This window comes from Schistocerca nitens, chromosome 2 (assembly GCF_023898315.1).
Source record: "Schistocerca nitens isolate TAMUIC-IGC-003100 chromosome 2, iqSchNite1.1, whole genome shotgun sequence".
NCBI classification, from domain to species: domain Eukaryota; kingdom Metazoa; phylum Arthropoda; class Insecta; order Orthoptera; family Acrididae; genus Schistocerca; species Schistocerca nitens.
This window is the reverse complement of record NC_064615.1, coordinates 737,126,203-737,270,381: the sequence shown is the minus strand read 5'-3', so window position 1 is coordinate 737,270,381 and position 144,179 is coordinate 737,126,203. Positions and strand designations below refer to the sequence as shown.

The following is a 144,179-nucleotide window of genomic DNA, read 5'->3' as shown; positions in this document are numbered from 1 at the left end:
ACTCTTTTGCCACTCTGTTCTTATGTCGAATTTGAGCTAGCAAGTGTTCCGGGAGCTGTATTTGCGGCGGTGGGCCATCCCTTTGTGGAGGGGTGGCTTCTTCCGCTGCCTGCAAGATGGTGCCTGTTAGGGCTTGTAGCGCTTGTTCTACTGTTTCCGCAGTAGGTGGCGGAGCGCGAGTGATATCAGAGGCGACAGTTTCTTGGTATCGCTCCCAGTCTGTACGTTTCTACGACGTCTGGTACCGTGGGAGTGCTACCCATTCTCCCACATCGACCTCCAGAATCACTGGGTTGTGGTCGGAGGACATTCTGTTGATTGTCCTTGTGGCCACAAACCCTGCGATCCTCCTAGTGAGAGCTATGTCTAACTCGTCGGGCCTGCCTCCATTTTTTGGAAAATGTGTGGGCTTGACTGGACCCCATGTTTCGAAGTGGAGGGTGCGCGCTAGTTGTTGCAGTTTGGCGCCTGCTCTGGAGGTTACTCTAGAATTCCAATCAGAATGTTTGGCATTGAAGTCTCCCCCTATTATGAGTTTGCCTTCAATTTGCCCTAGAGCAGCTATGTCTCCCTCATCTATCTGGTCATGTGGGGGTCGGTAGACTGCAACAATTGTTAGGGGTCCAGTGGCAGTGGTTACTTCCACCGCCACTGCTTCGATTTTGTTGGTAGCTGGTAAGAATACCTGGTGGTGGGGGATCCCTCTTTTTACATATATGGCCACTCCTCCGCCTTGGGTTGGCCTCTCTTTACGGTAGGTAACGTAGTTGGGAACTGTCGCTTTTATTCCCGGTTTTAGGTGGGTTTCCCCCATCATGCATATGTCGATGGAGAACTCCTTCATGAGTTCTCTGAACTCGACCTCTTGATTAACAATGCCGTCTGCGTTAAAGACGCACATTGTCCGGCCTTGAATATTCGGTCGTCTATTCATGATGGGGTTTTGGTTCTACTGAGGAAGTCGCAGAGGGGAGCGACTGCTGGACTGTTGCCTGAAGGGCGACGAGTATCTGTGTGTTCTGCTTCTGGGCTTCCCTGAATTCCTTCATCATTTCCATGACGAGGTTCATGGTCTGCACCATTACGCCTAACAACTGATCCATGGGGGGGGGGGGGGGGGAGTGTGTGTGGGGTTCCCTAGAGCTTCCTCCGTCATGGTGGACCTGATCATTGTTGCTGTGTATTTCCCGGTGTTGTTCTCGTGATAGTGTCTGGTGTTGTGATGATTGGGCCACGCTTTCATGGTTCCTCGGAGGAGAAACCACTTCCGCATAAGTCGCCCTCGGTGTGTCCGGCCTTGGTTTAACCCAGGCCTTGTCCGTGTGTGTTGTCGTGTTTTGTTTTCTTGTGTGTCTGGGTGGGTTTATGGTGTTTTGCTTATGTGTGTGGGGGGCGGCCTTTGCCTGTTGTGTGTGTCTTTTGTGGACCTCACAACCTTGGTAACCCGCTGTGTGGTTTTTGCCACACAGCGCGCACCTTATTTGTGGGTCCGTGTGCTTGAGTGTGCATGTCCTGGTGTCATGGGCCTCGGCGCACTTCCTGCACCTTACTGGCATGGTGCAGTAGGCGGCGATATGGTTCAGGCCCTGGCACCTGAAGCACAGCACCGTCTTGTTCTTACTGCGCAGTGGTTCAGTGGTGACAGGCACAGCCAGAACCATCTTTATCTCCCTTTTGTTCTGGGGGATGTCCGGGAGTGTGGCCTGGTATAGTGGCCACTTGCTGTCGATGTTGCCCATCTGCTGGACCGCCTGGGTTGCTGTCTGTCGCTTGCCTTTGTAGCCGCTGGACCACTGTCAGATTCTGGCCGCCGACCAATCATTTGCCAGCCGAATTGCACCAGGCGCTTGGCGTCACAGGTGGTGGGGGTCGGGCGGGGGGGGGGGGGGGAAGCTCGTGCGTGCGTCAATTCTCGTTGTCTGTTCATATCAGCGCCGGCCGCGGTCCCCTTTGGACCGGATCGATCTTGCTGAATTTTCCTAATTCCAGGATCCCAAGCTGTACTGAGATGGTAACAACTGTCTCAATTAATTAAATTTTCGTACAGGCGAATCTTTACCGCTTCTTTTATCACCGAATCCCTAAATATGTTGGCGCTACATAACTTCTTTGTTTCTTCAAATTCGAAGGTATGCGTTTCGTTTATGTTGTGTTCCACCACCGTGGACTTGTCAACCTGTCCAAGACGCACGTTCCTTATATGTCCCGTACGGCGCTGTGTAATGCAACATTGCGTCTGTCCTATGTACCGCATTCTACATTCTCACCCATTTCCACAAACACTAGGTGTCATTGGTCCTAGTGGGTCTTTGGATGATCCAAGAATATCCTTGGTTTTCTTTGCTGCATGAAAGATGGTCTTGACTTGGTGCTTCTTAAGGATTCTTGCGATCTTCGCCGTTGGTGGTCCCGCTTTCGACAGGAACGCACAACTTTTTGTGTCATCCTCTTCTGGTCTCTCTCCTCCTCGCTTCTTATTGTTCCTCAAAGCTCTTCCTATTAGCTTCTCGCTGTAGCCGTTTCTTCTGAAGGTTTCCTTTAGATGTTGTAATACACTCGGTAAGCTCTTCTCGAGACTAAAGTGGAAACCCCATATAGACGAGATCCACAGGAAGGTCTGTGCCAGAATGTCCATCCTATACCCAGTCCTCAACACAACCAGCTCCCTTCTCTGCTCTGTAGGACTAAATGTTTATCAGGCCCTTATACCACCAGTAATGGAGTATGCGTGCCCTGTCTGGGGATACGCGGTGAAGCAGCACCTGGACAAACTCCAGAGGCTGAAGAACCGCGCCCGCAGGAGGGCACTGCACCTACCCATTGGATTCCCCACCGACGATATGCACGCCGCTGCCGAAATCGCACTCCCCAAAGAAAGATTCCAAGATCTGGCAAGGGCTATCTAAGAGAGGTCTTCCAGATCTGTAAATAACCTCATCCACTCCTTAGGTCGGTATGACATGTACCACGATAAACACAAACGCCTCATGACGATCTTCGACGACTATGTCGAAGAGAAAAATCCCAACAATCTTCAAGTCCTAATACCAATCCTTAATCCTTAAAATACCCAATATCACGCCAACCTCAGGCAGATACAAGACACGACCAGAACACCAACCCAATACACAGACAGCCAAAACAATCAAAGATAATCACACACACAGCACACAATGTGTAGTAAAAGCCAACAGGCTATAATCTCCTCCATACACTTCCCCCAGGTAAGAGAGAGAAAGAGAGAGAGAGAGAGAGAGAGAGAGAGAGAGCATCTCGACACTTCGCCTGAAGATGATGGATACGCAATGCATTGAAACGTTGCGACTAGAAGACGACGCCACTCGGCTGATAACCTGTGAAGATTTCATAAACACATGTCATGTGTCCCTTGCGTTTTATAGGCTGTGTGATTGACGCAGCGTACTGTAAGCAGTAAAATGGTCCCGTATTTATGTCGGGAACAAGCCGAGATGGTGTTTGTGCAAGCCCAGGCGAATGGGCACGGTCGACAGGCAACACAGCTTATACCAAAACAAGCACCCTCACAGACATCAACCACACCACACAACATTTCAAGTCGTTTTTGGCCGTTTGTGTGATCATGGGTCCTTCGAGACAGAGGAACGCGCTGCTAGGCGGTGGACTGTGCGTACATCAGATTTGGAGGACCAGGTTCTACAGGCTACCGAGACGAACTCTAGTACAAGCTCCAGGCAAGTGGTCCGCCAACATGGCGTAAGCCAAAGTGCGGCAATTCGTCAGCGACGTGTGAGAAGGAGCATTGCATCCAACAGAAGCCATTTGGAACGTTTTACCGTGGGTAAATCACACAGCTCTGCACAGTGTTTCAGGACGAATTTTTGTCGTTGCACGCACACTGGCCATTTTCCTCCATTTCTAGTCAGCAATCCGTCGGTTTTATTGATATTCACCTTGTATATATATATATGTGGCGTCTGCTCTTTCGGACATGTTCGAGCGGGAATCGTCGAGCAGGAATCAGCGAAATGCCGCGGTTAAAGAGGATAATGGGGAAGGGGTACTACATTCGTAGTGTGTGAATATGTTGAGAATTTGAGTCCGACGGGAGGCGTACTAGGGTACTCCGTGCAGTTATAATGACCGCTGTATCCGGATGGCTTAGTGGCCAGAGCATCAGCCTAGCAAACTGCTGACCCGGCTTCTAATTCTAGTCCGGTGAAAATTTTCAACTTTCTGCACTGATTTCAATCAACGTCCGCTTGCAGCCAAAGCCTGTAATTCCTTTGCGTCCTAAATCATAATGGCTGCTGTGTCAAAAATGATGTCTATTCTTTCGGAGATTTAAGGAAGAACAGAAACCACATATGTGACTAAAAGGTGTAAACTTCTAATATGATCAACTAGAGAACATATTGAAGCAATGACAGAAGAAAGTTGTATAAATGCATGGTGCCTACGTATATGGCCTCCAGTATAAACGGTGTTCGACTTACTCTTAGCAAACCGATGCTGGAAGGTGGTAGGCTATGATTATTTAAAAAATCACCTTGTCCTTAAAGAACCGCAGAGATTTTCTTTGTATATTCTGCACTTTGTAGCTCATCCCCGACATCGAAAAATAGGCTTGTTAGTGGTTTTTATCAGAAAACAGTGCTCATCACGCACACCCTCGGTAAACTGGATAAGCGATTCCGTTTCGGTCCAAACAAATTTATGAGTCGGAAGGAATGATCCTCGGTTTAGGTTACACTGACTTCATATTTAGGACCAGGCAGGCTTCTCACGTTGTGGTGAGGCGTGACTGTGCAATATGCGTGAATATTGCAGCAGTACTTGAAAATCTGCGTACAGCGGCAAGTGGGTTGAGTGGAGAATAGGTTGATTAATAATACGTACTGCTGACAGCGCACAGTGGAAAGTATTGTATAGGCAATGAGAGTGGATTAGCGGCTGAGCCGAAGAATCACAAAAGACGTAGCCCGCAACAAAGAGAATCCGAGCCAGCAGAGGGAGGGCCGCAGGGTTTATAGGGAGCTGTCTGGACACCAGGGCGGCAGTGCTGGCTGGAAGTCCCGTGGGCTGCTGGAGATAGCGTGGGACAAGGACGCGGACCTTGCGCACAATAGGTAATGGGTAGGCAGCACTGTCAGTAGCACGTTTGTCGAGCGCTAAGTACCTCGTCTACAGTGACTGATCAGCTTGTTACTATTCTTTACCACCTTCACCTTTCTTTTCTTTGCCCTTAGCGTGATGTACAATATAATGTGCAGACGGAGGAGGCATATATACTGGCACACTAAAACAGCAGACTTACGAAACTGCTCGTTACTATAGGAACACTGGATGTCGGCCTAGGAAGCGTCAGAAAATCAAGGGAGACAGGCTATCAGGGACGAAACTACTTACAACAATCTCGAACAGTCCTCAGTGCAGTCACAGAGCGAGTAAGAGATTAAAAAAAAAAAAAAAAAAAAAAAAAAAAAAGCATTCAGTGAACGGAACTTAAGGATCATTAGGTAAATCACAAGACAAGTACCTGGTTATAAGAACGCCATAAAATATGACCCAGGTATATCTTAGCAGAACCTCATGAGCTAGCAAAAACCTACAATGAGACTACTGTCGGAGCCCGTTTAGGTTGCTACTTCCCCTATTCTTCTCACTATTTTTAAATACTCACCAACATGCCTTCGTGTCTTACATTGATTTAATCAAATCTGCATTGTTGCAAATTCTCAAAGTTTCCTATAATCAGTTTCATAGTTCTAATCGTTGTCTACGCAGAAACTTTTCTTAACCTCAGCTCGTTCCGCTGACTGCTCCTGATTGTGTCACGAAATTTCTCACTAACCTGACCGTTCTTTTCTCTCTTATACTTTGGAGTACTTATCCCACATATTTGTTACCTTTTAACATAATTTTAATCATCCATCTGCAGTAACACATCATACAGTTGTAGATTCTTGCCTTCCGTGCTTTCCACGGTCCATATTTCACATCTTTGGAAGCATTCGTGATGTCGGAAAGTTGTCATGATCTCTCAGTCATATTGTTTACAGAACACTAAGCATCACTTCCAGACACTGATCACAGCCACAACATGCACACAGCAGGTTCACCACGGGCATCACTGGGTTAAAAATTTTCGGTATGAGAAAAAAAAAGGAATATACTTCTTACTTCGTAGTCGATGGGACTCGCAATTGCCATATCTGTGGAAATAATCTGTTACAGTCTTGGCCCGGTTCGAACTGTACAAATCAAGCCTCTACAGCTTGATTAATACAGAAAGAGTAACGAGCTGCGACGAAACTATCGTGATGAACCTCGAATATTTTAACCGAGCAAGGTAATGTAGTAGGTGCTATAGTCAATCGACTCGCATCATTAAGTCCAACTGATTTAGATTACAATCAGTGTCCTTAATTTACGCTGTTGTGGTCTTCAGTCCTACGGCTCGTCGAGCCAGTGCGGTGGATTGTTAAGCCAAGGGGCCCAGGTTCGATTCCCGGGCAGGTCGGAGATTTTCTCTGCTCGGGCACTGCGTGTTGTGTTGTCATTACGGTAGTATCGTCATACTTGACATTCTGCTATGGAGATGGCTGAATGGGCACGGCCAGAATGCTAATAAACTATAAAAAAGACTCGTTTGATGCTGCTCCTCACTACAGTCTATGCTGCGCAAGCTTCTTCACTTCTGCAAACTACTCTAACTTACAGCCTGAAACAATTCGGAGGTCCTTACTGCATTCAAGCCTTGGGCATCAACGCATTACAAGTTTTTCTCTCCTACCCCAACGACGTCCCTTCATTACCAAACTAACAATTCCTTAACGCAAAAGAGTGTGTCGTATCTACCACCTACATCTATATTCACATCATACTCCGGAACTGGTAAAAGAACCAATGCAATTCTCCGAAACCGAAGAGTTTTCCTCTCACAAACAATGTCTTCAGAACCGGAGGAAACATACTGAACAGTCGCGAATTACGGACCCATTACTGGTCTTAGCAGAGAATAGGATAAGATGTAATGATGAGCGGCATGTACGTCGCCATTTGCTGTCTAGTGATGCACCGCCAACAACACAAAATAGGATCACTGTGAAGAAAATGTGTCCATCATCTAGGTCCGTACCCATCAACGGACAGGACTTTGATGAGAAACACTTATTTTCATTAAGGACATTTCTCACCTACACTGCAGCCTGACACCTACTTGGACACGGCAGTTTAAGGATAGTCTGCCTAATTTCTGGTGAATCCACAGAAGGAAAGATTTTATGAATGGAGACGTATCGTGAAAGTTTTTCCAATCATCAGACGCTGCACAACCTCTGCGGAATTCGAATCCGAGATCATGAAACTGTACCGGCCGAATGCCAAATAAAATGGGTTATGATTACCATAGATACCCCTGCAGTAGTCTCGACACGCTCCTAGGATTATCTTCAATATCTTGAGGAAATGTTATTGAGGAAGTTTTAAAACGGAATCAGAATCTCGACCAACCAAACAATAATGGCGAGCTGATTCAACTCTTCATTAATATCACGCCAACTCCACAACAAAAAAGATCTCTCCTCTGTGTTGAGAACAACAACCTGGCGGCATTTAAGTTAGTTTTAAAGACCTCGATGAGTACATACACATCTACATCAATGCATCACAAGCCACCTGTCGGTGTGAGACGGACAATACTTCCGGTAACATTAACTGATCTCTCCTTCCCTGTTCCATACGCGAACTACGCGTGGGAAAAATGATTGTCGGTAAGCCCGTGTATTAGCCCTAATTTCTCGAATCTTCTCATAGTAGTCATTTCGCGATATGTATGTTTGAGGAAGTAATATGTTGTCCGACTCTTCCCGGAAAGTACTCTCTCGAAATTTCAGTAGTCAGTCTCCCGTGATGCACAACGCCTCTCTTGTAACGTCTGCCACTGGTGTTTGTTGAGCATGTCTGTAACGCTTTCCTTCCGACTAAACGATCCTGTGACGAAATGAGCAGCTCTCCGTTGGAATTTCTCTGTCTATTCTATTAGTCTTACCTGATAAAGATCTCACACTGATGAACAAGAACCAAGAATCGGTCAAACAAGCACCTTGTAAACCACTTCCTTCGTGGATGAGTTTCATTTCCTTAAGATTCTTCCTATGAATCTCAGTCTCCTATCTGATTTTCGTACTATTTGTTTTATGTGGTCATTCAGCATAAGGTCGCTGTGGTTAAGTGCTACTAGATATTTTACGGTAGACTCTGTTTCCAGAAATTTGTCAGGAATAATGTAATTGCACAGTAGTGGGTTCATTTTCTTGTGTAAGTGCAGTGTGTTACACTTATTCACGTTCAAGGCAACTGCCAGAGCCTGCACTATTTGTCAGTCTCGTATCGGCTGTTCTGAAATTCGATGCTGTCTTCTGGTGTTGTTACTTTCTTATAGACAACCGCATCATCTGCGGTGTGTCTTAAAGAGCATCCAACGGTTTCTGCTAGACCATTTATAAAAATTGTAAACAGTCACTGTCCTATCACATTTTCTTGTGGATCCAGGAAATTACCTTTACGTCTGTCGATTTGGTTCCGTTAAGAACGACATGTTGAGTTCTATCTGCAGGGAAGTCTTGAGTCCAGTCGTAAATTTGGTCCGATACGTGGCAAGCTCGTATTTTTTTCACTGGACGGCAATGCGGAACGTTGTCAGATACCTTCCTGAAGACAAGAGACAGGCATCAACCTCAGCTCCTCTACACCTCTACGGGCCACACGGATGAACAGAGCGAGCTGAGTTTCGCAAGATCTCTGTTTGCGGAATCCATGCTGATTTTTGTGGAGGAGATTATCGTTCTCCAAAAATGTCCTAATTCTTGAGAACGGAATATGTTCCATAATTCTTTTACTCAAGTTGTGCCGTAAATTTCTTTTCTCGTCGATTTAATTCAGTGCGTCCTCATTTGTTATCCGATCTACCTATCTAATCTACAGAGTTTTCCTGTAGCACAACATTTCAAAACGTTTTTATTCAGTTCTCGTCTTTCCTGTTTATAACCCATGTTACGCTTCCAATGAGGTTTTGACTCTGCAGCGGAGTGGGCGGTGATGTGGAACTTTCTGGCAGATTGTGTACTGAACAGAGACTCGAATTCTGGATATTTGTTTTCGTGGGTAAATGCTCTTCCGATTGAGCTACCCAGGCAGGACTCATGGCCAGTCTCATAGCTTTGGAAGGCTGGAGTTGAAGTACTGATGAAAACCAAGCTGTGAGTTTCGGGGCGTGTGACGTCCTTGTGTAGCTCACTCAGTGCAGCACTTGACCCTGAACAGCAAGGGCCCTTTGTTCGAGTCTCGGTCCAGTACACAGTTTCAGTCTGTCACTAAATTTCTTACATTTAGATTTATATTCGATATTAACATAATGTCTCTTTTTCAGAAATTATTTTCTTGCTGTTGCCAGTCCGCATTTTATATCCTCTCTACTTCGGCCATCATTGATAGATGCCCAACAGGATGTTTACGTGTTTACTTCATTTGTTGGAACTAAGCCTATACCAGGCATACTGGCAAGTGAGGTAACTGTTCCCGAACTGAAACAGCCATTTGGAGGGAGAAATATGGAAACTGGCCTAGCGTCTATTGATTTCAAAGGTATAAGAGAGAACAATAGGAAACCGAATGGCAAAATAAAAGTATGCTTACTTCACAACTCGTACTGAGTAATCAAGTCTGTCTGAAATAGATGTAATTTCCTGGTATTCTGTAATAGTTCTACATCAAAAGACGTAAACTTATAGATATCTATCCAAGAATGGAGGGTTGGATTTCTGACAAGTAAGAGCGAAAATGTGCAACTTTTCGATTCAAGATAGTTGCATGAGATATATGAATTAGCAAATACTGAGATTATTTTACCATTCATTAAGTTTGTGACTTTCAGTTCTTGTTTAAAATTTCTCGGCACACCCTCTGCATCTGTTTTTTGGTCCTATTTCTCAGTCTTTAATTTATTTTTGTAAGACATAATTTTATATACCTTCCTTTCCATGATTTTATTGTATTTCTCCTTGAGATAACTTTAAATTGAGTAATTGTAATCTCCAATATAACCTCAACTAGCCATATCACTTTCACACTTGTTTCTAACAGGGATGCAGAATCCTTATAAATGTCATTTGCATCAGTTATGTCACTGTGTGCGCAACGTTTTATCCGATATTTGACATCATTTACTACGTGCAAACACTGCTGTGCCCTGCAGATGGCGGCTCCAGTACGAGAGCACTAGACTAGCGCCGGTGGGAGGTTTAGTTCTTCTTCGTAAGTCTATCGTCTGGACAGTCTAGTGTAAACAACACGCAAATTTTCCTGCACTCACTGCTGCTTGTGCTTCTGCCAAGCGGTCGGCGGAGTGTTTGTGTGCTGGTAATATCCCGGAATGTGTCTTTAACGTTATATAGGAAAATATCGACACAATTATGTGAGCATGTGTTATAAAGACTATTGGCAGTGTCACTTGATATTCATTGAATGAAACTGGTCGTGACAGAATAAATGTAGAGGACGTTGAGGTACAATCGGATAGCTAAGGAGGAAGTTAGATAACTCCAAAGTTATTTCGGTGAGAGATACGTCAGTCATGAACAATATATATCAACTACTAGGACTTATTTTTGATGGTTTAAACTATATTTAATGTAACTCAGCACTGTGCAATATAGGTTATACCCCCCATCTTGGGGTGAAAGCATATACTCTGTGGAACACAAAAGGACAACGTATATTTTCCGTCTGAGACATAGGATAGTCATGCAAGTCATATTCAATCGACCCTGTAGAATCCTCGTCGGCCCAATTCTCACATTTTAATCCTTTGCCGAATCATCCGATTTTCTTGTTGACGAGTAGGTCTCCATGCAAAGAAGACAAGAGCTTTCACTCCGATCTTCAGAGGAGCTGTTTGCCTTACACGTCTTCCGACTCTTCTGACTCTTATGGTCGAGATCTGGAGTCCTTCAACAACTTTTTACCCTGCTGGGAGGATGCCTGTATTGTACCGAGTTCATTTTTGTAGGGAGACTCCGTGATTACGGCGGATTTTCCTCTTTACCTGGTTGATGATGGTTTCTCGTAATGAGGAACTGTCTTTAAACTTTCCGGTGATACAGTGAATGTAGACTGTGTCTGCACATCGGTGGACGGCCCAGGATGTGAAGAAGAGGTGGTAACTGATTCTGTTGTGTTCTGGTAATCTGGCATTATTGTTTCTATTGTATGTGACGGTTCAAATTCCTCTTCGCCCAATGCATTTGCACTGAGCGGGAAAACACCCGTCTTCGCTGTGTTGCTGTTCTAGTACGTACGAGTCCGAACAACTGAGCTGTTTGGTACTGGGTTGCCACTCTTTCTGGATGGTTGTTAAGCTATCTCTTATTTTCTGACCGTCTAAAGCGCATAATAATCTCATCTCAAATGAAAATATGCCTCTTCAATAATGAATAATTACTCAGATTGTTAGTGACAAAAATAATCAAAAAAGTTGATGCAAAATAATTGTAAATTCTGTATGTGATTATTAAACTTTAGTTATTAAAACGTACAGTTAAAAACATAGACTTATAACGACACACGTATAAGTTACATGTAAAGAAGTCATGCAGTAATATCAGGTAGTTCCGGTTTTACCCCATAGCTTCTAACTGGCTTTATCCCAACTGAATGTTATAATTATGTAAAATTCGTTCTGCACAAGAAACAAGGCAAGTGGTTATAAACCTTGTTAAAAGAATTACTCATTGTAGTAGTAGTTTCAACTTTCTAATTCTACGGTATAAGTAAATAAGATGCACAACCACAAAAATCTAACAAATGACTTTGTTCAATAGCAACTTGTCTGACACTAGCAATCCTCATGACGGCACCGAAGTTGCCGGCTGTCTTCATAGTATAAGTTCAAGCTCTAACGGCAAAAAAAGTATGTTACCAACTCGTAAAGAGAAATATGAGGGTTCCCGGTATCATCCCCACACCTGCTTATACCCCATCTTCTCGTACAGTAACATAGCCATGGTGGTTCTTGTTAATATCAGTTATCATGCTTCCCAAATAACAAAAGCCATCTACTACTTCAGCGTCACGTTTCCTAATCTTATATTCTCGGCATTGCCTGGTTTCATTCAACTGCATTCCATCATCCTTATCTTCAAAAAATGTTCAAATGTGTGTGAATTCTTAAGGGGCCAAATTTCTGAGGTCATCGGTCCCTAGACTTACACACTACTTAAACTAACTTAACACTAAGGACAACACTCACATCCATGCCCAAGCAGGATTCGAACCTCCGACCGCGCGACTGCTACGGTCGCAGGTTTGAATCCTGCCTCGGGCATGGATGTGTATGATGTCCTTATGTTAGTTAGGTTTAAGTAGTTCTATGTCTAGGGGACTGATGACCTCAGATGTTAAGTTCCATTGTGCTCAGAGCCATTTGAACCATTTGAACCTCCGGCGGGAGGGGCCGCACGATTAGTGACGTGGCGCCTCTAAGCGCGCGGCCACTCCGTGCCGCATCCTTATCTTACTTTTGTTGATTTTCACTTTATAATCTCTGTTCAAGACACTACCCTTTCCGTTCAAATGCTCTGTCAAGTCCTTCGGTGTGTCTGACAGAAGTACAATGTCATCGGCAAACCTCAATATTGTTATTTTTTCTCCTTGAACTTTAATTCCTTCTCTAAATTTTTCTTTGGTTTTCTTTATGTGTTGCTCAATGTACATACTGATTGACGTATGAGGAACGCTACAAAATTGTTTCACTTACTTATCAACCACTGCTTCCATTTCATGTCCTTCGATTCTTATAACTGCATCTGGTAACTGAACAAGCCGTATATAATATTTTGCTCTCTGTGTTTTATCTCTGCTATCTTCAGAATTTCAAAGAGTATATTCCATTATGTATTGTCACAAGCTTTCTCTAAATGTACAGTTGTTATAAAGTAAGTGTGACTTGCTTCAACCAGTTATTTAAGGCAAGCCATTATGTCAGTATTGCCTCACATGTTCCTACATTTCTCCAGAACACTAACTGATCCTCCCGAGGTCGTCTTCTACCAGTTTTTCATTCTTCTGTAAATAATTCCTCTCAGAATTTTACAACCATAATTTTTTAAACTGATAGTTCTGTAATATTCACTCCTGTAAGTACCTGCCTCCTTTGGAAGCAGAATTACTATATTATTTTTGAAGTATGAGGATATTACCTCTGCCTCATGAATCTTGCTTACCTACTGTTCCCTACACATTTCTCTCAATTGCAATCGAAAGTCTGCTGAGAAGTTTTGCAGGAAGGTTTCTTTGTATGTTCCAGCCTGCTTCCAATGTCATCTCGCATCGATGAAGTATGCAATTTTGCTTTTAAGAAACCAGAACCCTTTCAATTCTTCTACCGTCTCTTCATCTCTTTCGACGTACAGGAAGGCACTGTTTTCGTTTCTATTACCCTTCATCACCAGCCTAACAGTTTCGATTTTTTTATGTCTTTCGTATTTGCGGCCTGGTACCTTTTTGCCATCTGGAAATCTGAAACACTGCAGTTTCACATTTGTAGCACCGCTAACCTGACAAACAATCACACCTAGTGTGAAACGTTCTACTATTTTTATGACTTATAGCTGTTCCCAACCACGTGTTGCTATTGCTCAGTCTGGTTAAGTGGAAAAGAAATAAAAGAGAAAGCACACCTTTCTAATATGTTTTGCAATTGGATATACGTCCTAATCTCGTTCTCCCCTGTCTCTGTTCATAACCTTCTCCCACCTTCCTCCCCTCATCTTCTCCTCCCCCTCTCTCTTCATCTCCTCCTCTCCGCACTCTCTCCCCCTCTTTCTGTCCGTCACTTCCTCCCTCCTTTCTATGTCCATTTTCTCCCACCCCTCTGCCCATCTCCTATTCCCACTCTCTCTCACACTGAGCATTGTTTATTGTTATTACAAATTCAGATTTTGTGGTAGTGTTTAATAATAAGCTGATAAATCATAAATACAACTCTCCTGTTTCTAACACGTTTTCACTAATATATAAGCTGTTCAGTATATATACTGATCAACCAGAACAATGTGACCACCGATGTACTATAGATATAAACCAGTCCAAACGATAGCAGTGTCACCTGGCGAGGGACGACTGCTAGTCAGATACACGCACGATGCATGTAGTTATCAGTGACCGTGTTGTCCATGTGTAGAATAGGGAAGGAGTGCGATCTATCTGAGTTTGACCGAGGGCAGACTGTGACGGCCCGGAGGCTCACCACGAGTATTTCGGACACTGCACGACTTGTCGGGTGTTCGAGGAGTGCTGTGGTGAGTGTCTTCAACACGTGAAGAAACTAAAGTGAAACTAAGTCCAGACGTCGTGGAGTTGGTCGGCCACTCCTCATTGCAGATGCCGGACGTCGTAGGCTGGCCAGACTGGTAAAACATGACAGGCGACAAACCGTGGCCGAACTAACGTCAAACTTTAATGATGGGCAGAGTACAAGTGTGTGTGAACACACAGTGCACCGAGCGCTCCTAATGATGGGCCTCCGCAACCGATGATCCATGCATGTGTCAATGTTAACGCCACGACATCGGCAACTACGACTGAAATGGTCACTTGACCATAGGCATGGACGTTGCAGCAATGGCAAAGCGTTGCATGGTCTGATGAATCTCGATACCTTCTTCATTATGCCAACGGGAGGGCGCGACACGTGGTCTTCCAGGGGAACAGCTCCTTGACACCTGAACTGCGGGACGGAGACAATTTGCCGGCGGCTCCAAAATGCTCTGGAGACTATTCACGTGGGTATCCATCGGTCCAGTGGAGCTCGTGCAAGGTACCGTGACTGCCAAGAAGTATCGTACACTGGTTGCAGACCACGTACACTTCTTCATGACGATCATGTTTCCCGACGGCAGTGGTATTTTTCAACCAGATAATGTGCCATGCCACAAGGCCAGGAGTGTGATGGAGTGGTTCGAGGAACACAGTTGGGAGTTGCAGTCATGTGCTGGCCCCACAGCTCACCAGTTCTGAACCAAATCGAACACGTCTGGCGTGTGATTGAACGTGGCGTCAGAGCTCATCGCCCCCTCCCCAGAATTTACCGAAATTAAGTGACTTGTGGGTGCAGATGTGGTGCCAACTCCCTCCACCTACCTACCAAGGCCTCACTGCTTCCATTCGACGACGCATCGCCGCTGTTATCCGTACCAAAGATGGATATGCCCGCTATTAGGTGATTGGTCATAAGGGTCTGGCTAGTAGCAAACAGAGAAGTTATATTTATGACTTATCAGCTTATTATATACATAAAGTTAAAAATATACAGTCTGTATGTATCCACACATACATGACAGTAACGTGTAAAAATCTAGAGTATGTCCGTCGAGAACTTTCTGAAATGTTTGGTAACAATGTTTCCCCTTTATACATTACATATATATTACAAGGCTTGTCCAGAAAGTAAATGCCGATCAGTCGCGAAATGGAAACTACACTGAAAATCAGAAATGTTTTATTTGTGATAATTGGCTCCACCTTCCAGGTACTTATCTACATAGTCGCCGCTCCAACTAGGTCATCTGTCGCACCGCTATATGAACTTTCCAATACCCTCGTCATAGAAGGCAGCAGCCTGTGCTTCCCGCCAATTCTCTACGCTCATCTATAGCTCGTTATCTGTGCGAAAATGTTGTCTTCATAGAAAGTAGTTAATGTGAGCAGAGATGAAAAACAGAGGAAGCCAACTAGCGGCTGTAGGACAGTTGATCAAACACTTCCCATCGAAAACACTACAGGAGCATTCTTATAGCCTCTGCAGATTGCGACGGAGAATTGTCACGAAGTAGGAACCGTATGACAGTTCTGTAATGTGGGCTGCATAATTTCAGGAGAAATCTCTCACAAGGACCTCATACTTGGCGGGAGACCGTATTCTCTACGCATCTTTATGTGCTCACCATGCGCTCAGAACTGCAAAGAGCGAAGTGATGCATCCGACAGGGATACTAGAGACACTGTCGAACACATGCGTGCAAAGCTTTATTAGATTTTCACAGTGGTTTCCATTTCTTGACCGATCGGAACTTACATTCCGAATATCTCTGATATATACATAACCTATGTCTGTCTGAATGTTAATCAGAGTATTGCATAAAAATTTCAAATCAAACGGTGAAGAACTTTTCAAGATTTTTGGAAATAACTTTTCCCTTTTATTTTATGTTACATATTTTTTGTATATTATATATGATAAAAAATATGGATACGAACACACGCGCATATTCATGCATGTGTCAAAATCTTGACAGTCAATGAAGAACTTTAGGAGATTTAAGATTTTGAAAAAACAACTTTTATATTTTTATGAAGCTTTCACCTATTGTTATTACGTATGTAATTATATATCATGCTTCGATTCGGTAAGTATATCAAAACACTCGCGTACTCGAATGCATCGTTGAGCCAAAATTTGAAAGCAATCGGAGAACAACTTTCGAAGATTAAAAATTTTGAACAAATGAACATTTACATTTGTGCTTATGTAGATGTAAATGTTCATTTGTTCCAAATCTTAAATCTCCGATAGTTCTTTACAAATTGCTTACACTTCGCGCCCCCGTCGTGCACGTCTTGTGAATGACTTCCTTCAGGATAACGACATCGCTCGACTACAGTGGCCAGCATGTTCTCCAGACATGAACCCTATGGAACATGCCTGGGATATATTGAAAAGGGCTGTTTATGGACGACGTGACCCACCAACCACTCTGAGGGATCTACGCCGAATCACCATTGAGGAGTGGGACAATGTGGATCAACAGTGCCTTGATGAACTTGTGGATAGTATGCTACAACAAATACAGGCATGCATCAATGCAAGAGGACGTGCTACTGGGTATTAGATGTAACGGTGTGTACAGCAATCTGGACCAGCACCTCTGAAGGTCTCGCTGTATGGTGGTACAACATGCAATGTGTGGTCTTCATGAGCAATAAAAAGGGCGGAAATGATGTTTATGTTAATCTCTACTCCGGAACTCTCGGAACCGAGGTGATGCAAAACTTTTTTTGATGTGTATACCTTTGGGAGAACCATTGTGATATATTAATATATGTTACATATATTTAGTTTTTATATGTTTCATACATAACATATCTTTGTATATAATATGAGGCTCACATAGACACATAATTCAGCACGTTGCTTGACATAATAAATGACAAGAGAATAAATAAGATGCACCACTTTGGTAAATGTTGGAAAAATATTAGGGTTTCTACATCGTATCAAAGACGAAGGCACACATTGCAATCTCACTCTTCTACTGCGAAGTTTACCTAACTTCTGCAAGAGGTATATTTCCTCAGCGTAAACAATGTGAAATTTGAGTTTCTACCGGAGTACGAGGGCTGATCAAAGATTGAGACTGATTTTTTTCCTGTAGGTTACATGATAGTTTCCTATCTGTACCATGAATATTTGAAAAGAACCGATTTTTATGTATAACATCCATAAGTAGCAGCACTCTCTTATTTTTGGGTTGGCAGTACTGGTCTGTTTTGTAGGCGCTCTTAGCATTTCGCGCACCAGAGGTGACGAGAGAGGAGCAGTACGACGCAATAAAATTCTATGTTCGTTTAAACCATACAGCCAGTGAAACTCACGAAAGCCGAAGCAGGCGTACGGTGAAGGTGCATTATCTCCAGCAATGGTGTTTAGATGGTTCAAGGACTTCAAAGAAGGCCGATTTGTTTGTTTTAAGCAAGGTGGGCCTGGTGTTTCGGATTCTGCTGTGACTTAATATCAACACAGCTGCTTTGATTGTCCATGAGGATAACATTGTGTAACCTCAAGCGAAGTGCCGAGAATTTCAAATGGCAGTGCTTTAGTATTATGGATGATCACCTCGGTATGACTCGTGTTTGTGCCCGTGGAGTGCCACGTCTGTTCTGTCTCGGTCGAAAGGCTGTGCGAGTGCAGACGTGCCGTGACGTGCTGCGTCTGTTTGCTGGTGGAAGGGAAGCGTTTCTGAAATCGATTGTCATCGGTGACGGGTCAAATGGTTCAAATGGCTCTGAGCACTATGGGACTCATCTGAGGTCATCAGTACCCTAGACTTAGAACTACTTAAACCTAACTAACCTAACGACAACACCCACATCCATGCCCGAGTCAGGATTCGAACCACCGACCGTAGCAGCAGCGCGGTTCCGGACTGAAGCTCTTAGAACCGCTCGGCCACAGTGGCCGGCTCCTATGTTCGAGGACGGGCAGGACGCTACATAAAGTGCATTCAAGTAGGAGTTAAGTACTTTGAAAAAGATGATGCAAAAATTGAACTGCCGCATATAACGTTCAAACAGCAGACGGGAATGCAGCCGGGCGATGTCTTCGACAATCATCGATATTTCGACAGGTGCCCACCTCGTCATTTTAAAGGTACAAACGCAACGAGAGAGCGCTATGCAACGAAATTTAAAGCCTCTGTGAGCGGGACATCTGCTGAATGACAAAACACACACCATAAACAAGTAGCGCGCCACCACACAACCAAAGATGACCAGCGTCAGAAGTTATCAATAGTGGATATTAATTATCAGCGGTTGAAAAAGCAGCATTAACTCTGTCCTTCCTGTGCGGCTGGTCCCGGCGGAGGTTCGAGTCCTCCCTCGGGCATGGGTGTATGTGTTTGTCCTTAGGATAATTTAGGTTAGGTAGTGTGTAAACTTAGGGACTGATGACCTTAGCAGTTAAGTCCCATAAGAGTTCACACACATTTGAACATTTTTTCTGTTCTTCTCTTTGAACAGGGATGGAACAGAAATGCAGCAAAATTGAAGCAGGAACCTCCGTCTCTATTTATAAGATCACTTGCAAGTTTAATCTCAATTGCTTCACACGCTTACAACAGCCGAGCCGACCTGCAGAACGTTCTCTCGGAATCGATCATCCTATGGAATGTAACAACACGGCGATCATGTCGTGCACTTTCAGCTGTTGGGATAGTATTATTAAGGAATTTCTCTAATTGCTACCAGGAACCGTTCTGTGAGCTCAGAATTCACTGTGCTTCTTTAATCTAACTGTAACCTACTTCCTTTTGCCGCAGCGACCTATGTGGGAAATTATTTCAAGTTATTTACTCAAGACCTCTGGTGGACGACAAACTCCAAAAGATCCTTATTTCTTTTCGACGCGAAAGAAAACATCATAGGGATGAATCATCATTGGCAGGAACAATTATCAGGCACGGCGGTCAGATAAATGTCACATTTTTCTAAATTAAAGATCTTTTCACACACATTTTTCCCTGTTGAATAGTAAAAGAATGGTTTTATCATTTACACACTAAAGAAAATATTCAGTTACGCTATTCTTGGCGTAAAGAGGACTATATACCACGTTAAAGATTCTTCAGCGATTTACAATTAAGAAGATGCAGTGAAACCTCAAGGTTCTGAACGATTTTCATCAGAAAGCTTTGTTTATGTTCGTAGGAGCCGCGGTTTCGTCTCACCATAACTTCAAGACTTTTGAATAACTTTGAAGCAAGACATTTGTCTTTTTGCATGGAATCGTTTTGTAAATCAACCGAAAACAACACTAATCGTCAGGAACTGAACATAACCTGCTGCGTCAGGAAAAATATCGGATCGGTGACAGTTTGATGTGCGGGTCTGTTGATCTTGCACCGTGATTGACAGTTTGCTGGCACGCTATCGCGGACCCCAAGACTATGAACGTCAGCGTTAGGAAATTATGCAGCGAATCAGTTCGTCGCATCGCATTTAAGCTACCATTAGTAGCAAGTCGGGGAAGGGCCGAGTCAACCTTATATTCTCAGAGAAGACGAGATAAATACGAGATGTCACGACATCCAGAGCAACAAGAGGGAATAAATGTCGGAGGAGGTTAGTACGTAAAAAGGGCGTCTCGCCTGTTTCCAGCATTTTCTGCGTTTGCTGGCGCCTGTATCGGCCCTGCTATTGGTACCTTAGGTAATGTTCAGTTTCATATGAATGTGAATTTTGTTCCACTTAGTGTTAAGGAAAAGAAATTTTATTTAGTGTTTGTAGCTTTCTTGGTGTGTATATATTTCACCTACATTTCGAAGTTAAATATGCCCTTTTCTTTCTGCTTTCACTGAGCATAAACGCTAGACTGGTTGAAAAGATTGCCGGCCGGGGTGGCCGTGCGGTTCTAGGCGCTACAGACTGGAACCGCAGGACCGCTACGGTCGCAGGTTCGAATCCTGCCTCGGGCATGGATGTGTGTGATGTCCTTAGGTTAGTTAGGTTTAAGTAGTTCTAAGTTCTAGGGGACTGATGACCTTAGAAGTTAAGTTCCATAGTGCTCAGAGCCATTTGAACCATTTTTTTAAAAAGATCAACACCTCAGTAACTGCACGTCGCCCGCATCTCGTGGTCGTGCGGTAGCGTTCTCGCTTCCCACGCCCGGGTTCCCGGCTTCGATTCCCGGCGGGGTCAGGGATTTTCTCTGCCTCGTGATGGCTGGGTGTTGTGTGCTGTCCTTAGGTTAGTTAGGTTTAAGTAGTTCTAAGTTCTAGGGGACTTATGACACAGCAGTTGAGTCCCATAGTGCTCAGAGCCATTTGAACCATTTTTTGAACTGCACGTCATATTTTGTTTAAGTAATACAGTTGTAGTGAAATTCTGTGACATTACTTACTTAGTTATTATTTCCAATTAGTTTTATGAAATTAATAACAGCGCACAGCAATATTTAATCTGTATCTGTCCACAAGAAATTTCATAACATGAGTAAAAAGTCCTTCTTGATAATCAGAAAGAATGAAATTAAAAAAAAAAACAAAAAAAATTTAAAAAAATTGATCTTTTTGATTGTGGAAGCCGATAGCGCAAAGGCTCTGAGCACTATGGGACTCAACTGCTGTGGTCATCAGTCCCCTAGAACTTAGAACTACTTAAACCTAACTAACCTAAGGACATCACACACATCCATGCCCGAGGCAGGATTCGAACCTGCGACCGTAGCAGTCGCACGGTTCCTGACTGCGCGCCTAGAACCGCGAGACCACCGCGGCCGGCAGCGCAAAGGAATCAGTAGTCACGCTGTGGTAAGGTTTTCGAGTTATGTCCTATTAATTTATCGGAAAAATAAATTCAGTTCACTCTGTATTAAGGTTGAAAATAAATCTTTACTAGTGTCATTTTTAAAAATTAAGTCATTACTTTCAGAAAGAATTTCAGGGAGAAAAAGTTGCGGAAACGTGGAGAAACCGGGGCGTTTAATGTAATAACACTGAGATTACGTAATGCTTAGGTTGCTTTTTGGAAATTTGTAGTAAGGTTCTATGGGACAAAACTACTGAGGTCATCGGTCCCTAGAGTTACACACTACTTAATCTAACTTAAACTAACTTACGATAAGGACAACACAATTACCTATGCCTGGGGGGGGAGAACTTGAACCTCCGACAGGGGGGGGGGGGGGCAGCGCGAACCGTGGCAAGGGGCCAGACCGTGCGGCTACCCCGCGCGACGTCTTGGTCACTTACTTCGTCTCTCGATTATTGGTATTAATTTGCTCAGTTCACGTCGTTTGTAAGATGCTCATTAGGTTGAGCACATCTCGATTAAGGTTCAAGTCTGAGTCTGGTTAATGCTCATGGAATTAAAATTTCAGATTTTTTATGTGATTTTAAACAATTCTGTCTTGTGAACCAGAATAACCGACTTCGCCCATACATCTTCCTTTTTGCAATAGGTAATTCCACTGTATATCTACTTTCAATCAGTTCTGACAGTTAAAAACCACAGACTTGGAAAATGTATTTTTCATTCTGCTAGCAAATTTTCAGTCGATTCGAATTCAGGTGGTGGGTGAAATTTTCACTACCAGTATTTGGCTGCCAATGTCCTGGATTTAATTCCGGGTGTTGTGTGCTGTCCTTAGGTTAGTTAGGTTTAAGTAGTTCTAAGTTCTAGGGGACTGATGACCATAGATGTTAAGTCCCATAGTGCTCAGAGCCATTTTTGATTTAATTCCAAACCTATCCTCAGTGTGTTATGAGGCGAGGGCGTATGACATCCGTCCGTCGGATGAGGACGTTAAGCTCTGCGGCCGACCTGGTGGTATTCGAGAGGAGTAGGTTGTTTGCCAGCACGGGGTTCCGCCCTCTCCCTTCCCTTCATCCATGACAACACAAAACCAACACTACACTGTCCAAGCACTGATCATAATCATTCACATGGCTAGATACACACTGACGCCTCATAATAGGTCAGAGGAAGGCAACGGAAAACCACCTCCGGTGGGACTTTGCCATGAGCGGTGGTGCAGGATTCCTGCATCTGTTCTCCCTACGCCCATTCCCTGGGTATGGGGCTATTTATTATTATAATATTCTTAAAGTAATATAATACATTATTAATGACTCCATACAGTATTTCTTGAAGAGAGTTAAAAAAGATGGAAACTATTGATCCTGAGAAATAGGTATTAGACATTTGCCTAGAGGTCAAATCATAAGTCAGCCTCACATTCTTTAAAACGGATGTTAAGTGATATATTGCGATGCTTATGGTTTTTATTAATTATTTACTAGCGACGAGTCCGTAAGCTGAGGTGCTACACTAGTAGGGCAGCAGATGTTGTGGACTATGGTGGTGGTTCTGCTTCTGCTGCTGTTGACGAGTACTTCGCTGGCGGCCGCTTCCACGCCTCAGCCATCAGAGACCCTACAGCGAACGGAACCCGACGCAGTGGCAGTGGTGGCAGATTTTGCTGAGCGGCGACACCTGCACTTCATTGTAGCGTTCGGATGCTGGCCTGACGGTAAGTACACTTGGTTACCTTGTCCTCTCGCTTTTTTCGTAACACTCATAAAAATGAAGCCCATCCTGTCGGTGTAAAAAGATAGTATTTGGCTAGAATCCATCAATGAGTATGAATTTCATTTATGATTGTTGTTTATAATCAGTTTGCCACTTTCATCTTTGTATAAGGTAGAATAATTCAATAACTGAAAAAAGAAATAGTTTTTAGAAATACACTGTTCAAAAGAATTAGGGGAACACACAATCAGCATCCGGAATGTTAAATCTGCTTTGATACTGGCAGTACCCGTGATCTTATTCCATGGTTTGAGTTCTTTTCATTCAGTGTAGGTAACAATTAAAATCATTCGCCAACTATTGGTTGCGTTACGCGTTACAATATCAGCTGATCTTTCAGAAGGAAGTGATTACCCGTGTCCAGTAGTTTTCTAGAGAGGTACACTGATGGCAGTTGTCATTTGTGGACGCTTTATTCAACCAGGCCCTTGCAGTGCGAGTTGCAGGGGTGGTCCGTTTGATCCAAAAAAAGATGGATTTTCGGTACGTTGCTGTACATGCCAATGCTTCTCTATAGGTCATCTATAGGTGGCGGACACTACAAGGAGACAGGCTAATACACAAGGCGAGTTGGACAAGGTTGCCGATGCATTACAACTCCGCATGAAGACGAATATCTGGCTACCTCGGCGTTCCGGCTTCGTACGGATACCGCCAGAGCATTCCAAGACGGTTTCAGAAGGGCCACTGAACCCGCTGTGTCCGATCAGCCTGTAATAAATAGTTTACGACGAAGGACCATATGACCTACACGTCGTGTTCGAGTACCCTATTTAACACGACAACATCTGGAAGCTCGCCTTCACTTCTGCCGTTTCCATGTCAACTAGCAGCTTCGTCACTGGCGAAACGTTTTATCCACAGACGGGTCCAGATATCCTCTGATGCAAGGTGATGGCTGTGTTCATGTGCGAAGACCCGTGATGAGCGGGTACCTGCCAAATGTTGTCCAGTATATCGACAGATTTCCAAGTTTCTGTAATATTGTGGGGAAGCCATTGGGACCTTATCAATGTCCGTGGTGGCCTTACAGCCAGGCAGCATATCGAGAAGGACCTGCTGGACCATGTGGTGATGCTGCATACGGTGAGGGACCTGCATTTCTTCTAATTCATGGACATATGTGGTGGGCGTCAGCAAGGATGTCTTGTGAAACCTGGAAATTGAAGTAACGGAATGGTCAGTATAAGTCCCGACCTAAACCCCATCGTGCATCTGTGATACAAGCTTGACAGACGTGTTCCTGGTCGTCATGTTAAACCGCAGACTGTCCGAGAACTCTCATGGGCTCTGCTTGAAGAATTGGAACGGGTGCTGCAGGGTGAGCTTCGTAGACGCATACGGAGCATGCCAAATAGCTGTCAGGCAGTGATAAATGCTGATGCTCGGTATACAAGTTCCTGAAGCTCTCGAAGTCCCCTGAAGAGCACCCAGGATGTCGGGATTAGTGATTCTTTCCACGACACCTGTCGGACATTTCAATTCTTTTTATGTAAATGATCGAGGATATGATGATATTTTGTTCTGTATTTAATTTGTGACAGATAAAGGTATAATTTTGTAACATACCCAGTCCTCAGTTGTTGTTCAATGAAAAAAAAATGGTTCAAATGGCTCTGAGCACTATGGGACTTAACTTCTGAGGTCATTAGTCCCCTAGAACTTAGAACTACTTAAACCTAACTAACCTAAGGACATCACACACATCCATGCCCGAGGCAGGATTCGAACCTGCGACCGTAGCGGTCGCGCGGTTCCAGACTGTAGCGCCTAGAACCTCTCGGCCACCCTGGCCGGCTCAATGAAATATTGCAGACGCACAAAATCATGTTATCCTAATTCTTTTGAGCAGTATAATCAGTGCATGAGTGTGTGTATGTGTGTGTGTTAGAGTTCAACTCTCCAAAAATCAAACCAATCGGTTTGCGTATAGATCAACTGGAGCGGACAAATAGAGTGTGAAGTAGGTATCCTAGGTACACACAAAATTGTTGAGGCTTTCGTGGCCACTTGTTGACAAACTGCCTATTGGCTTCTGTCTCGGGTTCTTCGGCCGACGTTCATCTAATGATTTTTTCTGACGTTTCGCCAGCACGAGTGGCTGGCATTGTCAAAGCTTCACCCTCCATTGCCGGTGGTACAGTTGATCAAATCATTTCTGCTGGTGCTCACTGTGAATTTAATCTTTGCCTAAGCCCTGTACGTAAGAGATTTGCGAAATAGCACCCGTGCTGAAAAACCACCATTTTGATCTCTGTCAGTGACTGGGATCTACTAGGCTGATTGGAGAAAGGCTAAGGCGCGCCACATCGTTCACTGGTCACACAAAGCCAACGGCGTTTACCACGTTCGTCACTTAAGTGCCTAGTGTCATGTTCAGTCTAGCCTTAGAGCTGATGCCAGTTATTCCGAATAATTTGCCTCTTCAACATTCATGAAGATTTAATATTTCCAACAGCCCTTGCATTGTTGGTAATATGTGCTTGTATGAAGCAGATTTAAGTTCGAGAGAAAGAACAGCAGCCATAAAATGTTATGTCCCTACAAAAAATGTCATTTATACAGTTCCAAATAGCTTCGTGGCTTTGACAGATACATGAGAAAGTTTTATTTCCTACCAGTAAGAAGAAAGTGTTTCTATTGGCCGGTATTAGGAAGACATCGAGGAGATTCGACCATAAATGCTGCAAACAAATGTTGATAACTTGCTTTTACGGATGCAGCATATCGTCGACGTCTCAGAAGCTTACACGGAATAAACTGTGTAACGGTGACACGGTCAACACTTTGGCTTTCTCACTTGTCCGATCTCTTCTGCCCACCTCTTGTTCCTAATAAATTACACACCGAAATATTTCTGTAGTCTTTCTTGCATTCATAGCGCCAGATTTGCAACTGATGGCCAAAACTGGATCTAGATTTTTTTTTTCAGCGTAAATCGGTTCCTCAGTAACGCATTAGCATATCCACCGAGATTCGGTGCCGTATGATAACTACAGCCCACAATGGACTTCTGTAAGTAGTTGTACTTTAATTACAACCACCCAGTGTAACTCCAAAATTAATGAAAAAAAGAAAAAAAAATGCGAAAATACAAAAAAAAATTAAATTAAAGCATTCTCGGAGATCTTGAAGTTCCGGGGACCTATATCGCGCCACCATCGATATCGATAAAAGGCAAAAATCGTCGAGATTCTCGATTCCCGTCATCGAGGAACTATACAGAGTGGTCCGTTGATCGTGACCGGGCCAAATATCTCACGAAATAAGCGTCATCGAGAAAACTACAAAGAACGAAACTTGTCTATCTTGAAGGGGGAAACCAGATGGCGCTATGGTTGGCCCGCTAGATGGCGCTGCCACAGGTCAAACGGAGATCAACTGCGTTTTTTAAAATAGGAACTCCCATTTTTTATTACATATTAGTGTAGTACGTAAAGAAATATGAATGTTTTAGTTGGACCACTTTTTTCGCTTTGCGATAGAAGGCGCTGTAATAGCCACAAACATATGCCTCACAATTTTAGACGAACAATTGGTAACAAGTAGGTTTTTTAAATTAAAATACAGAAGGTAGGTACGTTGGAACATTTTATTTCGGTTGTTCCAATGTGATACATGTACCTTTATGAACTCATCATTTATGAGAACGCATGCTGTTACAGCGTGATTACCTGTAAATACCACATTAATGCAATAAATGCTCAAAATGATGTCCGTCAACCTCAATGCATTTGGCAATACGTGTAGTGACATTCCTCTCAACAGCGAGTAGTTCGCCTTCCGCATTGTTCGCACATGCATTGACAATGCTCTGATGCATGTTGTCAGGCGTTGTCGGTGGATCACGATAGCAAATATCCTTCAACTGCCGGCCGTAGTGGCGGAGCGGTTCTAGGCGCTTCAGTCCGGGACCGCGCTGCTGCTACGGTCGCAGATTCGAATCCTGCCTCGGGTATGGATGTGTGTGATGTCCTTAGGTTAGTTAGGTTTAAGTAGTTCTAAGTTCTAGGGGACTGATGACCTCAGAAGGTAAGTCCCATAGTGCTCAGAGCTATTTACCCTTCAACTTTCCCCACAGAAAGAAATCCGGGGACGTCAGATCCGGTGAACGTGTGGGCCATGGTATGGTGCTTCGACGACCAATCCACCTGTCATGAAATATGCTATTCAATACCACTTCAACCGCACGCGAGCTATATGCCGGACATCCATCATGTTGGAAGTACATCGCCGTTCTGTCATGCAGTGAAACATCTTGTAGTAACATCGGTAGAACATTACATAGGAAATCAGCATACATTGCGCCATTTAGATTGCCACCGATAAAATGGGGGCCAATTATCCTTCCTCCCATAATGCCGCCAAGGTCGCTGATGTTCCACTTGTCGCAGCCATCGTGGATTTTCCGTTGCCCAATAGTGCATACTATGCCGGTTTACGTTACCGCTGTTGATGAATGACGCATCATCGCTAAATAGAACGCGTGCAAAAAATCTGTCATCGTCCCGCCATTTCTCTTGTGCCCAGTGGCAGAACTGTACACGACGTTGAAAGTCGTCGCCATGCAATTACTGGTGCATAGAAATATGGTACGGGTGCAATCGATGTTGATGTAGCATTCCCAACACCGACATTTTTGAGATTCCCGATTCTCGGGCAATTTGTCCGCTACTGATCTGCGGATTAGCCGCGACAGCAGCTAAAACACCTACTTGGGCGTCATCATTTGTTGCAAGTCGTGGTTGACGTTTCACATTGGCTGAACACTTCCTGTTTCCTTAAATAACGTAACTATCTGGCGAACGGTCCTGACACTTGGCTGACGTCGTCCAGGATACCGAGCAGCATACATAGCACACGCCCGTTGGGCATTTTGATCACAATAGCCATACATCAACACAATATCGACCTCTTCCGCAATTGGTAAACGGTCCATTTTAACACGGGTTATGTTTCACGAAGCAAATACCGTCCGCATTGGCGGAATATTACGTGATACCACGTACTTATAAGCTAGTGAATATTACAGCGCCATCTGTCACATAGCGAAAAAAGTGGTCCAACTAAAACATTCATATTTCTTTACGTACTACACTAATATGTAATAAAAATGTGGGTTCCTATTTTAAAAAATGCAGTTGATATCCGTTTGACCTATGGCTGCGCCATCTAGCCAACCATAACGCAATCTGGTTTCCCCCTTCAAGCTAGACGAGTTTCGTTCTTTGTAGTTTTTTCGTTTGATGCGTATTTCGTGAGATATTTGGCCCGGTCACTATCAATGGACCACCCTGTATACATACATAACTAAGTTTGTACGGAAACCTCGTTGGCGTGTCCCACTCGCATATATTCGGATTTTTTGACCTAAAAGCAATCTTTTTCTTTAGTGAGGATGTCTGCTGAAAAGACAAGCGCCGATAGAAGTCTCTCGGCGCCGTAGTTATGGGCTTACCAGTCCCATGCGTAAATGCGGCAGTGTTTACATTCCTGGACTTGGAATACCGTAACTGGAGCTTATGCTCGTCCTGCAGGCGGCCTGTCGGCCATGCGCACGTGGAGCCGGCGTGGTTTGCGCGCCTCCGTCCACGCGCCGGAGGAGGTGCGGCCAGACCTGGGTGCGCTGCTCAGCACCACCAGGGGCGCCGTCGCTGTCTGCACTGCGCTCTCCTGTCCGGGCGCCCTGCAGATCTTCCGCAAGGTGCGTCTCTCCCCGCATCTACCAGCTGACACCACAGCTTTCCATTACTAGATAGACATCAGCACCCTCATGACATCCAGATTTGTTTTCCACTTCCGCCTTCTGAGATGTACCAGATAGTTAATATCGAACAGCAGCTACTGACTATCGTATGGCAGCAAAACTTGATAGATACGTTAGTGCGTGCAGAACCGATTTGCGCTGGAAAGAAAATTAGTTCCAGTTTTTGCCACCAGGTGTAAATCTGTCGCTGTGAATGCAAGAAAGACGTATATAAATGTTTCCATACAAAATGTATTAGGAACGGCACGGGTGCAGGAAAGATCAAACAAGTAAGAAAGGTAAAATGTTGATTTTATTATTAACCGCCGCTTACAGAATTTGTTCAATGTGAGCACCGGAGATGTCGAGAGATGATGCTCATCAGCGCCAGATTTAGACCTGGTGGCCAATATTTACATCTACATCTACATGGCTACTCTGCAAATCACATTTAAGTGCCTGGCAGAGTGTTCATCGAACCACATTCACAATGCTCTATTATTCCAATCTCCTACAGCGCGCGGAAAGAATGAACACCTATATCTTTCCGTACGAGCTCTGATTTCCCTTATTTTATCGTGGTGATCGTTTCTCCCTATGTAGGTCGGTGACAACAAAATATTTTCGCATTCGAAGGAGAAAGATTGTGATTGGAATTTCGTGAGAAGATTCCGTCGCAACGAAACATGCCTTTCTTTTAATGATTTCCAGCCCAAATCCTATATCATTTCAGTGACACTTTCTCCCATATTTCGTGATTATAAAAAACGTCCTGTCCTTCTTTGAACTTCTTCGATGTACTCCATCAGTTCTATCTGGTAAGGATCCCACACCGCGCAGCAGTATTCTAAAAGAGGTTGAACAAGCGTAGTGTAGGCAGTCTCCTTAGCAGATCTGTTATACTTTCTAAGTGTCCTGCCAATAAAACGCAGTCTTTGGTTAGCCTTCCCCACAACATTTTCTATGTGTTCCTGTCGTGTCCTGACATAGTTGGGAGACGGAGAAAAGGGGTTACTGGTCAGTCTGCACTCCCGAGCGGTACAGAACAGAAGGCAGAAGGACAGTTCACAGTAAAGGCATTTGATTGTTTTCTTCTATCTGAGCTAACATTGGCACAGGTATTTACTAGAAATGCAGGTGGTGAGACTCGGTAGGAAACTCGTTGTGGAGGCTCTTGGACAAACAGGGTTTTGAAATAGTTGTTTATTACAGACAAGACTAACTAATACACTGGAGGCTAGTTCTAGGATTAGAAAAGGCATGAATAACACTGTTACCACAGAAGCCAGTGAAGAAGTCCCAGGAGTGGATGCTAACCACAGTAGCAAACACTAGCTGCATCTTAAGGCAACAACTTAGTTGCGAAACAAAACATTCTGAATGTGACACTGTTCACTGAGGCACTCCACGTGCGAGAGCAGACTGACGCGGGGCTGGACCGAGGCTGGAGTCGACGGACGCGGATTCGGCGCCCAAATCGTCTGACTGAGAACTCCGCCAAAATGCGGAATCTACGGGTTTTAAAGAGTGGCGTGGGGGCACTGTTTTGGCCACTTAAAGCCACACATCCAATCCCGTAGGTGTCTTGCAGGTGCCTACCAATCACGGTTTATTTAGGTCCCCTGTACTGCTCCTAAGGCGAGGATGTTAATGCAGTTGCACTAACTAAACTCGCGTTTGGTATCAACATTGTTCAGCTGAAAGCTAAACGTAACTGCTCTGCCAGATAAGGCTTGCAACATTATTGTTACGTCATTTAGCCCCGCCCCTCGGGCTCCCCGGAGTAGGGACTGTTAGGTCAACAGTTTTTGGCGTTTTCGCTCTCTTTCTAACCCTTGTGAGCCTACTGACGTTGCTATTCTCCGGGCTGGTATCAAACTGGCTTTATACGCTACTACGTGCCTGTTGGTTACAAAGTTCTACGGTGGCAACCTACCACAGCATCTATACGACATATGAAGTTACATGTTAATTCCTTGAAGAGTACCTAACGCCCTGGGACCGCGTCTGGGGCGTCTGCATTTTCGCAAGGCTCTCCCCTGACGTTTTATTTCATGTAACAATATCTCTCCTAGTTTCGTCTGCCCTCAGCATCGTCTCTGCTTCCGCACCTTGGAGCGCCTGTCCTCCTTTCTCACAGCTTCAAGATAACACTACAGTAGCAAGGAATAATCAATAAATTACATTCCTTCCGATTTAAGTTGTTTCTAATTGTAATTCCTAGGTATTTAGTTAAACTTACTTTAGTTAAACTTACTTTAGCTGATTTATTGTGTAACCGAAGTTTAACAAATTACTTTTAACACTCATGCGGATCACCTTCGACTTCTCGTTATGTAGGGTCAACTGCCAATTTCCGCACCAATCAGACATCTTTTCTAAATCGTTTCGCAGTTTTTTTGATCTTCTGATGACTTTTTTAGTTTGTAAACGACAGCGTCATCTGCAAACAACGTAAGACGGCTGCTCAGGTTGTCTCCAAAATCGTTTATGTAGCTAAGAAACAGCAAAGGGCCTACCTTGGGGAACGCCAGAAATCATTTCTGTTTTACCTGATGACTTTTCGTAAATTAATACGAACTTTGGTCTCTCTGACAGGAAGTCACTAATCCAGTAACATAAGCGAGACGATATTCCATAAGGACGCAATTTCACTAAAAGCCGCTTGTGTAATTAATTTTTTCCAGTGTAAATCAGTTCCACATTAATGCATTAGCATATCTACCAAGTTCTCTGCCATACGACAATTATAGCCCACACTGGACCTCTGTGAGTAGGTGAACTTTAATTGTAACCACTCGGTACCTATGCAGGCACAGATAAAAGGGTGAGAGGTGGGGATAGAAGGTGGGGGAAGGAGGAGGTCACGACAACCATGACCAGTCCCCACTCCCAAACGATTCTGCTAAAACTGTTTAAATTTTCACATAGAATAGTGTCCAAAATTCTCAGAAAAATATGGAAATCGTATGGGAGATATCGTGGCTATACGAACGACGCTTAAGGATTTCCGAGGAGAATTTGTGCAGCGTACCCTAAACAACCTTGGCAAATCGTAGGTCCGTCCACATGTTTTGTTTTGAGTAAGTCCCGATCTCTCCCCATGCAATTTCTATACTTTTTGAGCCCTGAAGGGAAGTATTCGTGGCCGTTGACTTGCTTCGGACGAAGAGGTGACGTCTGGATACAATTATAGTTTCGTAGGCAACCGCAGATATTTTTCCGTGGATGCACTGACCGTCTTATTTCACAGCAAGATAACTGTTTTAACAGTCATGGAGATTACTTTCGAAATAATAAACAGTTCACTTACTTTTCTAAATCCGACTCGTTTTCATTGGACTGTCCCTAATTCTAGAACCCAACCATGTATGCAAGCCTCTACCTACGTTAATTTTCTGGCATTTAATCGAGTCTCCATTAGTAGAAATCCAACTCTACAAGTCATTTTGATCTATTCATCTTTGTTGGTATCCTCTTGTCCAGAGTTACAGATCGACGGCTTCCTACAATGCTTGAGGTCATATTGAGATTCGAAACAAAAACCTTACGAAATGTGAGCCGAGCGGTTCTAGGCGCATCAGTCTGGAACCGCGCGACCGCTACGGTCGCAGGTTCTAATCCTGCCTCGGGCATGGCTGTGTATAATGTCCTTAGGTTAGTTAGGTTTAAGTAGTTCTACGTTCTAGGGGACTGATGACCTCAGATGTTAAGTCCCATAGTGCTCAGAGCCATTTGAACCATTTCTTAAGAAATGTGAGATGCTAATTTCCACCACAAATAAAAATATACCCATGTGGATGACACTAGTATTGCAATATACAGCTATTTTAAAAAAAAGTATAGTTCCATCTCTAGTGCAAGAATGTGTCAAACTCCCATTTCGGTGTCAGACCAGCCACTGCCTGTCTCTTTGGTAAATGTCAGCAGAGGAAGCAATTTTTGCAATAACGGCTCGTATCTTCGTCGTTATGGGGTCAACCAAGTCTTACACCGTAATCACGATACGTTTTGTAAGGCAATATATTTTCATAGTTACTGTTGCATTTATATTCGTATTTTAATAATATATTTATATTAATCTGTTGAAACTAGTTACGTGAATCGAAGTATTACGACTACCCGCGTCGACTTAAATATCTTAATTGCACCAAAAGGGTGTCTTAAATGCTGTTAACAAATAAGTTGAGAGGTGTTCCTACATGAGCGTTGGTCAGACTGGATCGTGGAATCTGTTACTCAAGAAACCTATCATGTCACTCTGAATAAGAGATGGTTGTGACTTTCAATAAATGTCAGTAATGTTAGGAATAACTTAAACAAGGAAACCGAAACCGGGAGCTTGAATCACATAATGAAAGCTGACAGAGTAAATGTTAAGTAAGAATTACAGTCATGAAAAGAGACCGATAACTCCAAGGAATTTAATATTTTAATGGTAAGTGGAATTAGATTACATGAGTGCCTACTTATATTAGGTGTAAGTTATGAAGAAAGATATTCTGCTCAAAGCAATTAGTTTTATATCGATAGAGTGCTTACAACAGATCCTATTTTACGAGAAGAGCGGAGAATTCAGCAGAATTATATTACACTACATTCCTTTTAAAAGTGATCCAGAGATTTTCTAAGCATTGTCTCACAATCACAGCGCTAGTCTTTTGAGTTATGTAACTTAAGTTAAATTAACTATATGGTACAACTCATGTGTTTTGCATATGATGCTGTAATCAGGATGTGTGTGATGTCCTTAGATTAGTTAGTTTTAAGTGGTTCTAAGTTCTAGGGCACTGATGAACTCAGAAGTTAAGTCCCATAGTGATCAGAGCCATTTGAACCATTGTAATCAAGATGACACTGACGGGATCACGCATTTGACATGGTGGTCTTAATTTCATAAAATCCTCTACTATTGGTTTTTCCGTCTTTAACAAACATACCAGGCAAACAAACATGACACGAAAGCCAATTGCAAATCGAACTGTAGAAGAGATTACGAACAAAATGACTGCAATCACAGGTCGACTGCGTGCATAATGAACGAGCTAGTAAGTCTGACAGGTAAATTCCGTCTTACATGTAATTTCCCCCACGATTCAAAATTGACCGAGTTCCTGCCAAGGAAATGCACAACAGATTGAGGAGATTCGGATAATTCTGAGATTACTAGAAATCAATTTATTAAAATAGTTGCAAGGTAGTGTGTTCATTAAAAAATAAGAAAAGAAGATTTGCGTTTAAACTTTCTTTCTGGCCACGCCGTCGTGGAAGCGTGCCTTTTTTTCTAGCGTCTCTGGATTAGTGCCACTCTGGCCTAGCCAGAACTAATTCTCTCCGGCCGCTTAGCAATAAAACAGCATAAGAGGTCACCACCGCCTCCCCTGTAAAGCTAACGGCGCGGACTGTGTTTCGCAGAGGTGGCACAGCGAATAAGAAAATAAAATCAATGGAGACACACTTCGCAGCGCAGTCTGAATCAGTATCTGGTCGCGGTCGGTTGGTTTCGGTTCATCGTGAAGACTGGTGTGTAAGTCTGCCGCCGTCTTATTAGCAACAAGTGCCGGACTTCATAACCTGGGAGCCAGACATGTACTGAAAACCCACCATAGTAATACGGTTGTATCTCAAGAAGACGCACATGATATCCGCTATATCTATGACAAGTACTCGCAGCTGGTTCTGTAAACAGCCTGCCACCAGTACGCCGATGCATCGGTAGTTAGCTGCGCTCTCTCGTTCTCGTTTCTGTTACTGTCGTTTATTTTATCACTTTCCTTCGTATTAGTTCTGTCTCGATAGATTTACTAATTTTTCTCTAAGAGCTGGAACGAATTCCCATCACTGTGTGCTTTTTTGCATTATTTACCATAGGTGGCTTGCTTGTGTCAGTCCATAATTGTGAATTCATGGCTTTTCCCAGAAGGTAACGATCGAGTCGCTTTTTACCCATGTGTTTCAGATCAGTATATGTATTTTGCATTCAACTCCAGCACCTCTGTTACTTATCTGTACTCTTTCCCCTATCCCTAAAAACTTAAACACGTCACAACTGAAACACTTGCTGTAGGTTGCGCGTTGCGATGTCGAGCGGTTTGCAAGACAGGAAGAACATTCACGGTACACTTACAATCATTGATAGGAATCAACCATACTACTTCCCCATGAATTTAGAACTTTTTCATGAACGACCGTATTCCGCTTTTCTCATTTATTAATATCCTCAGAAGGGGTGACGAAGCAATGGCACAAATCTTTAAGGGCCATACCGTGCTGGAACATATCCGAGACAGTTTACGTAGAATATCACAGAGTGTATCTAGCTAAGAGAAATTTCATAGTATTTTGGGTGGTGCATCGTCTTCCACATTTATGGTATACAGATAGTAGAAAGATACTAACAAAATACCTCGGTGTTCAGGTCTAGCCTCACAGACAATATCAGCAAATACAGAATTTCCCTCGAACGAGAATACGTTACGTCATGTAATTGCGGTAAAAGAACTAAATATTGCGCTAGAAGTAGACGAGATGATTCCGGCTTCATAGCCATGACTTTTTAATCTTATGATCAGCCAAATACATACTATATCAGGGAATCTGAAATCCAGGGGCACAACAACAGTTTCGCAAAGTGTCTACGCTCCATTAAACCACCTACATAAGTGATTGAAGAACTGCTCGTGGTGTCGAACCAAGAACAAAGTGCAACAAAAAAAGTAAGAAAAAGTACTGGTTTTAGGGTTCCGCATAACAATTGGTTAAAACGGAACCCTTATGAGATCACTTCGTTGTCCGTCTGTCTGTCTGTCCGTCCAACTGTTCAGAACCCTTTTTCTCATGAACGGGTAGACGCATTAAGTTGAAATTTGTTTCAAATACTAAATTCACTCATCAAAGCCTGTGGATTATTAGTCGTTGACCCAGAATCAAGAAATTTGGCAAGAAGGAAGGTTTCACAACACAAGTGAAAGGAAAAAAAGTCCTACGTCTATATCACCATGACAAGGCAGCGCGAACCTGTTCGGTCTCCTATGCGCCGGCTGACCCTCAGGAAATTGAAGAAACGTGTTCACGTGTTCGCCGCCACAAAAATGCAAACGAACATCCCCTTCTCCATGACTTCAATGTACTGTTCTTCCTCACCAACCTCCAGCCCGTTATCTCGCATCTTCCGACTTCCTTCTGTTTGCACCAAAGGTGGATGCAGTCCGCAGGAAGCAATACGTGGAAGATGGGGAGGTTATTGTTGCAGCAAGACGTTGGCTCCGTCGTCGACCAATAGAGTGGCACAATGCGGGCACAGGCCCTCTTGGTAAGGTGACGAAAGGCGGTCACACTGAACGGAAATTATGTTGAAAAATAGGATTTTGTAGCCAGAAGAGCGGGGAATAATATGATATAGTGGGATCATGGATAGAACCAGTGCTTTCAGAAAAGCTGTGTTGTATCACTCATTGTCTGCTCCTCGTATTTCTCTATAGCTCTGTTCAGTTACACATCAACAGCTAAAATCTGTTTTGCGATGCTACCATAGCCTTCATACGACAAACACACTGTTTTATTTTAGTTTCTACAGCGTATTGTTTTCTTCACTCTAGCTCAAAAAATGGTTCAAATGGTTCTGAGCACTATGGGACTTAACATCTGAGGTCATCAGTCCCCTAGAACTTAGAACTACGTAAACCTAACTAAGGACATCACACACATCCATGCCAGAGGCAGGATTCTAACCTGCGACCGTAGCGGTCTCGCGGTTCCAGACTGAAGAGCCTAGAACCGCTCGGCCACAGCGGCCGGGGCGTCACTCTAGCTTTTTGTGATACTCGCATATTGGTTTTGTTCTGTTAAGAACCTACTGTAGATGTCAATCTCGTTTTTTTTTTTTTTCATGCACAAAAGTAGCGTAGTGAAAACTTTATATTTTACGTTTCAAAATATGGCCAAAGATATAGTGTTTCACTCGTCATGTGAGTTGCGTAGTGTGACCCCTTGTTTATTACATGACCAGTGAAATAAAACAGGTATTATCGCTATCCCGTCTTTATCTTGGGTTTTAAAGACTGGTGCCCTTTGGTAGGAGGCAACCACTTACCGGAAAGTGATTCAGGTGCTGCCCTGCAGGCTGCGGGCCGCCAGCTGCTGGGAGCTCAGCGCCACTGGATGCTGCTGGGCGAACCGGACCCTGATCAGCTGCCGCAGCTGGCGCTGGACTCGAGCGTCACTCTGGCGACTCCTGACACAGCGGCTCCCGGCTCCTGGCTGCTGAGGGACGTTTACGGCCTGGGCACTCGTCTTGTGGTGTCGCCACCCGTTGTCTGGCAACCGGGAAGCCTCATGCCCGCTCCTCCTTCGCGCGACAACTTGCAGGGACTCGCCATCAAGGCCGGCATCGTAGTAAGTCGTAACGCTTGTTCGCCTTTCTACTTCTGCAGGCAGTGGACAAACAATATGGAAATACCAAAACACATTATCAAGGCTAATACCGTGTAGGGAGAACGTTGGCACTCAACTTGGTTCCGAGTCGTCTCGGAATGGTTACATGCAGGTTCTATATGGTATTGAAGGGAATCTTATAGCATTATTTCTGCAAAACAGTGACAAGTTCAAGTAACTATGCATGTGGTGGATAGCGATCACGTACCATTCTCTTCAAAGTAGATCACAAAGATTCAATAATAATGAGATATGGTGACTGTGGTAGACATGGCCATTTCATCCTCGTGCTCACAAAACCATTCCGCGATGATGCAAGCTGTGTGAACAGGGGCCCCGTCGTCTTGGAACATGCATTAATGCGTTAGCAATGGAGAACAAATATTGTGCTACGGGATGGACCTGATCAGCCAAAAGAGGCACATAATCCTGGCACTAATGTCACCTTGCAGAGTAATCATGGGGCCCATTGACTACTACGATTTGGCTGCCCAGATTATCACCAAACCGCTACCATGTTTCACTCTTGGCAGCAAGCAGTCTGTGTCGTAGGTTTGAGATGACGTACTCCAGACGCAAACTCGAACAGAAGTCGGAAACAGTGTGGATAAGGCTCATCCGGCCAAGTGACTTACTTCCACTCCTCCATTGTCCAGGTTTAATGGCATCGGCACCTCGTTTTGCTGTTACGGGCATTTGAATCACTGACGTGTGGTTTTGTAATTCCTGCTCGTCCTGCAATTCCGATCTTATGGAGATCTCTTCACGTTGCTTTGATACTGACAGGGTTCGCGTGTGCGTCATTCAGTTCTGCGTGACTTTTACAGCTCCCGTCGGAGGTTCGAGTCCTCCGTCGGGCATGGGTGTGTGTTGTTCTTAGCATAAGTTACTTTAAGTTAGTTTAAGTAGTGTGTAAGTCTAGGGACCGATGACCTCAGAAGTTTGATCCCTTAGAAATTCACACACATTTGAACATTTGACTTTTACAACTGCCGTTCCCATATTTTTCGCCACAAATGTCTTCAATGACCGTCTGTCACGGTCACTCAACACACACTTTTCGTTCGCTTTCTGTCTTACAGGATGATTAATTTTACAGTTTCCCCTATACGCGGTATAAATCTTCGACATGGTGGTTCTTGAAACACCAAAAATTTCGGCTCCCTTGGTTACGGAAGCACACACCATACGAGCACCTACAATTGACCCACGTCCGAATCCACTTAGTTCCGACATAACGCATTCACAAGTACATAGAACACTGTTCTGACCAGGACTGACATTTGTAATATATTGAGGACATGGCACAGGTCCCGTTCGTTGTCAAATACAACCTGCTACCTGCAGGTTTGGCAGGCATCTGCATTCATGTTCAAGCAACCACTTATCGCAGTGTTTCCATAGTTTTCTCCACCACTGTACATATTCACACACCGACTGTCCCAGATACACGGAAACAATTTTTTCTCTAAAATGGTAAGTGTGATGTACCACAGGTGAAGAGTTTTTTTTAGGAAAATCATTAAGGACTATTGCTTTGCCTGAGAAAAGAACTGAAGATTCCAGAAGGAGAAGAGGAAACGAAATGATGTGACATTATGTCAGTGACAACAATATCGGGCCATATTTTCAAAGACATTGTCAGTATGAGCCGACTTATCAGTAAGACGTTGCTGCGCACCCCCCCCCCCCTCCCCCCTTCCCCTCTCTGGCCTGGATGTATGAACCGATTCGGTTGAGAAGGGTCCCATAAAGCGGTTCCATCCTCCCCTGAGGCTAGCTGACCCACAGCTGCTGAAACTGCTCATTGATATCCTGGATACTGGCGCTGGCACTGAGATGAAGTCCGAGCTAATCTCAAACATGTTTTAAGGGGAACAGATTTGAGTGCCTCGGTGGCCACAGGAGTACCTCAACACGACGTACACAGTTCATAGAGAGATGCGACAAATGGGGACGAGAAGTATCCTGCTGGAAAATGTCAACACGATCCTGTCCCATAAGAGGTATCACATGATGATGTACAATGTCTGTGATGTACCTTTGTACCGTCAGAGGTCCCTCATCACAACTAGCCTGGAGTCATAAATGATAGCTTCCCATACCGTGATGCCAGGAGTAACACTGCTGTGACACTCCAAAACATTACACTGATGGGACCCCTCTTTAGGTTGTCGTCATGCTCACCGACGATGGTCGTCCGGGGTAGTGCAGAAAACGTGGTTCATCGCTGAACACAATGCGACGCCATTCATCAACAGTCCATGCTTCCGGTCAACGCATAAATCCAAACGCAGCCGCTTGCGATGTGGTGTTAATTCCATATTCCGGCTGCTGTTAGTCTCCGACCAATAGTACGTAGTGACAGAATGTGGGGTTACGATGTGCTTGGTGCACAATATGTCAGTCCTGCATTTTGTAGTCAGACGTGGTGGACTGGAACCTTGACGACGATTGTGCCTGCCCTCACAGTCCTATGCAGTCAAAGATTGGGCACATCCTCACAAACCTGGATATTGCAAAACTCGACCAAACGTCCAAATGAAGGCGTACAAAATGAGGCGCCTTTCAAACACTGTAAAGCGCTGGTAACACTGTGTGACACGAATAACCGGCGTCTCTGGGAATTATTGTGACCACTCGATATCTGATGTTGTTCAGGCCTCCTATAAAGGACCTTACCATGCCTGGTAACAACAGTACAAACGAGCAACACTAATGAATTCTGGTGGCTGATATACCTGTCATAGAGAACTGCAGTTCTTATCATTTACATGTCTGTCAATGGTGTACATGCGTAAAAAGTTACACTGATATCACACTATATTTCTGGATGCTTCCGTTTTTTTGTCAGGCAGTGTAGAATGGCTAACATCGCTTTGTCCAGAATATGACAGAAATTACAGTGAAATTGGTTAATTTCGAAGTTATTGGAGGGAGGATGGTCCTAAATTATAGCAGAGTTTTCAAAACTGAGCTTTTTTGCCTGTGTAATGTTTCGATGTGTTGTGCCGATTCGATTCGCACCTAGGGTTGTATCAGGAGTCGAGTAATAACTTTCCCAAGGGCAGGAACAAATTCGCCTCATTTTCTATGTACTAGACTACTTCATTGTGTTTAAGGACGTTCAGTAAGGGAAAAATGACCAGTTCATGTGGAACAGCTTGCCGAGATTTTTGCGCAGTGACGATTTGTAGAGATGTTGTCAGTTTGTTCAGGAGCGTCGATGTTCAGTCGGGAACAAAGCGTTCTTTTAGGCACAAATAAAAATTGCAAACGTTTATATGTTGCAGCTGAGGAACGCATAAGTCCATGTGTCAGCTACTGGCCAACATTTTGTATCACTGCAGGAAACTAGTGCCTCACTGTGTATATTCCATGTTTTGGTAGCATTAATTCATTATATGGTTCCAAGATGACGGGTCGACCGTATTCAGTTTTTGCGTCTAGATTTCCCAGATTTAGATTATACGATCTATTCCAGTTTCAGTTTTATGTTTCTGGTAGTATTTTGTTTAATACTATTCATATTTCGCATATAAGGTGTCTCTAACAATTTTTATTTGCACAGTAGGAATTCAGAGAGCGTTGTGCAGGCATCAGTACAATTATGTTACCCTTCATCCTTTCACCACAGTCTAAATGAAATGCCCTCCAAAGTATTACATATTTTAAATGTAGGGCCTCTGGGCTTAGCTGAGGGAATTGCAAACAGGTAAAACGGAGGGTGAGTTATTGGTTCCTTTGCTTTAAGTGACTTTGTATATAAAGCCAGTCAGTGACAGAAAACTTCGCTCTTTTTACTAGCAATCCGTCGTGAACATTTCTCACATTCGAGCGATAAATAGAAAAGGTAAGAGAAAAGTAGGAAACGAAACAAAAGAAAAACTAAAAAGGTAGTGCACAGTGAATTTAAATCCTGACAAATATTTCGTTGTTCACAGAAAGTGCACGATGATTTCTCTCGCTACGACGACCTACGTTACCGGCATCTGGACACTTGGAGCAAACTACACTACGCCATATCTAAAGTGGCGGCAGCCCGGCTGAATTTCACGTAAGTGTCCAACGGCTTCTCTCAACAAACGAATAAAAATTGTGGTAATGAATCTGATGTATTTGCACAAGTTACAAGTATTACTCATCTGACCATAACAAGAATGTCCACCTATAAAACTGTAACTGCACCTGTTTTCGGTCTTATACCATTTAACTGGGATGGGAGAGAGTAGATTTTTATTACGGAGAAGCTAGATTGAAATCCCTTTCCGGCTACACAGATTGTTCTGCTAGACATACAGCCGATTTCTTTACTTCTTGTCAATGTGAAGACGTGTTTCCCTCTAATGACCAGACCAATGAAGTAAAGCCCTAATCTCCATTTATTTTTTCAATTCTGAAGCTTCACTAGTGTCAGTCAACCGAAAGAGCGGCTCATCTGTTCAGCATATCGCAGCTGTTTTAGTAATCCATTTGCACTGCCTACAACCGTGTAACTCTTTTCATGTTTGTGTGCTTTCACCAAAATTATTATGAATTTTTTGATTACGCACAAAACGTGCAACTGCTTTTACTTGCGAATTCTTGTTGAAAAGAAACAAGACTACTAACATTACTCAAGAAATAGTTGCCATAGCGTGTTAAGCGCCCACATCTTGTAGTTTACTACGGATATTTTCTATCGTTCTGGTGGGAGGCAAAAGCAGAGTCGTTTCCGTGCACCTTAAGAGAAACGGCAGGAGTGAAAAATGTTTTAAGTGGTAGGAGGAACAAATTCAGATGTGCGAGAACTGAAATAAATCATACTTTGAAAATGACAGTACATACTGAATACGCATTGTAACTTCAATGTCTCGTTGACTCAACTTCTAGAGTATTGTGTCAGAGCACAAACGTACATTTTCCACAGGAGTGCAAGAGCGCTACTGCCATAGTGGTTGCTTTTCCTGCCATTGAACTGCTCAAGTTTTAACTTGTTACGGCATATGAACTCAGTTCAAGGTCGGTAAACAGCCACGCACTAATACGTACTAATAGAAATAGAATGTACGTGTGTAGTCTGTTAATAGTACCTGAGTAATAGAAATAGTCTTGTTCCTTTTCTTCCCTCTCTTGGTATTGCCTTTGTAATGAATACCCGCCCATATTCCCAAATAACATTTAATTTATTTTCAACACTTCGAAGAAAGCAGAGATTACTGAAGGTTGTCGAGATCAATTTAAAAGTAGCCAAGAAAAATATTAAATGACGAGAATCCTCAGGCTGTCCCTGTTAGATCACATCAGCCAAAGTCTTCTGTGGCTATTTGTGCTGGAATATTTAACAGTTTTCTTCTAGGAAGTCTACTTAAGCTGTACGCTTCACTAAAAAGTCTTATCACCAGATTCTGAAAGTCATGCATACAAAAGTGCTGGACACAGTACTGCTTACTCTACACAGCAACCTATAGTCACAGCTGGGTAAAACTCCAGTTCACCTGTGTTGATGCGTGGACACAGCAGGAGTGAGCGCAGGAGATGGTGGCCGCTGTGCAGTGACCAAATGTCTTCTAAAGCGATGGGTGAGTTCATTCGTTTGTTTGGAGGATGAGGCCGACACTGTCTGCCACCTTTCGCAGTCAGCGATTACAGAATCGAGGCGCGCGTCCTGCCAGTTTTCTTAAATGATTTTACAGAAACTATCAGGTAAAAATTTTAGTTTTTGCTTTACTTGTATCTTTAATCGTGGTAGAGGTTATATCAGGTTCATGACGACATGCCCGTCATTTCCTTAATGGTCATAGTTATTGTGTTATTTACGTGGAAATAAGACATTACGCGAAAGACGAAAAAAAAAATTTCTATGAAAAATAGGAGTCGCTATGATTTTGCGCTTGGTGCATATTATTTAGTTTGTTTGCACATTAAATTTTTCTAACATATTGTATTTATCTTTAGACCTGGGTGGAGGCCTCTGTCTGTCACCAATATCGACAAAATTGATCTGACATAGGACACTCATTTGTGATCGCGCCGCTCTAGCCATAATGCCAGAGTGAAACATCCACAACATTCCTCATATTCCATAAAGTGTTTGAGATATCGAAATACGATTTTGGCAAATGATAACACACAAAGAGGAGAGTATTTTACCGTGTGGCTATTATGCAAAACTTCATTGTCTGCCGTGTAATTTCACTAACAGACTTTTTCGACGAAAGAATATATTTTTAAGGTGAAATGAGCTGGTGAAATGAGAAGTGCTGTGGGTTTTAGAATAATGTAAGTGAATGTGTTACACTTTATTTCGTACCGAGGATGTGCTTTTCCATAAGATACTCGTCTTACTTTTTCTCAGTTCCAAATTTAATAAACCACTGTTTGAGAATTCTCTCACAGCTGCGTTGGCACGACATGTGAGTGAGATCAGACTGTGTACACTCCTCTGTTTCTTGGCAAAAGACTCACTTTTTAACATGGCAACGAGAGAAATGTCTTGGTTTTACTCAAAATTCGCCACTCATGATGGTTCTCTGCAAGCTAGGAGAAAATAAATGCCGCGTTTTCGGTGGAACCCCTTTTAGATACTAACCAAAGCAGAGGTGACAGTAGATCTTCTCGAATGGTCAACACGCAAATGTGGGCGTGGAGGGGCCCCACTTAATATTTACAAACAATGTGAGTGTAGGCTTCAATTTAGAACGGCAGTTACCCTCCAGCACTCGGCATTTCCCCTACAGCGCCTGCCTGCAACCCCCACCACTACTGCTCTCCCCACATACGCCCTGCCATCTCCTCATCTGCTGGCCACAGTATTCTGTGCGGGCTCTACCTATCGACTCTGAGGATGAATGAGTTCTGTTATGTGACCGACACCTTTTTGTTTGCCTTTGCGGCCATGCCATGTACTTGGTGTACATTAGTAATGTCACCAGATCTGGCTGACTGCCCAAATCAGTGATGTATTTCAGAACATGAAACAGACTCTTTAGCATGCGCAAAAAAAAAAAAAAATGAATACTCATTGTTGCGATCGAATGAAACCTCTAACAAAGTCTGTTACACATTTGTTCAGACATGACGACAATGAATAATAATTTATCTACAGTTCTTGTCACTAATTCTGAGAATGTAACAGATGTCTCATACCCACAACTTAGTAACAACACTATGATGTGACGGAAGTCGTGGGATACCTCCTAACATAGTGTTGGACCTCCATTTGTGCAGCATAGTGCAGCAACTAGATGTGGCATGTGTTCAACAAGTCGATGGTAGTCCCCTGCAGAAATATTGAGCCATGCTGCTTCTATAGCTGTCCATAATTGCGAAAGTGTTGCCGGTGCTGGAGTTTGTACATGGACTGACCTCTCAATTATGTTCCAAATATGTTCGTGAGATTCATATAGAGCGATGTGGGTAGCTAAACCATTCGCTAGAATTATCCAGAATATTTTTCAAACCAACTGCAAACATATGTGGCCCAGTGACATGGCGAATTGTCATCCATAGGAATTCCATTTTTGTTTGGGAACATGAAGCCTATGAATGACACCAAATGGTCTCCAAGTAGCTGAATATAACCATTTCCAGTAAGAGAGTCCAGTCCATTCCATGCAAACACAGCTGACACCGTTATGGAGATTTTGACAGCTTGCACAGTGTCTTGGTGACAAATTTAGTTCATGCCATCATAGGGTCTGCACCACACTTAAACCCTACCACCAGTTCTTACCAACTGAAATCGGGACTCTTCTCAGCAGTCCACGGGTTTCCGGCGTTCTAGGGTGCTGTTCAAACGGATACGTTCTTCGTACGTCTCACATTGATTTCTGCGGTTATTTCACGCAGTGTTGCTTCTCCGTTAGTACTGACAACTCTTGGCGAACGCCGCTGCTCTCAGTTGTTAAGTGAGCAATGTCGACCATCGCATTTTCCGTGGTGAGAGGTAACACCTTAAATTTCCTTTCCGTGGCACACTCTTGAGACTATGGATTTCTGAATATTGAATTCCCTAACGTTTTCCGAAATGGAATGTCCTTTGTTCTAGTCCTAACTGCTGCTCACCGTTAAAAGTCTTTTAATTTTCGTCGTGCCGCCATAATCATATCGGAAATCTTTTCACATGAATTACCTGAGAGCTGATCACAGCTCCTGCAACGCGCTGCCCCTTTATATCCTGTGTACGTACTACTACCGTCATCTGAATGTGTGCGTATCGCTATGTACTGAGTTTTGTTACCTCTGTGTATGTCGCTTAAAAGGAAAGTGATCCACTTCCTGGAACCAGTCCACCCTCAAAGTCTGTAGTGAAGTCCAGAAGCAGCGTGTACCCAGTGTTGCTGCCTAGAATATGTTGGCCTGCTATCAGTTCTGTGCTTGTTGTGTGCAGGCACAATATCGTGTTCGCCGACCAGTGGGGCACGCGCGTCACCAAGGACATGTTCAACGGGCAGGTGGGCCAGATACAGAGGGGCGAGGTGGACGTCGCGGTCGGCGGCGTCGCCCTGCGGGCCGAGCGCAGCGACGCCATCGACTACACCACGCCCACTGGCCTCTTCCAGTAAGGCTGGCTCACACCACCTTTCTTCCTTTATTGTTAGTTTCATCACCCATCGCCCCATATGGGCAGAGGGTGCGCTGTCAGCGGTAGAATGCTCCGCTCTTCAGCCAAGAGCAGTTTAAAAAATATAATAAGTATGCTATAAAGAACAAACAAGAGAACTGATTTACTATTAAAAATTTAAAAAAACCAAAAACGGTAATCTAAAAAGCGAAAAATACACATTTTAAAAATGTATTGAAGGATCTTAAAATTTTTGTAGGAGAAAGAAGCACTGTATCTTCACTTAACATCTGAAGAACCTGCACTGGTAGAAAAGTATTTTGGGAGGAGAGAATATGTTCAATAGGGATGAGTTGTAGGGAAAACTGTGGAGATCAGTGCAGGTTTTGAGGTGCATAGTGGGAAGACATAAGTTGGGAAAGAGAGGGGACAGGGAGGGGTTTGGTGGATAGGCGGGAAAGAGTTAAAGTTGATAGGAGGGGTAAATACCAGGGCAAATCTCACTGTCGGGGAGAGCAATTGGTTGAAGTTGCATTGGGTTAAGATATTGATTGTGTGTGCTGTTGTAGGGTGGAGGTATTTGTGTGTGAAGGTGCGACAGCATACCACGGTTGGTAATCAGAGGAGAGACAATGAAATTACTGGAATCTAGTTTGTGAATAGTGTAGAAGATGGGGTGGTGCTCGATGTGGGTGGGGGATGGGGGTAGGGAATTTCATGAGATGGTAGAGGATCCATATGGGGGAAGCTAAATGGAAGTGGAAAGCGAGACAGAGTGCTAGGCGTTCGAGGATTTGAAGGGAGTTATGGAACTTCAATAGGCGTGAGGTTCGGTTAGGGTTGGCTTGTTTGGGGGAAGAGACCAAACAGCGAGGTCATCGGTCTCATCGGATTAGGGAAGGATGGGGAAGGAAGTAGGCAGTGTCCTTTCAAAGGGACCATCCCGGCATCTGCCTGGAGCGATTTAGGGAAATCACGGTAAACCTAAATCACGATGGCCGGACGCGGGATTGAACCGTCGTCCTCCCGAATGCGAGTCCAGCGTGCTAACCATTGCGCTACCTCGCTCGGTAGGGGGTGAGGTCCATGCAACATTTACATTGCAGAGGATGGATCAGATTTGGGTTCTGTAAGCGTGAAGAACAGTGGAGGAGTGTAACCCCCAAGTAAGGCCCATTAGTAATTTTAGTTGTTGTAGTCTATAGTGCACATCCTGTTGGATGGTTCGTGGCTGAGGTTTCCACATTAGTCGCCAGTCGAGGGTTAGTCCAAGGTATTTTAATGTGTACGTAAACTGCAGAGTACGATCGTAAATGGTAAGGCAGAAGTCATGGAGATGGGAGGTGCCAGTGGTCGTCTGTCATTATTGGCTGTTTTCAAATGGTTCAAATGGCTCTGAGCACTATGGGACTAAACATCTGTGGTCATCAGTCCCCTAGAACTTATAACTACTTAAACCTAACTAACCTAAGGACATCACACACATCCATGCCCGAGGCAGGATTCGAACCTGCGACCTTTAGCAGTCGCGCGGTTCCGGGCTGAGCGCCTAGAACCGCTAGACCACCGCGGCCGTCTATTGGCTGTGTTCTGGAGGGATTGACTTACAACATGCTACCTACTTCTATGCTATTTTACTGTTACAACTGCTCTTGGGTCTGTTATTGTGGTGTATAGAAAACTACCGTGTAATTAAGAAAGTACACCGACAGTCACAATCACCCACGAAAGCAAAATGAAGATTTCTTACCTTGTGTTTCTTAGGTAAAAAATGCTCTTACTTTCAAATGTAGTCCGTTTTGCACTATCTGATCAAAAGTATCCAGCCACCCATATGTAATGCGGAATTGATCACTAGATGTCACGACCAGTCGGACCAACCAGAATGAAATAAGGCGGAGAGTATTGTTCTGTCAGTAGCAAAGTACTAACTTCAGAATGGGTCGATCAGGAGCGCTCAGTGGCATGTAACGTGCACTAGTCAATGGATGTCACATGAGTAACAAATTCATCAGATACCTTTCAACCCTTCAGCACAGTTAATGATCTGACTGTGAGGTGGAAACCTCGAAGGAATCTCTACAGCTAAACCAAGATCAAGCTGACCATGTACCGAAGGACAGGGACCACCGAACATTGATCAGGGTGATTGTAAAAAATCGTGTGCAATCAGTGGAAAGAATCACTCACCAATTCCAATGAGCTATCAGTAGTCTGCGTAGGGAGTCAAAAACAATGGGGTACAAGGATCGAACAGCTCCCCGTAAGCCTCGCGTTTCTGTAGTCAGTGTTAACCGACGCTTGAGATGGTGTAAAGAGGGACTCCACTGGACAGTGGATAACTGGAAACGAAAGATTTGGAGTGGCAAGTCGCACCACACTACGTGGTAATCGGATGGAAACGTCTGTGTTCTGCGGATGCCAGGATAAAATTACCTGCTGTCAGGTGTTACGGTGTGGGGTGGTTTTCGTGGTTAGGTGTGGTCCCTTTGTTGGACTTAAGAACACGCTAACTATGGAAGGATACGTACACATTTTACAGCATTGTGTACTGTGTACAGTAGAGGAAAAGTCTGGAGAAAATAACTGTATCAGCGTGACAGTGAAATCTGTCGTAACACAGCGCCTGTGAGACAATGGTTTATGGACCATAACAGTTCTTAAATGGACTAGCCTGCACAGAGTCCCGACCTGAACCAAACTGAACACATTTTAGATGAGACAGAACGTTGACTTAGCTTCAGACACCACCGTCAAACATCACTGTCGTCTCTGGTTTCCGTTTTTGAGGAGGAATGACCTACCAACCCATCACATATATTCATAAAATTCATTGAAAGTGTCACCAGCAGAGTTCGAGCCGTGATAAGGGTGACTGGTGCACACACCCCTTATTAATGTCCCCTACTATGAATACCGATACTTTTTATCGAATAATGTACGTCAGCACACTTTGTCCAGTGTTTCGTCAGCGAGCCAAACCAGTTCCTTAAGCCATTTTGTAAGGTCTGTGAAATACGCATGAACAAAAAGCACAAACTGTGGCCGCTGTACAGTTTTAATTTGTTTCGTGAACTTGTTTTCGTCTTACAAGCCCATCATCAGACACTAAAGGATGGGGTGGTCATATTGAGTTACTATACGTTATGTTACGCTGTACTTTGGGTAAATTCAAGGAATGGAACAGAAATAAAATAAGGTTAAACTGTTTCCATAGCAGACAGTCCTTTGTAGAGATACAAATGGTAATGATTCTTACCAGCACGAGCTGAAGTTGAAGACACGACTGTAGTGATCAGACGAATTCTTTTTTAGTTGAGGATAGCAGTTTCTTACACTGACCGCTTCAATTGCAAATTGATATTGTAGAGCATCTACAGTTTGTGTTTTCTTTGATAAAAATAAAATTGTTCTACCATGTAAAGACGGAAGAATATATAAGTCAGCAGCAAACCCACCTGCAGCTACCATAACGTATGTCTTCTACACCAAATGTTATTTTATAACCAGAAATTTCAGTGTCTTTATGTGTAGCGGGTATTCGGAACAGCTCTGGGAAACAGTTTTAATAAACTTTCCCACGCTGCTTTGTCATATTACCATGGATTATTGTGTATATCTGGGACTCTGGTACCGTTACTATCCTACATGAAGTGCAATATTTTCTTGTGCAGCGAAGTAGTCCCAGATATTTATAATATTCCAAGTGAAAGTGGCAGTAACTGGTGCGTCTAAACTGTATCCCTGCGCTGCTCCGAACATCAGGAGCACTTCACGTACAGGAATCTAGAAAAATTTGTTGGATAACACAGCCTTAAGAAGTACAAAATCTTGTTTGATATGACACAGACTTAACTCCTCACTGCAAGCTGCTGGGACTCACTTATCAAAGAGGCTAAGGAAATTATAAAATTAGAATATGTGTCAACAGCTTTAGTAGAGATATAGCATTCACGCACGGCAGAGAGTTGGGCGTGCACCTGATACCGAGAGACTAGGTAGGAATAAGCAGGGTTACTATGTACTGTAGATCGGCGGACCGATGCATTCGACAGCGATCAGGGGTTTTCGCTTGACGTCACTGTCAAGAAGCGGTAGCACTGCGAGACGTGTTCTCACGATCGGGTATGGCACTATTCCACTTAAACTAACATTAATTTACGAAAACTGAAGGGCAGTGCAGTATAATGAGTTACACGGACGATAGAAAAATACAAATATACGGACGTTTGTTATTAGTTCCTATGGCGATGAAATTCACATATCGCTTTCTATACACTGAGGTAACAAAAGTCATGGGATACCTCCTAGCGTCGTGTCGGGCCTCCTTTTGCTCGGTGTAGTGCAGCAACTCGGCATGGACTCAACAAGTCGTTGGAAGTCCCCTGCAGAAGTACTGAGCCATGCTGCCTCTATAGCCGTCTATAATTGCGAAAGGGTTGCCGGTGCAGTATTTTGTGCATAAACTGACCTCTCGATTTTGCCCCGTAAATGATCGATGGGACTCAATTCGGGCGATCTGGTTGGCCAAATCATTTGCTCGAACTGTGCAGAATATTCTTCAAACCTATCGCGAATAATTGTGGCCCGGTGACATAGCGCATTCACATCCATAAAAAATTCTGTCGTCGTTTGTGAATACGAAATCCACGAATGGCTGCAAACGTTCTACAAGTAGCTGAACGTAACCATTTCCAGTCAATGATCGGTTCAGTTGCACGAGAGACCCAGTCCATTCCATGCAAACACAGTTGACATCATTGTGGAGTTTGCACAGTGGCTTGTTGACACCTTGGATCCTTGGCTTCGTGGAGTCTGTGTAACACTCGAACCCTACCATCAGCTATTAACAACTGAAATCCGGACTCATCTGACGAGGCCACGGTTTTCCGGTCATCTAGAGTTCAATCGATATGATCACGAGACCAGGACCGGTCGTCTTGTGCCGTAGCCCATTAATGCCAAATTTCGCCACAGTGTCCTATCGGATACGTTAGTCGTACGTCACGCATTGATTCTGTGGTTATTTAACGCAATGTTGCATGTGTGTTAACACTGAGAACTCTACGCAAACGGCAGTTTTCGGTTATGAAGTCATCCGTGGTGAGAGGTAATGCCTGAAATTTGATGTTCTCAACATGTTCTTGATACTGTAGATCTCGGAATATCGAATTCCCTAATGATTTCCGAAATGGAATGTTCCATGCGTCTGGCTCCAACTACCACTGCGTGTTCAAAGTTTGTTAATGCCCGTCTTACGACCATTAGATGAGATTAGATTAGATTAGTTTTTCGTTCCATAGATCCGTGCTGAGGAGATCCTCGTGGATGTGGAACATGTCAATTTTTTTTAAGCTGATATAACAATACTAATAGTATGAATATATACAATACATCATTTGTTTCTATTAAAAAATTCGTCAATGGAGTAGAAGGAGTTGGCCACTAGTAAGTCTTTCAGGCTCCTTTTAAACTGATCTTTATTTGTAACTAAATTTTTTACGTTTACTGGCAAATTATTGAAGATGAGTGTTCCTGAGTAGTGGACCCCTTTTTGAACTAAAGTAAGTGATTTTAAGTCCTTGTGCAGATCATTTTTGTTCCTAGTATTGTATGTATGAACTGAGCTGTTTGTTGGAGAAATAGATATATTATTTAGGACAAATTTCATTAATGAGTAAATATACTGAGAGGCAGTAGTTAGTATACCCAGTTCTTTGAAGAGGTTTCTACAGGACGTCCGTGAATTTACTCCACAAATAATACGTATTACACGCTTCTGGACTCTGAAAACTTTTGTTTAACTTGAAGAGTTACCCCAAAATATTATACCATATGACAGTATGGAATGAAAGTAGGCAAAGTATGCTAGCTTTTTCATTTTTATGTCCCCTATGTCTGCTAACACTTGAATTGCAAATACAGATTTGTTAAGGCGTTTCTGCAGTTCTGTGGTGTGCTCTTCCCAACTGAATTTATTATCAAGTTGTAATCCCAGGAATTTAAGACTGTCAACCTCTTCTGTCTGCTCTTCTTCGTATTTTATGCATATGCTGGGTGGAAACCTCTTACAGGTTCTGAATTGCATATAGTGAGTCTTTTCGAAGTTTAATGTCAGTGAGTTGGCTTTAAACCATTTATTAATATCCATGAAAATATCATTAGCAGATCTTTCTAGAACTACACTTGACATACTATTTATTGTAATACTTGTGTCATCTGCAAACAAAACGAACTCTGCTTCTGGTAGTGTAACTGATGAGAGATCATTAATGTACACAAGAAAAAGCAATGGCCCTAAGATGGATCCTTGTGGGACACCACATGTAATTTCTTCCCATTCTGATGATGACTGATGACTTAATTCACTAGTCCTTTGCACTGAGACCCTTTGTTTCCTGTTAGTGAGGTATGACTTGAACCATTTTGCAGCCCGTGACACCATAGAATTCTAATTTACTTAAAAGGATGTTGTGGTTCACACAATCAAATGCCTTTGACAAATCACAGAAAATACCTGCTGCTGGTAATTTGTTATTTAATGAATTAAGTACATTTTCACTGTAGGCGTAAATAGCCTTCTCGATATCAGAACCCTTCAGAAATCCAAACTGTGTTCTTGATAATATGTTATTTGTGGTCAGATGGTTGAGCAGCTGTCTGTACATTACTTTTTCTAAAATTTTTGAGAATGCTGGCAAAAGTGAAATCGGTCTGTAGTTTGATGGTATCTCTTTATCCCCTTTCTTGAATAGAGGCTTAACATCTGCATATTTTAGCCAGTCAGGAAATGTTCCAGTTATAATTGACTGGTTCCACAAGTAACTTAGAATTGTACTAAACTCACAAGAACATGCTTTAATTAACTTTGTTGATATTTCATCGTACCCACTAGAATGCTTTGTTTTTAAAGATTTTATTATGGAAGTTATTTCTTTTGGTGAAGTGAGTGATATATTCATGTACTTGATGCTATTTGTGAAGGCTAGTTTCAGATATTCAAGGGCATTATTTACTGATCCTGAAAGTCCCATTCTATCAGTAACGGATATAAAGTACTTGTTAAATAGATTTGCCACACTATGCCCATCAGTTACTAATGTGTCATCTACCCTTAGTGCTATTTGCTCCTGTTCCTTTCTGGTTCTACCAGTCTGCTCTTTCACTATATCCCATATTGTTTTTATTTTGTTCCCTGATATTGCTATTTTCTTCTCGTAGTGCATTTGTTTAGACGTCTGAATTACTTTTTTTAATGTTTTACAGTATTCCTTGTATTTAGCTAAATCATCAGCATTGTACCTATTCTTTCTCGACAGATAAATTTTCCTTTTTGTCTTACAGGAAATCTTTATCCATTGTGTAATCCATGGTTTTATTATAGACTTCTGTTTAATTTGAGTAACTTTTAGAGGAAAACAGTTTTCAAACATGGTACTGACATTGTTCATGATTGTGTTATATTTTTCATTCATGTCATGAGCACTATAAACATCTTTCCAGTTCATATCTTTGAGCAGTTTTCTAAAACACTCAATTTTTGGTTTATTGACTACTCTCCTGTACTCAGATTTAGCAGTCTTGATAATCTGCTTAGAATTTACATCTAAAACAAGGAGCTGCATGTCATGATCTGATAGTCCATTTATAACAGGTTTTATAATATGATTTTGTTCCTTTGATTTGTCTATAAAAATGTTATCAATGGCTGTCCTTGAGGATTTAGTGATCCTATTTGGAAAGTTTACAGTGTGAGTTAGATTGAAAGACAACATTACTAACTGCAGTGAATGTTTACTGGAAGATTGCATTAGAAAATCTGTATTAAAGTCACCAGCAATCAAAATTTCTTCGTTTCTTCCTGTTAAATAACCCAAAAGAGCTTCTAGATGATCTAAGAATAGATTATAATTTCCTGCAGGTGCTCGGTAAATAGTTATTATTATATAGGATCTGTTATGGAACTCCACTTCTGTTGCACGTGCTTCTAGATGCTGCTCTAAACAGAATTTATTAATGCCAATGTTCTTGAATTTATGGCAGTTTTTGATAAATGTGGCAACTCCTCCTCCATCCATATCTACTATGCAGAAGTAGGAAGCTAGCTTAAATACTGAAATGTCTAACATATCTATATCAGTGGTCACTTGATGTTCATAGAGGCAGATTATGTCAGTTTGGTTAGATGAATTCATTTCATCGATACAAATGAGTAGTTCATCAACTTTATTTCTAAGTCCCGGAATGTTCTGGTGTAATAAAGTTAACTGATACTGCATACTAATGAGATTGTAACTGCTTTGGCGAAGATGAACTGGCAGTTTCTGATTACTTTCTGTTAAACACTGTTTAAATGGAGGCTGTATGATAAAATCTGACTCCTGTTCATCTGTTTTCTCAAACTGAGTGTGTCTGTCAATCTCTCTTAAAACTCGTTTTCTTTCCCCCTTCCCTATCCTAAATAAGGCATCCGTCTGACACCCGTGACCACTGGTATTTTACCACTTGTGCCAGTGTCCCCCCTTAAGTTTTCTGCAATCAACCCAGACAGTTTTCCCTTCCCTTTCCTATTGAGGTGAAGGCCATGCCTAGTGTAGTCCCACCTATCGATAGCATCCACAGGAATCAAACCAATATGGGACCCTATATCCGTCCTAAGCAGCCACTCCAACTCCAAGTTCACCCTCCCTACGGAAGAGCTCAAATGAGGTCGATCATGGCGTCTCAACACAGACACAAATCCCACACTTGTATGCTTCGTTGCTGATGCTATCTTCACCAGGTCAGAAACTAACCAGAGTACAAATGACACCCCTGCCAATGCACTGGGCTTTTATACATTCTGTAAGTGATACTACCGCCAACTGTATATGCGTATGTCACTATCCCATGGCTTTCGTCACCACAGTGCATAACGAAAAGAGGAACACTACAGATTATGACTGCTCTTGATCACATATAGCGTAGTCAATTACTCAATATTTTCTGTTAGATAACTTTTAACCTGCTGTCCTCCACTTTCAATAGTGCTGCATATGCAACAATCGTAAGGCTTTTCTTTGACGTCGACACATTTTGTGCGTGAACAGTCGACAATTGTAACATCTTTTTCTTGCTGATATGAGGTAATAAGAAAAGCCCATAATTATGCAAAATCTTGACACTAGTCAATCAAGGAGGATGACATTGAAAAGAATTTGATACCCATTGTTATAAGACTGGAAATACTAGTAACAGTATACTGATCATGTTTCTTAGTTTTCACCTAAATATATAGTCTCATGGGCAAAGAGCGCAAAAACAAGGTTTTGCTTATATCTTCCCGACTCCCAACAGCATTCTTCTTGCATTTGGCGTGGCATCTAATTTGTGTGTCTATAAAAAGTTTTTATAAAATGTGGTGTACTTTAGTTATTCGTTTAGCACCGTGACGAAACTGCTTTGTCATCGTTTCCCCTGTCTACGTAAAACATGAGCCAGTATTGTTGGTTTTGTTTTTCTGTGTGTTTTGTCATTAGAGGCTAAACTTTTGCTCTTATTAATGTTAGTTCTTTCTCATATTTCTTAATGTTTTCCACAGTGCCGCCTTTTTTCTGTTTCTGTGCTTTGATGCAAGTTTATCTTCTTCGGTGACAGTTAACATTAAAGATACCGAACGCTCTTGCTATCAGTTCATTGTGACACCTGTTGGCTAGTGGATGGAAGAGCTGCGTAAGTGGATTGAAGATGCAATGTAGGCACTGCAACTGGTTTTAAAGTCTTCTTTTACGGAAGTTTCAATTATGAGGCTTGGAGAGTGTAAATAATTGTCGTTTTTAAAATGTATGCTACAGATAGCAGCGTTTTTAATATTAACGCCATCACTTCTTCAGCTGAGCTGAACCCACTTATCCCATGTTTGCGAAGCTTTGGGAAAATTATGATACGTAATCTTTAATTTTCAGATTGTTGTTATTCAAAGATAACAAACAAAAAAAGCTCGTGTATACTGGGCAGAGTTTTACACAGCGACGTAATGCGGAGAATTGAGGGAAATCTCGGTTCTGCTCATCCTCTATGCCCTCTTCCCCCTGAGGAACATCTCCCGTATTACTGATATTGTTGGAAAACACTGCTTGTGACATTTCACCGCTAGCGCGGAAGCTGTCTCTGGTTTCAATGATTCTGTTATTTCGTTGACATTCAGTTTTATTCTTGGCTACAAAGGTGGATAATATTGAGAGTCCCGATTTTCATGGAGAATTAATGTGGCAAGTACATCTAGAACAGCCAGTAAAACAGAACCGTCGTGAAAGACTGTGTGGTTATAGGGATGTGATCTGAATATAATGGTTTCAGGCGACAGTATAAGAAGAAGACCCGGCTCTAGAAAAAAATGGCAATTGGTAATACACTTTCAGAGCCAAATGAAAAGTATGTAAACCATATTCTGCTAATGCTATCATGCTAATTTTCAAGTACTATACATTTACAAAAACGCCTATCGCGTATTGCAGTACTGTACCTTAATTCCCATGTAATACTTCTGTCGCTGAGGGTATCCAATATAACATTTCCTATAGTTCTGCTCACGTTGATATCTGTGTGTTTCTAACAGACGCGTTACTGCCATAGGAAAATTTGAACTCTCCAGCAGGTTATGAAATGTGATGATTGCACACCCCTCACAAAATGGTGAGGGAAAGTAACCTGAAGGTGGATGAATGTCTCAAACATTACATACCCCGCGGTGATCACTTCACACGTGCAATAAACTCGTCGCATGAAGTCTGCCGACTATTTGTTTTTGTGGTAGTAGTTCCGGAGTATTAGAGAATTTGAATATTGTACCTTTTCTGGTTATGTTCAGGAGCATTCTCTGAATCGTACTACCACGTCTAGCTCGAAAATGTTCATGATAATGATGCTGACGATAGTAATTCCAGATCTTGATAATATGGGACTAGCGCATGATCTGCTGCCACTCATCTGCTCGTTATGGGAGAGGACCAACATAAAAATACAACAGCGAGACTAATATCATTATATAACAACCACATAATCGAAAAATAACACGCACCTATCACGCCAGAATAAACCTAACAAAAAATATAAAAACCACACAATTGAAATCTCACAGAAAGAAAAAAAAGGTCTTACCATTCATTTCAGCTACAAATCAATCTAGCCTGGCCACAAGACGTACTACAAATCACACACACACACACACACACACACACACACACAATCACCTCAAAAACTTGTTCTACTCAAACCACGCCTTCCTAATTAATACCCACCCACCAATATGCATCCTGAACAAAACAAATAGATGGATAATTCAATAATCAAATGCACGACATTCACAACTTCAAAACCCATAACCACAAAAAAAAAAAAAAAAAAAAAAAAGAAACCAACACAGACACACGAATGTATAACCTCCCTCCCCATATAAAACCTACTCATTATAAAAAATAAATCCTAAACCCCATTCACTCAAACCAATACCACCCACCGCCCCCCCCCCAACATAAAAAATTAACTACCTTCACCCTAACGGCTTTGCAAACCGATTTCTTGAAAGCTTTAATTGACAAAAATTATCAGGTGCACTTCCGTTCCAACAACACTCATCAAGATGAGACTGCAGAGTCGAAATGCCCCTTTTTCCCCTCTGTATAACAGATTTTATGGCCCCTCAAACACCAACTGTCAGGTTAGAACATGCCCCCGTTTCGAAATCTTTAAATTCGAAATTATGGTTAGTCGTCAAATGAGTAGAACCTATACGCTCCAAACCCCTATAACACAAAAAACAGCCTGAAATAGTCGTAGACCCTCCTCAACATACTGCTCAATTAGTACCACCAAAATCCGTGTAGTTCGCTTACAAAACCATAAAAATAATGTCAAAACACCCACTCTGCGAAACAACATGTTCTTCTAAGCCGGTATTTTCTCCTTATTTTCGTCTTACCAGACTGTGATTCATCAGTCTCAGCACATACACCTGCGGCCACCAAAGACCCCGAATAATTAATAAATTCACTGTATACCTCCCGACAGAACGAATACCAATCGAACACACACATCCTGCTCACGCCAATCTCGTGTGTACACAACTACAACGGATACTGATAACACCAATAATATGTCACTCGCACATCACAGAGGGCTAGCCTAGATTTCTCGAATCAGGAATCTCTTCTTAGCGATCTCCACACATTATCTCTCCTACAATTCCACATATAAAGGTCCCTGATCTGAGACGGAGGAACTCCCCACAACTTTATCATTTTCCCGTGTTGTTGGCACCTCATACATTCGGCAATAAGCCCAATCAATTGCAAGACGTAACAATACTAAGCATATCTTGGGCCATGGCTCCATTAAGTGCCATAGAAGTTAATTTCACAGTCGATTCCATACATACAAACAAATGGCAAATACACAGCAAGCAAACTAATAAATCAACAACCTGCTAACGAAAACTGACACCTCAAGAACCCCAAACAAATAAGAAACACATAACTACCAAAATCAAAAATACTCACTCAAGAGCCAACAAAAATCTCCAGAACCGAACCGTACAGCAGGCAACGAAATACGAGTATTCAAAGAAAACTCTAAGCAAAACTGCATAAAAATAAACGACGAACACAGAAGATTCACTCTAAAAAACGAACAAACTGGAAACGAAAACTGACAGCTAAAGAACCAAAAACAAACAAACCACCTATAACAGCAGAGACTCGATCCCATTCAACTGCATCGTTACTAGAAGCCAAATCACAAACACAAACATCTACAAGAAGAATACGCCACAGCTTACTGCAACATGTCCGCTGCGAAAGCCAAAAGAGCGATAGTCACTAGGTACCCATTACTGTTGCTTCCGTAACTCAGACTTTCGTAGAAAATTAACGCGATATCTACACCGAGAACATTAATAGATTCCACACAAGTTCTGAAGAACTCGCACTACGCCCGAGCTTTCCTTAATCTTTATTCCAGATGTGGACCAATGAAATGGTGCCTGCTGTCCAAATTCGTCTCGATCTGGCACAGTCGATGTTGTTGAGAATGGACAAACACAGTGACATATAGAGCTCCATGACAGAGGGCGGGTCAGAAATTTTAGAAGAATCTTCATTCTTCTGCAGTGGGTGACACGTGTCACCGACCATCGTTTCACCTAGTCTGCGCTCATTCTTATGTCGTAATTGACAACGACAGTAGTAGATGGGTGAAGGTAAATTCGACAGTCGAGGGAGTTCATCGTTACCTAAATAGACATTTCCCGTGTTTCTTGCAACTAAAACAAAGTATTTCTTCTTGTGGTGGCGTAAGTCACATTAAAATTGGTGTGTGCCTTTGGAGATCATACATATACTCTTCTACCCACGTGACGTGGTCATAGTATATAGATGTCTATGGCAGTTTATGCTGTCAGTGTGATGTAGCAGTGTTCATCAAGAAAACCAGCAACGATGTTCATGTGGATGAGTCCTGATGAACTTCCATTTTGGTAAGTGCGTCATCGGAGACTCCTGCGGTGATTTTAACGGTTCCTCGATGACTCCCAGCGAATATTGTGCTGTACAATTTCTGTGTTCTTGAAAAATTATTACTATCTAGTCGTGTTGGGTCCTTCCAGATGCCTCCTTCACGTCTAGGAAAAGCGATCTGCAACAGCTTGTTCTTTTCGTAGTGATTCTGGACTAGCAGCCGCGCAACGTGTAATTAGATGGTTTGTGCTAATTTTGTTTGAGAATTTTCGCTTTTTTTTAAGTTCCACGAAAGCATAAAAATCATTGAAAGAAAAGGGGAGCTGCATGTAGAATTCAGCTACCATCTAAAATACATTGTAGTACGTTGGCATGATTTCGATGCAAGTTGGGAAGATTTTTGCTGTTGGAGGAACAGTCAAATGGCAGGCCACTGTGAGAAATATGAACTGGAGACTTTTTTGCTTAAATACACTTTTGACACTTTGCTTCCGCAGGCTTTAATTTCTCATACGGGCTCTGCAGCTGTAACGAGTACTAGAACTCGGTGAATGTGGAACTCACCGTCTTGTCATTGACGCAGACTTGGTTGCACATTTGTTGTCAGTCAAGAAAACCTTGAAAAGTGTTCCGTCCTGTCTGACAGTCTGACAAATCCGACAGCCTTATAAGTAACTATCCGGCCGGTGATCAGTGATCATAAATTTTCCCGTACTAGAAGATGAACAAATTTGATTTATTACTGAGATTGATCTTAAGCGGTGGAACTTTTTGATGGAGTTGTGTCTCATTTTAGATGACTGATTCGTCAAGGAATTTCATTTAACTATATGAATAGAGATCTTTACAAAACTACAGTTTAAATGTCCCATGTCTGAGCAAATGGTCATAGGTGCCATTTCTTAAAAAAAAAAAATGCTTTCATTACATGTGCGATGGGAATTTATACAAGTGAAAACCAAGCTCAACTTGTATTGACAGTGCCACTGCCAAATTATGCGACACATGAGTGTACAAATCCAAAAGCGTACAGAGTCCCCATTGATGTCACGCCTTACAAGTGCAACAACCTGACGACCTGTCTGCATGTAGCTGGTTTCATCATAATATCCTCGAAAATTTCAGTACAATTAAATGTAACTGTCCTTACTATGAGGTGCAGTTTAGCTCATAACTTGTAGGATGATGTATTAATAGTAGTAATGTGGTAACATATTTATCCAGACAGAGACTTACAAGAATTCGGTAAGTATGTGCCTACTGACGGTATGTTACCATGTACAGAAATAAAACTAGAATTTTTCAAAATCAATTATTTTAGTGTTAAAGTAACTTCAATGCAACTTCTAATCTCTCAGAATTCTCTAGGTTCTCAGAAATGAATCAAATTTTCTTACGTTCTTACATTGTTAACAGCTTTTGTCAGGCATTTCTTTTATTTTCTGATAGGTTTTCTTAAAATGTTTTGTTTTGTTTTAAAAACCTGTTACATACAATGTTGACGCTGTAACGAAATAAGTAACTCATTTTTCTCTTAAAAGAATTTCGTATAATCGATGTATACCATGTAGAGTACATGTGCTTAAAATTAAAAGATAAAACTATTCCAGAAAGTAAGGCAAATATCTACACTCAGATCTACTTCCGCATCTATATTCCTTACGTCAGCTTACGGTTTTGCGGTGAAAGATTTTTTATACCATCATTTAGCCGTTTCCACTGGAATTCAGCGTGGGAAGAACGATTGTTTGTAAACCTCTGTGTAAGCTCTAATTTATGATATACTCCCGTCGTGATCATTTTACGAGACGTATTTGGGAGAAAGTAATATGCTACCCGACTCTTGCTGGAACGTACGGTCTCGGAATTTCAACAGTTTACTCGGTGATGCACAGCGCCTCTCTTGTGGTGCCTGCTATCGAAGTTTGTCGAGTATCTCCGCAACAATCTCACTCTTAGTAAACGATCCCATGATGGAACACATAGTTCTTCTTTGGATCATCTCTCTCTCTTCTATTAATCCAATTTTGTAAGGGTCCCAGACTGACGAGAAATATCGATACTCAAGAATCGTATCATGATTGAAAGAAAGAACTGAATTAAGATCTTCCACTGTGAAATAATTTCGGAAGACCGAATTCAGTATTTTGGTATTACATCTGTCATCTTCTGTTTCGATGTCAGTATGGTCACCGAGCAATTTAATAGTTTATTTCGATCTGATTATTGAATTTCCTTACGACCAAAACTTCTTTGGGTTTTTGGTCAAATCGGTTACTGAAACTTTACTTTCGCATTCACTGGACGCTCCTCGGATGGTTTGTGAACCAATCTTTGAAATCACTTAAATTTATGATTGTTATCTTTGCTTTGTTCTGCGAAAATGATTTCTTATGAATTATGTGATTGTTGAAAATAAACTGGAATACAAATGAAAGTATCATAAAGCTAGGAAGAGGTTTGCTTGATTACACAATATGTATAGTTCAACAATTATCTTTTATTTTGTGAGCCACTAATCACAGCAGATATGAACAGGTGCAATCTGTTTGATTGAAAACAAAACGGATCTTCATTTGCGAAGATGGACAATATTTATTCTTATCTATATGAAAAGCACAACTGAAGCAGCAACTGAAGAAGAATTAGTAACCACAGACAGGCATTTTTTGGTGAAGGGTTGATATTTAATCCTTATGATGATCAATTAATAATATGAACGGTTTTCACAAAGTATAATTGATGTGTCAATAAGTTTTAACGTTACTGGTTTTTCAAAAACAAAATAGTGTGTAAAACATACAATAGATTCTCTAATAATCAATAATAGAATGAAAATAGTGGATAGGAGAATTATTAATTTAAATTTAGGAGAAAAAATTGGAAATGTCTAAGTGAAATACTTTTAAGATTAAAATATCGAGTTAATAAATTACAGAATGAAAATTCTGTACTTAAAAATGATTAATAGTAGTGATGCATAAAAGAATAGGATAGGAAAGCACCTAATATATATAAGGAGAGCTTCACATTCACTCCTTAATTTACCTGTAAATCATATGATATAGTTTTATTATATTCTCTTAATAAAGTAGCAAGTATTTTCTGTACTACTTACATAAAAAATTATCCACCTTATGCTTCAACCATCTACAAAAACAAATATGTACTTAGAAATCTTTTTCTTCTGAATTGTAATTAACGCTAGACATGTGTTTCTGCATTTTGTTTACTTACAGATAATTTTTCTAAACTGTTACAGTTCTTTCAGAAGAGATAATTTTATTCAAATTTTATTTAAAAAATACATCTAAATAATAAAATTTCAAGTTTATAAAGTAATTTTTAGCTACGAAAAGGTTATCACTGTACCAGGGAAAAGATAAAAACAGTTCTAGATAAGACATAGTAAAAAGGATATTTGGAAATATGTATGCTTAAGAATAATTGAGTAAAGCTTGCTGTCTATGGAACAGAAAATGTTAAATTTGTTGAGTCAGAAGAGTTAAATAAATGCAAGCATATGATTTATTAACATATATCGAGAAGTGATTGTCAAATACTGCATTGTAAAAATAAGATATACATTGAAGAAGCTGGAGTCAGAGAAATTGTTTTGTGCTTTCCAAATTCCTTTATTCCAGCTTCCTGTCATGGCTCACTGCAAGCAGCGGCAGTGTGACTGAGACACCCAGTTGGTCCACAGAATGTGTGCATGATGTGCAGTCTGTCAGTGACGCACGCTAAACACTTCTGCGGTTGATGGTGTGGAAAGGGTTCTACTTTCATCCATTTAGCTGTTGCTCTGTCAACTATTTTCACACTTCACCTGGCCGGCCCGACTCACAATATGCGACGGTTGTGTTGTGTTTTGTAATGCACACTATCTGTGTTCACCTGTGGCTGGATCTGTCGTAATCTAGTTCCTACTTTGCGCCTTTCCGAGCGAATATGGTCGGTGAGCTAAAGCATGTAGCAAGGAAAGTGGAATAGGCAGAACTTAATACTATAGGTAAAAACAGCAAAACTATTTCACTTGAAATTATAAATGAAGGAAATAAATTTCGATGTACGATAGTCCTCTGCCTGTGTGGTTCAAAGTACGATGCAACGTTCCTTCGGACATGCATGCATGGCCAAAGGAACAGGCCTGGCGCCGACTACGGCCGCTAAGAAATACATAAAATGTGTCCTCATCCACATTCGAATATGGGCAACCATCAGCTGTATAATCAAATGACGACAAGAAGTTCCATGCATGTATGTCCGAAGGAACTTTGAATCGTATATCTGTACACCACAGGCACTGCAGTATCGTATTTATCCGCCGAAACCCGAGAAGTGACTTTCAATTAAAATGTCTCACCTGTACAGGAATATAGTACATAATGAATGTACCAGTGCAGGTTTTACACACAGGGCTGATGACATAGGGAAGTTTGAGTCTAACCATTAGTCGTACTTGCATAGATTAATGGTAAGGCAATCGTACGCGGTAAGTGGGAAAGCCGGCCGTTGTGGCCGATCGCTTCTAGGCACTTCAGTCTGGAACCGCGCTGCTGCTGCGGTCGCAAGTTCGAATCCTGCCTCTGGCATGGATGTGTGTGATGTCGTTAGGTTAGTTAGGTTTAAGTAGTTCTAAGTCTAGGGGACTGATGACCTCAGATGTTAAGTCCCATAGGGCTCAGAGCTATTTGAACCATTTTAAGTGGGAAATGCAGGTTCGAGTCTCAGTCAAGCACAAATCTTCAATGTCGTCATTACATTGTACAGTCGATGGTTGTCCATATTTGCAAATCCAATATATTTCATACAAATTTGGATTTCCTTCGGATAACTTAGATATTACTGAAGGAGAAATTTCACTAAAAATGCTGTGTGCCTTGTTAAATGTGTTACAGTGATCCCAAACGTAATCCCTTACAAATGCAAACAATTAAGGATAATATTATTGAGTGTTTTAAGGTTTGCTTAAGTAGAATTGTACTGATGTTTGCTGTGTAGAGTGTAATTAATTTAAACATGTTTAACATTCTGTTTTTTTCAGTTATAAAAGAAAGTGAGCTTTTTGACTGCATAAATTCCATCATTTATACATTCCACCTGGTAATGGACTGAAGGAGGATGTCTCATCCTGCATAGCTTGTTCGTGAAGTAGCTTCCTCTCCAAATTTTCAGATTAAACCAGGGAGTATAATTACGTTAGAGCGACGCAGAAACGATGACCCTTAGCACCAAGTAGATCTTTATTAATAACAGTACTGTTATTCGACAGACTGATCTGAAAGACAATGTTATTCCGTTTTGCAACAGAGACTATACAGTGAGGTGACAAAAGTCGTGGGGTACCTCCTAATATCGGGTAAGACCTCCTTTTGCAAAGTGTAGTGCATCCGCTTGACGTGGCATGGACTCTACAAGTTGGAAGACCCCTGCGCAAATACTGAGCGATGCTGTCTCTATATCCACCTATAATTGCGAAAGTTCTGCCTCTGAAGGATTTTGTGCAAGAAATGACCTCTCGATTATGCCTCGTAAATGGTCGATGGGATCGATGCCGGGCGATCTGGGCGGCCAAATCATGCGCTCGAATTGTCCAGAATGTTCTTCAAACCAATCACGAAAAACTGTGATCCGGTGATAGGGCACATTGTCATCCATAAAAATTCCATCGTTCTTTGGGAACATGAGGCCCATGAATTGCTGAAAATGGTCTCCAACTAGCCGAACATTACTCTTTTCAGCCAATTATAGTTCAGTTGCACCAAAGATGCTAGTCGATAGTCGAATCAATGTAAACCACAGCCCACACAATTATGGAGTCACCATCGATGTACACAATGCCTTGTTGACAACTTGGGTCCGTGGCTCCGTGGTGTCTACGCCAAACTCGAACCCTACCATGACCTCTTACCAACTGAAATCTGGGCTCATCTGACCAGCTCACGGGTTTCCAATCGCCTAAGGTCCAACCGATATGGTTACGATCTCAGGAGAGGCAATGTTCTATACGATATGTTCGTCGTATGTATCACATTGATGTTGTTGAGTCAGCTGCTGTAGAAGTCAGCATGGACACAAACAAGGAACGAGAGAAATTGCGATGGCCGTTGGCAGGGAGCCAGAATCATATGTGCAAAACACTTTCTAATTAATAGAAAACTTTATTTCTAAATAGAAAAGAAACTTAACTTCTCTTGATTTCTGTGCTTTCTTTGCCTCCTACATACAAGTACTTTGCTCTCTATTACTACTTGCAGAACGCAGGCTAACTAACGTCTTCCTATTACTCATCACTGTTGCTCTCGAAGGCTGTGACAGAATTGGGTCGACTAGCGATGGGTGGCTGGTTAAATTAGCGTTAACGGGGGACACTAAACTCTGTCTTCCTCGAGGTGTGCCATTGCCCGCTCTTTCTATTGGCGCCCGGGTCAGCAACTTCTTGATGCCGTTTCGCGAAGCTGCGCTGGTCTGTGTGCAGTTGATGCTTTAGGGCTTCACAGATAACTGTGGTTATTTTACTCAGTGTTTCTTGTCTGACAACTGTACAGAAACACCGCTGCTTTCGGTTGTAAAGTGAAGACTTTCGGCAACAGCGTTATCCATGGTAAGAGGTAAGGTTTGAAGTTCGGTATTCTCGGCACACTCTTGACACTCTGGATTCGGAATATTGAATTCCCTATCGATTTTCTAAATCGAATGTTCCGTTCGTCTAGCTCCAACTGCCATTCCAAGTTCAGGGTCTGTTAATTCGCGTTGTGTGGCCATAATCACGTCACAAACTTTTCACATGAATCACCTGAGTACAAATGACGTCTCTCCCAACACATACCATTTTTTAACCTGTGTATGTAATATGTAATACTACTGCCATCTGTATGTGCGTATATCGCTGCCCTATGCTTTTTTTCTTTATTGATTTTCGATTCCCCCCTCCTGGGGATGGGCGGGCTGACAGCAGTTTAATACGCTGTTCTACACCCGAGATAAAAATTAAACAAACAATGGCGAAAGAACAAACAACATAAAAAGGCGATAAAACGGTGACTTAGTTAATAACAGTGAAATGGCGGAAAGTTGCCTAACTTAAAATACAAAAACACGGCGTTGACGATGCGGATGAAGACACACAGGAAGGAGACGTGTACAATTAAAAAAACACAGCGACAGTCTGGTTTCTGTTCGCACGAGAAAAAAACACAACTAGCGACAGTATGGTGGATGTTTGCAACACTGACAGGGGACGCACAACATTGAACACTCACTTAAAGCAGCACTGTAGAGGCGACACGGCGGCAGAGTGGGGGGGGGGGGGGGGGGAGGGGGGAGGACCTGTACCAATGAAGGGGTAAAAGGGGGGAAAGAGATGAAAGGAAAAAAAGGGGGAGCTCATGGAGGGAGGGGACATAGAAAAAAAAGGGGGGCTAGGTGAATGCGAGAAGGAGTGGGAAAGGCAGTGGAGAGCAAAAGGACTCAGGGGGGAGAAGGGAGGCAGAGAGAGGGTAGGTGGAGAAAAAATAGGATGGAAGGGGGGGGGGAGAGGGAACCAGGGGAAAAGGACAGATGAGGGAAGGGGCAGGTGAGGATCAGAGTTGATACGAGGGATAAATGGAGAGAGAGAGGGCATCATCCAGGACAGGGAGTCGACGGAAGCCACCTTGGGAATGGAGATGAAGGGTGTAGAGGAGTTGGGTAGGGGAACATGGTAGGGGGGACACAACGGTGAAGGCGCGGCAGAGGGAGGGGGCTGGAGGGGAGATTAGCAACCAGGGGAGGAGGGGGATCAAGGCGGCAGGAGGTGTAGAGGATGCGCATATGTTCGAGAAAAAGTAGCAGATGGGGGAAAGGAATGAGGTCGTAGAGGATCTGCGTGGGGGACGGGAGGCATATATGGAAGGCAAGGCAGAGTGCATGGCGCTCGAGGATCTGAAGGGACTTATAGAATTTGGAGGTGGTTGGGGTGGATATCCAGGTGGGACTGGCATAACAGACGATGGGATGGATTAAGGATTTGTAGGTGTGAAGGACGGTGGAGGGGTTCAACCCCATGTCCGGCCAGAGAGGAGTTTGATGCACCATGACTTTTCTCGCCTCATTATAGAATCTTATTCCGTTTTTCAGTGGAGAGTATAAAATGAGTTCTGAGGTTCAGGGGATGTGTACAGTATCCATTTTCGTGCTGCCGAGATCGACCTGCAGCCACAATAAAATAGTAACGCCCCAGACTGATTACTTGGTTTTGTCGCCGCTGCAGGCCGGCATTCATGTTCCGGGAGCCGTCACTGGCGGCGGTGAGCAACGTGTACACGCGGCCCTTCTCGCGCGGCGTCTGGCTCAGCTACTCGCTGGCGGCGCTGCTGCTCGCCCTGCTGGTGGTCGCCTCGCAGCGGCTGCTGGCCAGCGCGCAGGGCGTGCTCTCTGCCACTGCTGACCCCGCCGTCGCGCCGCCCTGGGTCGACGTACCGCTCGTCGCCTTCAGCATCGTCTGCGAGGAAGGTGCGTGACTCACCTGTGGCGCTTTGCAGTTCGGTGTTCACTGACAATAACAACACTAATCGAGTAACGATATTCGATTCAAATGAGAATGCTGAAGATTGTTAGTGTTTTCAACGATGTATCAGTCTGGAATCATAGTATTACAGGATGAGAAAAATGATTAGTCACATCAGCCTGCCTCTCCAATCAGCACCGGAACTCGAAATTTGTTGCTTCGTCTTTCGCTTGCAAGTGCTATACTGACTGAATATGCAAGAACGAATCATGACCTGCTGCACAACATTACTCCCGCCAGTGTCTCTGTCCTATCCTGAATAGCTCAGTCACTGAGCTGTTTTAATGTACCAGGAAGTTCCAGGTCAATGCACACTTCACTGTACAGTGAAAATTCATTCTGGAAGCCAGCCTCGATTTCCACCTTCCTACTGATCGTACCTTCTCAACAGCTACCCTCAGTTTATGCAGAGAGTTGTAACGTGGAAAGTCCTGCAGATTTCATGGGTAAGAAATATGCTGTCCATATCCACAAGTCCATTACAATATTGTAAACCAATATTATTCGTTCGAGTCTAGGGAGAATACCAAGTGAGCTGAGGCATCAATTGGAATTTGGATTGAAGAGGGAGGTATGCCTGGGCAGTCCGTGCAGTTTTGCAAAGCCACTGAGCCAGGGTGGCGTAGTGGTTGGTGTATCTGCCTAATAAGTAGGAGACCTGGGTTCGAATCCAAGCCTTGGTATAAATTTTTATTCTTTGCTTTAGTCTGTATATATACATAATAGATGTTAGTGACTTGGAAAGGTCTCTGGAACCAAATAATTTTATTTGATTAAAGCACCTATACATGGGTTTCAGATAAAATCCACCCATTTCATTCGATACTGTGGTGCTATTCCCATACAATTGGAGAGTCTCTGAAAACATGTTCGAGTTTAGGGGGAATACCAAGTGGGTTGAGGCGTAAATGGGAATCCTTCAGAATAAAGGATGACAGCCAGAAACAGTTGCAGGATAGAATTTTTTTATTAAAACTCTTGACCACGGTTTCGGTACATATAAACATACCTTCATCAGAAGTAAAACTTCTAAAATTACATCATGCCATGGAGAATAATAAAATAATTATGCCAAAGGCGTCGTCAGTAATTTTTAAATTACTGACGACGCCTTTGGCATAATTATTTTATTATTCTCCATGGCATGATGTAATTTTAGAAGTTTTACTTCTGATGAAGGTATGTTTATATGTACCGAAACCGTGGTCAAGAGTTTTAATAAAAAAATTCTATCCTGCAACTGTTTCTGGCTGTCATCCTTTATTCTGAAGAATTTTAACAGTTGCTGCTGCAGCCATGTTTAAAATCTTGGTAAATGGGAATTTGGGTTCAAGAGGGAAGTGTGCTAGGGCAGTTGTGCAGTTGTGCAAAGCCACTGTGCCAGGATGGCGTAGCGATTAGCCCATCTGCCTAGTGAGCAGGAGACCCGGGTCTGAATCCTGGCCTTGGTACAAATTTTCATTCGTCGCTTCGGTCCGCGTTCGTACGTCATAGATGTTAGACACATGAGAAGGCCTCTGGAACCATATAGTTTCATCTGATTATTCGTTCCGTGCTCTGGACGTTTGGTGGTAGGCTAGCACTGGGTCTTAATTTTCATCAGCTGACCTCTTATTCCATATTCAATAGACTAAAGACGAAGAGACCAGACATGACCACAATTTCATGCAACACACTCGGTCATATTGTGTTGTTATGTGATTGGTGTTTTAGGTCATTAAGCGGCGAGGTCATCAGCGCCCTGTGACATATAGTATACATTTACGTAAGTTGTATTTTCATTGCTGTAATGGATTTGGTGATTTTTTATCAGAATATTTCCTCAACATTGGGAACTCAAATGAAGCAGTTTGACAAGTTGTTGTCGCATCTTGCAAATTGTTAAATATTATCCAGCTACTTGAATTATCACATGTACGTTTATTCACCGTAATGTTAAAGCATGTTAACTACACTTTTCAGGGTACGACGGTGGTTCAATAATTACTGCCACGATTTTTTACGGCTGTTAATAACTACAGGAAAACGTAATTTTAGCTGCTTCAAATCTGATGTTTCTTTTGCACGTCTGCTAAATTTCTAACAATTCCGACATATGGCAGAGCCGTAGTGACTCATCAAAATTGCGTTCGCGCAAAGCATTTGTTACAAGGAGCTAGCTGTATTTGAATTCTTGGTTGCGGAGAAAGAAACCGTGTTGAAAATTCATTAACGTTTGTGTGGTTTGTGGCAGCGATGCAGTAGATAATAGTACTGTGGGCGCTGGATATAGAGAGTTAAATCGTTATGAAGTGGGGAAACTGAGCTCCATGATCGGCCACGTTGGGGGTGTCCCGTCATAGCCAACACTTCCAACATGTTGAATCGCGCGGATGCCATTATCAGTGCCGATCAACACAACACGTCGGTAATTGGCTCGACAGCAATCGGTGAGCACTAGATTGGCGTATACAACCATTGAGACTCTTTGATATTGAACGCAGTGCTGAAGATAGATTCGACGAATGCTCATAAAAGACCATTAGGTTCAAAGAAAACAGTTGAGCCGTTTGAGGCCAACGGAGAGGCTGTCACGGATCATTGAGTTTGATGAAGTTTGGGTGCATCACTCTGCGTTGCAAATAGGAGGTGGTCACTGCAGTAGCACCGCCCTCTGATGGCAAAGTCATAACGCGAGTTTTTAGAGATAGTGATGGCATCATTCTCATGGATGTGTTGCCAAAAGGGATAATGAATGAGTCAGAGGCACATGTGAACACTCCGAAGAAATTCAAGAAGCGTATCTGACCTGTTCGGTCTGAGAAGAACCCAATAGAAATTTCTCTCCAACCCTTACGTAAGTCCCAGAACTTGGCAAGGCATCACCAAATTGGATTGGACATTGTTGCCTCATCCACCCTATAGCCAAGACGTAGCGCCTTCGGACGTCTGTCTACTTCAGCCATTTAAGAATCTTATATGCGGAACACACTTTGAAGAAAAAGAGATTGTAATTCATGCAATCGCTGATGGCTTAAGAAAACAGTTTTTACTAACAAGGAATGCATTGGAAAGTGTTTACGGGTAGTGGCGTGCAAGCCCTGATATTGTGGTGATATGCAAAATAAAATATGTAACAGCCATGTTTTCTATCACTATCCGACTGGAATAACCACTCTAATAAAGCAGTGGCACAGCGATCAGCTGTGCCGTGGAGTATTTTCCCCAACCATATACTCGTAAGTTCAGAGTGAATGCAGAGCTTAACTATATGAAAAAATCAATTAATAGCGCTCCATTATCTTTCGCACGTGAAACGATAATAATTTAGTAACATTGGGTTACCATACGTAACACAGCAGCGACACGTCAACGCACGTCGTCTTCCCTTATTCAGTTCCTAAAAACTGGATAGGATGCAAATGAACGAGCCAATGAATAGGCAGGCACCTTTCAACACCTCTTACACAACTCTGGCCATAGGATGTGATGGAGACTACGCAGACAGATATTAAATGTAAATGAAATGTAGATATTTCCACCAAATTCTAACTCTTAAGAATGGTTATGTCATGAGCAAAAAATTGTGGAAGGGTTATTTATTGGACGACATTCATGCTAAGGGATATAAAACGTGTTCATGTCGTATGAGGTGAACAAACAGGAGAAAGACCGTGGAGCGAAGATTCCAATGGATGGAGTATGCTAGATTAGCCTTAATGTCGCTTTGGTAATTGCGTAAGTGACCTATGTTAATGAAAAAAGGAACGGCTCAGGCGTAAAGTAGCTGTTCATACGACGCAAGCAAGAGGTACATGGATTTCAGCGGAAAATCTGAAGGTTAACTGCGTCATCATCTGCAGTCAAAACACAGCTATCTTTTCCAGGATACTGCGCATTCGAGCCAATATCCAGTTGTGGCATTTGTCCCTAGTGAGCGGTAATATGTCAAAAATATTAAGTGTTGTTTTCGATTGCTTGTACTCCAAAAGTAGACGAAACTACTAAATGGTCACTGTCTTTTGTCTTTTACGTTTTACCTATAAAATAATCATTACAAACAGATCTGTTGATATTCATCCAGAACTTTACCTATCGACTGTACTCCAAAGTTCTTGAAAGACTAAAGGTTTTCGATCTTGCTGATCGTATTTTATGTAACCCTGTAATTGATCAGAAGGGTACACGAGGGCAAGCAGCTTTCGCTGTGCCGTTCTCGTCAGAGAGTCGCTGGTGTAAGTGAGACGATCACACTGAATGCCATCGCATAATCCCACATAATAAGAACACCATCACCACTCAAACGCGTTATGCTATAAGGTAGCAGAGATCCTTCAAGTGCTTTTTCATGCATTTGTACCATGCTGTAGGCTAGAACCAACGAATGATTCTCATTCAGAAGCGTCTGGTTGACACCCATTACAGAAATCTCGAACTCTCCCCCTGGTATTTTAAAGTCTGTAACAGATGTGTATCCTCTTCTTTCCATTAATGTTCAGCGCTCCTCTCCGTGGGTCTATCTCGATCTGAGTGGTCTGGCTACACATGTCATACGGTAATCCAAAAGACAGTTATTTTTACTGTTGTGTCTAGCAATTCTGCACACTCGGTTCGCTAGACAAACAATCGAACAACTCGTATTAATGAGTTTTATTACAGTAAGACAATTACAATAATTAACTTCGATAGATGTGTCGCAAGCAAATGTCGACTTACAACATAATCAGTCCTCTTCAGAATAGACAACCACAAGTTTGTGCTACATAGAGATTCCTAACGAAGTCGCTAACGTTGAAGCTGCTATCGAAGTGGGCCGCCACCAGTAGGAGAGAGGTCGGTCAGCATGTGATTGGCTGACTTCTTCTCACAGCCTTCTCTTCTTTGTCATTCCCGACTGGCGTGCTGGCACTGACCGTCATCGTATATGGAGCACGACAAGGGGAGGGTACTGTGGGAAGCAGGAGCGTGGACACTTTGATGGACCGGAAGCTGCGGCTGCAGGGGACATCAGACTCCTAGTCATACTCCGCCATTCCGCCTTCGCCCTGGTGGAAACGTCTCCTGGAAAACGCCCAGAAGGGTACGCATCCGCCTCCTGAGGCCCATAGCAAGATGTAGAAGATGTCGGCGTCTGCAGCGTGGGCAGGTCTAGCTCCATCTTAGGAAGAGAGGAGGCAGAGGAGATGAAGGCTCCGTCTCCATCGGGTCGTCCTGTGGTGTCGTGGGGACACCCTCTGGCGGCTGCTTTGATCGCGCTGTCCTCGGGTTCTGTGAATCTGGGGGAAGAGAAATAGAAGGATCACCGTGCACATGACATTGGTGAATTTCATTGTGATATCGGCGCTGCAATCCGTGTGGGATTGAAATGAGATACATGTATTTGCCAAGTCAACGAAGGGTCTTGCCTCGCGCCCACCATCTGCTGCCACTGAAAACCCTGAAAAACACAATATCATGGGCGCGAAGCGATACCTGCGGCCTTCCTTCGGCACCAGATGTTCAGGAGGGTGGAGCAGTGTTGAATGGTGGAGGTCATGAAGCAATTCCGCCGGCGATGGTACATCTCGTGGATGTGAACGTTAGGAAGCGAGAAACAGCTGCAATGCTTGATCCAAGGTGTGTGCGGTGCGAAATTTGGCCATCTGTTGCTTGAAGGTTCTGACAAAACATTCCACTTCGCCATTTGACTGTGGATGAAATGGTGCACTAGTTAGATGCTGTATGCCATTGCGTTCACAGAATGTTTCAGATTCATTTAACGTGAACCGAGAGGGGAAGAAAGAAAAAAAGAAAAAAAAAGCCGACCGGTGTGGCCGACCGGTTGTAGGCGCTTCAGTCTGGAACCGCACGACCGCTACGTTCGCAGGTTCGAATCCTGCCTCGGGCATGGATGTGTGTGATGTCCTTAGGTTAGTTAGGTTTAAGTAGATCTAAGTTCTAGGGGATTGATGACATCAGATGTTGAGTCCCATTATTTGAAGCAAAAAATACAGGAAAACGCCTGAACTGTGCCACGTGACGTCGAGTTCATTGGCACGGCAAAAGGAAACTTGCTATGTCTACCACAGTCAGCCAATGAATGTTCCAAAGGACCCACAAAAACTATGTACACATGTTGCCATGATGATTGCGACTTAGGCCAAGCAGGGAATTTTTGTGGTGGAGCAGACTGATTTTGGGCACATGCTCGACACTGAAGTCATGTGTTCTATTTGGGTGTCCTTATCCTGTCAAATACTGTGTCGACGCGCTAACTGCTTCGTACGAACAATCCTCCGGTGTCATTGGTGAAGTAACTGCAACATTTCTTTTTGCAAAGCTTTGGGGATCAACACACGTGACTGTCCACTGTCATTCTGAACAAGAATCACATTTTTGTATAGCGAGGCTATGTCGACGTGCAAAGTATTGGCGCACTACAGAATTCTTTGTGCTATGCAAGGAGCGAGGCCAAGGTATACGAGCCACACGGGGTAGCCATGTGGTGTAGGGCGCCTTGTTATGGTTCGCGCGGCTCCCCCGTCGGAGGTTCGAGTCCTCCCTCGGGCGGGCGTGCGTGCGTGCGTTGTCCTTAGATTAAGTTAGATTAAGTAGTGTGTAAGCCTAGGGACCGATGGCTCGTTCATTTGCATCCTATCCAGTTTTTAGGAACTGAATAAGGGAAGACGACGTGCGTTGACGTGTCGCTGCTGTGTTACGTATGGTAACCCAATGTTACTAAATTATTATGAGCATTTTGGTCACCACCACCACCACGATGTTGGAATGTATTTTAGCAAAATGTTCAAATCTAAATCAGCTTCCGTGGCCTGTGCAATTTTCCTATAATTTAGAGGAAATGATTGAAGCAATTCAGAATCTTGAGCATCGATGTGACAAGATACAGCAGAAGCGTCAAAGTCTTTATCAGGGCCAAATGGAAGACGTGAAAGTGTGTCCACATTGCCATGTTGAGCAGTCTGACGATACAAAGTCTTGTACTGATATTGAGACAACAAAGCGCATCTTTGCTATTTTTGAGCACTTTGTACAGGAACCGTCTTCATCGGATGAAACAAGGACTGCAATGGCTTGTGATCCGTTATTAAGTAGAATTTTCTGCCTTACAAATAGTGGTGGAATTTGCTGACACCATACACAGTAACTAATGCCTCTTTGTAAATAGTCGTACTGGGCTTTGGACAACACTTCCGATGCGAAAGCAATAGGCCTGTCTTTATCAACAAATCTGCGCGAAAGCACTGCAGCGATTCCATAAGAGGAAGCGTCAACTTGCAACAACTGGTTTGTCAGGATCAAAGTGAACCAAGCATCGATCACTGAGCAATGTATCTTCAAGCTTTTCAAAAGCTTCTTGGCACTCATCTATCCAAACAAAGGGGACGTCCTCGCAACGCAAGGGAGCTCCGATTTGTAGAGCATTCGGTATGAATCGAATATACTAGTTCATTTTCCCTAAGACTGGCTGCAATTCTGTGACATTGTAAGGAATTGGTAGGTCACGTATGGTTAACAAATGTGTCTGTAGAGGATGTATACCTTGACTGTTTATGACATGACCAAGACACTTCAACTCAGATTTTAAAAAATTCACACTTTTCCAGTCTACACTTCAGTCCTGCATCAGATAACACACGAAACTAAAAATGGTTCAAATGGCTCTAAGCACTATGGGAATTAACATCTGAGGTCATCAGTGCCCTAGACTTAGAACTACTTAAACCTAACTAACCTAAGGACATCACACACATCCATGCCCGAGGCAGGATTCAAACCTGCGACCGTAGCAGCAGCTCGGTTCCGGACTGACACGCCTAGAACCGCTCGGCCACAACAGCCGACGTCCTTGTCATACCCAGCAAATCTATTATCCACTCGCGATAAGTTTGTACTGACCTTTTCTTGCAATGAACGAATTGGTACCTAGCCGCCACCACATTCACTTGTTGGTCATATTGGTTAGAGAACCTACAACCTGATCATAGGAAAGTTCACACGGAGTGGCGTTAGGTAACACTTTCTGAATGACGCGACAGACTGCACTTTCTACTGTTGACAAAAAGTAATGTAGTTTCACAGTACCTGATATTTTGTCAGCAATGATGTGGGCTTCACACTGTTGCAACTACTCGAGCCACTCCTCTTTCATTAAACTGGCGAAAAGTCAGTATGCGACTCAGAGGTACAGTTGTTGCATATTGCGTTGCGCTCTTTGCTTGGTTTGTTAGTAACTGCTGTACGGTGTTTAGAAGGGTTGCAAGCTGCTGCATCTGAAACTGAAGCATCTGTGTTAGGTGCATTGTATCTATCGCTTGCAACTGAGACGCCTGAGCAGGGGGTGTGAGAGGTAGGTTGCTCACTTTGGAATAGGCAAATGCAATAAATAGACAATGCAAGCAAGAAAAATAAGCACTCAAGCTAAGAAAATTTCTGCAACACCCACCTGAAAACACTGAATAGAAAAAACGTTGTAAGAGATACTGTTAAAATATGTAAACACACCCCCTGCAAAGAAAAGACAAGGTAAAATTAAGGCGCCAGCAAAACACAAAAGCCCACGACAAAACAAAACGTCTGTGACAGCGGGTGGCTATGTTAAAAGATTATCGCTGTAGTATTCGTTCACCACGCTGCCAATGTTTTTCGTCCATCCTCGTCACCAATGTTGTTGTGTCTAGGAATCCTCCATACGTGGTTCACTAGACAAACAAACAACTCGGATTAATGAGTTTTATTACAATAAGACAATTACAATACTTAACTTTGATAGATGTGTCGCAAGCAAAGGGCGACTTACAAAATAATCAGTCTTCTTTAGAACAGTCTGTGCTACACAGAGATTCCTAACGAAGTCGCTAACGTTGAAGCTGCTATTGAAGTGAGCCACCACCAGTAGGGCGCGGTGCTTATGTCGTCTTCACCTAGGGGCCGCTGCTGTCGCGTTGTCCTGGAGAGAGGTCGGTCAGCGTACGATTGGCTGACTTCTTCTCACAGCCTTCTCTTCTTTGTCGTTCCCGACTGGTGTGCTGGCGCTGACTTTACGCCGTATCATTTTCTGCTTGAGATGACTTACAATACCAGTTGCAAAAGTGTGATTATCACATTTTCCTAAATATTTCCTTCTTCAACACCCCACTCGATCAACCTGGTTTGCACATTAAAGCCAGAGCCAGTTCCTAGTCCCGAACAGAATAATTTTTACAACCATTACTTTGTAGAAACTTTCTATTTACTTACCTGAATCCTCTGACTGCTTAGTCATATGTAACTCATCACACATCATAAAGTCAGTGTTCTTCTGTTCACCTTACCAGGTAAATGAGCACCGTTAGCACCCATAACGAACACTGGTGTAACTAGATTTTCTCTCTCTCTGCTTCTCCCTCCGCAATAGCTTCCCCAGTAAAGAGAAGTACTGTATATACACAAACCATTAGTGATTCGAGATAATAACTATACTACCATTTTCTCCATTTGATGCAATTGACATGCTTGTTGGTGATGAAGATATTGTTCTTGTTCTCTCCTTGTTGGATGCTGCACTGAGTGGATTTCTTTTTTAATAAGTTAGCTTTATCATAGCTGTAGTTTCTATCCATTCCATCCTTACGCGATCATATTTTCTTGTATAGAAGTCTCTTATCATGCCAGTTTGGTTGTAGCATAGTTTAGGTCAATTGCAGACACTTATTACAGATTGCAGAGTGACTTGCTATCACACGATACCCAGTTTATAAACTTGTGACTTGCAAAATGTTGGATCTCAGATGATTTTGACTTGTTTACTGAAGCCGTAAATAACACTGGGGTATCGTCCTGGGCAGAGGGCAGCAACAGTTAACAGATGTACCATTTCTAACATGACTTACTGTACGCCTCCACAGGAATGCAGGACCCGCCGCAGAACGCCTCGTCGCGCATCCTGCTCATGTTTCTGCTGGTGCTGGCCGTCTTCCACATGACGGCCTACTCTGCCTGCATCGTGACGCTCCTGCAGCTGCCCAGCAGCAGCATCAAGACCCTGGAGTCGCTCTTCAGTTCCAAGATGCGCATCGTCATCCATGACCTGCCCTACAACATCAACTACGGAAATGTAAGGCGAGACATACATTGCGTCTCTTATCAATAAATACAAACACAAAATACACCGGTGAAAATGCATTGTAGAACACACAGAAAAAAATGCCCTATAGTCGCTGACCTCTGGCCACATAACCACCTAATGTAGCAAGTTCGAGGGAACCATTTAGTCATCAGAAAGTGTACAGAGCTAGGAAAAGTGCAGTATCTACTATGTAATAAAGCTACTTTGAGTTTAACGCCCAGTCGATGACAAGGTCATCAGAGACATAATGTCGGATAGATCAAGAATGGGTAGATGATCAAGCAAAAAATTTTTCAAGATATTACCCCGTAATTCGGGAGAATAGATTTTGGGGAAAGAACGGAAAAATAAAGATCTTGATGGTCGGACAATGATTTAAGCAACACTAGTTCCGAAAGGTGGTTCGGTGTCATAACCACTTCGCTTATTCTATCGGTTTCGAACGATGTTAATGACGTGGAAGGCAGACTATTCGTCCCACAGAATTGCTACTCATCTGGGCTATGAAGTGTTTGTGCCCGTTTGATGGTGTTCCACCAGTAGCACCTCTACGTTATGACGTGGACCTCGACAGGAAGACCTTAACTTAGCCCTGACGAGAGAGGACAGCGACCGCCAGTGAAGTGTGACCAAAATCTGACAGTGGTTCTTCATTTAACTACGCGAGCAATAAACAGAGTATAGGTTCACGTTACAGCGCTCTTCTGGTGTTTAAATCCTTGACACCAGTTTACCGGCGACAACATACCTGCTGGTGTTATAAAAAGTGGATGACGATTGATTTTTTTTTACCGTTGTGTTCGTACAGGTAAATAGGACTGCCTAAGTCAGTGTTGTGTTACTCCCACCATTTAATCTACATCTACGGGATTAGCCTGCTATTCATACTTAAGAGCACGGCAGAGAGTTCTTCGAACCACCACCGGTCTATTTCTCTACCGTTCCACTCTCGAAAAGTGCGCGCGGGGAAAATGAAAGCTTTCTGTATGAACTCTGATTTCTCTTATTTTATTATGTAGGTTGGCACCACACTCAGTGAAGAAAGTTGGTAATTGAAATTTCTTGAAAAGAACGAAAAACGCCTTTCTTCTAATGGTTGCCACCCCAAATCGCTTATCATAACCGTGACACTCTCTCTCCTGTTTCACGATAATACAAAAGAGTTGCCCTTCTTTGACAATCCTATGTGGTAAGGATCCCATATGGCACAGCAATACTGTAGCAGAGGGAGAACAAGTGTAATGTCGACAGTCTCTTCATTAGGTCTGTGCATCTTCTACGCGTTCTGCCAATAAAACGCAGTCTTTCCTGTGCCTTCCCCGCGACATTATCTATGTGATCGTTCATATTTAAGTTGTTCGTAATTGTAATTCCTATGTGTTTAATCGAACAGACTGCCTTTGGATTTGTATCATTTATCGTGCAACCGAAATTTAACGGTTGTCTTTTCCTACTCATGTGGGCGACCTCACACTTTTCCTTATTCAGAGACAATTGCCATTTTACCTACCATACAGATAGTTTTCTAAACCGTTACGCAATTGGTTTTGATGTCCTGATGACCGTATGAGACGGTATATCACAGCTGCAACTGCAAACAATCTAAGAGGGCTAATCAGATTGTCTCCTAAATCGACTATATAGATTAGGAACAGCAGAGATTCTGCAATCCTTCCATGGGGTACTCCGGATGTCACTTCTGTTTTAATCAATGACTTTCCGTCGATTACTACATACTGTGACCTTCCTGATGAGATATCACGAATTCAGTCGCAAACTGAGACGATACTCCTTAGACGTACAATGTGGTTAGAAGTCTCTTGTGAGGAATGGTGTCAAAAGCCTTCTGAAAATCGAGAAATATGGAATCAAGTTGTGACCCGCTGTCGATAGCACTCATTACTTTTTAGTACTCACTACTACTTAACAATCGACTTCTTCTTGTATTGATCCAAGAAACAATGACGACTGGTTCATACTTCCATGATTTACTAACTCCTGCCGCCCGACCATATCTGTATGCATTTACTATGTATATGCATATATTCATCACTTGAAAATGGCCATTGTGGTCCAAATCAACTGACTGTATAAGAGGTGTGGACTTTTGGTAATTAGTACAACCAATAAAGAAACAATGACTCCACTTAACATTTGAACACTGTATGGTACTTTATATTTCAACAAGATACCACAAGCCCCAATTTTCGTATCGTGCCCTTTACATATCCATATCTAGACTCTCCAACACGTGCAGGATATGGTGCCTAGCGTCCAACTACCCCAAACATCGGCTGTCACCTATCTGTATCAAAATGTGCCGCGTAACTCAGCTTTCATACCTCAGATACACATGTAGCATTTGTACAATAGATTGCGTGGTTTACCGTCTACTTACACCGAGGAGCCAAAACATTATAACAACTAAATAATAGTGTGTTACTTTTAAAATTCGACACATCAAGAATTTTGCGTGGCATTTCCAGAGGTGACTGGCATCAGATGCCTACGCATAGGTGACGTAATTCCTACAAATTACGGGTCGTTGGCTTATGGGCACAGAACTGACGCCCGATAGCATCCCTTTTGTATTCCACCAGGTTCAGATCTGACAAATTTCGTGGGCACATCAATGTGAGTTCACTAACATGCTCCTCGAGTCACTGTAGTACCATTATCACCTTTTGACAAGGGCAGTTACCCTCTTGGAAGATACCATTGTCGTCATAGAAGAGACAAGCATGGAAGGATACACGGGGTAAACAGTAGTGTTCATGTAGTCTACAGCTGTAATGTGCCTTCGATTATTAACAAAGATTCCATGGAAACCCGGGTAATTTTCCCCAGCGGCATAATACTGTCCCAACAAGCTTGAATCTGAGGCGCCGTAAATGTTTTCGAGGAACCGTTCGTCTGGATGATAGCGTATTAGGACACGACCATTGACATGGTGTAACAAGAAACATGGTTCATCCGACCAGTCGACACATTTCCATTGATCGACGGCTCAATCTAGATGGTATAGTGCGCTCTGCGATTTTAACTGAAGGTGTCAGGTATGATGACGATGACTATGACGATGTCTGGGTCTATATGGAAATACGTAAGGGATGTCTGCTGCGGAGTAGACAGCTCCCCCAGTTGGCATTGCCTCTCGCGATGGACAATGGTCGCCATGTATTTGCAAAAAAATGGCTCTGAGCACTATGGGACTCAACTGCTGTGGTCATTAGTCCCCTAGAACTTAGAACTACTTAAACCTAACTAACCTAAGGACATCACAAACATCCATGCCCGAGGCAGGATTCGAACCTGCGACCGTAGCAGTCGCACGGATGTATTTGCACATCAGTAATTAATACGAGATGTGTGAGAAAGATAAAGATATTGATTTTTTATCTACTAAAGCTTTTACTTTTTATTCTGAAACTACAATATTGTCCCCTTCGAAGCAGTTTCCATCGGCAAACATACACCGGTGGTGTTGTTATTTCTATTTCTATTATTGGTAGCAGTGCGGAAACGCTGCAACTGGTAGGGCCTTCAACATGTCGGTCACACTCTTTTTAATGTTCTCCAGAATCCCAAAATGATATCCATTAAGACTTTTTCAATTTCAGAAAAAGAATAAAATTCATAAGGAAAGAGATATTGTGAATAGGGGGTCTGTGGAACAACAGCAATGCTTTTAGTGCTCCAAAATTTCGCGGTGGAAGTGAGCGTGTGACATGAGGCGTTGTCATGATGCAGCATTCAAAAAAATGGTTCAAATGGCTCTGAGAACTATGGGACTTAACTTCTAAGGTCAGCAGTCCCCTAGAACTTAGAACTACTTAAACCTAACTAACTTAAGGACATCACACACATCCATGCCCGAGGCAGGATTCGAACCTGCGACCATAGCGGTCGCGCGGTTCCAGACTGTAGCGCCTAGAACCGCTGGACCACCCCAGCCGGCTGCAGCATTCAATTGTTCGCTATATGAAGATGGTATCTGTTCGTTCGGACATGTCCGAAAGAACAGATACAATCTTGATATAGTTACGGCTAACCGGCCATTGACCTTCTGTGCTGGATGCACACGCATTGCTCGAACTCTTACGGGACTCGGTAAGATTGCCGCGAGTAATGAGTGTAATGGGCAGGGGAACTACGAATGTAGGTTGCAATGTGGGCCTCACGGGGAGTGTGCAAGGGATAAATCCCTGCAGTCACACTATCTTCTGTGCCGTCGGTGGCTCAGATGGACAGAGCATCTGCCACGTAAGCAGGAGATCCCGGATTCGAGTCCCAGTCAGGGCACACATTTTCGACTGTCCCCGTTGATGTATATCAACGCCTGTCGACAGATTAGGGTCTTGGGTTAATTATCATTTAATTGTTCGCTATGTCCGGTTTCACTCGATTCACTCTTTTCCTGAGCCTTTCAAGGATGTCTTTGTAAAACACTTGGTTGACAGTCTATCCGTGAGGACCAAATTCTTTCTGCAAGAGACCTTTAGTGTCAAAAAAGCAAATCTGCAATGTTTTGATCTTTGATTTGCTCATTCGAGCTTTTTTTCGGTCGAGGAATGTCTCACTGTGCCACTCCCCACTTTATCTCTTTGTCTCAGGATCGTACTCAGAAATCCAGAGCTCATCGCCTGTGATCTCACGACCGAATTGGTCATTAGCAATCTTCTCAAGATCAACGCACATGTTTGTTCATTTGTCCTTCTGACCAATTGTTAGGTTTTCCAGCACCTTTTTGGTACAAACCTCTCTCATGTGCAAATTTTCGCTCAAAATTCGATGTACGGTGAGATTGTTTAAGTTTAAGGGATCACACATCATCCTTAAACGTCGGTCTGATCTCACAGAAGGACACACACGTTCGAGGTTTTCGTCAGTTGTTGAAGTTGAGGGTCTCCCTGAGCGACGTTCAACATTTTCTCGGCCTTCCAGAAACGACTTGTGTGAGCGAAAAACTTGTGCGCTTGATAATGAATGTTCCCTTTAGACCTGTTTCAACTTTAGCCGGCCGGGGTGGCCGAGCGGTTCTAGGCGCTACAGTATGGAACCGCGCTGCTGCTGCGGTCTCAGGTACGGAGCCTGCCTCGGACATGGATGTGTGTGATGTCCTTAGGTTAGTTAGGTTTAAGTAGTTCTAAGTTCTAGGGGACTGATGACCTTAGAAGTTAAGTTCCATAGTGCTCAGAGCCATTTGAACCATTTTGTTTCAACTTTTAAAAGATTACACTCGCAGGTTCTCCAGGTTTAGCACAAACCTTGATGGCATAATGTTGCTCCACATTCCGTTGTTCCATTTTCGTAACACACAATAAAAACACAACTTCACTGATGGCGCTCTCAACAATGGCTGCACGGAGCTGAAACTTGGACTGAGCGCGTGGGAGAGATGAATACAGTGGTGCACACAAACAGAACAACAGAGCGTTGGCATATCGCTCCCAGTGTCGTCAGTCTCACTGTCTTTATCAAGAAGCTTGTGTATATCTACACTACTGGCCATTAAAATTGCTACACCAAGAAGAAATGCAGATGAGAAACGGGTATTCATTGGACAAATATATTATACTACAACTGACATGTGATTACATTTTCACGCAATTTTGGTACATACATCCTGATAAATCAGTACCCAGAAAACCACCTCTGGCTGTAATAACGGCCTTGATACGCCTGGGCATTGAGTCAAACAGTGCTTGGATAGCGTGTACAGGTACAGCTGCCCATGCAGCTTCAACACGATACCACAGTTCATCAAGAGTAGTGACTGGCGTATTGTGACGAGCCAGTTGCTCGTCCTCCATTTACCACGCGTTTTCAGCTGGTGAGAGAACTGGAGAATGTGCTGGCCTGTGAAGCAGTCGATCATTTTCTGTATCCAGAAACGCCCGTACAGGACCTGCAACATGCGGTCGTGCATTATCCTGCTGAAATGTAGGGTTTCGCAGGGATCGAATGAAGGGTAGAGCCACGGGTCGTAACACATCTGAAATGTAACGTCCACTGTTCAAAGTGCCGTAAATGCGAACAAGAGGTGACCGAGACGTGTAACCAATGGCACCCCATACCATCACGCCGGGCGATACGCCAGTATGGCGATGACGAATACACGCTTCCAATGAGCGTTCACCGCGATGTCGCCAAACACGTATGCGACCGTCATGATGCTGTAAACAGAAACTGGATTCATCCGAAAAAATGACGTTTTGCCATTCCTGCACCCAGGTTTGTCGTTGAGTACACCATCGCAGGCGCTCCTGTCTGTGATGCAGCGTCAAGGGTAACCGCAGCCATGGTCTCCGAGCTGCTAGTCCACGCTGCTGCAAACGTCGTCGAACTGTTCGTGCAGATGGTTGTTGTCTTGCAAACGTCCCCATTTGCTGACTCAGGGATCGAGACGTGGCTGCACGATCCGTTACAGCCATGCGGATAAGATGCCTGTCATCTCGACTGCTAGTGATACGAGGCCGATGGGATCCACCGATTCCATATTCTGCTAACAGTCATTGGATCTCGACCAACGCGAGCATAAATGTGGCGATACGATAAACCGCATTCGTGATAGGCTAAAACCCGACCTTTATCAAAGTCGAAAACGTGATGGTACGCATTTTTCCTCCTTACACGAGGCATCACTCAATGTTTCACCAGGCACCGCCGGTCAACTGGTGTTTTTGTATGAGAAATCGGTTGGGCACTTTCCTCATGTGAGCACGTTGTAGGTGTCGCCACCGGCGCCAACCTTGTGTGAATGTTCTGAGAAGCTAATCATTTACATATAACAGCATCTTCTTCCCGTCGGTTAAATTTCGCGTCTGTAGCACGTCATCTTCGTGGTGTAGTAATTTTAATGGCCAGTAGTGTATAATGGAGACCTTAGTGTTTATGCCATTACGATATTTAAACAAAAATTATTGTCGTACGATTTTATTTGCAGTAACTTTTTAGTTGAAGTTATGTTTAGAACCTCTTAGGCTGGGAGCTGTGTTGCCTGATAAATACAGACTGATTTTCTACCTGCACCTTTTCAGACTGTACAGCAAACGCGTTGTGGATGTCTGCAGGAGACGAAGGATCCGCTGATCAAGTCGTTCTACCGGGAGCGCGTGTACTCGCAGCCGCGCAAAGCGTTCCGCCCGCTGGAGGACTGTGTGGCGCAGATGCGCGAGGGCGGCGTGGCGTGCCACGCGGACGAGGCGGCCTACAAGGTGATCGGCGACACCTTCCTCGAGTCGGAGAAGTGCAGCCTCAAGGCGGTGCCCATGTTCCCGCTCAGGGGCATCATCATGGCCGTCAGGAAGCAGTCGCAGTACAAGGAGACCTTCTCCAGGACGTAAGCGACGCAGTCTGTAGGAGTCGTCGTGTGGGTCACAGAAATCTCTAGCCATGTTTTGGCACAGTTTCCTTAATCGGTCAGGGATTTTGTTATTCTCACTATTTTATTTCGGCAAGTCCGTCTGTTTCATTAACCATCATCTCTAGCTGGTTAGTGTCTCCACGACCTGATACAAGCCATCTGCCTACCGAGCACGAACACGCACTCTAAACCACAACTCTCGCCTGGAAAACCAGAGAGCGACCGATCATATTTCCATGTCTTTGTGGGAGAATGCATTTTTGATTTCATGTAAGCTTTCCATATTGGAATTAGAGGTGTTATCCTTATCTACAGATTCATTTTTGGGTGACAACTCAATATATCTTAGCCTTTTAGGAACTATACTCTGGGTCACTGAGTTGTCGCAAGTATGATTTAAGTGTAGTATTGTCAAATCACCACCAGAATTTAATACTATGATGGAACACCATATTAACCAACAGAATTACTACCTTTTTAGTGATGCGATGAATTTTTTTATCACCTCATGAGCTGCATTTTTAAAAATAGTGTTTGTTGTTGGCACTTTTAGTGTCTTCCTGGTGTATTCTTGTTATAAAAAAAGTTGTGGCTAATAACTCATTTTGTTGAAATAAGGAAAGAATCAGCAGAATGTAAACATGCAACATAGCCAAATACAAAGAAACCAAGAGACTGCACTGAGTATATATATGTTTTCTGAGCTTATGAAAAGAAATTCTGAAGTCTGATGATTGTTCTTTCTGTGTACCGTTTTTTTTTTTAAATCAAGATTTTTTTACATGTCATTTAAGCATCTGTATGCTACCTCTGAAAGTCAGTAATAATATTGAAAATGAGCCCCCCACCACCACCATCTTGACTTCTGGCAGTTCAAGAGCCAGTACTGACATTGTAGGGTGGCACCTTGTGCTGCATATGTACCGTTCTTGTTACTAGTTGGTAACCTACCTAAATGAGTATTTTGTCAGTAACCACCTGATTCTTTAAGGAATCGAACTACTGTTTTAAACAGCTTCAAACTTCTGATTACTTCTCCATGTATTAAATGTATGATATCAACCATGTAAACTAGAAAAAGTGTGGGAAAGGTTTGAATTTATGTTTAAAGTTTGTTGGAAGCCACAAAATGTTCTCATTTTTAAATATTGCACGAATATAGTCTGGGTATTAATCGGATGTGCATTACTGTTCCTGAAGACATATACAGTTTAAAAGTATGGAACCTTTCACATAAGACTGTATCTCTTAATGAGTAGATTGTCAGCATTTTAAATTTTTTAATTCTGCCAGTACTTGTATGAAATATTGAAAACAGAATTTTTGTTACCTCTGGGTAGCCACTTGATAGGCAACCTGCAATTGGGTCCAGGTTTTGCCCCCTGGGATAATCGCTCAGTAAAATGGTTGAGCACCCAACACAACAGCTATCATAAGAATGTTGTAAGTTGGCCACCAGCCTCCAAGTACTGATATTATGTCATCACCATTATAAACACTTGGTGTCGATTGTTCCCTGTTCGATTTTGTTATTAACTAAGGATTTTGTTATTAACTAAGGATCATAAATGTTAAACAGTTTTAAGCTCCACGTCGAGTCCAGAGGGTACACGACTTGCTTCCTTCACCCAGAGGGGCTGCTGGCTGACTACCAACATCACGAGCTGACAATAACTCCCGAAATTATTCAAACTTCTGGCCTCTCAGCCAGTGATTCTCAGTAACAGAAAAATATCAAGAATTATCATTGGTTATTCGTTTTTCCAAGTAATACCGCTCCTCTGGGAAATGCTGCCTTCTGACAGTAATTTTCGCAAGTTTATTTCGAACAGGTGCTGGAAAACACCAGCATTATGGGACAGTCACTAATCCTCAAGGCAGCCTTGTAGGCGCCGAACATAACCTGATTTACGAGGATTAGCGAAAGATCCTCAAAATGGTTCAAATGGCTCTGAGCACTATGCGACTTAACACCTGAGGTCATCAGTCCCCTAGAACTTAGAACTACTTAAATCTAACTAACCTAAGGACATCACACACATCTATGTCCGAGGCAGGATTCGAACCTGCGACGGTAGAGGTCGCGCGGTTCAAGACTGAAGTGCCTAGAACCGCTCGGCCACTACGGCCGGCGAAAGATCCTCCAATAAGCTCCAGGATGAGCTAAGCCCAAACTCGCCAATTGTCGCATCCATCACAGTCGAGAGGACGACCCCACCAGCGTCACTGGGAACGTGTTGTTACAATATTAGTGACCGGCAATCGAATCTCGCCTGGCGCGAGGATTTTATTGTGTTAGGAAGCCACGAAAGAATCTTAGAGCATGCTTGAATAGACTTTCTAGAATGCACCGCCTGACAAACAAAGTGAAGCACCCAGAACACATTGCTGGATGTCAAAGTAGCTTCATGCACATACACATCATCGGTTGGTGTATAAATGATTAGAGTTGCAGTTCTGTGTGATAAGTATAACGGCCATTAGAGTGCATAAGTGATCAGTGTTGTTATCAGGCCTGAAACGGCATAGAAGAAGCGTGAACAGGGTCACACTTGTATAACCAGCACCTGGAAGGGTGTGGAAGGGGCCTCATTATGGATCTCTACTCGGCTAGCTTGTTCATGCACTATCCAGATTTTTGTGACTTCCAGATGTGACAGTATCCTGACGTTTGGACTACAGCGAAGGACAGGTATGCCGATCGGTTACGTCTCCATCAAAAGGGATATCACCATATTGTGCACCTAGCATATCGCAACACCTTCACAGCTGCACCTGCCATCCGAGATCACACAATGGACTGCCTCAAGGTTACGTGTCACGTGGCATCATTGGTCGGAGGCCTTCAGCAGCCAGACTAGGTAATTACCGTCACTCGCGTAGACTACCGTCAAGGTCACAACACAAACGGCTGCGTCTACAGCGGTGGCGACACCACGAATCATGGACTGCTGACTAATGGCGTCGCATTATGTTCAGCGATGAATCGCGGTTCTGCGCTACCCTGAATGATTTTTGTCGGTGAGTGTGGTGGCGACCCACGAAAAGGTCTCATCATTCTAATGTTTTAGGGAAGCAGAGCAATGTTACTCCTGACGTCATGATGTTAGGAATCATCAGGCACGACGTCAGCTCATGGCTGGTAGTTATTGACGCCACAACAGTACGTCACGGACATCCTGTGTCTTCATGTGTTAGCTCTCATGGGACGGTATAGTGGAGCCATTTTTCTACAGTACAATCATCATCCACGGATTCGACGTGTCCCTTTGAACTGCATGTGTGATATCGAACTATTTCCGTGACCAGAAAGACCCTCAAATCCGCCGCTGATAGAACGTGGTGGGACCATCTAGGATGTCAACGGCCTCCCAGTCCCAGTAAACCGGATATCAAGGACTAGTTGCAACAGTTGTAAGCTAGCATGCTTCAGGATATGTTGCACGGCCTTATGACACCCTTCCGAAACGAAACAGTGCATGCAGCAGAGCCGAAGGGGTGCAACGTCATGATGATAAGTGGTTTCGTGCAGCCAACTTCTTTGTAAATTTAACTCGATTTTGTAATCGCTGAAATAACATCGCATTTCCTCTCAATCCGTTACATTTCATTCCGTTTTCTCGTCACCTTCTAGGTGCTTCACTCTTTACTAAAGACTAGTGTGTGTTATTTATAGCCGGCCGGCGTGGCCGAGCGGTTTTAGGCGCTTCAGTCTGGAACGGCGAGACCGCTACGGTCGCAGGTTCGAATCCTGCCTCGGGTATGGATGTGTGTGACGTCCTTAGGTTAGTTAGGTTTAAGTAGTTGTAAGTTCTAAGGGGCTGATGACCTCAGATGTTAAGACCCATAGTGCTTAGAGCCATTTGAAGCATTTGTTATTTATATGCTCCATAGATCATTTGAACGGTTCTTTTATCGATTTGGAACGAGCCAGTTTACAGGATATTTGTACATGATTAGTGTTAACATTAATTAACACATTATTTTTAGTCCTACTCATGGAACTACACAGGGTGTACTATTTAACTCGGGATAGAGATGAAATACAGCAATATGTTTTAGATAAAAGTTGTAGGGAGCAAAGAGGGTCACACATTACAGCTAATAGCCATGATATTGAACGTAACTTCAAGGTGATATGGAGGTTAAGTCATTTTTTTTAATGAGTACCCTAATATTTGATTTGAGATCTGATAAGAGCGGCAAATCAAATTTTATGTATAATATGATACATTATTCAAGACCATGACAAGGTTATATGAAGGTCAACTAAACAAATACGTTTTTAGTTCTAGTAGGAATTAACTCAGAATACAGGAGGGATACACCACAATATAATTTTGGATAAAAAATGGAAGGGGCATCCAGAGGAATTAGAGGTGGGGGCATTTACTCAACGACTTGTAAATCGATAATCTACGTTTTATTTATGTTTGTTTTGTCTTGCAAATGTCAAAACAACATTTATACTTTCCGAAGTACTTATTTTTGCTAATAAAAACGTTAATAAAGTTCAAAGTTGTCTTCGCTATTTCCAAATCCGACGTGACAAATAGCGGTTTCCATGAACTAAACGCCAACCTTCGAATGACCTACGCTACGTATCAGACATTTTATGTTATTGGGCAAATGATCAAAAATTTTTGTTGCTCCATATTAAACTCCATTCAGAACCACTGCAGCTTTAACAATCACTAATAAAGATCATTTTTCCGTCTAGTGTTGTAGGTATGTGCATCACTGTTCTTCTCATGTAATTGACTATCACCGCGAATTTCATTAGAGAAATATGTATTTTGACGAAATAAATCTCGGGTGAACAGCCTGGCATCAGTGTGCATAGGACAAAATATGTCGGCAATCGACCACGTTGCCATCATCAGGTGCGCTGATTTACTGACCGGCGGTGGGCCGGCGCCAGGTATATATAGGACAATCCCCCTCCCGCTCCTCCCTCAGGCGCTTCCTATGAGTCGGTGCGGTCCGCGCCCCGCGCGCGGTCCAGGTATAGCGTCCGTTCTCCCGCCGTCTGGGCGCTGCGTCCTAGTCCTAGGTCTTCTCGTTCAGGAGGGTATGCCGCCACCGTCTCGTTATTCTTCCCCGAAGTCGGTACACTCTGGGAAATATCCTTTTTCTTCTTAATCCGGGTGATCGCGGGTTCCCACGCCTTGCTAAGGATGTAACCGCTGTCACGATTTAGTTGTGGCTCCCTTACTCTGATCTCTATGGCTTCTTTGATGACACAGTCCCAGTATTTGGAAGTCTGTGTCAGGACTCTGGTTTGGTCATAACCCATGCTGTGGAGTTCCGACAGTCAATGCTCAGCGGTTGCCGACTTACTGGGCTGTTGCAGTCTAGTGTGCCGTTGACGTTCTCGGCATCGGTCCTCAATGGTACGAATGGCCCGCCCTATGTATACACTACCGCATAGGCGAGGTATCTGATACATCCCTGATTTACGTAGACCAAGGTTGTCCCTGACACTACCAAGAAGGCTCTCGGTTTTGCTTGGAGGACGGAAGATGGTTTTCACTTGGTGTTTACGTAAAATGCGTCCAATTTTTCCGGATAAGGCCCCACAAAACGGAATAATAGCCAAGGCGGCCTCCTCCTGAGGCCAATGCTCAGCGATTGCCGACTTACTGGGCTGTTGCAGTCTAGTGGGATATATACACACCATATCCGCAACTACTTGGATTTCCTGGGACGCATCAACAACCTTGCGCTTAAGGAATCTGACATACTGGTGAGCTAGACGTGGTATCTCTATTCACTAAAGTTCCGTTACAAGAATCCTTGGAACGTATCAGCCAGAAATTTGACGAAGAGACCACCAAACTTTTCAGACATGTTCTGACATCAAGTTACTTCTTATTTGACGGTAAATACGAGGTGCATTCAAGTTCTATGGCCTCCGATTTTCTTTCTAATGAACTACTCACCCGAAATCGATGAAACTGGCGTTACTTCTCGACGTAATCGCCCTGCAGACGTACACATTTTTCACAACGCTGACGCCATGATTCCATGGCAGCGGCGAAGGCTTCTTTAGGAGTCTGTTTTGACCACTGGAAAATCGCTGAGGCAATAGCAGCACGGCTGGTGAATGTGCGGCCACGGAGAGTGTCTTTCATTGTTGGAAAAAGCCAAAAGTCACTAGGAGCCAGGTCAGGTGAGTAGGGAGCACGAGGAATCACTTCAAATTTGTTATCACGAAGAAACTGGTGCGTAACGTTAGCTCAATGTGCGGGTGCGTTGTCTTGGTGAAACAGCACTTGCGCAGCCCTTCCCGGACGTTTTTGTTGCAGTGCAGGAAGGAATTTGTTCTTCAAAACATTTTCGTAGGATGCACCTGTTACCGTAGTGCCCTTTGGAACGCAATGGGTAAGGATTACGCCCTCGCTGTCCCAGAACATGGACACCATCATTTTTCCAGCACTGGCGGTTACCCGAAATTTTTTTGGTGGCGGTGAATCTGTGTGCTTCCATTGAGCTGACTGGCGCTTTGTTTCTGGATTGAAAAATGGCATCGACGTCTCATCCATTGTCACAACCGACGAAAAGAAAGTCCCATTCGTGCTGTCGTTGCGCGTCAACATTGCTTGGCGACGTGCCACACGGGCAGCCATGTGGTCGTCTGTCAGCATTCGTGGCACCCACCTGGATGACACTTTTCGCATTTTCAGGTCGTCATGCAGGATTGTGTGCACAGAACCCACAGAAATGCCAACTCTGGAGGCGATCTGTTCAACAGTCATTCGGCGATCCCCCAAAACAATTCTCTCCACCTTCTCGATCATGTCGTCAGACCGGCTTGTCCGAGCCCGAGGTTGTTTCGGTTTGTTGTCACACGATGTTCTGCCTTCATTAAACTGTCGCACCCCCGAACGCACTTTCGACACATCCATAATACCATCACCACATGTCTCCTTCAACTGTCGATGAATTTCAATTGGTTTCACACCAGGCAAATTCAGAAAACGAATGATTGCACGCTGCTCAAGTAAGGAAAACGTCGCCATTTTAAGTATTTAAAACAGTTGTCATTCTCGCCGCTGGCGGTAAAATTCCATCTGCCTTACGGTGCTGCCATCTCTGGGACGTATTGACAATGAATGCGGCCTCATTTTAAAAAAATGCGCATGTTTCTATCTCTTTCCAGTCCGGAGAAAAAATCGGAGGCCCTAGAACTTGAATACACCTCGTACAACAAGCAGACAGAAGGAGTAGCCATGGGGAGTCCACTCTCATGCGTTGTCGCAAATATGTACATGGAACATTTCGAGGAGGAAGCTCTTGAATCAGCACATCTAAAACCCACCTGTTTCTTTAGATATGTGGATGATACCTTCGTTATCTGGCCACATGGAAGAGATAAACTGGCAGACTTCCTCACACATCTCAACTTCAGACACGAGAATATTCACCATGGAGATCGAAACGGATGGGATGCTCCCTTTCCTAGATGTTTTGATCAGAAGACGATCCGACGGCACTTTGGGCCACAGCGTGTATAGGAAGAAGACGCACACCGATTTGTACCTACATGCGGATAGCTGCCACCACCCAGCACAAAAGAATGGCGTGCTCAAAACTCTTGTACACAGAGCTCACACCGACAGGGACAGTCTCCAACAAGAATTGGACCATCTCAAGACCGTGTTTCGGAGGAACGGTTACAAGGAAGGGCAAATTTGGAAGGCTCTACAACCCACACCTGCAGCAGCGGCGGAAACTGAGGATGAACCTCAGTAGGAGGCCGCCTTGGCTATTATTCCGGTTTGTGGGGCCTTATCCGGAAAAATTGGACGCATTTTACGTAAACACCAAGTGAAAACCATCTTCCGTCCTCCAAGCAAAACCGAGAGCCTTCTTGGTAGTGTCAAGCACAACCTTGGTCTACGTAAATCAGGGATGTATCACATACCTCGCCTATGCGGTAGTGTGTACATAGGGCGGGCCATTCGTACCATTGAGGACCGATGCCGAGAACGTCAACGGCACACTAGACTGCAACAGCCCAGTAAGTCGGCAACCGCTGAGCATTGACTGTCGGAACTCCACAGCATGGGTTATGACCAAACCAGAGTCCCGACACAGACTTCCAAATACTGGGACTGTGTCATCAAAGAAGCCATAGAGATCAGAGTAAGGGAGCCACAACTAAATCGTGACAGCGGTTACATCCTTAGCGAGGCGTGGGAACCCGCGATCACCCGGATTAAGAAGAAAAAGGATATTTCCCAGAGTGTACCGACTTCGGGGAAGAATAACGAGAACGGTGGCGGCATACCCTCCTGAACGAGAAGACCTAGGACTAGGACGCAGCGCCCAGACGGCGGGAGAACGGACGCTATACCTGGACCGCGCGCGGGGCGCGGAACACACCGACTCATTGGAATCGCCTGAGGGAGGAGCGGGAGGGGGATTGTCCTATATATACCTGGCGCCGGCCCACCGCCGGTCAGTAAATCAGCGCACCTGATGATGGCAACGTGGTCGATTGCCGACATATTGTGTCCTATGCACACTGATACCAGGCTGTTCACCCGAGATTTATTTCGTCGTAAAATAGGCCTTGAGAAATTGAAGAATCACAATATGTATTTTGATGGAACAGGTAAAATGCCTAGCTCCGTGAAGAGGTACCTATAAGGCGTCCGTGGGTGAACACTACATATGATTCTCACTGCTCGTTATTGTGTAATCAGTACTTTCTTTCTCTGTTGTGAATTACACTAGAAAATTATTTCCTATGGTATTGTTGAGGGGAAATATGCAAAATATGTCAAGAGCCTCATACGTTTATTTCCAAGATTAACAGTTGCATGAAGATCAGAAGTAGCTGTATTTAATTGTGTGAGATGATTAATAAGTTCAAGATTTCATCAGTATGTGCACCATTAATTTGGAACGTTCTACCCCACTTACTGACTCCTGCTATCGGCGGCCGACTGAAATAGACTTGCTCTTGGCGGCCGAACCTGAATGGCACCTCCCGGCCAACCATGCCACACGATCATTTCATTTATTTCACTGACTCCTGCTCATGTGCTGCGTCAGTTGTTGGTATAACCATTTGTCGTAGAAAACTGAATGTAGCGTGTTTTTTAAAAATTTAGGGAGAGTCCTTGTTCTGAGAATCAGTTAATATTTCTTTGTAAAATATCGTTTACCAACTCTTATGTTGCTTTCTCTCTAATAGGGGTTATTGTAACACTAGTATCGTCTGCAAAAAGTACCATTTCTGCTTGTTGAATGGTAAATGGAACATTTTTCACATATAGGAATGGAACCAAAATTGACCCTTATAGGACTCGCTTTTTGATTTCGCTTTTCCCTAATCACTAAAATTTTTTACTTTTACAACTTTGTCTGAGTTATTCAAAACAGCTCTTTGGATTTGTTTGTTGAATATGATTCAAACTATGCGTGTGTAAAGCAATCAGTACCACACAATTTGGGTTTCGCTAAGACAGCATTATGATCTACACAAACAAATGCCCTGGAAAGATCGCAAAAAATACCGACTGGTGATATACTATTATTTTAGACTTGTACTATTTAATGAGTAAATGTACAAACAGCATTCTCAGTTGAGCAACATTTCTGGAATCCAAACCGAGATATGTTAAGTAAATTGTTTCTCCTTAAGTGTGTGATTACTCTTGATTATATTACTTTTTGAAATATTTTGGAAGGAAGATTTCAGTAAGAAAACTGGGCAAAAATTGTTTAAGTCTGTCTTCTCACTTTTCTAATGAAATGGATTAATAATTGCATATTTTAACCTGTCTGGAAAAATTCTATGCCCCAGTGATTCACTTCATACAATGAGATGACAAAAGTTATGGGATACCTTCTAATATCGTGTCGGACCTCCTTTTGCTCTGCATAGAGTAGCAAGTCGAAGTGGCATGTGCTTAATAAGTCGTCGGAAGTCCCCTTCCGAAATACTGAACCATGCTACCTCTATAGTTATCCATAATTACGAAAGTTGCCTGTGCAGGACATTGTGTATGACCTGACCTCTTACCTATGTCCCATAAATGTTCGATGGGATTAATGTCAGGCGATCTGGACGGCCAGGCCTTTCACTCGACTTGTATGGAATGTTGCTCAAACAAGAAGTCGGCAAAAACTGTGGCCATTGGCTTGGCATATTGTCATGCATAATAATCCCACTATTGTTTGGGAACTTCAAGCCCATTAATGGCTGCAAATGGTCTCCAAGTAGCCGCATAACTATTTACAGTTAATGATCGGCTCAGCTGGACCATAGGACCCAGTCCATTCCATATAAACACAGCCCACATCATTGTGGAGCCACCACTAGTTTGCACAGTGTCTTGCTGGCAAGAGGGGCCGGGGTCACACTTGAATCTTGCCACCAGCTCTTACCAAATGAAATGGCTACTTATCTGGCCAAGGCCATTTTTTTTCAGTCCTCTAGGGTCGAAACGATATGGCCGCAAACCCAGGACTGCGCTGCATGCAATGTTGTACTGTTAAGACATTCACGTCAGTCCTCAACTGTCCATTAACACCACACTCCGCCATATTGTCCTAACACAAATTTGTCAAACAACCCATACCGATTTCTGCGATTATTTCACTCTGAGTTGTTTGTCTGCTAGCACTGACAACTGTACACAAACGCCACTGCCCTCTGCTGTTAAGCGAAGGCCGTCAGCCACTGCATTGTTAATGGAAGGAGTTAACGCCTGGAATTTGGTGTTCTCAGGTCATCCTTGACACTGTGGAACTCGGAATACTGAATTTCGTAACGATTTCCGAAATGGAATGTCCCATGTATCTAGCTCCAACTAACACTCCACATTCCAAATCTGTTACTTTCCATCGTGCAGCCAGAAGCACATCGGTAATCTTTCCGCATGAATTACCTGAGTACAAATGACAGGTCTGACAATGCACTGCTCGTTCATACCTTGTGTATGTGGTACTGTCACCATCTCTACATGAGTTTTGTCACCTTGATGTACACTACTGGCCATTAAAATTGCTATACCACGAAGATGACGTACTACAGAAGCGAAATTTAACCACAGGAAGAAGATGCTGTGATATGTAAATGATTAACTTTTCAGAGCATTCACACAAGGCCGGCGCCGGTGGCGACACCTACAACGTGCTGACATGAGGAAAGTTTCCATCCAATTTCTCATACACAAACAGCAGTTGACCGGCTTTGCCTGGTGAAATGTTGTTGTGTTGCCTCGTTTAAGGAGGAGAAATGCGTACCATCACGTTTCCGACTTTGATAAAGGTCGGATTGTAGGCTATCGCGATTGCGGTTTATCGTATCGTGACATTGCTGCTCGCCGCTCTGGATCCCAACAGGCTCGTATCACTAGCAGGCGAGATGACAGACATCTTATCCGCATGGCTGTAACGGATCGTGGAGCCACGTCTCGATCCCTGAGTCAACAAATGGGGACGTTTGCATGACAACAACCATCTGCACGAACAGTTCGACGACGTTTGCAGCAGCGTAGACTATCAGCTCGACCATGGCTTCGGCTACCCTTGACGCTGCATCACAGACACGAGTGCCTGCGATGGTTTACTCAACGACGAATCTGGGTGCAGGAATGGCAAAACGTCATTTTTTCGGATGAATCCAGGTTCTGTTTACAGCATCATGATGGTCGCATCCGTATTCGGCGACATCGCGGTGAATGCACATTGGAAGCGTGTATTCGTCATCGTCATACTGGCGTATCACCTGGCGTGATGGTATGGGGTCCCATTGGTTACGCCTCTCGGTCACCTCTTGTTCGCACTGACGGCACTTTGAACAGTGGACGTTACATTTCAGATGTGTTACGACCCGTGGCTCTACCCTTCATTCGATTCCTGCGAAACCCTACATTTCAGCAGGATAATGCACGAAGGCATGTTGCAGGTCCTGTACGGGCCTTTCTGGCTCAAATGGTTCAACTGGCTCTGAGCACTATGGGACTCAACTGCTGAGGTCATAAGTCCCCTAGAACTTAGAACTACTTAAACCTAACTAACCTAAGGACAACACACACATCCATGCCCGAGGCAGGATTCGAACCTGCGACCGTAGCGGTCGCGCGGTTCCAGACTGTAGCGCCAGAACCGCTCGGCCACCAGCGGCCGGCGAAGGGCCTTTCTGGATACAGAATATGTTCGACTGCTGCCCTGGCCAGCACATTCTCCAGATCTCTTACCAATTGAAAACGTCTGGTCAGTGGTGGCCGAGCAATTGGCTCGTCACAATACGCCAGTCACTACTCTAGATGAACTGTGGCATCGTGTTGAAGCTGCATGGGCAGCTGTACCTGTACACGCCATGCAAGCTCTGTTTGACTCAATGCCCTGGCGTATCAAGGCCGTTATTACGACCAGATGTATTTGTTTTGGGTACTGATTTCTCAGGATCTACGCACCCAAATTGCGTGAAAATGTAATCACATGTCAGTTCTAGTATAATATATTTGTCCAATGAATACCTGTTTATCGTCTGCATTTCTTCTTGGTGTAGCAGTTTTAATGGCCAGTAGTGTATTAAAGCCTAGTGTGTGTGTGTGTCTCACTAGCTTGTCTGTCATATGGTGGACCTGAAAGGAAGTCTTGTTATACAACAGGCTGACATGGCTGAGGGAGACGGGCCTGCTGAAGCGCGAGTGGACGCGCTGGGTGGCGCAGAAGCCGCGCTGCCTGAACCGCGACAGCGGCTACGCAGAGGTGGGCCTCACCGAGGTGTCGCCCGCGTTGCTCATGGTGTGCTACGGCGTCGCCGCATCCCTGGCGGCGCTGCTATTCGAGGTGCTGCTGCATAGGCTGGTTGCCGCCAAGCAGGGGCACCACAAGAGGCAGCAGAAGCCCGGCACCGATAACACGCTGGTGCCCAGTGCATTCCTGCGCTGAAATGGCAATCACAATTGCTTACCTCACTATTTTTCCTCTGACCTTCCTGCTCTTTTGGATTCACTTACTTAACAGCACATATTGATTCACACTGCAATGCGTAAAAAGCATCTCAACAGTTGCTCTGGCACGGTAACCTTTAGGGAGCTGGCAATTAGGAAACTCGGTTCTCTTTTAAAAGGAAATTTATTTCTTGTACGGAGTGCACTTAGTGTACAAGGCCGATAGCTAGTGTAGGTAGAACCGAGGGGGGATCACGTTAAAAACGTACTTTCCCATTTCAGGGCTATTTGGAAAGTAAGGTCCGATCGATCACGAAAAGGAAACCATAATGAAAATCTGACGAAGTTCTGCATAGACGTGTTGGACAGAGTCCCCGCCCATGGCGTCAAGTCACTTTTTTCAATTCTGAGCACACGGTGAACACATAAAGATGCTCTAGAAAATAGTGTCTCCCACCAACTATGAGCGCTTGTGAGAGATGTCGCCTGATTCCATGTAACCACACAAACTAATTGTCACCCATTTCCTTTTTCATGACAATTCTCGGTCTCGCACTGCAGGGGTAATAAACCATTCCTATAGCGATTTCGATGGGAAGTGTTTGATCACCCACCATACAGCTGAGACTTGGCTCCTTCTGATTCTCATCTTTGTTCAGATGAACTGCGGGCTATGATGACAACATTTTGGCACAGATCAGCGTAGAGAATTGACAAAATGCACATGCGGTTGCCTTCTGTGACAGGGGTGTTGTAAATTTGGGAAAATTCTAAGGCAAACGCATCAATTGGAGCGACGACTCTGTAGGGACGTAGATGGAAGCTGTAGTTATCTGTTTCAAATAAAACATTTTTGATTTTAACTATGGTTTACATTTCACAACGGATCACACCTTAATTTCCGAATATTCTGTTCAGAACTACGCTAGGTTTGACAGTTACGTAGGTAGTATTGGAGTAAAGCTCACAAGAGATGCCTGTGGACTCTTTCAACCAGCCACGCGAGACGTGTAGCCGCAGCAACAACCCGCAATTGCTAAACTTTCACTTCCATCACCTCTACACTTACCGCTTTCTCTGTGCTTCAGGTTAAGGGAGCTTGCTGTATTTCTCTTCTCGGTCTCGCGCTGCGGGGGTAATAAACCATTCCTATAGCGATTTCGATGGGATGTGTTTGATCATCCACCATACAGCTGAGTCTTGGCTCCTTCTGATTCTCATCTTTGTTCAGATGAACTGTGGGCTATGATGACAACATTTTGGCACAGATCAGCGTAGAGAATTGACAAAATGCACATGCGGTTGCCTTCTGTGACAGGGGTGTTGTAAATTTGGTAAAATTCTAAGTCAAACGTATCAATTGGAGCGACGACTCTGTAGGGACGTAGCTGGAAGCTGTAGTTATCTGTTTCAAGTAAAACATTTTTGATTTTAACTATGGTTTACATTTCACAACGGATCACACCTTAATTTCCGAATATTCTCTTCAGAACTACGCTAGGTTTGACAGTTACGTAGGTAGTATTGGAGTAAAGCTCACAAGAGATGCCTGTGGACTCTTTCAACCAGCCACGCGAGACGTGTAGCCGCAGCAACAACTCGCAATTGCTAAACTTTCACTTCCATCACCTCTATACTTACCGCTTTCTCTATGCTTCAGGTTAAGGGAGCTTGCTGTATTTCTCTTGGTTAGAGAATTACCCCGTAAGATCAGCAGAGGAAAATATTTTACTTATTAAGTTTCTACTTACACAATAGAGAAAAATAGTGTTGACCCACTTGCGGCTATCCGGAAGGGTGAGATGATGAGCCAATGGCAATACAAGATTTTGGGTTGAGTCTTTAGACATGGGTCAGTGTCTCAACTGAAATGCCAAGGTCTGATCCTGAGGTGATAAATAGTTTTAATTTGTCACTAACGATTAATCAAGATAGTATATTTAATAAGAGCATGATTTCCACCAAAATATACAGCAATTACAGTGGGTTGTATGAACACAAAGAGAAACGAAACGTTCAATGCAGTTATCATTGTTCTTTTAAATTCAAAATTAACATTAGCCTTGTAAAGCAAAATATAACTCTGGTTTACTTATTATTGTGGTGAAATCCGTGAATGAATTAAATAAGAAGCAATGCTTAATTAACTAAAACTTGTTTGTGTTACACACAGAAATTTATATATGCTCTGTCGGCGGACGTCTGTGCTCCTCTTCACAGGGCTCTGTGTTTTTATTGAAAAGCCAGACTCATTATCTGTTCACGTTCCTTGTTTTTCTAAGTTTTTGCACTAACAGTTTAGACATCTAGAGCCTGCCTGTCGGTCTTAGCTAATTCTGTTGAACAGTTGCAACTCACTGGCAGTACTGTGTTAGAATAAAGAAATTGGGTGACTGCATAACATGTAGATAAAAGTCGATTAAACATCGGAAACATGAGTCACATTTTTGAAAATTGGTCCAGCGTTCTGCTGTAAGTATCCTTCTTACGTATCTAACTACTCCCTTACCATGTATAAAATCCTGATGGATACGTCTCACTAGTACTTAGATAATGATCATAACACCATAAAATTTTTTGTATTGAAAGACGTTTTGCACATTGCAACTTGTAGCAAACGAAAGGAAGGCATATGCAGGTGTTCAGTTGAATGTTGGCTATATAAAATACGTAGTTAATTGGTGTTAGCTTCGGTATTGGTTGTATCTTGAGTGTCACGCCTATACAAAGTGAGAACAGTAACAGATATGCGAAGTAGCAAAAATCTTGTATCTAATTTTTATATTTCGCTCTCTTGTAAAATGAGATAAGTTTCTAATGTGCTGAATTTCAGTAACTGTGGGGTACCTTAAACACCACGAGTGGTAATGACGGAAACAAAAGACGTTAACATTTTTTAAATATATATATTTCTGCAACTATTCCTGTTGACCCTCTATAGCCCGACAAACATTGAAAATACTCACACCGCTATATAACAATGCCTGTACATGTCCCCCTCCTACGATAATTCTTCAAACACATAGTAAGAAAGATCAGCTTGACAATTCATTCCCACTGCTAACAGTACACCCACCACATCCCACTCCCAACTGCAACATGCAGGTGGTAAAGAAATTGTCAGTATTTCTTTTTAAACGTCGAAAAAAAGATTATCAGTGCTAGTCCAAATCATATGTTGGAATGAAATTCGGCTATTTTAAAAACTTATTATCTTGGAAAATCGATGGTTGAATTTGTAATAAATGTATTTTTCTATCAGGTCAGATGTTACAAAAATGTCTACTGTATGTCATTTCCGGCTTGTATAGAACAACATCTTCTGACAATGCCAAAAAATGATTACAAATTTAACTACCTTCGAAGACATATCAGTCTGTTTTGGCACAAGTTATGCATTCAGGGATGCTGAAAGTATTGTTAATCGTAATGAATACTAGAGAACCAAGGAAGATGACTTCATAAGCAGGTCAAAACTGATCATGTAACTCTTTTTCTATAGTCTGGAAAGAAAACAAGGTAAACCGAGGGCCAAATAAAGTGCTGCTGCTGACCGAAATGTTGGTTGTGGATTGTGGTAGGGCTTCACTTCACACTATGTACTCTTACACATACAACTCATGATCTTGAACGTTCTGTTCCTGATCTTCTTCCCTTTCCTTCTTGAGGAAGAGAGCAGATATCGCGGTGTAGAATAAGTTGCAATACATTCGTTCTGTATATATGAAATTGCATTCGGCAAAATAGCTTGTGCAGATAAAAATTGATGAAATATCTATCGCGTAACAACGACGAACAGAGTAGCTTAAAATAATTGTTTGATTATTAGAGGAGACTGGTTGGAGACAGTTAATTGAAAATATTGTTGCGAGGAAGCACCAAACTGCAAGCATCTGCGGTAGGATATGCAGCTGTTACCAAAAGACTGTCGTTCTCCCCCCACTTTAAAGTTATTCATTGTAAAGAATTAAATTATCTTGCTATTTGTTACTATGAAATGTGATGCCAACGTAAATTTATGCATCAGCAAAAAACTGTACCCTACAATAAAATTTGTTGAACACTTGTTTTGTAACATACCATGAATAGACTGTTGAAATTGTATAAATGACTTAGCGTACGAGTTATGTTTAACTTTTGAATCGTTAAAGTATGGGCTAACATACAAGAAAATATTTCCAATGTTTTTACAGGAACAATGTTTACTCTTGGTGTATTTCGATACTGGTGTGTAATTATACGCAGATATCTTAACACTTGTGGTTCTTTTTTTTTTGGTGCTATGTGTTACATGCGTCAAATATTCAACAAATTTACTGGTGTAATAATGTTTCGAAGCTGACAATCGTCTATGTGATGCAATACAGGGGCTAAGGAAAGCAACCACTATGCTAGGAACCTTTTCACTAATGTAGTAGATATAAATGTTTATAACACTTCGCATATGTATGAAAATATATTAAATCACTCTTAAGCATACTTGAAACATATTTACTCATGAATATTTTTCTGTGATCTGACATTCCAAATCTTTCCTACTGTTTATGAAAATCCTCTCTGTGGAAATGGTACAATAATTTTAAGATAAGGAGCGCAAAAATGAACCCCAACAAAACACACTCACACACAAACAAGAAATCTGTGAGTAGACCAGAACAAACAAGAAGTTGCAAGTGAAGGCTGTGATCCGTTAAGCAAATAGCCAGGTGCTAATTTCACAGCCATTTGAGGATTTTCTGGCACTGTTGTCTACTCCACATTGCTTGAATATATTCTAGGATTGTTGCAAAAAATTGTGTATTCTGTACTGAGTAAAAGACATTCCACAAGACAACGTACCAGTTCATTACTCCATGGTATGTTTCGTTATTCGGATGTTTTATTTCCTGAACACTGTTCGTGGGCCATTCACGCCGTATCGGTAGATTTCGTTAGGGCCGATCTTTCTCGGTACGCTTGTGCTCGGATCAATGAACGAAGAGTTGGTGAGGAACTTTCTCGCGTCTCCGACATCGATTAGATCGACTTGTCTACTTATTTGCAAAGACTTCAGTCTGTTTAAAAACATGTAACTGTGGTGTAATGAAAGTGGTGTAGAGAACAGTTGTATTTTGGAACAACTAGACTATTTTAATGTTAATGTGCGTCGATATAGTGGTTTCTTACCAATCTTTTGTTGTTGCGTAGTTCAGTCCAGACATCAAGATAAGGTAAAGAATGAAATCTAGAATTTTTACCGAAGAAAACGAGCACCAAGCTGAGCTTGAGTTGTGTCGATTACTATAGTTATTCAAAGGAGGGTCACCCACAATTTTAAAAGAGCATTTACGAGGGAAACGCAAACCATCCTTTGAGAGACTACTTAAAACGCTGTGTTTTACGCTGTTCTTTATGAAGCTTGAATGAAGCATCCGTATTGTACAGAATTACAACAAATAATGAAAGTAGCTGGTAACGAATACTTTCCAACAATTTACTGGTTCGACAACACAGAATATATACGATTAATTTAATATTACTTTTACAGTTTCGTAAAATACTCTTTTTGTAAATTAGAAAAAACCCTGAAACTTCAATAAATCTAGGAAGCATGAAACAGTTGCCATGAAATCTGAATGCGTTGTTATCAGAATGGTGTAACGCCGAACCACTCTTTGCAAATCAGCGGTGGCGCTGTCCGCTTGGATAATTTATGCGTATATGACACTGCTAAGAGTGGGATCTATCGATGCTGTGAGACCAATTGGAGCCAGGACGAGCACAAAACAAGGTCGATTGATGGCGAAGCATTCCTTATAGGGGAAACTGTTCAAATGTTCAAATGTGTGTGAAATCTTATGGGACATAACTGCTAAGGTCATCAGTCCCTAAACTTACACACTACTTAACCTAAATTATCCTAAGGACGAACACACACACCCATGCCCGAGGGAGGATTCGAACCTCCGCCGGACCAGCCGCACAGTCCATGACTGCAGCGCCCGAGACCGCTCGGCTAATCCCGCGCGGCTTAGGGGAAACTGCATATGAGTGCGTTTGGCAAACTGGAAAGAGGTGAAACTAAAAAGAAAGGAGAGTGGAGTCGAGGTGAAGTGTTTCTTCATCTGTAGCTTACAAACTTCCACCGCTTCCGCATCCAGAAGTAACCCTTGCAGATCTTTGCTGATACAGAAGTGTGTGTAACAGGATAAATGTCGTTTTTCTCCACAGCATGTCAATAGGTCATTTCTAAACCGTCAATCCTTTACACTGATCTAGTACCGTTTGGTACGATCTCATCATACAGGAGGCTTTCAACTCCACCCTTCCTTCTGTTCTGAGCCTTGCAGCAGTTTCAACAGTTTCGCAAGGTTTCTGATATTGTTTGCAAGCTGATTCTCTGTATTTTATTGGTTGTGGCTCGTATCTGTATTGGCAATAACAACAGTACTCCAAAACAGCATTCTGTGTTATGCGCTTGAAGTCTGTTATTTCAGTATACTCATTCCTCAACTGTTGAGTCGGTGCTTCGGATATGTATTATGGTGTATGATCGTTGAATAGCTCCATTTCACAAGAGAAGTCGAAGATTATGTTGAATAAACAGATTATGTGGAAATTTGTAGAGCTTTTCTGTGGTTTCGTCTCCAAGAACGTTATTGTTATTGTAGTCTTCAGTCCAAAGACACGTTTGAAGAAGCCCTCCACGCTTCTCTACCCTGTGCACCAAGAGCATTGTCGTAAGTAAATACTAGTAGATGATCAGCTGATCAACTTGTTTGTCATTCTTTACAATAAGGTTTCAACCATTAACGTCAATTGTACTTTTATAAACATTTCTTCAGAAAATATAATAGAAGGAGAGGGAAAGGTAGTGTACGAGCAGTACGTTTAGTAGAAGTCTGCCTTTTCTTTCTGAAGACGTTAGAGAAACCCAAATTTCAAGCGGTTAATGTTAGTCCTCATTCCGTAGCGGAGCCTCTTGACAGTATACAAGATGTTAAGATGGCTTTAGTTCACAGATGTAGAATAGATGGCAAATGTTGGAAACATGTTTGTATGAACAGATATAATGCGTTGCTTCAACAATGCATTTGTAGCAAAAATATCTGAAGACGGAGTGGCGTAGGTCAAACAGCTGCAATCGTTAAACTGTGACGCGCTGTCACAACCAAAAGTTAAGAGGATTCAGGTCAGGAGAAATAGCGGCCAGTGAACTAGACATCAACAACTGCGCCAGTCCCTTGGCAGCGTTTACGCCAAATATTCAGACTGTAGGGCACTGGTGTCCCAAATGAATGAACCAAATGACTTGCTGATTGTTGGTGGCGAGTATCCCGGTATTACAGTCACAACTTTGGTCGAGAGGATCAATTACAATAGTTAATCAGTCGTAGGTGAAGCGTACTTGGGCTGAGCTGATGGCCATGTATAAAGCTACGACACACTGTGCTTAAAATAGCTGTTCACGATTGAAAGCGACAATATCATCAATATAAGCACATGTCTATGTGCGAATGTTGCGTAACACTATGATGTCACCTGTATCCGGTCCAAATGTAGCCCCACCTGCGAATAATCACTTAGGTAAGACAACGTGCAGTGCCTGAGCATCACTATCAACACACTGCTATACATGCGTTCATAAGAACATTTTCTCTTCATTTGATCCTAGGAACTGATTTCCCTCTCCGTACGATTGTTACAAACTGCCAGAAAAACCTACATAACTATCAGACACTTCGTTAATCCTGTGTGGTTTTCCAGTGAATCAACAATATGTTATATTAGGTTTTCCCAAAATAGGAAAATGTTGAATATTCTGCCGGGTGGCGTCGCCCAGAAGCCGCGATATTTTGTCACGCTCACTTCTCGTCATCGTCAGGCATTCCTGATGACTGACTGGTTTCTGTAGGGCGTCGCCTTTATATCCTCTATCCTCTTCCCACTGCTTACAGCTGGCCGCCTCTTGGGACCTAGCTGGCGCAGTGGTGGGAGAAGCTCAACATCGGGTGTCGATCTAGGGTCCTCTGTAGCTCCGCGGCCGGTATCGAACACAATTTTCTGCAGGCGTGGCAACAGTACGTCCTTGTCTTCTTCAGCTGTTATGATGGGAGCGGATGTCTTCGTAGATTGCTGTAGTGCTTAGCACAAAGCTGGGTTCCAGGTTTTGCATAATTGGAGACTGTCTCTGTTTATTAGTCCATCACTTAGTAGGATCGCTACAGCCTCTTCATCATACATTACTAGTGGGCGTTGCAGTGTCTGTGTGGCGTTTATGCTCATTGCATCTCCCCTGTACTCCTTCGATAGTTTGGCGTACATACACTAGCAAGTGATCCCATAGACTCCCGGCCTCCGGAGACCTGGGTCATCCTTGACTGATCCTAGCAAGACTTTCATCGTGGCTGGTGGGCGGAATACGCAATAGTCATTATGTTTCCTGATTATTCTTCCGATTTTTGCTGATATGCTCCTGACATATGTTATAACTGCTGTGATAAGAGACATCACTTGGTCCTCAGAAGACTGTGGTCTCACCTCATTCGGTCTCAAGGCGCTATGAATCTGGTGGTTGCTGTAACGGTCTGTGCAGAACACGGCCTTGCTCTTGCACTAGTGTGCTTAGGACTCCTTCTCGTTGTGAAGGTGTACGACAGCTGGAGGCATGAAAATAAGTGTGTATGTGTTGGTTTACGGAAGATGCTGTATTATAGTATGCCATCTGGTGTTCGCTTGACGAGCGTGCCTGGAAATGGAAGCTGATTGTTTGCTTCTATTTTCAACGTGAATTGTATGTTCTGGTACAGTGAAGTCTTGCAGGAAGTCTTGTAAGTGATTTCATCCAAGCGACCTTATTATGAACGTACAGTACCATCTACATATACAACATGAGGGCTTGTAGATTGTCGACTACAGGGCTACTTCTTCAGATGTCTCCATAGAAATACTGGCCACAAATTCTGATAGCTGGCAGCCCATAGGTACTTCATCTGTGTGATTGAAGTAATTTCCATCGGATAGGAAGTAGGCAGACGTAAGCATGAATTCAATCCGTTTCATTAGTGCTGACCCAAACTTTCCTCTTAGGAGACTTAGGAAATCTCTTAGAGGTATCCTTGCAAAAACAGATATCAAGTCAAAGCACACAATGAGGCCTCATTGGCCCTATCAGAACTTCTGGAGCTGCTGGATGGATTGCGCCAAATTCCGTGTATGGTGCTGGTAATTGCTCCCAAAGGGGTTGATCGTCACAGGTTGGCCTCTCTCTCTTATGCTGCTGCACCAATGCTCTTAACAACGGGACGGAATGGGATTCCATCCTTACAAACTTCAGGTAGTCCGTGATGTCTAGGTGGCGCAGCTGCTCGTGGACGTTTACCGTACTCTTTATCAGGGAATGAGAGATGGAGAAGGTCGATGGTCTTCCTTTTCACTTGGTTGGTAGGTTCGTCTTTGAATCTCCTGTGGATTTGGTCCTCTAATAGGTCATTCATTTTTTACTTGTAGACGTGGTAGCAGGACTGTACAATTGTCTTTGTCTACTGGGAGGATGACTGTCTCAGAATCTTCTCGGAGCAGCTTAAGGGCATTCGTCTGTTCTTTGGAGATTTGTAGCTTCGTTCGAACAGCCCTGGTAAGTGTACGGCATTGTTTTATGTCGTATTTCCCCTTCAGTGCCCCATGGAAGAGCAAGAGCGACTTGTTCAACCGAGCTGATCAATTCCTCTGTTGGTATGGTCCTCAGTGTCGATGTGAAATGTAGCGTCTTCCTTAGTATAGAGAAGGTAGTATCGTCAATTATTTTCTTTGTATAATTGATGACATTTCTCTGAGGCGTTCGTACTTAGCAATTTGGGTGCAGGTGACCGGCTGCCATTCTCTATTGGCTTGACACGGGTCTACTGAATCTAAGCATTCTCGCGAGTCAGGGGAGTGTGTCGACTACAGGTGGAGTGAGAAGAGTCTGCGTCGACTGTACCAGATCCCGTCCCTGACGAGGGCCAGGCTGGCTCTTCTGGTGATTCGATTGGCGGCTGGAGCTGTGATGTAACGAGCAACCTTCGTAATCTCTAGTCAGCAGAAAGACAAGAGAGGCACAGAGGGGTTCCTATAATTACGGAAGCTTGTCAAGCTTCTTTGGGATAGGGAGGGGGGGGGGTGGATTACTAATTTATTTGGATGGGATTAAAAGGTAAAGCTCCGCCATTCCCCTTACACCAATGGAAACCAGCATAAACCTCAGTTGGAGCTGTTGGTGTTGCCAATGTTGTTTTTTTCCCTCCTGGGCGCCGCCTTTACATCGCTTCCCCTCACTCCTGCCACAGCCTCCAGCCGGTCACTACTCACACGAACGTGGTGCGGTAGTGGCGGAAGAGCGACGTCGGGATTCGATCCAGGGTCTTCAGTACCGCCTTGGCCGCAAACGTGTAGCCAAGGTTATTTCGATCACAGTGCAGAAGTTTGGCTGAGAAGCCCTTACACACCATCCATACAGACCCGACCTCTCTCAGAGGGGTTTCCATATTTTTGGAGCTCTGAAGAAGGACACTGGCGACCGTCAATTTGCCGTTGATGAAGAGGCGCACAGAAGGGTGCAACCGCAACATTTTTCCATGAAGGCACTGATAGTCTTGTCTCACGGTGGTGTAAATGTATTAACAGTTATCGCGATTACTTTTGAAATAATAAACGGTTTACTTACTTTTTCCATCTGTCTCCTTTTTATTTGAATGTTCTCTGCACTAATTCCGCCTATTTGCTCTCTTCTCAGCGTTTACCAATCTTGCTTTGAATTTCGCCTAAAGTAGGAGACCTCCATAGCTCTAGCGTGCGTTAATACAATTAACTGCACTATATAAATAACTCTTGAAGTTTGATATGGGATGGCTGTCGGTGATCTACATAAATAAAAATTTGTCTGTTGGAAAAAAGTCTTCTTTGTAGATACATGATGACCCAAAACCCGTTAACATGGAATAATGTAGGTAGAGTACTAAAAATTAAAGCACATGCTTGAAATGATACAGAGTTTTATTGAAACCAAGAAAAAGTGCACAAAGTGATACAAAAGCAGTAATTAACATAACAACTGATTTTTAGCAAATACGATATTCTTTATAACAAATGGTCAAGGTGTCGGCTGTCATTCATTAATCTTACCTGTACTCGAGGGTCAATATTGTGAACAGCACTGTACGGCATATCAGTAGATATAGTCAGAAACTGCCGTCGGATTTTGTCTTTTAAGAAGCTAATTCAAATGAAAACCTTAAAGGTTCCATAAAATGTTGAGAAGCTGTGTGGCGACGTTGGTAGCTGGTAACAGTGCTCCTTGAGGTTCAGAGGGTGATCACCAGGGGACAGAGTGATGCTACAACGCAGGATAAGGTTCAAATGGCTCTGAGCACTATGGGACTTAACATCTATGGTCATCAGTCCCCTAGAACTCAGAACTACTTAAACCTAACTAACCTAAGGACAGCACACAACACCCAGTCATCACGAGGCAGAGAAAATCCCTGACCCCGCCGGGAATCGAACCCGGGAACCCGGGCGCTGGAAGCGAGAACGCTACCGCACGACCACGAAATGCGGACGCAGGATAAGGTAGCAGCGCCCACAACAATATGGCCGACCCACTGTCAACATGCACCGCTATTGAGCAGCGATCTGTGACGGCGTTTTTTGTGTAGGGAATTTGTCAAATCAATCGAAATACATCATAGGATAACAGCACGCTATAGTGATTCATGTTTGTCGTCGGAACAAATGTACAAGTGGTGTAGGAAATTTAAAAGTGGTGTAACTTCCGTGGAGGATGCCCCAAGACTAGGGAAGGCTCACTGTGTAGTGGACGAGAACATTGCGTTAGAGGAGGAGCTTGTAAAGGAGATGAGACGCGTATCTCTGAACCAAATACCGACAAGTCTGAAGAGAAGCATTGGTTCAGCGCAGAATACTGTTCAAAATTATTGCACTTCAATAAGCTGTCTTGAAGGTGGGTATCACATCAGTTGATTGTCGAATTAAAAGTCTGTCTTGTCGAAGCCTGTAAGGATTGGTATTTGGGTTTGTAAAGAAAGGAAGAAGGAGAAACCTCACCACAGTGACTATTTCGTTGATACCATGTTCAAATTTTCTGTTAGGCACCATTTTCTCCTATACTAAGTATGTAAAGTTTACAATTTTTGTATTATATAAGGAGCGACCAGAAAGTTTCCATTCGAAGGCTGTACAGTCCTGAATCGGTATGCCAATCAGGCAAAATCTCCATGAGCATCGAGGCAATCATCACAGTCATGCACCAGGTTCAAAATACTCGTTTGTAAAACACTGTGTCGTGCTCCGCGAAGAAGGCCATAACTGCATGCAGCACATCCTCGTCTGACGGGAATCTTCGGCTCTTCAAGTCCTTTTTAAGGGATCAAAGGCGTGATAATCACATGCGGAGAGATCAGATCTATAGATCGGGAGCCCAACTGTCTGCCACTTGAGTTAGCGTAACTGCTGCGCTACTACATTTGCGATGTGGGGAGTAGAGTTTTCATGAAGCAGGAGCACTCCATGTCCACAACAGTGGTTTACGAACATATGCTGATCCACATATATTCTTTGTTCTGTGATGGGCGTTTACCGGTGTTCGCCCTTCGGCAGCCAAAGGAAGAATAACAGCTCGTTTGTTCTATTTGGACGCATTTGGTAGTAACGTCACCATTGTTCACGTTTCCGCATTTGACAGATGCATATCAGAAACATATGAATGCCACACTAATTCCTTGTCTGCATGTCGGTGCTTATCCCGCATTGGAGTCGTGCTACGTTCTATATACGCTGCAGCAATGCCCTCAACCGGAAATTTTTTGATGATTCCTTATAATACAGAAGTTCAGGGTTGATAAAAAAACTTTCAGGAAAGCATTTTATGGGAAAATGAAACATCGAAGTCGAAACGGGTAGTGGTTTGTGGAGACCTGTCAAGGATTCACATATATTAATTTTGTTAATAAATGCCATCAAAGTTGCAGGGTGCTAGTGTTGCTGAAAAGAGTACCAGTCCGTACTTGCAGGTATGGCTCCAAGCCTGGAGCAAATCTTAGGAATCGACGCCACTTGGGTTGTAGGCTTGTCAATTTAGTTGCTTATTTATTCATGCCATTTCTCAATTTAGTTGCTTATTTATTCATGCCATTTCTAATTTGGGCTCACGAGGTAGTGTGGACCCAGTTTCAGACTTTTCCACCACAGGAAAATCTGAAGTGGTCACTGAGATCGAACCGAGACGCACTGTAGTGACTCGAACGTCTTATTCAGCCGACAGTAGTTATCTAAGACGACGTACCTACTTAGATCGTATCTCACATACATCTGAAGACAATTCAGTGATTACAGTTTTTTCTAAGCTTTCACTCTCGGAATGTGGGTGTTACTTTCATGATGTACCAGGTAAATACTGTTACTTTCAAAATCCAGTTTTATAATCCGTTGCAATCGTATTGGTTGATTTTTCCGTTGCTACTTCGACCCAGAGATCACTCTTAACTGCCATATTTCCACTATGTTGTACCTCCATAATTTTTACAGTGGGTAATACTTATTTCCTAAGACTTTCTGCAAACGTGACTTCATTTTGAGGTCACAAGCAATATCGAATACCTCCAGAAATGCTATCGATTGCGTTAGCGTTTGATACAGGCCTCTCACAAGACTTCATGAGGCGTATCGGAGATTTATGGAAAACAGATGGGTCTTGGTACGGTTTCTTATAATTGTTGTTTTATTTAAACATCACACAACGTTTTATTAACGTTTAATGCTTTCATATAAGAGTGCTCTGTCAGGAGTCTACATCTACATCTACATTTATACTCCGCAAGCCACCCAACGGTGTGTGGCGGAGTGCACTTTACGTGCCACTGTCATTACCTCCCTTTCCTGTTCCAGTCGCGTATGGTTCGCGGGAAGAACGACTGTCTGAAAGCCTCCGTGCGCGCTCGAATCTCTTTAATTTTACATTCGTGATCTCCTCGGGAGGTATAAGTAGGGGGAAGCAATATATTCGATACCTCATCCAGAAACGAACACTCTCGAAACCTGGCGAGCAAGCTACACCGCGATGCAGAGCGCCTCTCTTGCAGAGTCTGCCACTTGAGTGTCTTAAACATCTCCGTAACGCTATCACGGTTACCAAATAACCCTGTGACGAAACGCGCCGCTCTTCTTTGGATCTTCTCTATCTCCTCCGTCAACCCGATCTGGTACGGATCCCACACTGATGAGCAATACTCAAGTATAGGTCGAACGAGTGTTTTGTAAGCCACCTCATTTGTTGATGGACTACATTTTCTAAGGACTCTCCCAATGAATCTCAACCTGGTACCCGCCTTACCAACAATTAATTTTATATGATCATTCCACTTCCAATCGTTCCGCACACATACTCCCAGATATTTTACAGAAGTAACTGCTACCAGTGTTTGTTCCGCTATCATATAATCATACAATAAAGGATCCTTCTTTCTATGTATTCGCAATACATTACATTTGTCTATGTTAAGGGACAGTTGCCACTCCCTGCACCAAGTGCCTATCCGCTGCAGATCTTCCTGCATTTCGCTACAATTTTCTAATGCTGCAACTTCTCTGTATACTACAGCATCATCCGCGAAAAGCCGCATGGAACTTCCGACACTATCTACTAGGTCATTTATACATATATTGTGAAAAGCAATGGTCCCATAACACTCCCCTGTGGCACGCCAGAGGTTACTTTAACGTCTGTAGACGTCTCTCCATTGATAACTGCATGCTGTGTTCTGTTTGCTAAAAGCTCTTCAATGAGTGGCTATCGTGAATAATTTACAAATTAAGTATGAAACGTCCTGGTAAAATTGTTTTATGGACGAGACGAAGCTTGTTTTCACTAGGAAGCTTCCCTCATTTTGTGAAATGCGCCGGGGTTTGGCTGCAGGACCTACAGGAATTGTGTGCTGTTTTTTCTCAAAACAGAACGTGTACGGCACTGCAGCGATTGGTTGAGGAAGATCTGATCTCCTTGCTAGAAAACATGATTAGCATGGCAACCATTCCTGGGCCATGACAGGCTTATTCAAGAAAATGGGGGGAACGGCGGTTTTTAGAAAGATTTTGAGCAACAGTAGAGGCTTGGACTTGCTCCTCAAGCGCCGCAGAGTACAGACGCTAGAGCTCTTCTGTTTCTACGGAGAGAGCAGTTATTTGTAAACTCGTCTGGACACCTGAGCGAAACTTTAATATTTTCATGGACGTGAGACAGTCACAGGTGGACATGGGGTCATCTCCGACAGTTCGATGCGCCGCCGAACCTAGCAGCTTCGGCAGTGCCCGCATGTAGACGACAACATCTCGTCTTTCACCAGCTGTATCGGTAACGTCGAGGAGCTTCAGCAAATTCAGAAGCTTATCAATCGTTTTACGGCCATCTTTTATACAGCAGAATGTGCTTGGCTAGATTGGCATTCTTCCATTCACGGTAGCAAGTCTCATCTACATGTCTATACAGTTAAAGTTTCTATTTATATGTTTGTTCTCTCTTCACCTTGATATTAGTTAATAAATCTCTTTGTGATACCATAGGTCCTTGTTATTAATTTTTCAGTGACACCCATTCTCATTCCCTATGATGACATTTATTTTGTTGTGGTTTTGAAGGAATTAAATTAATTTTATGTCAAGTTGGTCAACTCATTGAGTGATGCACACAGGGGCCACTATTTAGCGATTGTCAGATTTCTTTGCGCTATTGATAAACGTGGCACCTCTTGAGGGTGGTGGTTACGACTGTTTAGTCGTTTGGCAGACGGAGAACTGCCCCCACCTTAGGCCAGCTTGTAAAACCCGCTTGTTTTGTAACCTACAGTGCGCCGTTTCAAATTAATAGCGCACTGAAAATTTATCACGAACATGTCGGACCTCACATGACGAAGTGCTTGCGTAATGGATAATGTCACGTTTTATGGAGTTGAAGAAAGTAGGTTCGCATCCCACTAGATGCAAGGTTTTCTTTCGTTAACACATTCTGGAAATCTCTTATGAATATGATACAAGTATGTTCTTCAATATGCTGATAAGAGTATGAAGAATGAAATAAATATTCGGCAATTTCCGAGTATGTGCTTAGGCAGGAACCTAAGAGCAGCAATGAAATTAATATTCTTATTTCTCACAAATATTGGGTTTTATTTCCGAAAATGTGGCCATTTCCAAGTCTGAAATTAGGCAGGAATCAAAGAGAAAAGCTAAAATTGCTGTGAGTGAAAGAGCGGCACGTTGCACGCCACCATCACTTCGTGTAAATATGTTTTAGCAAAATGTTTTGGATTTAAAAGTCTACACCAAAAAGTAAATGCGGTAATCGGTCTGTCATTTATAGTTTATCAGTGCGGAGTTGCCGTGGTTCAAAGAATAATTATTTGAGTACCTGACATCCTAGAACAAGACGTTGTTATAAACTTAGTTGCGCTTTTCTGTAAGCAAGTTCTCAAATTAACAATACCTACAGGAAAAGGCATTGAAGGATTTATAGGAAGTGCTATCCACTACATCACAAACTTACATTTCTAGAATCATAGATCTGCAGATCCTTGACGAGTGCAAGTGTCTTGATTTGTTGCCTTTACTATAGCTGGTATGAATTCAGAGGAATCCGTCTGGTCTGCGGATACTTATTGGGAATTTTAATAGTTTCGGAATCGGATGCACGGTTGGATCGTCCAATTTTCGTGAGTCAAAACAACATGTGTTAATTTTTCGTCTGTGTTACTCTGTATGATCATTATCTAGCATAGCTTTAAGTTTATGTTCCTCCTGTTACTTGTTTTAACAAATGTGCCATTTGTTACCGGATTAGTCAATTGTGTTATAATTAATATGTGTCTCTTTTCTTTGATTGGTAATCCTTCTTCTGCCTTATTGTGTTTATCAATTGGGACATGTTAAAAGTGTTAATTAAAGTGAGAACAGATCATTAAGCATCTATTTCTTATGCAAAATTGTGCCAATATTAAGGAACATCGCAGTATTGCCTATGAATATTTGGCGGTATTTACTACGATGCGAATTTTGCTTGTCCAGAATCATAAGGAAGTAGCCAGTAACTAAGAACCCACGATCCAGAAAAAAACGAAGCTTATTTAGTACAAGATTCACCAACTGGATTAATATAAGGATTTAACAGTCACCATTCATCATGCTGTTTCTGACACTGCCGTTTGTTTGGGTACGTTCCCATCCACGATTACGATGGCTAATAAATATATCGATGTAAGTGTCATGTGTATTCACTATGATTAGAACAACTGACCGAAACATAACAAAATATCTCATTTAAGGTTACTTCATTTTTATCTCAGCAGAAGATACACACATAAAGGTACCCATAAAATGAATGATATATTTTATTTACGTGGCACTTCCACTTGTCACAAATATTTCGGTATTTATTTCCTAATATGTGGTGATTTCCGAGTGTTTGGTTAGGCAGGAACCTAAGATCACAGCTTTAACTGCTGCGACAAAAAGGAGCAGCAATAAATTTCATAATCTTCTTTTCCACAAATATTTGGCTCTTTATATCCGAATATGTGGCGATGTGGTTAACCAGGAACCTAAGAGGACAGATTAAATTGCTGCAAGTGAAACGAACAGCAATAAAACTCGTATTCTTCCTTGTCACGAAGTCGATAGCAATTCCTACGGTTGTCGATATTGCGCGTGACGTCACGTTTGTAGAAAGTCTTGAGAAATGAGTGTTACCACCCTTACGAGCCGTCAGCTCGGTAAGTCACCAAAAAAGAGAGACGAGAGAGAGAGTGAGAGAGAGAGAGAAAAGTTAATTAGCGTATGGTCAGTTTCTTTGTGAACACTGGCTATTTAATTTGAAATATTTTTCACATATCATAGACATATGGGCTTATACTATCATGAAATTTCAAACATTTGCACTTCTGGTTTATAATATGAGTGATTTGTTTTCACCAGGGATCATAACTACTTCCGTGCAGTCACAGACGTTTGTGCGCGCCATGTAGGTAAGAGGTGGCACTACAGCATAGACCATATTTACGCTGTACGCTGTTTTGAAGCCAGAGTGGGCGTAGCCTGCCGCCATTTTAAGTAGTCCAAAACATTAGCAACTACTGTTTACTACTGCTTCTTGTTCATTATTTCTGTCGTGTGTACGCAACAACTCTTTTAAATACTAAAAATTATAGAGTTTACATGACTAACACTGTGTCAGGAGGCAATTCCGAACGTTTCTCTGTTCTTGAATGCGTATTTGCTCTAGTAATACAACACATTTGGCCTCGTTAACGTAACTTGTTTTTTGCTGCTATATTTCGTATAACCAAAAACAGAAGGAAGTGATGTAAAAGCATGCTTTCATAATCAATTTAATTCCACTTTTGCTGTATTTGCATCGATAGCAAATGAAACTGGAACTCCGAAACCAATGTTTGTTTGCTTACTGGTATCGGTACTGCTTCTTGTACGTTACATTTACAGCTTTCAACTAGTATTCACAACATTTTAGTGTTCACGTTTGCAAACAAAAACGTACCTACCTGTTCTTTGCTAACCCATGAACGTGTGCAATAAGGAGAGAAGCAAGACATGCTATTGTGTCCTGTGCACGTCAACAAAGTGAATGATTATTGAAATGCCAAAGAAACAGAACTGCATAAAGATATACCTCCATGGAAAATAGAGTTCTTGTTTTATTTTTGATTGTCAGTGCATTAGCCTCGCTGTAGTTTATCCATTTTCTCACTTTGAAATCTTACCTATGGGGCGTCATTCAGTGTGTGGCAAATAATAGTAACTTACAGGTTTAAAAAACGATATAAATTTTTAAACATATTCCAGCGTTGTGGAATGTTATAAATGTGATTACGACAATGGTCTCAAACGAAGACCATATAAAATGGATATTTTGCTTTAACATGTATGTGAGTAAATTTTTAGTAATGATAGCATAAGCTATGTAAGATTTAGGCTTACCTTTCCAACAGTAGCCTGTTTGCTTCTTCTCCCGGATTATATCTCGCCTTTAACTTTTCAGGAATAACCAAACAGAGCACAATTGGAATGTGCGTCTTATTTGATCAACAGCTTGATTTTACTTTTGAATTTCATTTTGAGGTATTTAAAGTATATAAATCTACTCCATGCTTTGTGATATGCCAGTAGTTAGTTACTTCAAAAATGGTTCAAATGGCTCTGAGCACTATGGGACTTAACATTTGTGGTCATCAGTCCCCTAGAACTTAGAACTACTTAAACCTAACTAACCTAAGGACATCACACACATCCATGTCCGAGGCAGGATTCGAACCTGCGACCGTAGCGGTCACGCGGTTCCAGACTGTAGCGCCTAGTACCGCACGGCCACACCGGCCGGCTTACTCACATACATGTTAAAGCAAAATATCCATTTTATATGGTCTTCGTTTGAGACCATTGTCGTAATCACATTTATAACATTCCACAACGCTGGAATATGTTTAAAAATTTATATCGTTTTTTAAACCTGTAAGTTACTATTATTTGCCACACACTGATTGACGCCCCATAGGTAAGATATCATTTGCACGATACATCATAATGATATGGAACAAGTCATTATATATTGACATCAACTTCTTTGTAAATATGCCTCCATGCTGATCATTGATTAGTTTTTACGTTTTTTAATTAAAGACCGTCAGACGTTAGTCAGTAATTCCTAGTCATCACTATTTATACATTACTGTAATAGATAATCTTCCACGCAATGGGATGAGTTATCAAACAGAAACGTTTTCAGTTTAGTTTCAAATTTTACTTTGCTGTGCGTCAGGCATTTTATATCAACGGGTAAGTGATCAAAACTTTTGGCTGCAGTAATGTGAACTCGTGTTTGTACTACAGACAACCTTAATGTGGCGTAATGAATGTCTTTTTTCCTGTGGTGTTATAATTATATACATCATTGTTACTGACAAGTCGAGCACAAGGCAGACACGACGAAAAGGGTGTTTGCATAAATTTTCAGCCGATGCCTGCTTCAGAAAGGATCATTCGTACGATCATATACACGAAACTCACGCACACATGACTGCTGTCTCCGGCTCTTCTAACCAGAATCTGTTTTGAAAGGGGAGGAGATGTGAACATCGAATAGTAATTACCGGCGACAGGAATGTAGGGCATCAGATGATGCCCCAACAATCAGTGCGGTAACGTAGCCGTGGTTGTGCGGGGACGAGACTGTTGTCGGTTGTCGGAGCGTTTGCAATTCGGAAGGCAACGAAAAATACAGGAAAGAAGAGAAAGAACGGACACTTAGTAAAGTAAGGCAATTCTAAAGTCAAATCACAAACGTAAAACCACTACAATAAAAGTAAAGAGTGCAACAATAATTCATGTATACAAAAGAAAATATTGCTTGAATTGCTCCACTTACGAATGAAATGTGATTCCTTTAATCTTTAGTGTCTTGGACCTAATGTTATGGCTTAGTTAAGACGACCGACATCGGCTTGAAGTTTGTGACGTAATGATACCTTCCTTCTTTTTTTTATCTGTGCGCAGTTGAATAATATTGTCTCTGATACGTAATTTACACCTTTTCAAATTAAATAGGAAATGCCTTTAAATTTCCTCATTCCCTTCGCTGAACCTTAAAATGTTCTAAATAACGAATATTTCGTATCAGGTATCATCTTACATTAATCCACTACAAATAAGATCAAGTAAGTGCTATTACGCACTATCGTAAGTTTTTATCAACCAAAGGTATCTTTTACATTTTGTTTAGCGCCAACGAGAAGCTTGTATTTCACTACGTGTTTTCTAAAATGGCATTATTCTTCTCAGTATCGCTTTTTCCAATATTCTTTTCTCAAAATTATGACACAAATCAGAACATCAAGATTTTCTAATGAATTTCAACATTTCACAAATGTTTTATCACTTAATAACTTTTAATTACAAAATCACATAACAACGCTGGAATATCCAGATCTCAAGACAGACCGAAAAGTTTGCAATACATATTATACCTCTTTTTCTTTTTTTATTATTAACAAAAGTGGGCATAGCAAGGATATAATGCTATTGGCATCTCTGGCCGCCGACTTAATGTGAAAATTTCCGGTGGCGTTTACTGCTCTCTTGGGTTTGAACCAATTACTTGCTGTTCCGTTCATGCAACGAAATAAATTAACACCTTTTCCAGTTGCACATGAACAGCAAATTAACATAAAATCATAAGTAATAATAACATTTAAATATGAATTCGACTTACCACATATCGTTGCTGCTGAAATACAAGTAATGATACGACTATGTTCCGTACCGCTACAGCAGGGGTCGATTGATAGCACCACGAACCTCCAGACCAATGGGGCATACTGGAATGTGACATTTACGACAGCACGTCTTTACAGAATATTATGTTGTCTACAGCAGCAATGGTATATGATTGACCTGTCCACTTTCAGTAGTGACGCTAACATCACTAAAGTTATAGTTTTACTTCACTGAAAGACAGACGGTTCAAAAACTAAAACCTCTTTTTCATGAATTTGTCCCAAACATTTATATTCTAAATCGTACGCCGAATTTATTCACGGTATGGATTGGGCGATTAGCTTATTCCGGACGCAATTCATTTACCTAATGAACACACATGCGATAATATCTACATCAAAGACATATTTTCCGTTTCAGTTAAAGAGACACACTTGTGTATTTTATCTGTAAAAGTTATTTTTGACTCGATGTCATAAGCTTTCTGATGTGGTTCGAGGTACCGCGCTCGAGTCACAGCGGCGATATGTAGTTTATAGAAGAGACAGCCTCAGGCCATTAGCGTCACTCACGTGCTTCTCGTCCTTCACTTTCTTTGCTCTCGTTTTCAGCCGTGACAGGCGGATCTGCATTACACTGCTTCAGCAAACAACACAGTCGCTCTGACAGCGGCCTGAATAAGTCATCAAAGCTCTACCTTCGACAGTCAGCCTTGCGAGCGATTTGCATACCAGTCCGCGTAATTCAAAGAAAGCAACCGAAGAAAGAATTTTCTATTGTGCGTTCGTTACTCGCATATCTGTACAGATGTAATGTCAGATATAAAGACCAAAGTATAAGTTCAGAAAGTTTCAGGTGATACACAGTGTGGCACCAGTAAATTGCGAAATTAGTTCTCAGCAGGACTGAAGCTAGATATACGTGATCTAGCCTTCCTAGTTCATATTCTCCTTATTCTACAGACCCATAGATAGCCACACCAAATCATTGTTGAACACGTACCTGTTTACTATATGATGGCTATCTTATCTGGATACAAAGATCAATGTCTGGAAAACAATGAAATAGTGAAAAGCTGTAGTATATTCCTACAAAGCTCCAGAGAGTAGTAGTAACATACTACATTATTCTAGAGAATTTGAATAGCAATCATTGAAAGTTTATCTTAAATAGTATATAATTTACTCCCATTGTCCAACTGTTATATTCAAAGTATTGTGTGAAACGAATGCTCACAGCGGAAATGATTCTCGGCTCGTGACTTGGCTTCCACCTCCGGTCACTAAACATGTGCCGAAGCTGTTTAATAATTCACGATGTAATTGACCCAACTGGTGTGGGGAGCAGCGCAGCTAAAGATGGGGCCGACGGCAATTTTGAAATGTAAGTTGCATTTCACGATCTGGGAATCGCTCGATGCCGCGCAATTAGTTAAAATTTTTTGACTTCTTCTTCGAATTACTACAGTTTCAAGTAGTACAATCAGCGCAAAGGAGATAGTGGGAATTTTTGACACGTCAAGCCAATGGCGGATCGATGTCACATCGAAATGTTGCGTCCCTCCCACAAAATGTTGAAAAATGAAACTATTAGTACTTTGATAGTGACCGTAAATATGTGGACAGGTATGACAATAAAGTATTAGAATGCATTTTGATTGAGAATTAACTTAATATACAGTGTGATTATAATTAAACTTGCATAATGCTGTAGAAATAACACCACTGGTCAGAATGACATCAAATTGCAACGGAATTTTATCGGAGAAGGGGAAAAACGTATGGCAGAAGAAAAAAATTGTGTGAAAATTGATCAATAGATGGCGCTGTCTGTGTCAGAATACGTAAATAAAAACACCTGTCACGCGCACGACTCATTGAAGTTGACATAAACACGCCGGGCACACTGCTTTTCCTCCTTTCGCGTCTGCGACGTTCGCCATTACTGTCTCAACGCAGGATCGCGCTCTGCTTGTAAAGCTGTATTACAAGCATGATGATTGTACACACATCGCTCTGCAGAAATTCCGGACACGGACACTGAAGGGTTTGAAAAAAGGCGTTGGTCCCATGACTGCCGTGTGTCTGGAGAAAATGATTCGGAAATTCGAAAAGACGGGTTCTTTTGGTGTGCAACCTGGTAGAGTGAGGAAAGGACTTGATTCGACATCAGTGGAAACAGTGACCATAGCAATGCAGCAGGAGACAAATGGTGCTGTGCAAACGTGTAATGCGCGGAGAATTGACCGAACATTGGACAAACCCGTGAGTACTGTGCTTAAAATCCTACGAAACATCCTTCTTTGCTGTCCATTCAAAACTATCCATGTACACGAGTTGCTTCCTGTTGACTTGCCAGCAAGAGATACCTTTGCTTTAGAATTTCTCGCTGGTATGGAAGTGGATAGTGATTGGCCATGGAAGATTTGGTGGACAGACGAAGCCCACTCGCATCTGATAGGGTATGTCAATACCAGAATTGTCGAATATGGGCAACGGAAAATCCATAATCAAATCAACCAGTACCACTTCATCGTGAAAAAGTCATTGCGTGATTCGAGTTTACGGCATCATTTATCATAGGGCCGTATTTTTTCGAAGAGACAGGTGCCTCCGGTCCTGTTACCTGTACCGTCACTGGTAAGCGATATGAGTGTCTTTTGCGCAACCACGTCATTCCAGCTCTCTAACAACGTGGATGTATGGATAGGATCATTTTTGTGCAAGATGGCACACCTCCGCACATTGCAAATCTAGTTAAGCAGCTGCTGAAGCGCCATTTCGGAAATGCTAGAATTATCAGCTGCCATTTGCCTACAGCCTGGCCGTCCCGATCACCTGAATCGCAATCCGTGTGACTTCTGGCTGTGGGGCCATCTGAAAGATGTTGTGTTCAGTGTTCCGATTGAAAACTTAGCTGCATTGAAGGTACGCACTACGCAACAGTTTCTGAACGTGAGACCGGAAGATCTGGTTTTGATTGATGCTTTTTATGCGGTTTTTGGCCTCAGGGCAATTAAAAACCGACGTGAGTGATGCTTTTTATACGGTTTTGAGCCTGAGTACAATTACAAACCGATTTTTCCCATCCGATGTGATATGACCTTGCCGTGGTGGATGGGCTTACGTAACTAATATTATCGCACCTGTACACTCATGCACACTGAGTAGCATAGTTTGCTTAACGTCAAACGTACAACTTAGTTATAATTGTATGATTTAAGTGTCATTTGTAGACGACCACAATTAAATTATGATACTTACAGCGCCATCTATTGCTACATTTTGTAACTATTTATTTTTCTTCTGTCATATGTTTTCCCCCTTCTCCGATAATATTCCGCTGCAATTTGACGTCATTCTGACTAGTGGTTTTATTTCTACAGCGGTTTGAAAGTTTAACTTCAACTATAATCACACTGCATTATAAATTATTCAGAGCTACAGAGAACGATGCACATGACATGATCAGGATGGCGAAAGGCAAAAGCGAACAACAGGCATTTCCTAAATGCCCTCAAAAATTGAAGGCCACGTCCTCGTTTATATGTATAGATAATGTAAATGTGAATGTGTAGACTCTTTGGTCCGGAATCGCTACACAAAACTTTACACACACACACACAAAGCAGGCTGGCGCGGTATCGTGTAACATTTGTTTTCGGAAATGAGACGTTCATGTGGGAGCATCTATGGAAAAGCGGGTTGTATTACTTGGCACTCAGAGGAAGTTTCTCGTACATTAAGCTATCATGACTTCAGACTGAAACAGTGCGTTCTGTACTGAGTTTTGTTGACGGAGATTTTCAATAACATACTAGAAGATATAATTGCATTAGAAATTTGTAGTGAGCGGTCTTGCATAACCATATTATGGATTTTGTCAGTGGTTTCCTTGGTGGTGACGTCAGCTGGACGGCCGGAGCACCCTGCGACTTCGGTGCTTGTCCGATCACCTTCAAATTCATTAATCCGTAAGTAAATAGTCTTTCGTGATGGTGCAGAGTCCGCGCGAACTTCATCCAATTCTCTATTGAATTGTGCGGCAATACAACCCTTCGAATGAAGAAGTTTTCTAACAGCACGACATTCGGTTTTCTCCATTTTCAATCGCAGTCGACTCACTGACTATTTTAGACGGCTGTCTGCAATGAATTGTAGTTTGTATTGTTGAAATTCGTTGTACAGTCCTTGGAATAATCAAGATGTGTCGCCATACATCGAGCCCTGTGGGTAATGTAAGCACTGCTGGGGATGACAGCGTCCTGCAACCAGACAGAAGAAGATTTGAGGTTGCGTTTAACAGTAGACCTATCTTTTCGTAGTTCGACTGAGTTGCTTACCTTGAAAAACACAAAGAGAAGTTACGAGGAATGGTTGAAACAAGTGTGAAAAGCTTCCTGCCGACATTTCAATCGAATAGGGGCTCATTCGTGCTAACATAAATTGATAAACCACAACAATAAATAATTACAAAGTAAACACATGAACTTTGTAAATTAGCGTTTACATGTGCTGTTTTCTACGCATTTCAACTGTAACAACTGCGGCAAATAAAATAAAAGAATACACTGAAGAGCCAAAAAGAGCCAAATAAACTGGTACACCTGGTTAATATCATGTAGGGTCCCCGTGAGCACGCAGAAGTGTCGCAACAGGACGTGTCATGGACTCGACTAATGTCTGAATTAGTGTTGGAGAGATTGATCCCATGAATCCTACAGGGCTGTCCATAATTCGTAAGACTAGAAGGGGGTGGAGATCTCTTCTGAACAGCAAGTTGCAAGGCATCGCAGATATGCTGAATAGTGTTCATGTCGGAATGCGGAATCTACATGAATGGATGCAGGTGATCAGACAGGATGCTCACGTGCGTGTCACCTGTCAGAGTCGTATCTAGACGTATCAGTGGTCCCACGTAATTACAGAGCGTCCACCAGGCTGAACAGTCCCCTACTGACATGCAGGGTCCATGGATTCACGAGGTTGTCACCATATCCGTACATGTCCATCCGCTCTATACAATTTGGAAAGGGACTCGTCCGACCAGGCAACATGTTTCCATTCATCAACAGTCCAACGTCGGTGTTGACGGGACCAACCGAGGCGTAAAGCTTTGTGTTGTGCAGTCATCAATGATACACGAGTGGGCCTTCGGCTCTGAAAGCCCATATCGATGATGTTTCGTTGAATGGTTCGCACGCTAACACTTGTTGACGGCCCAGCATTGAAATCTGCAGCGGTTTGCGGAAGGGATGCATTGCTGTCACGTTGAACGATTCTCTTCAGTGGTTCTTGGTCCCGTTCTTGCAGGATCTTTTTCCGGCGGCAGCGATGTAAGAGATTTGATATTTTACCGGATTCCTGATATTCACGGTACATTCTTGAAATGGTAGTACTGAAAAATCCCCACTTCATCGGTTCCTCGGAGATACCGTGTCCCATCGCTCGTGCGCCGAAGATAACACTACTTTCAAACTCAATTAAATCTTGATACCCTGCCGTTGTAGCTGAAGTAACCGATTCAACAACTGCGCCAGACACTTGTATTATATAGGCACAGTCGACCGCAGTGCCGTAGTCTGCATGTTTACATATCTCCGTATTGGAACACGTATGCCTATACCAGTTTATTTCGCACTTCAGTGTATTTACCGATTAAGAGCTTATGTGACATTATGTTGGTGCTGTGATAAAGGCTGCAAGAAAAATAAACATTGTTTTAGTTCTTTACGGAAATTATTTCGGGGCCAAATGAATTTCTCTCTATCTATCTTGTATTGCGCAATTACATCGCTGGGCGATACAATACATTGCACAATATATTGAGCGAGTGTCAATATTTTTAAAGCTCTGCAATCTTTTCCAGTGCATTGTGCAAACCGTCAACACCGATCTCAGGCGATGAATATTATTGCGCAGTAGTAAGTAACGTGCAATAAATATTGAGTGTGGCTCGGACCACTAAAGGAAGCGCTGGCCCTGGTGCTCGCAGGCGGTGCGGTCCTTTGACCCCAGGCACGGGTCCCGCTCTGCTACGGGTGCCGACTGGTCCGGTCCAGCACGAGCCGCTGACGCACGGCGACCTCGCACTACACTGGTACCGACGGCAGTTATGAGCAGTACTTCGCACTTAATCTCTGACGCCTTTTACACGGTTTCGCTATTGTCTTCAACCCTTTAGTTTTGTTGCTGTGATTAGAATGAATGAAATTCTTTTATTAATACCACTTGTCCAAGTAGTATCACTGCAGCTTTCAGTATTGTTATTTACTGGTAATAAGAGGCTGTTTTCAAATGAGCTCAAACGTAATGAGATCCCTCGAACAGGGTGACCTCCTCCATGCCAACCAGCATGGATTCCGATAACATCGACCATGTGCTACCCAAATAGCGTTTTTCTCACATGACGTCCTGAAAGCCATGTACAAACGTAGACGCATTATTTCTCTATATCAGAACAGCGTATAGCTCAACACTATATTTACGCTCATTATCGAAAGTGCAGTCGTATGTGGTATCAAGTGATAGTTGTGACTAGAATGAGAATTTCTTTCTTTCGTCTTTTTTTTTTGCGTTGAGGATGCAGTATATGATCTTGGATGGAGTCATCGACAGATGTACAAGTAACTTACGACGTGCAGCAGGTAAGTGTGTTGGAATGCTTGCTGTTCACATTGTATACCGAGGTGACGGAGGACGTGGGATAACGACATGCACACTGAATTATTGCGTACACAATCTGTAAAAGGGCAGTGCATCGATGGAGACTTGTTGACTCAGTATTTCTATAGGGGACAACTAACGCCTTTTTGAGTCCATGTCAAGTCGAGTTTCTGCACTGTGCCGAACAGAAGGAGATTCGACATGATATTCGGAGGTATCCCATGAGTTTTGTCACCTTAGTATATACTAATGACCTGGAAGATGATATTAATAGTAACCTCAGATTTTTCACAGTTGATGCAGTTACCTGTAGGGAAGCAGAAATATTCATTCAGATCCTGATTTAAAAATGGTGCAAGGAATTGGCAGCGTGATTTGAATGTTTAAAAATTTAAAATTATGTTTATAAAAAAACGAAAAATAACTTAGTATCACATGACGACAATATCAACAAGTCGCAGTTAGAATCGAACAACTCGTATAAATACCTGGATGTAACACTATGTAGGAATATAAAATGAAACAATCACTTAGACTCAGTCGTAGGTGAAGTAAATTAATTGGTAGAATACTAGGGAAATGAAATTAGTCTACAAAGGAGATTGCTTACTAATCACTCGTACTACCCATGTTAGAATATTGTTCAAGTGTGTGGGACCCGTACTAGATGGGATTGTGTATGGGGGAGGGAGATCAACACAAACAATCACAGGTCTGTTTGATTCGCGCGGGAGTGGCACAGAGATGCTGGAGAAACTGAAATGGCAGAGGCAGACACTTGAAGATAGACTCTCCGAGAACGCCTACATACAGAGTTTCAAGACGAGGCTTTAAATGACGATTCTAGGATATGCAAAGGCCTATGTCATCGAGAGGATAAGATTAGATTAATTACAGCGCACGAAAGTCGTTTATACAGTCATTTCTCCTGCGCTTCACATGTGGAGGGAACGGGAAGAAGCCCTAATAATTGGCATATTGGGAAGTACCCTCTGCCATGCACTTCACAAGGGTTTGCAGAATATGAATGTAGACGGATTTAGATGTAGAATAAATACATGCAAGAGCTTAGATGTGTGATATTTCAATCTCTCAGCCATACTGAAAGTGTGTGGATCTTGAAATCTGTAGGCAGTCACAATTGTCCGATTAAAATTATTTGATAGTTGAACACTTCACGCGGTGGAGTTAGTTTCCTCGATTCAGACCTCTCAGAACCGTTCGTCACTGCCAGACAGCCACAACGATTGGTCAGTTCACTTCACACCAAAACACACACAAATACAGAAACACACACACACAAACGCGCGCGCGCGCACACACACACACACACACACACACACACACACACACACACACAAGCACACTCAAGAACGCTAATGAATAAATATGTTTCAAGCACACCACTAACCAAACACTACTGGATATTTCCGCACAAGACGCGATTACGTGGTTAGGACAGTCGTAACCGAGAATGCGCGCTGTCACGCAAAGAAAGTCTCACAGAGAAAGGCAGCTGAAAGATATTTTAAAGGTCTACAAAAAGCGAGTGTACACAACACATGTCATTGTGGAATGGCGTATGCTGGAAATGGTAACATATTGTGGGTAAGTGGATGAAAAGATCGATTGCTGTGCGATTGCACTATTGGCGATGAGTCACTGGAAACAGCAACCAGCGCAAAGTAACTTTCCGGCGCAACATAAATTGAATGATTGCACGAAACCAGTAGCAGGAAAAGCAGAATCCATCCTAAGCTTCATTGGAGGACTCTTTAGGAGATTAAATTTATTTACTAAGCAAGTGGCTACAAAACGATTTTAAGACCGATTTTGAGGTAGTACGGGACCCTTGACAGGATACATTAATAGAAGAGTTGCAGAAGAGCAAAAGAAAGGGGCGACACGTTTCACCAAAGGATCGCTTAGTATTCGTGAGAACAGAATGGAGATGTTCAACAAACTCCAGTGCCAGACACTGTAAGAGTGTCGAGCCCCACAGAGAGGTTTATTGTACGATCCCAGAAGATTCGGACAACATATTTCTTCTTTTCGCACTCGTATCGTGAGGTGATTTCGACAAGTATATCAGAGAAATTAAAGTTCACACAGATCCTTACCGACCGTCATTCTTCTCCTGCGCTGTACGCGAACAGAACAGAAAAAGACGGAAAGGACTGTGGGATCAGAAGTTCCCTCTGCCACACACACTAATGTTGATATCGAAGCTCGGATGTAGATGCAAATCTTTTCTAATAGCAGAATAAGAAAATAAATATTGCCAATGTTAAACTTGGCTTAAGCAGTCAACTGAATCACCTACTTCCTTCAACTGCCTCAAATACGAACAGGAAATGATTTGCAAGGATACCAATATCGTGCTGCAGGGGCCGTATCTTTGTGACAGTGCAGTGAATGCGAGGGTCAAGATTAGGGGTGGGGTTGGGTAGGGGTGAGGGGGGTGGATGATTTTATCAACAGATACGGAAGTTTCAGTTTAAATACAGGGTGTTTATAATTAAGATTTCGCTACTTGAGGCAGTGTAGTCAGAAAACTATCTACCGCACGGCATCCAGTTTTACTGGAATGATATTCAGATGGTGTGCCGCAGGATTTGCTTTGTTTGAAATGTTAGTGTTATGATTTGCCGTTAGGCGCCGGTGCTGGTAGCCGCGACGTAGGGATGAAACACAAGCATGACTGTGCATTAAATTTGCGGACTGCCAACATGGGTCTGGACAAGGTGAGGAGGGCTTTACTTATAAAGCTGCTTTGTCAAAAAAACAGTAATAGTGCTGCTGCTCTTCGCGAGTATCGGCAGCATAAAGATATGCGGAGAGGTCCTCTTTCCGCAGCGAGAGTGGAAAACATGTGACGGAAGTTCGAATTAATAGGCGATTTGAGAATTGCTCTGGGAAAGGCATCCGGCCAATTGCGCCACAGATTGTTGGAGAAGTTACTGTTGCCATGGGTGAGAATGCTGGAAGCAGTGTGCGATCAGTGCACGAGTTGTGTCACGAAAGCTGAACATTCCATGGTCCACCGATCGAGAGGCGCTGCGATCAATTGTCAAACGGTATCTCTAGCTGTTGTAGATATCGATGGTCGTCAATTTGAGCAACGTTTGTGACCTGGAACGTTAACATGGTACGCAATAAATCAACGTTAAACTCACAAGTGGGAATTAAAATATGATTGTTTCAGTGATTTGTTAGTTATTTCTTTTTCGCATGTCCTTACAAATGTTTCCACAAAGTTTCATTGTCCTACGATCACTCGTTTTTCGTAGGGGCCCTCTCAAGTACAGAAAGTTTAATTATAACGACCCCGTAGATTGTGATCTCCGGCCCTTTGTTTGCATAGATCACGTCGGAAAACCTGCCAGTCCGATACGGAGATGTCTCTAGGGGACAGAGGATGAGGACCTGCTACAAAAATCGCAGCAATAGAAATGATGCTGGCGTCGGGAAAGTTTGTCGTACAACGTGATGAGAGACTTGTCCAATTCACAGTTTTGTTGCAGTCCGGATATCGAGCTACTGAGATCTGCATTCAACAAAGTAGGGCAAGACAGCCCTATAAATATCGTTTAATACTCGGAGAGCCTGTTGCGTTTTTGACAAGTTATAGTAACTGTCTCGTGATATCATTGTTTGGGTTACATTAAAGAGCGTTTTGAAATGGTTTCAAGTAACATATGAAGGAAAATCGGAGAATCGACAATGGAAACTGTTAGTTACAGTACGACGTTAATCCGTGAACTAAACGCTCTCTGAACGAGAAATGAGGCGAAAAACGCAAGTATTATTAAAAATTTGATACCGTATGGCGTGCATGTATAGAGCACACAGAGGACTCCTCTCACTTGCTCGATGATACAGTAACTGACTTATGTCAAATAGAATCTCTAGACGAACATCCACATAATGTGAATGTCGAAACTTGGAATGATTCTTTTAAAATTAGGATGCAGTAAGCAAAGAACAAAAAAAAAAAAAAAATGAAGCTAGGCAATAAGATAAAGTTGAAATTCACGAAATTTATGTTTTGACTTGGTTTTAAATAAAAATTTATTGTGCATTTTGTGAAATATTTATTAACATTTATAAGCAAATAATTAGATTTTGATTTGTTCTATTGATCCTCTGAGTCGCATGGGTTTTACGACAGAGTCAGGTGGAGAGTAGGAAAGGATGAGAGAAAGATTGATGGAAACACGAAACGGGGAATCAGTCTCTCTGAATAGATATACTTTAAGGGAATACTATCAGAAACACATGCTGAATAGATAAATGACGACATGAGGAATAAATGAAACGAAGACAATTATTGCTTAACGTCGTCTGCGTTCGTACGCTGAAATTATAACGTGTGTAACTTTTCCGCTCAGTTGCTTAGCGCTTCTAGTTTATCCCTTTTAGCTTGCGAATGTGAATGATAATATACTTGTTATCATACTTATCATACTTGCTTCGGCGTGTATTCATTATCAGGGACTTACGTTTCACGAACCTTAACATGTAACATAGAGAATGACGAGCAGATTATCTCTGAAACAGATAACAGGAGGCGACTGGTAATCATAATTGACAGTGCTGTGGTATCAGTTGTATTCTTTCTGGTGTACTCCATCCGTAATGGTGATAGCGAAGCCAAACTGTTACACACCCAATTCTTCTGACCGCATAACGCTTCATCCCACTACAGTTGCGGTATCGCAGCTTCCCAGTGTTTTTCTTGATTTAGCCAGAGGAACAACGTAATAAAGTGTAATTTTCGGGAAAGGTCAGACTGGCGCGGTGAATCGATTATCGTATGCGGTCCCCGGCTTTCTCGTGACCTACTGGTTCAGCGACCTGAAGCAGGTCATGTGAGGCGAAGCAACATTTCTAAGTGGATAGCCTTGGCATTCGAAAGACAGGTGTTTAATTAAACAAGGAAAAGAGACAAGATAAGTTCACAGACAGCAAGCAATGTGAGATTTATGGGACCATGAGAATGTTTGTCCAGCACGAGTGCTCGGTGTTATGAATATTCATTGTCACGTTGATGCAAGAGTGACGTAATACTGACGTAACTGGAAAGTGGAACACTACGATACTTTTACTGAACTCTATCAAACTTATACTCAAGCCTACAGGATCTTTTCGGATTTCCAACTGCATAAGATGGCAGTTTGAGCGAAGTGTATTTCCGCGCTTATGAGATGTGCTGCTTTAAATTCCGTCGTTGTGCATGCTTGTTTTCAGTAGTTTCAATCAGAGAAAGACATTCCTACGCTGAAGAATGGCAAGAGTGCAGGGTGGCTACAGGGCAAGAGTAACGTTACTGGAACTTTTAAGGCGGTGATCACTCCACGTTATGCCCAGAGAACACACAAGTGCGGTTTATTGCCGTCTTTCGGATTTAGAGGTCGAATCACTAGTGTGAGGACCATGAGAGAAACACATGGATATATCACACAGGCAGTTGGCTGTAGTGCTGTGACTGAAGAACGTATTATAATGAATAGACTCAGGACGACATTGTGATAGTAAGATTACACACGTTTCTTCCTAGAAGGACTACACAAAGAGAAAACCGTAGGATTGTCCGAGTGGTTCTGAGTAATAGATACAAGGCAACAGCTGAAATCAGCGCAGAGGATGAAAGCAGAGTGTCAATAAAGAATCATAGAGAACAGATTTCTGGAAGTTGGGTTAAAGTCTCCAGTTGCCATGCGCCTATTAACGCTGACATTGTACCACAGACAAGAGGTCCATCACGGTGAACAGCTAGGGTCTACTGGGACGATGAGTGGCATTCTGCTGTGTTCAACGGTGATTCTCCTTTTTTATGGGTTTCATATCGATGCCAAAGTGTCCATAGACGACCTGGTGGAAGGTCACAGGAAGAAGCGATTCTCGAGACTCTCAAACTCCTAGAACCATGTTGTCGGGAGCTGTTACGTAAGACGACAGGACTGATTTCGTAATTTTTGAAACTAGGCTAAAATCTCACTGGTCTATTACTGGAAACGTAAACACTTATTATATCCTTCGTCATCAGTGTACTAAATAGTATATTTTAGCAGGACAACACACCACAAACACTTTGAGAAATGTAGCGATCCTTGAATGACTTGCCTGGTCCCCTGATTTGTCGCTCACGGAGCATGTGTGGGATGCCATGGAAAGACGGAAATTTTCATACCGGCCTCTAACCGTCAGTCTTCATTAACTGACACAAAATGTGTTTCAGGCATGGCAATAAATTCCTCAAGATGATATTCGAAGGCTGTTTGCTTTCGTACCATCACGAATAGGAGTATCCATGCTCCTGGTGGGTTACAACTCGTATTTATGTTAATGATGGACATCAGTTCCGAATAAAATGAAAGTTTATTGATTAATATCCGTTACGTGATGAACATCTCTAGAAAGTGGTGCTTCGCCGTGTAAGACTTTCTCTTTTTATCAATGTATTTGTTAGTAGCACTGCTAGATTAGACAGAGACTATTATCGAGAGAGAAACTGAAAAAGTGCTTCAGATCAGTAACATGTAATACTAGAAATGAGCTCAGTTTCTCTAAAAATGAAGACGGCCTGAAAGACAGCCTTGTAAGGAAGGTCTTCGAAACAGTGTTTGTATGGAATTGCATTATGACGATTAACTTTTCGATACACAAAGTGGTTCTTCAAATAGAGTTCAATATGAACACCAAATGTCTGTACGAAATGTTTAACCATAATATTATATTCGCAGAAGGTGAATGTCTCTGGTTATCTGTCCTATGAAGAAAGTAATATTGAGAGAGAATGAATTTTTAATGACGTACGAAATGTTGAAGTACCATTGTTAAGGTTGTTTTCTTAACACCGTGTCATGCAAATGGTTACAGCATTCCTCATTTAAAATCAGTGATTGAGAGTTTACTAGTAAAAAAAAAACTAAAAACCAAATTTGAAGCAAGTAGATTGTGTCTGTCACTGTGACTGTAAGCTTTCTGTCTAAGAGAGAAATGAATACACTGATTTCCAAAACTTTCTCCTCATGTAACATGTGCTTTAAGTATTGTATTCTCTTGCCAAGGAAAACTGACTGTTGATTGGCCCAGTGACACGAAACAAAACTTTAAACTTCATGAAACGCGAAATTTGAAATAAAGAAAATGAATCTAATGAAATTCCAAAGAAACTCATTGTGTGCTCTATACGGACAATACTATGTAACTAAAACTCCATACTGAAGCGCATTATGAACGACAAAAGTAAGTTATTGCTCTACTTGGAGGAAAATAGCTGTTTGCGTTACCAGAACTGTTTACCAAAAGTTACCTGCTAACATGACTCCTGACAATTCACAGAAAACAGATCTTATTCTTTGAAAAACTCAATTGCACGGTACTATGTCTCAAGTAAGAATGTTCCATCGCTCCACAACTGACTGATTAGCAAGTCAACCATAGATAAAACTAAACAAAGGGTCAATGATCTTATTTACTACTGCTACAGTGCGTTCATCAAGCTTTGTTCCTATACAGTAAAGGTGAACCATTTACAATAGCAGAAAAACAAATGAGAACCTTACACGAAAAAAGAAAGAAAATGAAACTTTTACTCTGCAGTATAATGTAGGCTGCAAACCTCTTGGCACATTAGATTTGCGTCCTAGACTGAGAGTCTTACTTTAGGCTTGAAGTCCGATGTTGAGGCATGCTCAATCCTAAGAACTTTCCTTGTAATAACTAATAACTCAACATCATGTCTAGGAGTGACATGGTTTTAATCTGTCAGCAATTCGCACTATCGGAAAGTAATTCAGTTTTACGAAAGTGAACTTTTCACGAAAGTGAGCTAAAGGATACCAAGTGGAATCGTACACAATGTATAAGAGAAACCCGTTACGGTGATATATGGTCCACACTGTCTAAATATCTCAGCAGCCAGTAGTCATTGTAAGAATGCACTCTTCGTTATTATCGCCAATAGTAGATGCTAATGAGCACCATAATTTTCAGTGTGTACTGATTTCCACGTAAGACACGCTTCTTGGTCATAAGATCGTGACGTAAGTGAACCAGAAAATGAGACTGCAGTCTGATAAAGAACAAGACTGTCACCCTTTATGCATGTCTATGCTTTCCTTCTTTACTATCGTCCTCCAGCTGCTAATCTACATTTCGACATAGAATTGAAATCATAACTCAGCCAAAAAGTTAAACGAAATACACAACATGATACATGAAGAATTTACATAGTAGAAAAAAGTTTCTGATAGTAAAATTGTAATGCTAAATATCTTCAATGAGCTTATTTCTGGTTTCAAAATTTGTATCATTAACTTGCAGTTAACTTGTAAGATACTTATTCTATGATTGAGAACAACTGTGTAAGTTGAACTGACATGTTTAATGTCGCAATTTACGCACAAAAATACATGCTTTTATACAGTTTTCAATTCGACAGCATTAAAACAGTTGTCAGGAAAACGCATCTCGCCAACATCAAAAAGTGAAATAATCCTAAATACAACAATATTAAATATTAACTCTCAGAAAGAATGTTAATCCTAAACACAACAATACTAAAGTGTAATTAGAAGTTTCTTTACAAAATTGTTCTTACACATAAATTATGATGTTGGTCAGTGCTACGAAAATCATCCGATTCCAGTTCAAGTTCGGTACTATTTAGGATGACAATCAAGTCTATGGTGGATGGTTAGTTATGTGACAAATTGAGCGAAAGATTACACAAGGTCGCTCGAGTTTACAGTGGACGCAAGCTGGTGAACCAACAAAGTTTACGCCTCTGCACGCGGTATTTACCTTAAGCTGCGACGAGCTGTCGTCTGCTAGGCCGCTCTCTTCTACATCTACATCTACATCTACATTTATACTCCGCAAGCCACCCAACGGTGTGTGGCGGAGGGCACTTTATGTGCCACTGTCATTACCTCCCTTTTCTGTTCCAGTCGCGTATGGTTCGCGGGAAGAACGACTGTCTGAAAGCCTCCGTGCGCGCTCGAATCTCTTTAATTTTACATTCGTGATCTCCTCGGGAGGTATAAGTAGGGGGAAGCAATATATTCTATACCTCATCCAGAAACGCACCCTCTCGAAACCTGGCGAGCAAGCTACACCGCGATGCAGAGCGCCTCTCTTGCAGAGTCTGCCACTTGAGTTTGCTAAACATCTCCATAACGCTATCACGGTTACCAAATAACCCTGTGACGAAACGCGCCGCTCTTCTTTGGATCTTCTCTATCTGCTCCTTCAACCCGATCTGGTACGGATCCCACACTGATGAGCAATACTCAAGTATAGGTCGAACGAGTGTTTTGTAAGCCACCTCCTTTGTTGCTGGACTACATTTTCTAAGGACTCCCCCAATGAATATCAACCTGGTACCCGCTTTACCAACAATTAATTTTATATGATCATTCCACTTCAAATCGTTCCGCACACATACTCCCAGATATTTTATAGAAGTAACTGCTACCAGTGTTTGTTCCACTATCATATAATCATACAATAAAGGATCCTTCTTTCTATGTATTCGCAATACATTACATTTGTCTATGTAAAGGGACAGTTGCCACTCCCTGCACCAAGTGCCTATCCGCTGCAGATCTTCCTGCATTTCGCAGAAATTTCTATAAAACTAATCAAACCTTTGCTGAACTTCCCAGCAGAAACTTTCCCCATGTTTCTCGTTGTGCGAGAAAACATGTTCTCATCCCTAGTCTTAGTATGTGGCAATATACACACACACATAGCTGGAGCATGGCGCATATTATAATGCCCTCTCAGTTCCTGCAAGAACAACTAACTAATTGGCTGTTTCGCGTCTCCACAGTTGGAGCTAAACGTTGCCACAGCTAATTTCTAGCTGGATTTCAGCCACTGTAAAAGCAGTGTTCACAAAAATTTCTCCTCTGCGTCATACAGAGCATTAAGTGCTCCATTATGCACTTGACACCAGTTCAGAGAAAAGTTCTGGAAAATTTCCCTCTCATCTTACTCATGGCCGAACTGGCTCCCCACCTGGGTTCATTCGATCTTCACATCACAGTCTTTTTCGACCAACAGGAGTGTTCCTCTTATATTGTGGAAACTCTCTCTACCGATCGTAATGTCCCTTCTGTTAAACCGTGTCAGGACTTCAGTATTTTTCTCCTTCCTAGTGCGTTTCCGCCAATTGGACGTTTTGTACCCGTTCCATACGTCTAAAGTACATTGACCTTCATGTGTGTCGCACTCGCTGCACACATGATCGAAATGCATCACTAGTTTTGTTCGTATCCCTTTGGAATTCCGAAATGCAGCTTTCTAAAGCGTTTTCTCTGTCCCTCTGCAGATGTGCCGCTACACGCATTTCTCCCAGCTGAATCACCTGGTCGGGGTCCCTGACTTTCAACTGGCCACCCCTTTAAGTGGTTTCTGTGGTAATACCTGTGGCGCGTCTTCACTTCTGCCCTTGTCCCTCTGGCTTTCAAACTAAAAGGCCTTGCACAGCTTGTTCCACCTTCTGCTCAAAGAAATGCATTATATAGGAATGGTGTGTTAATTACCATTGACTGACTGTCATCCCTTTTTGCACTACATACTGATAGGTAAATTTGCTCATTACCGCCGAATTACGTTAGGTGTCACATTCACCTTCTTGTTGCGATGTATAAAGCTCTCAGTAAGCTGCGAATCTGACCTACTGCAGATGAACGTTGCACCATGATATGGAGGAGGGACGTGGGTTCGACATACCACCCTTCTGGCCTGTGTAAACTTTCGTGAGCTGCAGCCGCTAGTACTCACAAGGGACAGTCGCTGTCTGTTTTTGTGAGAAGCCACTATTGCTCACAAGGAAAACTTCCCATTTCACCCATTGAGATTTAGTGGTAAGATGGACAAGTGGACAGGCTGTCAAAAACTGAACCCAATTCAAGGATGAAAACAGAAAGAAGGTGTACTGAACTGTGAAAAAGGAAGCAAAATGGAAACATTGAAAGGTGCACACCCAGGATGTGCATCATTGAGCGAATTTCAGTAGCCAGCCCAAATCACTGTATCTCAGTCAGTGACTGTCGTGGTATTCTACAATGCATTTGTAGCCAGTTTTATTGTGTCCAACGTGACATTGAATCAAAAATTTTACAATGTGTATGTTAAACGACATGCCATTCTGACAAGTGAAAACAAATTTGTCAGCAAGAAGTCAATTATTTGTGTAAAGAAGCTAAGCTGAGGTCACCAGTACCAATTCTCTTAGTGATCATACAGTATTCGAAAATTCCCATTAGAAACTTCTAGGTCTTGTAGATGGGAGTGAGTACATAATATTTTCAATAGGAAGCCACGTCCACGGCCATTTTAAAACATGTTTGGTAGGTAGGTATGCAACAGGATAGTCATGGTGGGGGCAGTTACAACGGATCGACTGGTATCATTTGAAATCTATCCTACCTCTCTGACTTGATTCAAGTCTCATTCACGTGACAGTAGTGCTAGAGCAACATAAATGAGTACACGTTTGCAGATTACACTGACATGATCCTCCTGCATGGCGAATCTCACGGTAAGGAAAGAGCTGCACGTCACCTTTATCAAGATCGTTATCCACGATGTAAGACTCCATTGCATACCATTTTTGCACAATTACGCATCGACTTCGAGAGAGAGAGTACGTTCACTGTCAGTAGGCTTGACTGAGTTGCTCTGAGGAGACGCCATACACTCGAATTGTGAGAGGCCATACAGCACACGTCATTCTTCCACAGACATCCAGACACCTCAAGGAACGTGTTCCCAGCAGAGTTGAAGCCGATATAAAGGCGTTGGGTGGACACACACCACATTATCTTCCACTAATTGGTGCCTGGATAGTTTTGATCAGATAGTGTGTATGTTGTGTCGAAATTCAAGTAATTAGTCTATCCTGAATGTACACGTGACACAGTTTATTTTGTTCCTTTCTGTTTAGTGTAAATGTTTTTGGTGATAAAGAAGTAGAAAAGAAAGATTCTTCTTTCTTATGACACATAGGCGGTGAGGGACGTGGTGATCTGTCGTCTAGTTGCTTCAGCTTCTGCACGGCTTTAACCAGTATGGTGACTACTCAGTTTACTGTGACAGAATTTTATGTTAAAACTATTTATGGCTGGTAAATGATGATTCACTCGTCCTCGATGACTGCTACTTTACCATTGCGAGGAGATCTGTGTACTATGGTATGAACCATGGATCTATGCTTGTGGAGCTTCTGGCAGGGCCACTCATACCAGATATGCCTTTTGGACAGATGTCAGACGAACACCAGTTTCCAGTGTGGGTGGCAGAGATGCTCCTGGGCATAGAGAAGCCGACCTACTAGAGGAAGCTAGCATCGGGAAAATTACAGGACACCATATAATATCTGGAGAGATGTACCCTCAGCCATAGTGACGGCTATCATCTAAGAGAAACACCCCTCCCCCTCCCAAAAAAGGTGTGATGGGATATGAGAAGGTGCAGCCCAACCACATAGCTACTGTGGCTACAGGATGCTGTCCTTTGATGGAGGAATTTGTAATATTACAAAAATCGAGATGAAAAATGGGCTAATCTTTTGAGTTTGACCAAAGTGAGGGAAAAGGTTAAAAATAAAAGCGCTGAGAAAATTTTGGAAATAGTCACATTGAATGTCAGAGTAATGAGAACTAAAGAACAACAACTAACAAAAGAATTAAACACTGCAAACACTGATATAATTGTAATATCAGAAATAAAGAAGAAACTACAAGGCTCAAAAGAAATTAATTAAATTTGATATACAATGGAGTAAGTATAACTGAAAGGGCAAGAGGTGGAGTTGCAGTTATGGCCAACAGTACCCATAGAAAATGGTTGCTGTCATACGTTTATAATGAAATGCTGTTACCTGTAAGGTTAAAGAGAAGAAGAAAGCTGGTGAATGTAATTGGTGCCCACCATGTAGTAATAAAAATAAGTTAAACAAACACAAGAAAACGTTTACAGGAAGCATTTGCTACAAGATCTAAACATTACATGACTGTACAGAAAACCCTTAGATGTAGTTGTTGTTGTTGTTGTTGTGGTCTTCAGTCCAGAGACTGGTTTGATACAGCTCTCCATGCTACTCTATCTTGTGCAAGCCTTTTCATCTCAGAATAACTACTGCAACCTACATCCTTCTGAAGTTGCTTCGTGTATTCATCTCTTGGTCCCCCTCTACCATTTTTACCCCCCACACTGCCCTCCAATACTAAATTGGTGATCACTTGATGCCTCAGAACATGTCCTACTAACCGATCCTTTGTTCTAGTTAAGTTGTGCCACACACTCCTCTTCTCCCCAATTCTATTCAATACCTCCTCATTAGTTATGTGATCTACCCATCTAATCTTCAGCATTCTTCTGTAGCACCACATTTCGAAAGCTTCTATTCTCTTCTTGTCTAAGCTATTTATTGTCCACGTTTCACTTCCACACATGGCTACACTCCATACAAATACTTTCAGAAACGACTTCCTGACACTTAAATCTATCCTCGATTTTAACAAATTTATCTTCTTCAGAAACGCTTTACTTGCCATTGCCAGTCTAAATTTTATATCCTCTAAACCTTTAGATAGTACACTAAAAACAATCAAGAAAATCAGAACATTAATGATGAGAGGTAAGAAATAGTAAGGATAATACATGTAGCTACTGATGAAGCTACTGCGAGAAGGATGAAATATAAAAGCAAAAGGAGACTCCTAGTCTGGAATAATTGAAATAAGAACGCCGTAAATTCATTGTCCCAGGAAGGGGAAACTTTATTGACACATTCCTGGGGTCAGATACATCACATGATCACACTGACAGAACCACAGGCACATAGACACAGGCAACAGAGCATGCACAATGTCGGCACTAGTACAGTGTATATCCACCTTTCGCAGCAATGCAGGCTGCTATTCTCCCATGGAGACGATCGTAGAGATGCTGGATGTAGTCCTGTGGAACGGCTTGCCATGCCATTTCCACCTGGCGCCTCAGTTGGACCAGCGTTCGTGCTGGACGTGCAGACCGTGTGAGACGACGCTTCATCCAGTCCCAAACATGCTCAATGGGGGACAGATCCGGAGATCTTGCTGGCTAGGGTAGTTGACTTACACCTTCTAGAGCACGTTGGGTGGCACGGGATACATGCGGACGTGCATTGTCCTGTTGGAACAGCAAGTTCCCTTGCCGGTCTAGGAATGTAGAACGATAGGTTCGATGACGGTTTGGATGTACCGTGCACTATTCAGTGTCCCCTCGACGATCACCAGTGGTGTACGGCCAGTGTAGGAGATCGTTCCCCACACCATGATGCCGGGTGTTGGCCCTGTGTGCCTCGGTCGTATGCAGTCCTGATTGTGGCGCTCACCTGCGCGGCGCCAAACACGCATACGACCATCATTGGCACCAAGGCAGAAGCGACTCTCATCGCTGAAGACGACACGTCTCCATTCGTCCCTCCATTCACGCCTGTCGCGACACCACTGGAAGCGGGCTGCACGATGTTGGGGCGTGAGCGGAAGACGGCCTAACGGTGTGCGGGACCGTAGCCCAGCTTCATGGAGACGGTTGCGAATGGTCCTCGCCGATACCCCAGGAGCAACAGTGTCCCTAATTTGCTGGGAAGTGGCGGTGCGGTCCCCTACGGCACTGCGTAGGATCCTACGGTCTTGGCGTGCATCCGTGCGTCGCTGCGGTCCGGTCCCAGGTCGACGGGCACGTGCACCTTCCGCCGACCACTGGCGACAACATCGATGTACTGTGGAGACCTCACGCCCCACGTGTTGAGCAATTCGGCGGTACGTCCACCCGGCCTCCCGCATGCCCACTATACGCCCTCGCTCAAAGTCCGTCAACTGCACATACGGTTCACGTCCACGCTGTCGCGGCATGCTACCAGTGTTAAAGACTGCGATGGAGCTCCGTATGCCACGGCAAACTGGCTGACACTGACGGCGGCGGTGCACAAATGCTGCGCAGCTAGCGCCATTCGACGGCCAACACCGCGGTTCCTGGTGTGTCCGCTGTGCCGTGCGTGTGATCATTGCTTGTACAGCCCTCTCGCAGTGTCCGGAGCAAGTATGGTGGGTCTGACACACCGGTGTCAATGTGTTCTTTTTTCCGTTTCCAGGAGTGTATAAGCAACAGGCTTACCTGAAATACGTGCCACAAAGGAGACAAGAAGACTATATCGAATATAAGTGGCACTTACGTTATTAGAAGAGAGACAAGGAAAATGAAACACAAACCTGGGAAGATTTTCTATATGAAATTGAACATGATGTACTTGGGCAACAAGTTAAACTCTATAAGATGCACAAACAACTTAATAAATATGAAAGAGATACAATTCAAACTAACCCCATTTCAGAGAAGACAGTCTCAGTGTGTATTTATTTAAATATGCTTCGGTATCATTACTCTTAAAGTTATTAAATTCTGAAAATACTAGTTGGAAATACAGGAACATACCAGAAGATTTGCATACATCAATTTTTATCCCATTATTGAAAACAGAGGACCGCAGGATGTGTAACAGTTATAGAGGTGTTGTCTTTAGAACTCTGGATACAGTTTAAAATTAATAAACGGACTAAAGGAACTTCAGAAACTTTACTTACAGGAAAGCGGAATGGGTCTCTAGACTGCCAGATTTTGAAGAATATGTGTGGCATGCAATCGAACAAGTGGCCTATCTTTGGACTGGCTTCTTTGGGTTTGTGGCTGATAGCGCACCAGCCTTCTGTTCGTTACGAAGATTTGAATTGTACTTATTGTGTGTTGATGCATAGCGCTATCAAGCCGGTTATTAAAGTATTAAAGTAAAGTAAAGTGAAATCTTAGCATATTCATTTAAGCCATCACACCTACTTCCACAAATACAATCATCTCATGCTGGCCTACATAGTCTTTATCATTTATGAGAAAGCCTTTCATGAAGTGAACAGAATTAAAGTATGAGAAATTTTAACCCCTTGGTTTGGTGTGGAGCGGCGTTGGAGTGATGGACTGCTGTGGGCTGTTGTGGGGTTGTGAACCGCTGCAGTGGGAAGAAGCCTTCCCATCGTTTCTAGGTCCCTGGTTTCAGTACAATATAATACAATGAGAAATTTTGGAAATGAGTTGCAAACCGCAGCATTTTGTAAGTACAGTTCAAGGTATCTGTATATACAGCAAAATCAATGTACAAAAAAGAAGTCTGTTTGCGAGAAGCATCTCTCAAAGAATGAGAAAAGGGTGTTCAACGTAGTACATCACTGTATGCTTAATAATAAAGTTATCAAAACACTCCTGTTTGCAGATGGTCAGATGATCTTAGAGGACTCAGAAGATGCATTACAGAAAGCAATTTGCTCCTTGCACAAAGTTGCAAATGTTTATAGTATGAAAACATCTACAGGTAACACTAAGATTATACCATTCCATGTTAAGTAGCATTTAAGAGCAAAAGTAATAATTAATGATCGACCGCTAGAACAAATAAATATTTTTAAATAACTTGTTAGTGAGAAGTCATATATTACATCCAATGATCAAGAGTTCAAATTGCAAAAATTACAGTTGTTAAGTACAATTAATCAAAAAGGCAGAACTGAAATTTTATAATGTGATGGCAGCACCAGTACTAATACGTGGACCGTACTCGCAATAAATGGAGGAGGATTGAAGCGGCACAGATGATACTCATAAGACGACTGGCTGGTTGCAGACTCGTATATCAGAATAAAGAATAGTGAAATTAGAAATGAACTGGAGTTCGAAAGTAATAGGCTACTTAAAAAAATACAGGAGTTCAGAGAGGAATGGCATGAACATATTTAAAGGGCGTCAGATAAAAGAATATCTAGATTAATATCCGAGGCGCTGACACCTAAAGCTAAATTGGATATGATAATGGTTCACTATAATTTGTCATTTTATGAAGATCAAATCTACGCAGCGTATTTAATGGTATGTTATTTTTTCACACAAACATCTGTTTCGTTAGTGTTATGGCATATTCAGTTTATACTGGAATGGGTGATGTTTCATTGATTACGAATCATACTGAACTGGAAGCATGCCCTCACAATTTGACTACTTGCGCATGTTCCTTCTTTCTCAACACTATTTTATAAATCACAACTGAATTAACGTTAATTCTTGTTTATGTATAGCACACCATATACAAACGACCTTCATCGTTTCTTTTTAAATGTGCCCTGGGAACTTAAATATGCTACACTCATTTTAAATGACTTTCCTCACAAGTTAATTATTTTTGACGTTTCTGTGAGTTTTAAGCAGGTATTAATTTCTTGAGGTATTAAATTAGTGAAAAAATTCAGGGTGTTACAAAAGGATACTGACAAACTACGAGTGTTTCTAGAGAGTGTCTTGAGAAATAAACTGAGAGTTGGAACTCTTGAGCAGAAACGTCATTCAGTGACGCTAAAGAGTGTCGAAGTTACAAGCGACAGCTCCTGCCGCACGACCACCCGTTCAGCAGGAAACGTGACTGTACGCTGACGGAACACAGGCGGAACGTCTCGCAATGTGGTTTGTTATTCAGTGATCACAACCGATGTCCACGATCGCCATTGGAGAAGATGGAGCTAGCTGCTGCATAGACAGGCCTTGCTTCCTACGAATGCGATGCTCTGGTGTCTCGGTGGATGACGGTTTCAGACACGGATTTGCATCCGCAGTTTATTTTTCTCCTGCAACCATCTAAAGTCTCCAGTGTTTTTCGGCGCTCAGAATGTAACAGAAAAATAGCGACAGCGTCGAAATTACAGAGGCTAACGTCTGCTTGCACGGCAGGCTGCCTGCTCCATAGGAATTCGTGGCTGTCAGTTGCATTCAATGAATAACGGGAGATGTTTTGAGAATTCGGAGTTTTATTTAATTGAACGGCAAGGAATTATGAATGCAAAGGAAAAGGGGAGGAAATATATATTTAGAGTGGTAGTCAACAGAAGACAAGCTTCAAAAAGTGTAATTACAGAACGAGTTCAAAATGCCTTTACACCTGCTTACCATGGACTGACGGAATCGTTCAAAGATACCAACCATGTTGCGAACATCTTCACACGTCCAGTGTATCCCAGCATCTAAGGCTTCTGGTGACTCCACTTGGTTTCATACAGTACATTCTTC

The 144,179-nt window shown here is 42.7% G+C and overlaps 1 protein-coding gene across 1 annotated transcript; it reads left to right on the top strand.

Annotated features, from left to right (window-relative positions):
- Window positions 1-36,811: 36,811 nt before the first annotated feature.
- LOC126235296 (glutamate receptor U1-like) lies at window positions 36,812-98,038 on the top strand. Its single transcript, XM_049944021.1, has 7 exons — window positions 36,812-37,045; window positions 41,029-41,141; window positions 45,456-45,626; window positions 67,374-67,615; window positions 77,534-77,742; window positions 84,828-85,096; window positions 97,756-98,038. The coding sequence occupies exons 1-7, from the start codon at window positions 36,812-36,814 to the stop codon at window positions 98,036-98,038; spliced, it is 1,521 nt and encodes a 506-aa protein (XP_049799978.1).
- Window positions 98,039-144,179: the final 46,141 nt, after the last annotated feature.

What these genes read in the sequence shown, in the direction of transcription:
- LOC126235296 (XM_049944021.1), top strand. Translation starts at nt 36,812, where the DNA reads ATGCTGCTGGGCGAACCGGACCCTGATCAGCTGCCGCAGCTGGCGCTG. An exon ending in GCAGCCCGGCTGAATTTCAC is followed by an intron (nt 41,142 to 45,455) that starts GTAAGTGTCCAA and finishes TGTTGTGTGCAG; the next exon opens with GCACAATATCGTGTTCGCCG. An exon ending in CAGCATCGTCTGCGAGGAAG is followed by an intron (nt 67,616 to 77,533) that starts GTGCGTGACTCA and finishes ACGCCTCCACAG; the next exon opens with GAATGCAGGACCCGCCGCAG.